Source organism: Callionymus lyra, chromosome 16, assembly GCF_982586985.1.
Source record: "Callionymus lyra chromosome 16, fCalLyr1.hap1.1, whole genome shotgun sequence".
Lineage (NCBI taxonomy): Eukaryota > Metazoa > Chordata > Actinopteri > Syngnathiformes > Callionymidae > Callionymus > Callionymus lyra.
In genome coordinates this window covers 20774585-20918763 of record NC_141833.1, presented here as the reverse complement: position 1 = coordinate 20918763, position 144179 = coordinate 20774585, and the positions used below count along the sequence as shown (strand labels likewise).

Below are 144179 nucleotides of genomic sequence, written 5' to 3'. Positions count from 1 at the left end.
TAGTCGGGCCTACCTGGACCTTTACCCCCCCCCCCCCCGACAGGAAGTGACATCATATGAAAAAAAAAAAGCATTATCCTGGACTGACGGAGGTCGTGTTTCTTTTTTGTGGCAACTTCTGCGAGGTATTGTGTCGCGAACACAACGTGATAATAGGACGAGCAGCTCAATAGTTCGTATCGGTTACCGTGAAAAAAGCTCTTCAGATCGGGATCTGGTTTCTTATCTGAGACGCCATGAGAAAAAAGTTCTGATTCGCACAATTCTTCGATTGCTTATGCCTGAATAGAACTTTCTGTGATTAAGAAACGAAAAAAAGAAAAGTGCGGCTAGTTCAGTTCAGAGAACATTTTAATCAAACTTGAATTTTATTTTTTATTTTAAATAATTCATAAATAAATATCAACCCAAAGGTTTTCAGGAGAGTTACACTTCCTGGAGAAATAACATATTTTTTTAAGTTTTAAACAGTCCTATAGAAAAAATGGAAATCACCCCCCAAAAAATGTGGGACTATCGGCTTTATTATCCTATTCTGGGAGTTTTAAGACTAAGGGAAATGGTTCTAAATGGATCTTCACACCACGATATACTGTCCTGTTCTCCTTCCAGACCATAGATTATGGCAGAACATCACTTACTTTGTTTATAATAATAATAATAATAATAAGACCTTTGTTTAAAACAACTAATGTAACGTGAACTAGTCATTTCTGTTGACGGAAACATCTTGATTTCTTCCATTTGTTTTACTATTATTTGATCTCTTGCTTTCTCTAACTCAAAAACTCAACTAAATTAAATTTTCTGCTTAAAACAACTGGTATTAAAGTGAACGTGAAGTGAATCATTCATTTCTGAAAACGGCTTCTTTTCTCTTCGATTTCTAATGCCTGAACTTTCTGAAATTAAAACAAATGCAAAAATGTATGTTATGCCAGTTTCTTTGGCTATGATTTGCTCTCCAATGTCAAATTGAATTGTTGCTTTACAACTACACACTCAAATCAGGACCTGAACTCTTCAACTGCTCATGTCTGAATGTATTAATGTGAAGTGAACCATTCCTGTCGACTCCTGTTAAATAAAATTCTTCAAATTCCAGGAATTGTTAGTTTAACAAGTGCCAGTTTCTTTGGAATTCATCACAAATTCAATATTTGTCTTTTTTAAAATCACCACTCAAAGGGGGGAGTTGAAGAAGAAGAACTATTTAAACAATAATTAAAGACAAGATAGCGTTTGAAAATGTCTTGCATTCAAATTCCAGAATTTGAAAATGAAGTCCATTTTTTTTCCATCACATTGTCTTCATGTTTTGTCATCTCTTACAATTTTACTTTTGCTCCGAACCAGAATCCATCAGATTGATTGACACAAATGAACAAACTAAAATGGTTCCAGTTGTGACTTCCCTCCACATAAACTCTAATATGTCTTATTTGTCAAACGTGATTTTTATTTTAGGAGTTACATAAACACGCGTACGACCAAATTCCCTCCAGTTCATAGATGTTGTTGTTGTTCTTCCCACTGTTATTGACTCACTAGTTTGAGTCGTTGCTTCACAAATGGATCCTGTACTCGGCTCTACTCTGAGTCTCTCACGGACGCCTCCCTCTCTCCACCACCGAAACAAGCCCGAAAATCTGCGTTTCCTCTCCCTCTGTCAGCTTTTGTTTTACAGCGACACGGAGAGCGAAGCCAGTCGATCCTTTTATTTGACAGTAAATGGTTGAAACGGTTGTTTTTTTTACGATTCGTCTGTTGTTCTTTTTATTGTCGTACTTTCAAACCGACGACTTTAAAGCAAATATTTCCCCCGGACTAATAACAAGAACCGCGGCGGCCACATTAAAAGATCCCGTCGATTGAAAACTTCTCCAGCCCGGTACGAGTGAACGCAGAACCAGCGACCAGGGCTTAACTCCTCTCGCTCTTTTGTCTCGGCCTGTAATTGCAGACTTTTTTTCTTCTTCTTCTTTTCTAAGCGGGGCCTGCAGATGCGACGCTAAGATAAGCCGACGCAGCTTAACGCGACCCGCGAAGCATCCAAGTGGTTTTCCTCGGGGCCCGGCCTTTTTTTTTTCTTCCCGCGGGCTCCCCTGGTTCTGCGCCAGCCGGAGGGAAGGGGGTCGCGTTTCAAAGAACGTTCCTTTTTAAATCCCGGCGAAAAAAAATGACAGATTATAATTAGAGGAGGAGAAAACGATCGGAGTGTTTCTGACAAAGACGACCACGAGGGTCAGCGGACGACGGTTGCCGCGGCGATTAGTGGTCGCAGCTCCCGGTCGAGTCAAACTCTTTAATTACCCCCCGAAAAAAAACATCAATGGAAGTAAATACTCCGTCATCTGATAGCATCTCTGGTGAAGCCCTCCCCCCCCCCCCAATTCTGAGCGGGCTCCTGGGGGCCCGACAGCTTCGTTACCTGAGTCATTAGGAATGATAATAGCATTAGAAGTCATCGTGTTTGTTATTAAAACATTGAAGCAGAAGTTCCTCAAAGTAGAGCTTTGGACGGTAAACAACTGATTTTATGCTTCAACCTTCATCTTTTCACTGGCGTCACCATAGGAGTCACTATATCCACCATATTTTTGACCAAAATACTCAAGTTTTGTTGCCTAAAAACTGAAAAAAGATGATTTAAATATATGTTAGAAATTCCCCTTTCAGTAGAACGTAAAGCAAATCAACAAATGAATGTGGAAAACAGAGTGTTTTTGTTAAATAAATGGATAAATATTTGCATTTATTTACAATACAATAGTGAAGCTTTTCTATGAATTGTAAATATGTTAAAATCCACTAAAAATTCTGAAAAAATTAAATGTTTTAAAAACATTTTCAATTAAATGAGTTAAATATAAGCTAGAAAAGGTGGATAAAAATGTAAATATTTGCATTACTAGGACATTCAAGACTTGGTGTTTTTGCTAAATAAATCAATAAATAAAGGAATGAACTACAAATACAGGAAGAAATGTTGAAATTTTGATAAAATTTAATGAATAAGTGATTTTTTTACTGAAATGTGTGTGTTTATATATAAATATAATAGTAATGTGGAAAATCGACAATATTTACCATGTAAATTAAAATAAATTTGAAATAAAATACAGTTTCATTTGACCAATATTTTCCGTCAATCAATTTTCATCCTTCGACAACTGGTGTCATCACATATGTCACTATATGTGCAAACTTTTCAACCATATTGGTTCCATTTTGTTCCCCACAAATTGAAAACAGGTGAATAAAAAGATTTTTTTAAATAATAAATGGATAAATAAGGGTAATAATTAAAAAATGCATTATAGAAACATGTCAATAAATTCCAGTAACTGTGTTAAAATTCACTGAAATGTGTATTTACATAAGGAAAAAACAAATATATCTTTGCAACGAAAAGGAAGTTGGAAATAAACCACGAACAAATTAAACAATTATATCCTTCTTTTCTCAAGATGGTTCTGAGCACTGACTTAAAGAACGGTTGACCATTCTTACAATAACCACTACGGTATTTCACAGAACTTATTTTTAACCTTGTGATTGTCGCAGCTCTCATCGAGACTATTGTTGCATTTCCCGTCTCATTCATTGTGGTAATTACTTATCATTAATCACAGTAAGACTTGTAATTATTTCTTACCAGAAACATTGGTTCCTGCCTCCACGATGTCACAATCGTGACTTGTTCGGAAGTATTTCTGACCTTTTTAATAACCGTAAATATTTCTAAACGTCTTCGTCGCTGCAACGCCTCAATAAACATGTTTTTTGATGGTTTGTTTTTTTGCGATTTCATCAGACATTTTCTCACGGATTGCGTCCGTCAAGAGGGAGCTTTATCTATTCAGCTTCAGGGGCTACAGTTGTGTTCGGTCGTTGTCGAGCTGGGCTTAGTTTGATGATTGTGTTTGTGATGATCTGGAGCCGTGTTGTTGTCAAAACAGGTGAAGAGCTAAAGCCTAATGTGAGCGCGTCAATGGAAAAAATGGAGGGAAACCAAGGAGGGAGCCTTGGGGCGCGCCACCGCGGACACTGCTTAACTTAATGCGAAGCTGAGATTTTGCGGTTGTTGATTTGTTTGTCTCGAGCTGCTATTTTGCATGTTTTGAAACGACGGCATTTAAATAAAGTTGCTGTGATATTTAAATTGCAAATGTTAAGTCACTTTAGGGAAAGTTTTTGAGAACCTTCGTAGTGTTTCGGCGTCGTAACGACAGACCAAACCAAACGAAGGCGTTGGTTCCGATCGTCCCGGGGGACTGACGGGTCACGTGCACGTCCTCGTGCACGATCAGACGGTTGTGATTCCAGAGGCGTGATTAACGGTCGTCAACAAGTCGCAACAGTTTTCAAACGTTCTGAGTCCCCAATTAAAATCCTTTTTGATGGACCGACGATGAGTCAGGATCAAGGGGGTGGACCGGTAGAGTCTTGCCGAGTCTCTCCTGATGGACTTTGTGTCAACAGTGTTTTTGTTTTAACGTCGTTGCACTTGAAATGTTGCGTAAGTACAAAAGAATCTTGTTAAAGAGTCAAGTCTTTGTCATGAAAAAAACCTGCCCCTTCTTGACTCCAGTCCAGGAACAATAAAGTCCCTCCCTGTGTTATTGTCCGGGTGAGAAAACATCCACGACTCTTGTCATAAGATACTCGGAGTCATGTGAGCAGACCATATTTTTCTCACCTCACGACTCGCGTCTAACAGTTTGTTTCATAGTTGGTTTCACGATCCTGGTCGTCAAATTCTTTACTCGTTTTCAGTCAAGAGTGACCCTTTAAAAAAGTCTTACAAATGTACTTTGTGTTTTAATATCACTTGACACAATACTTTTTCCTTCCATTCGAATGTTTATTTAATTTCCATAATTAGACATTTTTTTTCTGATTTTTTTCTCTTTTAGAAGTTCTTTCAATTTTATATGCATTTATAGCTTTAAGACAAATATTTAAAACCTTATGATAAGACTTTAGAGTTTCTTTTATTTTCATTGCACAGAAAACACAAAAGTGAAACTGGAAACGAAAGTTTGTTGCTTGGCAACCGTTAAAAAACACTGTTTGATGTATTCTTATTTCGAGAATGAAATTAAATATACTTTTCTTAACCAGAAAGTGGTACCAATGAAAAACGAGAAGGATATTTGGGGTTTAAAGCTACACAGAAAGCTGAATATATCGTATCAAAGAGTATTGTGAGCTGAATATGTTGTATCGTGATCTGAATATATCGTATTGTGAGCTGAATATATCGTATCGTGAGCTGAATATATTGTATCGTGAGCTGAATATATCGTATCATGAGCTGAATATATCGTATCGTGATCTGAATATATCGTATCATGAGCTGAATATATCGTATCGTGATCTGAATATATTGTATCGTGAGCTGAATATATTGTATCGTGAGCTGAATATATCGCATCGTGAGCTGAATATATTGTATCGTGAGCTGAATATATCGTATCATGAGCTGAATATATTGTATCGTGAGCTGAATATATCGTATTGTGAGCTGAATATATCGTATCATGAGCTGAATATATCGTATCGTGATCTGAATATATTGTATCGTGAGCTGAATATATTGTATCGTGAGCTGAATATATCGCATCGTGAGCTGAATATATTGTATCGTGAGCTGAATATATCGTATCATGAGCTGAATATATTGTATCGTGAGCTGAATATATTGTATCGTGAGCTGAATATATCGTATCATTAGCTGAATATATTGTATCGTGAGCTGAATATATCGCATCGTGATCTGAATATATTGTATCGTGAGCTGAATATATCGTATCGTGAGCTGAATATATCGCATCGTGATCTGAATATATCGTATCGTGATCTGAATATATCGTATCATGAGCTGAATATATCGTATCGTGATCTGAATATATTGTATCGTGAGCTGAATATATTGTATCGTGAGCTGAATATATCGCATCGTGAGCTGAATATATTGTATCGTGAGCTGAATATATCGTATCATGAGCTGAATATATTGTATCGTGAGCTGAATATATCGTATTGTGAGCTGAATATATCGTATCATGAGCTGAATATATCGTATCGTGATCTGAATATATTGTATCGTGAGCTGAATATATTGTATCGTGAGCTGAATATATCGCATCGTGAGCTGAATATATTGTATCGTGAGCTGAATATATCGTATCATGAGCTGAATATATTGTATCGTGAGCTGAATATATTGTATCGTGAGCTGAATATATCGTATCATTAGCTGAATATATTGTATCGTGAGCTGAATATATCGCATCGTGATCTGAATATATTGTATCGTGAGCTGAATATATCGTATCGTGAGCTGAATATATCGCATCGTGATCTGAATATATCGTATCGTGATCTGAATATATCGTATTCTGAGCTGAATATATTGTATCGTGATCTGAATATATCGTATTCTGAGCTGAATATATTGTATCGTGATCTGAATATATCGTATTCTGAGCTGAATATATTGTATCGTGAGCTGAATATATCGTATCGTGAGCTGAATATATCGCATCGTGAGCTGAATATATCGTATCGTGAGCTGAATATATTGTATCATTATCTGAATATATCGTATTCTGAGCTGAATATATTGTATCGTGAGCTGAATATATTGTATCGTGAGCTGAATATATCGTATCGTGAGCTGAATATATTGTATCATTATCTGAATATATCGTATCGTGAGCTGAATATATTGTATCGTGAGCTGAATATATCGTATTCTGAGCTGAATATATTGTATCGTGATCTGAATATGTTGTATCGTGATCTGAATATATCGTATCGTGAGCTGAATATATCGTATCGTGAGCTGAATATATCGTATTCTGAGCTGAATATATCGTATCGTGAGCTGAATATGTTGTATCGTGAGCTGAATATATCGTATCGTGAGCTGAATATATCGTATTCTGAGCTGAATATATCGTATCATGAGCTGAATATGTTGTATCGTGATCTTAATATATTGTATCATGAGCTGAATATATTGTATCGTGATCTGAATATATCGTATCGTGAGCTGAATATATTGTATCGTGAGCTGAATATATTGTATCGTGAGCTGAATATGTTGTATCGTGAGCTGAATATATCGTATCGTGAGCTGAATATATTGTATTCTGAGCTGAATATATCGTATTCTGAGCTGAATATATCGTATCGTGATCTGAATATGTTGTATCGTGATCTGTATGTAGCGTATCGTGAGCTGAATATATCGTATTCTGAGCTGAATATATCGTATCGTGAGCCGAATATGTTGTATCGTGAGCTGAATATATCGTATCGTGAGCTGAATATATCGTATCGTGAGCTGAATATATCGTATCGTGATCTGAATATATCGTATCGTGAGCTGAATATATCGTATCGTGATCTGAATATATCGTATCGTGATCTGAATATATCGTATCGTGATCTGAATATATCGTATCGTGAGCTGAATATATCGTATCGTGAGCTGAATATATCGTATCAAATAATATCGTGAGCTGAATATATCGTATCGTACTGACTTAATATATCACTACGGCCCTACATTTGAGGGACTAGTAATTAATCAAACAAATACATAAATAAAAGAAAAAACTTCAAGTTTCTTCATTAAATGTTACTTCATAAGGGCAATAAAAATACAGTTTAAAAGGCCAGGTTAATATTTTAGCAGTAATCAAGAGACATCAAATTTGCGTACGAGGTACTGATGGAGGTTTTCCTTTTGTTTCCCTTTAACTAATGGTCCTGATAATCTCCAGGAATGTCGTGCCTGGATGAACCGAACGTTTCCGTGCGACTACACCTGTCGTGTAAAAGAACACTGTGTTCCTGACGAGTCTTTTCCTGGACGACGACGGCTCTTAACTCGCCCACAGTTCGTAAAAAAATACCCAAACTGGACAATGAAGCAGTAAAATATTTTATAGAGAAAAACCCCTCTCGGGCTCGTACACAAACACGAGGCCAATGTTCGCCCGACCTAAAAATAAAGATCGTTAACGTGACACGGCGTGGGGGCGTCGGGGGGGCGTCGGGGGGGAAAGGGTGTCGGGGCGAGGGGGCGGGGGGTTCGGTCCGTTATAATTAAAATAGGATGGCCTTGTTATTGTCTTGTGCCGACCTCAAAAAGACGTGTAAAAATAGAAGAATGGACTTTTTTCATCTTTCTCTCTTTCGTCTGACCACGTTTTAATGAGAAAATCTGGCTTTGATGGTCGTTAATTGACTTTGTCTGCGTGTTCGGAGAATCCAGTCTAAGTGACGGCGACGGCGTACGCCGTTAAAAAGGGAAAAAGTCTCACGCCATCAATCCTCTCCTCGAACCCGGGTCCTCAGGTGAGGCTCCGGGGTTTCATCTCCGGCTCGCTCGCCCCAATTTACGCAATCCCGTCCAAGAGGTATTTTATTGAAGTGTTACGTAAGTGTAAGTTACGACTGAGGATAAGAGGATACAGTGAGTCCAGCAGCTTTTAAAGCTGATGTTTGGACATATTTTGGTTTGAAAACAAATGAAAGCAGTTACAACTGAGGATAAGAGGATACAGTGAGTCCAGCAGCTTTTAAAGCTGATGTTTGGACATATTTTGGTTCGAAAACAAATGAAAGCAGTTACGACTGAGGACGAGAGGATACAGTGAGTCCAGCAGCTTTTAAAGCTGATGTTTGGACATATTTTGGTTTGAAAAACAAATGAAAGCAGTTTTGACTGAGGACGAGAGGATACAGTGAGTCCAGCAGCTTTTAAAGCTGATGTTTGGACATATTTTGGTTTCAAATGAAAGAAGTTTTGACTGAGGACGAGAGGATACAGTGAGTCCAGCAGCTTTTAAAGCTGATGTTTGGACATATTTTGGTTTGAAAAACAAATGAAAGCAGTTTTGACTGAGGACGAGAGGATGCAGTGAGTCCAGCAGCTTTTAAAGTTGATATTTGGAGATATTTTGGTTTGAAAAACAAATGAAAGCAGTTTTGACTGAGGACGAGAGGATACAGTGAGTCCAGCAGCTTTTAAAGCTGATGTTTGGATATATTTTGGTTTCAAATGAAAGCAGTTTTGACTGAGGACGAGAGGATACAGTGAGTCCAGCAGCTTCTAAAGCTGATGTTTGGACATATTTTGGTTTGAAAACAAATGAAAGCAGTTACGACTGAGGACGAGAGGATACAGTGAGTCCAGCAGCTTTTAAAGCTGATGTTTGGACATATTTTGGTTTGAAAACAAATGAAAGCAGTTACAACTGAGGACGAGAGGATACAGTGAGTCCAGCAGCTTTTAAAGCTGATGTTTGGACATATTTTGGTTTGAAAACAAATGAAAGCAGTTACGACTGAGGATAAGAGGATACAGTGAGTCTGGCTTTGATGGTCGTTAATTGACTTTGTCTGCGTGTTCGGAGAATCCAGTCTAAGTGACGGCGACGGCGTACGCCGTTAAAAAGGGAAAAAGTCTCACGCCATCAATCCTCTCCTCGAACCCGGGTCCTCAGGTGAGGCTCCGGGGTTTCATCTCCGGCTCGCTCGCCCCAATTTACGCAATCCCGTCCAAGAGGTATTTTATTGAAGTGGTCGCCTATTTGCCCTCACATTAAACGCCGGTGGAATGTGTCCCTGGGTTTGCTGAGGTTGTTTTGATGTGCGTTGAAAAAGCCGGTGTGTGCAGAAGGAGCTCATTCACGGCTCTCAGCGCCTCAATGGCTTCATTTGTCCTGGAAGGTAAACACGCGCCGAGGAGGCCCTCAAACATGGCTCTTTTGAAAGCGTCGGGGCCCGTGTTGCTCTCCGTCTTGTGTGACAATGAACAAATTCCCATTGAGAGGCACTTACTGTGTGATAAGGTGACGTTGTGGAGCGCACCTGAGTAAATGAGTGAGCCCTGAACAAAGACCAGCTTCAACTGTAAACGTGGCGCCTGCACGTGATTCCACTTGACGTCCGATCGCCGTGATGTCGGATGATTGGCGGCGTCATGAAGTTTTTAAGATCGATCCGACCACAAACACTTTTTTAAACCCTTGTCCTCAAGTAAAGTGATCAGTAAACACTATATTTGTACATTTCTTTCGTGTATTAATCTATTTTTTCTATTTATTCCTTTTTTAAGCCTTTTTTATTGACTGTAAAGGACTAGGGTTGTGAGAATATAAAAATACACATAAACACATTTTAAACTATATCATATAGTGTTAACATGCAAATATTCACAGTGTCTTTGTGATGCAATTAAACTTCCGGCCTCTAAGTGGCAGCAGTCATTACGTCCTCGACAGCTACAGGAACAATCAGATCCTGGTGATGACTGAGGACGAGAGGATACAGTGAGTCCAGCAGCTTTTAAAGCTGATGTTTGGACATATTTTGGTTTGAAAAACAAATGAAAGCAGTTTTGACTGAGGACGAGAGGATACAGTGAGTCCAGCAGCTCTTAAATCTGATGTTTGGACATATTTTGGTTTGAAAAACAAATGAAAGTAGTTTTGACTGAGGACGAGAGGATACAGTGATTCCAGCAGCTTTTAAAGTTGATATTTGAAGATATTTTGGTTCGAAAACAAATGAAAGCCGTTACGACTGAGGACGAGAGGATACAGTGACTCCAGCAGCTTTTAAAGCTGATGTTTGTACATATTTTGGTTTGAAAACAAATGAAAGCAGTTACGACTGAGGACGAGAGGATACAGTGAGTCCAGCAGCTTTTAAAGCTGATGTTAGGACATATTTTGGTTTCAAATGAAAGCAGTTTTGACTGAGGACGAGAGGATACAGTGAGTCCAGCAGCTTTTAAATCTGATGTTTGGACATATTTTGGTTTGAAAAACAAATGAAAGCAGTTTTGACTGAGGACGAGAGGATGCAGTGAGTCCAGCAGCTTTTAAAGTTGATATTTGGAGATATTTTGGTTCGAAAACAAATGAAAGCAGTTTTGACTGAGGACGAGAGGATACAGTGAGTCCAGCAACTTTTAAAGCTGATGTTTGGACATATTTTGGTTTGAAAAACAAATGAAAGCAGTTACGACTGAGGGCGAGAGGATACAGTGAGTCCAGCAGCTTTTAAAGCTGATGTTTGGACATATTTTGGTTTGAAAAACAAATGAAAGCAGTTACGACTGAGGACGAGAGGATACAGTGAGTCCAGCAGCTTTTAAAGCTGATGTTTGGACATATTTTGGTTTCAAATGAAAGCAGTTTTGACTGAGGACGAGAGGATACAGTGAGTCCAGCAGCTTCTAAAGCTGATGTTTGGACATATTTTGGTTTGAAAACAAATGAAAGCAGTTACGACTGAGGACGAGAGGATACAGTGAGTCCAGCAGCTTTTAAAGCTGATGTTTGAACATATTTTGGTTTGAAAACAAATGAAAGCAGTTACGACTGAGGATGAGAGGATACAGTGACTCCAGCAGCTTTTAAAGCTGATGTTTGGACATATTTTGGTTTGAAAACAAATGAAAGCAGTCACGACTGAGGATAAGAGGATACAGTGAGTCCAGCAGCTTTTAAAGCTGATGTTTGGACATATTTTGGTTTGAAAACAAATGAAAGAAGTTACGACTGAGGACGAGAGGATACAGAGAGTCCAGCAGCTGTTAAAGCTGATGTTTGGACATATTTTTGTTTGTTTACATACACACCCCTAAAAAAAGGAAACGATTTTCACACAAAATCCTCAAATACACGAGTACTATTTGATAATAGTTCACTCATGTTCGGTGAAGCAACATCAGCATCTACTGGAGCGAACAATCGTTCATTCATGAGGAAATAAATGTATTGCCAGGTGTGTTTGCTTCAGGTGATCGAGGCTGGAAGTCGTGGGAAAACAAGAAAGATTTACGCCCGTCACTTGTCACGTCCAAAACATTTCACGTCAGAATGTGACGCCTCGGCGACGTCCCGTCATCTTAACGTGGGTTTACTTGTTGTTGGTTCTGGAGAACTTTTGAACAACAACCCGATGTATCTTAGATCGTAAAAAAAGATGCGAAAAAAATAGTCTGAATCTGATAAAAGAGGTATTTCACCGTCGGATTCCCAGCATGCCGCGGTGAGTCATCGCTCCGTTTGTTGTGTTTTCGTTGTGTTGTGTGTGTTTTGGCGAGGCCTTCTCTCGCCGAGGTGTGAACGTTGTCATTGTCTGGTGCTGAGAACGTTCGTGGGATCGTGGACACAGGCGTAGGTGCAGCGATGGAGGAGATTCTCTTCACATTCCGAGGATGATGCAGGTGTATTCTTGCATGTTCCACCAACACACGCCTGACATCTGGTTCCACTGCCAGATATTCAAGTGTTTGTTCAAGTGAGATCCATCAGTACAAACTTGTCGATGGATGTTCGACAAGATCATTGTTCAACAAATTCTATTAGAAACTTTTACTAAGTGGCTGAGATCAGATGTTTAGTTTATGAATTCTTGAAAACAAAGTGTCACATTTTTGTTTCTGTTTTGACTTTATAAATATATATTTTTTATTTAGGTTGAACTCTTAGACGTGGGGAAATTGCAATGTAGAAAATATTTATGACATCTAACAATGGTATTTATGTATTAATTCATTCAACATGGTCCCTTTAGTCAATATTTTGCGACCCTCACAATAATCGGACTCAAACTTTAAATAAAAGGTTTATAAATATTTGGGGCATTTTTAGGTTTATTCAATGTTGACCTTTTTTCTTTTCAACTCGCCTTTTATTTTAGCTTTTCTGTTTTTGGCTTGACGGCCCCTAACTATAGTCACAGTATCGCCACAAACCAGACCGATGTAGTCTTTTCTGAGCCACCTGCACCAAGATCTAACTTTTAATACACAATCATTTATTCTTTCTATTATCAACTCCAGGTTTTGATCTACCTTTCAAGTTAAAGCACATGTTTGAGTCACACAACTACTAATTAAATATATTTAATAAACATAATCAACTGATATATTGTGTACTAGTAAAAAAAAAAACTACCTCCACTTACTGTGTTTCAACTTTGTTTTGATGATTTCAAGAAGTTTTCGAGTCATTTGATCGTGTAACTGAACTGGTTATTACAACAATATTTAACTTTTAATTCAAAGAATCATCATGTGGTCGATCAAGTTAAATCGTGCGGCGACCTGAGATGTAAACATTGTCGTCGGATATATCTCGATGATATATATAATACAAAAAAAAGTACAAAAATAAACAGGAAGTAACATCTGAAGACATTCACGAGAATATATGTGATATATTTTTCTAGATATGAAACATTTGTCATTCAAAAGATCTGCTAAAGATTTAAAAAAACTGAAACTACTTTCGTCGTCTTAACCTCTTCTGTCGTCAGAATCTTGTTTGTCGAAGACACAAAGTTGTCGTCACTTTTTTGCACTTTTCCCATCAAACTTAATCCATCACGTTGGAGTCAGAGCGAGGTTGACGTCTGGTTCTGCTCCAGGTTTCTGCCTGTTAAGAGGAGTTTTCCCTCCTGTTCCACTGACTGTCTTGTCTCTTCTAAAGTATTTATTAGTTTGTAAAGTGTGTTACTTTGTTCCGACTCTGAGTCTAAGGCCTGGCAGTGCAGCAGCATCTGACAACGCTTAGAGCCGAGAGCGTGCCAGTGTTGTCGCAGCAATTAGACAAATAAATGAAGTTTTCGTGGAACATTAGGAGACGCCGTGGGCGACTCGGTCATTTGTAAGACGAACTGCCGTTTTCCCAAAAAAAGTTGGAGGAAGTGGGTCGGAGCCATTGTTCGCCTCATCATGTCAATTGCGGAGAAGGGTGGGTCGGACGCTGTAATTTCACCGGCTTAAATTAGAGCGCGGCGTGGTTAGGGGGGCAAATGTACTTTAAACCGCCGGGGGGCCCCTGGCCAACCATTGGCCCTGTGTCGCGCTAGCACACGCAGCCTTTCCACTGGTCGCGACGGGCCCGGTTCTGATGTGGCCGACCACGCGGGCCCTGATGACGGGGTTTCATGTGTTCCTTGACCCTGACCATAATGGACAACTTTTATCCTCCGGAAGAAAATTACAGCCCCTCGGGATTCCTGCTGTTATTATTTTTCCTTCTCGCTATAAAATAGAAAAGGACATTTCAACATGTAGACCATTATATAAAACCGTGGCAGCAGGAAATGGGTTTTGTTGTGCGAGTGGGAGGACGAGGGGCCACAAAGATGGAGGGAGGACAGTGTGTTTCTTTTTTGTGTTGATGAGAAGAACAAGATTCAGTTTTCTATTCACCGATGATTTGACACAGTGGTCGGGGGGCCACATACGGCCCTCTTACCGTATCCATGTGGTCAGAAATATTTATACGTGAGCAGTTTTCTGGTTTTACTTTTACAACTAACTGAGTTTTATCTAGAAAATACATTTTATTATTATTTTTAAATCTATAAATAACAACAAAATAAAGAAAAAATAAACTTAAATTGCAGCAAACAAAAAGTGCAGAAAAAAAAAAGTTAATTGTATATAGTAAGATTTTCTTTCGTTTGTTGTTGTTTTAGTCCCTTCAAGAGTAGTTGCAGTAAGATATATACTTTTGGCACAACTACACTTCATAATAACTTCACTTTGCGCTCATTTTGTTATGTTTTCCCATCATAACAGCTCTTTTACTGAGGGCCACATTTGGCCCTGTAACTGTATTCATGTGGTCAGGAACATTTCTTTGTGAGCAGTTTTCTGGTTTTACTCTCACAACTGTTTACTTTATCTTGTACATATTTGACAAGTTCAATTTTGTATAAAACAGATTCAAGTTGTTTGTTTACTAAGTTTAATTTTGTTTCTTTCCAGGTTTTCTTTAGTAATTATTGTCTCTTAATAAGTAAATAAAAGACATTTCCTTTTTTAAAAATTGTGTATAAAGTGAAATAATAAATAGTAAAATGACAATTTCTGTTAAATTTTATAATTTCATGGCAAAACAACACTTTCTTTTTCCTTTACTTTCTTTTTTTTTCAATAAAGGAAATTCATTCATTCATTCATTCATTGACAACCTCTTTATCCCGGGGTTGAGGCCCCGGGGAGACTTGAGCCTATCCCAGAATCATAGGGCGAGACGCAAGGGACACCCTGGACAGGACGCCAGTCTGTCGCAAACAAAGGAAATTATGAACTTGTATTTAATAGTTGAATTAGTTTTTTTCCATAATAATCCAAATATTCAAATAAATATATTTTCACACATAGAGTTTAATAATCTCATTTCAATAATTAAACAATAAATGTTCTAAATATTATATTATTTATGTGTTAACTTCCATATACTCATGTTGACACGCTTGTGAGCGAATGATTCTCCAGCGACTTCTTCACAAACTGCTCAGAGTTTTCGTTTGTTTTGGTTCCCACAGCAGCTTCTAACAATATCACTCAAACTGTTCAACACGTCTCTGGTGGGAGTCGAAACTCACCATATAAACTCCTCGATATATTCGGGGTCAGTTTTAATGGGGTCCATAAGACGCTAAATAGACTCGCCCGCACGGGTCGGCACTAAAAACACTGAGGCTGGTTTGGCATCGACGCGAGCATCTGCGAAAAGAGCTGCGAGTTAAAAACCCCGGGTCTGGTTTTGTGTGTCGACGAGCATCAGGTGCTGAGAAGAGAAACTTGTTGTTAGGATTCCATGGTCGACTCTTTTTTGAAGTGTTCAGATAAAGATCACAGAGATTAGTGCAGCTTGAATCCAGAGAGGTGACTCTGAAGGTCTTGAGTGGTGTCTAAAGAGGGGGTCCAGGGGGGGCGTCAGTGATCGTATCTGCAGCCAGGATCAAAGACAGAAGCTCCAGCCTGGAGCCCTTCTTACCTGACCTCACCTGTCCTGTCAGGTGTGCCGGGAGAAGAAGAGCAGTGAAAGGAAACAGGCTTCAATCTTCAAACATTTTACTCAGTGTTGGACCTGCAGGCAGATCTGGATCCTAACCCCCCATACACCCCCCTATACACCCCCCCCATACACCCCCTTATTTCCTTGAGTATTTCTGTGGCCGCAGTTTTTCTACCTGCCGTCCACAGGTTCAAGACGTCTCCACAAATACACGCCGGTCGACCACCAGACGTATATTTAGTCCATTTTCCTGCCTTTTTTCGGTCACAGAGTCAACATATGATCACACATTGAGACACTTTTAGGAGGATTTCGTAAGCGTTTCTAAAGCTGGATCTCACGTCGTCTTTTCTTATTAGAACCTCGTGAGACCCGAAGGTTTTTTTTTTGTACTTCGGTTAAACCTCTGGGGCGGCAGAAGTCATTACGTCCTCCAAAGGAACAACGAGATTCTGCCGATGACTGAGGACGAGAGGATACAGTGACTCCAGCGGCTTTTTTTTAATATAATAGAATGTGTTTTTAAAGTGTGTCTTTGAATGACTTTGTCTATGTTTGAATAGACTGAGATCTGCTGTTGAATCAAAAGTCACTTGAGATGAGATACTTTGTTTTCGAAGGGTTTTGTTCTAAAGTGAGGGCTGGATCGTAAGAACGGAATTTGGGAACAATTATAAAAACAAACTTCTTGTTCAAGTAAAGTTCTTCTTAACACCAGCTGAAGAAGTACTTCGACACACTCGTGGCGTTTTCTCCGCAATAAAATGTTCATGTTATCCAAATAAACGATAAAATCTAGAATGTAGCCACTAGCGCGACAATGTTATCTGGTTTACCAAACATGTTTTTGATGGATTGAACTTTAAAACTGACTCTGGGAACATCTTTAAGTCCTTTAAGTTTACTTAATTTAGTCTAAAGTACTGGTTGAGATGTAAACAAACATATTTACAAATTCGTACTTACGTACTTATACATTTGCTTTTAAACGTACGCACACATTTCTTTTTACTGCCTTTTTAGAGGTTGTACAATTGTTTTAAAATGTTGTAGATTTTTATTAAGTTTTGAGATACAGACTATGGAGTAAAAACAAAGTTTGTAAATTTGTATCACTCAAAATAAAAAGGAAGAGCTTTTATATATGTTTTTGTTGTTCATATTTAATTAAAATCAACATTAAAACAAACTATAACCCAAAAAATGTTGCCAAACTTTTCTTTTAATTGAAATAAAATAGTTTGAACCTCAATTTTAAGCTAAAGGAATGATGACTGAGGATGAGAGGATACAGTGGACTCCAGCGGACTTTAAAGCTGATGTTTGGACATATTTTGGTTTCAAAATGGATGAAAGCAGTTACGACTGAGGACGAGAGGATACAGTGGACTCCAGCGGACTTTAAAGCTTATGTTTGGAAATATTTTGGTTTGAAAACAAATGAAAGCAGTTACAACTGAGGACGAGAGGATACAGTGAGTCCAGCAGCTTTTAAAGCTGATGTTTTGACATAATTGACATTTTTTTTAAGTAGGTAAATTTATTATTTGGTTGACGCAACTTTTTTTGATTGAATAACAAAGAAACCAAGTTACCTTCACTGTCCACTAACATGAATTAAAAGTTAGAATTAACTTAACACTGTAGGAACAAGACATAAATAAATAAAAAAAAAGATCATTAAATTAGATTTGTTTTTATGAAATGTGCCAAATATAAATCATTTTATTTCAAAGCATAATAAGAAAATAAAAAACTTTTTTTTTTAAGTTTTAAAAGGAAAAGATTCAGTTTATAAAAGAGAAAAATAAAGATTTGAGTGGCAGCGAAAGATTAAATAAAAGATTTCTGATCAACTATTTTCGGCTCGATGACTCCATTAAAGGATTTCCTGTGAATCACCTGAGAGTCGCTTCATCTCGTGACTCACGGTCCGTCCAGTAAATATCAAACTCTTGACCGGTTCTGTCGTGCCTGAGACGAATCCTGACCTGGAACCACATCCTGACCTGGAACCACATCCTGACCTGGAACCACATCCTGCAGGTCCAGGACACGTTCCTGGGAAACGTAGCGAGTCTTTCCTGCGTGGAGGAAGGTTCGGTCCTGTGGACGTGACACTGTGAGGACGTGAGATAGTGATCTCACCTGAGGTCTGAGATGATGACGGATCCTCCGGGAGAAGTCGGCTCGGCTCGGGTGAGAAGGTCGACCTGTCAGTGTGAGGTTTTAATATGTGATGATGAGTCGGCGGTTTTTCTCAGGAGGGGGTTTTAAAAATCATACTTGTAATCCTTTTATCCAGGTGTAGCTGTGCTAGTGTCGCTGTGACCCTGCAGGTCTTGTGACCTCGTCATGACCCCGGGAGAAGATTGTACTTGTTCGGCAACAACAACTTCAGGCCGACCAGAGGTCAACGAGGTCACTTAAGACTGACCACTTGTAACGGTGTCACAACACTTAAGCGCTATACAAAAAAAAACTACTTACTTACTTACTTATAGATTAGGATTTGATTTTTTTCACCGTATCCACGTATTTTTTATGTCAAATACTGTTGAATAATTTGTGTATAAAAATATACTTTTAAATTGATTTACAATTAACATGTAAATATTTACAGCAGTCATTCGTTTTTGTGTTGTAATTAAACCTCTGGCCTCTAGATGGCAGCAGTCATTACGTCCTTCACAGCTAAAGGAATGATGACTGAGGACGAGAGGATACAGTGGACTCCAGTGGATTTTAAAGCTTATGTTTGGACATATTTTGGTTTCAAAATGGATGAAAGCAGTTACGACTGAGGACGAGAGGATACAGTGACTCCAGCAGCTTTTAAAGCTGATGTTTGGAATATTTTGGTTTGAAAACAAATGAAAGCAGTTACGACTGAGGACGAGAGGATACAGTGAGTTCAGCAGCTTTTAAAGCTGACGTTTGGATATATTTTGGTTTGAAAACAAATGAAAGCAGTTACAACTGAGGACGAGAGGATACAGTGAGTCCAGCAGCTTTTAAAGCTGATGTTTGGACATATTTTGGTTTGAAAACAAATGAAAGTAGTTAAAAAAGAACAAAGCACATATTTGGACTGATATTATATTTTTATATTTACAGTTTGTTTTTATTTCAATTCGTTGATTATTTCCATTAGTTTAAACAATTGTATAATATTTATTTTAAAAACAAATGTGATGAACAAGTGAGAATAAAACATAATTTTAACTAAAAATAAAAAGCGCACACAGAAGTTTTCTCACAAAGTATTGATAAAAAAACTTCCTCAAACGAGATATAAACCCGTGCGGCTCAAAATAATCACGTTACTCAAACACAGTTTCCGTGGTAACGCGGAGATTAGTGAGGCAGGAGGATCTGAACCATAAGTCAGCAGAACTGTTTCAAACAAACAGGATTTATTGCAGACATTTTGAAGGTTTAAATAAATAAATGTTGTGTCTGAGACTCGCGTCCATTATTGTCTGCCGAGTAAATATTTCAACATGTACAAATGAAGCCACGAGGCCGTAAATCACCGCGATAATTACAGACGATGTGTTTAATAGCCGTGAGGTGTGCGGCGCTCGTGTCTCCCCGTCTGCAGATTCCTCACCGCAACTTACAAGTGGATCAGCGTGGGGGGGGGGGGGGCCCGGGACCAGCATGTGGGTCCTGGTGCAGGTTCTGGTGCAAGAGCTAATCCCAGCAGATGAAGTCAGATCTGGTCCCGATGATCCCAGATAACAAGCTCACCGTGAGTCACTTGGATTATACTCTGGCTCCAGGTTTGAGAAATACCTTCATCCACCAAGATTTCATCAGGAAACGTTACTCAACGATCTTCTGAGATCTTAATCCGACAAACGTTCTCCTGCTTCGACTCACTGAGCAAATACTGAGCAAATACTCGACACACTTGTGATGTTTCTACAGGATGAAGTGTTTATTTTTACCAAATAAACACTGACATCTAGAATGTAGCCGTTAACGCAACCGTGTGATCTAGTTTACCCTGTAGTATTGATGGAACTTTCACACTCTGACTGGGGGAACATCTAGAAGCAGTTTAAAGAAAGTGCAAAACACATTTAACAACTTTACAAATGTTTTTTTTCTAAAATATTTGTCAATTTGCATCAAAATGTTTGTACACATTTTGGAATAAACTTTTATTTTATTGTTTTTTAAATTGATTTTTATTTTGAAAATTTGGAATTTGTTCCAGAGTTTAAAAGTAAACCAAGATGACAAGATCTTACAAACTTTTTTGGTACAAATTTCTAAATTTGTTTCAAAGGTTTGTCAAAGCTTTTCATTTATTTTGAACATTTTATAAATTGTTAGGAGTTTATGAATTTGTTCCAGAGGTTTTTTCATTTAAAAAAAAACCTTACTTTATTTTATTTGTCGGGAAGTTTGATGTAACATATAAAAGTACTCAAATTCCACAGTTTGTAAATGGGATTTCAGAGTATTTCAACTGATTCCCGGGTTTGTAAATCGGATTCCCGAGTTTGTAAATCAGATTCCCGAGTTCGTAAATCGGATTCCCAAGTTCGTAATTCGGATTCCCTAGTTTGTAAATCAGATTCCCTAGTTTGTAAATCAGATTCCCGAGTTCGTAAATCGGATTCCCGAGTTTGTAAATCGTATTCCCGAGTTTGTAAATCGTATTCCCGAGTTTGTAAATCGGATTCCCAAGTTTGTAAATCGGATTCCCGAGTTTCTAAATCAGATTCCCTAGTTTGTAAATCAGATTCCCGAGTTTGTAAATCGGATTCCCAAGTTTGTAATTCGGATTCCTGAGTTTGTAAATCAGATTCCCGAGCTCGTAAATCGGATTCCCAAGTTTGCAATTCGGATTCCCTAGTTTGGAAATCAGATTCCCGAGTTCGTAAATCGGATTCCCGAGTTCGTAAATCGGATTCCCGAGTTTGTAATTCAGATTCCCGAGTTTGTTAATCAGATTCCCTAGTTTGTAATTCGGATTCCCGAGTTTGTAAATCAGATTCCCGGGTTCGTAAATCAGATTCTCGAGTTCGTAAATCGGATTCCCGAGTTCGTAAATCGGATTCCCGGGTTCGTAAATCCGATTCTCGAGTGTGTAAATCGGATTCCCAGGTTTGTAAATCGGATTTCCGAGTTTGTAAATCGGATTCCTGGGTTTATAACTTTGATTCGATAGTTTGTAAAGTTTTAAGATTTACCATCATTGCTTTTCAAAATTGTGGAAAAAAAACTTACAAACTAAATGTGTTTCAGAGTTTTCAAAGAAAAAAAAGGTAAAGTTTGTTTCAAGTGTTTGTTAATCAGTTTTACTCTCCGGCGCCACCGTACGAAAGTGGCTGTAAATGTGCTTTGATAAACATTCAAGTGGATCTGAAGCGTTAGATTCTGGTCAAAAGAACCATTTTGAGCGAAAACACAAATAAGACGCAGTAATGTCTCTATGAGGCTCACATGGATGTCATTTACTTCTCAAGATACTTTTGAATCCAAAACTTTCCTGACGTCTGACGCTGAGACGCTCACCACGTGGATCTCTGGTCGGGGGGAGCAGAGAGACCCCGTCATTGAAACCTACACCCATCAAACAAGCTATTTTCTGCTCCGGGCGTCTTCATGTGGTCGACTTTCTATTTCTGCCTCGACCTCCAATCCTCGCCGACGATACCGTATATACCCCGACTTTTCCTCGCAAATTACACGCGTGTGCAGATAGTATGAATCACGCTAGGTTATCATAACCCGACCCGCCTGATGTGGGTCCAAACCCCCGTCCCAAGGATGTGTCCCGGGAGGGTTTATTTTGGGCTGTGGATGGTTACGGCAGAGAAACCGCCGTGTGGCTCCGAGGCAGTGGTCTCTGGTAAATTATAGAGCCGGTGTCACCAGGACCCGTTGTCTCCGCCAACTCAATACAAAGCTGTGAGGCGACAGTTGGCGTCGATGGAGGATTATGATGCGTTTATGTTGAGTTTAGGTTGAGTTTATGATGATCAAATCAGGTTTTTGGACACATTGTGAGGGTTGAAGGTTTCTTTTCTTTATCATTTCATCCAAAAAAGTTGCTTGAATTTAAAAAAAAATGCTTCAATCAAAAAAAAAAGTTGCTTTAATCAAAAAACATGTTGATTCAGTCAAAGAAAAGTTGCTTAAATTAAAAATATATATTTTGGTTTAAAAACAACTGAAAGCAGTTACGACTGAGGACGAGAGGATACAGTGAGTCTAGCAGCTTTTAAAGCTGATGTTTGGACATATTTTGGTTTGAAAATAAATGAAAGCAGTTACGACTGAGGACAAGAGGATACAGTGACTCCAGCAGCTTTTAAAGCTGATGTTTGGACATATTTTGGTTTGAAAACAAATGAAAGCAGTTACAACTGAGGACAAGTGGATACAGTGAGTCCAGCAGCTTTTAAAGCTGATGTTTGGACATATTTTGGTTTGGAAATTAATGAAAACAGTTACGACTGAGGACGAGAGGATACAGTGACTCCAGCAGCTTTTAAAGCTGATGTTTGGACATATTTTGGTTTGAAAACAAATGAAAGCAGTTACGACTGAGGACGAGAGGATACAGTGAGTCCAGCAGCTTTTAAAGCTGATGTTTGGACATATTTTGGTTTGAAAACAAATGAAAGCAGTTACAACTGAGGACGAGAGGATACAGTGAGTCCAGCCGCTGTAGTCCAGAGTGAAGTACTGGACAATACTACACATAAATACTTGTTACTACAGTATCACTCTTGAGCTCAGAACAGCTGGAGTGTGTGTTGTGACGTCGAGCTCCTCCACAGAAGCCAAAAGACTCTCAGCTTCAGCTGCACAAACTGTCACAACACGTCAAGCTCTCGAGGCTAATGCAGTGATTTCAAGTCACTCACGGCTCTTTGATGTGGATCTGGTCGCACACGCGTGTGCTGAGCGCGGCACACGTGGACCTCTCGTTTACTAAATATCCAGAAAAGCGTAAACAACGAGTCAAATTTGACGAAATCCAAGCCGGAGTCAGCTGCTCTCGACTCCTCGGCCGTCGACCTGTAATTTAGCCTCATTGTCATCCGTCTCCGCGAGGAATGACACGGATGCCCAGCTAGCCGGGGCGCTGATGTCAAACACATGTTTCCTCCCGCAGCCGGCAGAAATAGAGCCGACTATTTCGAGGCCCTGATGTTTGCAATCTGTGCCGCCGCAGAGGTTTTTTACATGATCAGTAATTCAAAAACGTGGTCGGGCCGAGGAATTTCACCCTCGGCCTCTTTGTTTTGCTGTTGCCAGGCGCTCGCGCGAAAATATCATCTGGCGCGAGGGACTCGGTCCAGGTCGTGTCCTGGTCCAGAGGTCCAGACCCGGGGAGGAAAACACAAATAATCAGCTGGAGAACCAGACGCTGAGATCCGAAGAGAAGAATCTTGAGCATCTACGAACGATGTTTAGAGTCGAGGGTTTGAATCCCGCGATGCTAACCTGAGCTGCTAACTAGCTAACAACAAGATGGTCGTCAACATTAAACTAATGACGTAGAAATGTTAATTAATGCATTTTTGTTTACACATATAGTTTGAAATTTTGAATCCAATGATTCAAAATTACGTTTATTAATTTTTTAAATGTATATTATTTTAAATTCAATATAAAAATGTTACTATATTAGTGTAGTTGCTATAAAAGATGAAACTCTCAGAAAATCATCTTTATTTTATATGTATAATATAATGTTATTATTCCAGTGTTATTGAAAAAGAAACTGAGAATATTTATTTAATTTATATTATTAACTTATTATTAATTACTAGTAACATTCAAAAAGGTTATTCTTTTAATTTTCCTAATTTTTTGTGAACATTTTTTGTCCAAAACTAAAAAAAACTTTAGGAAATAAGAAACTTAGCTGCATGTTTACATATTTTGTCTAGATTTTTAATGAGAATCTTTTCATTTTGCAACTAAAATAAATATGTATATGTAATATGTAATGTGTATATATATAGTCAAATATTAATTGTTTAAACCTTATTATATCATTTTAATTTTTTTGTTTAGCGTGTTTTCTTTAAAGAACACCAAGTCAGCTCTAAACATTGTCCCAGCTACCCAGGGTGACGAGGAACTGAGGCCAATTTCAGCTGATGTGAATCAGGGACACCCTGGAAAGTCACGTTGCTCGATGACGCTTAGCAGTCGAAAACATTTTTTGCCTGTTTTTCGATACATTTAACATCAAATCAAGATCAATCTCAACGAAGTACGTCAGGACCAGCAGGATGAGTTCACTGGGAGGGAGTGTGGGCCGCATCAAGATGACATGGCGGGCCCTGAAAAAGGCCTCGAGGCTCTGATGATCTCCAGATGTGGACCCCGTCGACAGCCGGACCCGGAGGAACGTCCGGTCCCGCCCGGAGAGCAAGGTGTCTGGAGCCCCCGCTGCACTTGCCTCCCTATTATCCGGGTGTCAAACCCAAGAACCCAGACGCCCTGAAAGGCTCTTTGAACTTCCATCAAACCGCCAGGTGTCCTGACGCTCTCCAGGAACGACAGGATCCTGTGAACCATTGTGTGCCGAAGAAAAGGCTTCTCTGGTTCCAGGGAGCCCCGGAGCCACGAGGACTTTCATGGTTTTGTTCGAGCCGGACTAGAGAGACTTTCCTTCTTTGTCATCAGAACCGAGTCTTCTTTGACGACTTCCTCCTCGGACATGTTTGCTCCGGAGCCATGTTTGCTCTTCACAACGCCGGCAATCACACGCCGTCGTCAGGGGCGACCATTAATCAGAGGGTTTGGGGCCCCGGAGGTCGCGGCGCTCGCAGGTGAATCCGTGGGCAGCGCCAGGCGTGTCGCGGCCGCAGAGTCAACACGGATCACAGGAGTGCTAACACGGATCACAGGAGTGCTAACACGGATCACAGGAGTGCTAACACGGATCACAGGAGTGCTAACACGGATCACAGGAGTGCTGTCGGCGCTGCAAGTATCTCCCGACGTGTCGGAGATTATCGTCGTGAACCTGCTGCCAAAACAAACCCGGAGAAGGTTCTGTTGTGGACCATCTTGACGGTTTCCAGGGAGGGAATGTGAGCGAGATATGTTGGCGGGAGGAGAACATAAATCCTCGGTGAAAACACGGAACAGATCTTTTAATCCGTGGAGTTTTTTTTTTTCAAGTTCCTCGTCATGACCTTGTTTTGAACTTGTTACTTTATAAAGTTGCTCTGAAATCTGGGCGAACGAGAGGTTACGAGAGTCCATTATGACGTAACAATGGCTTCACTCCTCCTCCAGCTGGGATCACGCCTGGCTTTGTTTATACAACGAGTCCCTCAGAGGTGGAGATTTCCAGGACAGTGACTTCCGGGATTTATGACACACAGTGACAAACCCAGATGCTCAACTAATCACAGCAGAGTGGCTGTGGTTATGGCAAACAAGATTTCATCTCCAGAAAAATAGGGTTTTCAGTGGGCGGGGCTTAAGATAGTTTTCTGACGTAAATATTTCCCTAAAGAGTTTTTGTAAAAATCAGACACAATAGAAATCCAAGATCTATTCAAAACACACTTAAATCATCAATAATCTGTAACATGCTTTGTTTATACGATGAGTCCCTTGGAGGTGGAGGCTTTCGGGGATTGATGACGCGCGGTGACAAACCTCATCACAGTAGAGAAGAAAAAAATCTTATTGTATTTGCAACGTCTGAGTCGCAACCTGAAGGTTAGCCTTTTGGTTCAGCTCATTTTTCAATACGTTAAATAACCTGAAAAAAAAAGAAAAAAGTTTTTGTTAAAAATGTCCTTAATTATGGACAAACACGTCAATAAGAACGTGTTCGTCTGATTTTTATTGAGAATTTGTAACTTATAAATTATATATATATATATATATATATATATATATATAAAATATTTGACCTTGTTTTCTATTGAGAATTTTTTCTTTGTCCCTTTCGTTGAAAATAATTTTTGTTTATTTGTTTTTACTTTATGTTCTATGTAGTCATGCTTGTTTTTCCATCAATTTTCTCATCATAGTGTAAATGAAATAACATTATAATGAACATAAGTCTGTGTTACAGCAGGTTCCTCCAGTTCCTGAATATCATCCAGAAGATGTTTTTGTTTTAACTTGAAGACCCTGAAGAGTCACGTTATATAACGTCACGCACGGAAGGAATTTAACTGCCAACCCTTCGTCTCATTCAAAAATACATTTTATATATTTATCCTTTTTTTATTCAGTCTTTTAAATTTGAATATTGCAACTATTATACCAACATTTTATTTCTAAAACCACTCCCTCCCAGTGAACTCATCCCTGCTTGTCAATCCATATATATTTAATATAATTTAATTGTTAGAAAAAAAACAAATTCAACCATTCAATATAAAAATGAGTGAATTCAATTAATAAAACGAATAATTCAACGTTTAAAAAATACAACATTTCAATTAAAAAAAAACAGGTTTTTAACTTTTTAAATATTCTGAACTTATCACTTAAAATATTTACAATTTAACTTATTTGAACTAAATACAAGACATTTAGTCGTTTCAAGCTATTATGCTAATTGCTATCGCACAAGTTTTTGCTGACTTGGCATCAGTGTGTACAGTGTGTACAGTGTGTACAGTGTGTACAGTGTGTACAGTGGTGCGTTCAAGGCCCAGAACGAGGTCAAAGGTCACCCACAAAAACACCCCCCGACCTCAAACTAGACTCTGGGAGGAAACCTGAGGAACCAGAGTCAAGTTGATTTATGACATGAAGGTTCAGAATCTGCAGAGTCAGCGTCACATCTTGGGAGGTCCTCCTGCAGCGCCTCTCACCCCCCCCCTTAAAACTCAGCCTCGCTCCTGCAGGTGAGTCGTCTACCTGCAGCTAAATATAGAGAGCGGTGTGAGGGCGGCGATGAAGCGTGTTCGAGGTCTACGTGTGGCCCTGATCGAGGTGGTTCTGGAGGTCTCTGGACCAATGTTGTTCCAAAGTCCACAAGTGGGGAAAACTTTCCCTCCACGGGAGGAAAACCCCGAAGACCACCCAGGCTCGCCCCGGGTCCTCCTCCACCCCACGCTCGCCCCGGGTCCTCCTCACCCTCCACTTCAGGTTCCTGCGGCAGGAAGTTCCACATTCCTCACCTTCACAGTCCGACACCTGGTCCCGGTGACTCAGGTTCTTGCACAACCTGCAGCGATCGCAGGGAACGCCGCGGCGAGGATTGACGTCACGGGAACGCCATCGTCACGGGAACGCCATCGTGCTCCCGCGTGACGCGCCAGGATTCCCTGGGGTTGCTAGGCAACCGGGCTTTGTAGGTAAACACGGGGTTCCGTTTCCTGGCGCACCTTGGGTTCGGGTCGCCCTCTGTCCTCGTGGCTCTTGAGCAAGGCACTTTCCACTCGCTCATAACCGGTATCTGTGCGTCGCCGTGGCAACCGCACAACAGCAGAGGGGAAAGTTCAAGATCGGCGTCTTCGTCTCACGACACGAGGAGAGAAAACTTTCCTACGACCGTGTCTTCGAAGCTTTTTAAATAAAGTTTTGACGACACAAAAGTTGCAGAGACGTGTTTTTATACTTTTCACATGTAGTTTTTTTTGCATCTAAAAAAATGTTAATTATTATTTTTATTGTAGTATGAAGAATAAAATGAATAAAGAAAAGTAAAAACCGAAAAAGACATGTTTTGTAGAGGAAAAAGAAGTAGTTTTACTCCGCAAGGCTTTGTAGTACTACTCTGCCAGGTATCTACAGTATTTTCCATGAAACTTTGTAGTACCACTCCACAAGGCTTTGTAGTACTACTCTACCAGGCATCAAAAGTATTGCCCCACAAAACTTGGTAGTATTACTCCGCAAGGCTTTGTAGTACTACTCTGCCAGGTATCTACAGTATTTTCCATGAAACTTTGTAGTACCACTCCGCAAGGCTTTGTAGTACTACTCTACCAGGCATCAAAAGTATTGCCCCACAAAACTTGGTAGTATTACTCCGCAAGGCTTTGTAGTACTACTCTGCCAGGTATCTACAGTATTTTCCATGAAACTTTGTAGTACCACTCCGCAAGGCTTTGTAGTACTACTCTACCAGGCATCAAAAGTATTGCCCCACAAAACTTGGTAGTATTACTCCGCAAGGCTTTGTAGTACTACTCTGCCAGGTATCTACAGTATTTTCCATGAAACTTTGTAGTACCACTCCGCAAGGCTTTGTAGTACTACTCTACCAGGCATCAAAAGTATTGCTCCACAAAACTTGGTAGTATTACTCCGCAAGGCTTTGTAGTACTACTCTGCCAGGTATCTACAGTATTGTCCATGAAACTTTGTAGTACTACTCCGCAAGGCATCCAGAGTAAAAAGAAGCAGTTTTTAAAATATATAAAGTAAATGATATGATATTTGTTTGATAAGAAAGTAAATGTCGTACAGATTTATTAAGTTTAAATAATGGTTCAAAAATTCTAACAAGTAAAAAAAACAAATGTATGAAGAAAATAAAAAACAAATGTGTTGCATTATGAATAATTTTTATATTATATATATTAAATAAATCATGAAAAAGTTCTCTTGTGAAAGTAAGAAAAATCAGAAAATGGTTCAATAATTCCAACAAAAATACAGTCAATAATATTAAAAATACTTTTTTTTTTAAATCTAAAAACTGAAAAGAAAAATTCTCAGCTTGTGATTTTTGTGTTTTATAATAAAACACTATTTAAAAAACATTTCTAAACGTTTTTTTTTCAAAGAAAAAATGTGTTACAGAATATTTATTGTACTTAATTTAAATTAATATATAAGAATGAATATTAAAAACTGTACAAAAATCTTATACCAACAAAAATACGTCAAAAATACAACAATTAGAAAGAATAAAATATATGATTTTTCTTTCAATTAAAGGTTATTTTAAAGTTAATGTTATTTTAAGTAAAAAAAAGAAAGTGTTAACAAAATACATGTTAAAAGTTTAAATAATGTTTCTATTATTCAAACAAAAAATAAAAAGTCAAAAACTATATAATATATATATACAATAATATTTCATTGTTAAATAAAATGTAAAAAAATAAAATAAATAAATGTACTAGTTAAAATACTCAAAATAAACAAAAAAAAGGAAGAAATAAATGAAATCAAAAGTTAATTGATTAGTTATTTGCAACAAAGGTTGCTGATGATCATAAACAATAAAAATAAATATATAATTTAAATATATAACATCAAAATAAATAATATTATAAACCTAATAAAGGCAGAAAAGTGGTTTTAATATATTTGTTTTATTTATTTTATTTTCTTATCTCCAGTAACTGAACTCTTGTCATTTTATAAATGCTCTATTATTTTATTAAAACATGTCTAAAGTTTTATCATTTTGAATCCTGAAGGTTCAACTTTCACCTCCTGGTCCAGGAGCTGCTGATCTGGTGTCAGAAGATCAACGAGGAGTTGACGAGTGTTTGAGGAGGAACAAGAGATGAACTGATCTGGTGTCAGATTATCAAGATCGTTACGAAGTTTCCACTTCAGTCGCTTCACTTCGTTCGAGACGCAACACAGTTTGATCAACGTTTGAACTCAAGCGAAGAACTTGAACTTCAGGTTTTTCAACAAAGTTTAACGACCTTTACTTCAAATAAATCTCATGTATCTTATGTCGCAAGAGGCTACGCAGTATTGCTCAGCCAAGTCCCAGAGTATTACTCCACAAGGCTTTGTAGTTGTACTCTGCCAGGCATCCATAGTATTGTTCCATGAAACTTGGTAGTATTACTCCGAAAGGCTTTGTAGTAGTACTCTGCCAGGCATCCATAGTATTGTTCTATGAAACTTTGAAGTATTACTCCGCAAGGCTTTTTAGTACTACCCTCCAGGCATCAATAGTATTGCTCCACAAAACTTGGTAGTATGACTCCGCAAGGCTTTGTAGTACTACTCTACCAGGCATCAAAAGTATTGCCCAACAAAACTTGGTAGTATTACTCCGCAAGGCTTTGTAGTACTACTCTGCCAGGTATCTACAGTATTTTCCATGAAACTTTGTAGTACCACTCCGCAAGGCTTTGTAGTACTACTCTGCCAGGTATCTACAGTATTTTCCATGAAACTTTGTAGTACCACTCCGCAAGGCTTTGTAGTACTACTCTGCCAGGTATCTACAGTATTTTCCATGAAACTTTGTAGTACCACTCCGCAAGGCTTTTGTAGTACTACTCTGCCAGGTATCTACAGTATTTTCCATGAAACTTTGTAGTACCACTCCGCAAGGCTTTGTAGTACTACTCTGCCAGGTATCTACAGTATTTTCCATGAAACTTTATAGTACCACTCCGCAAGGCTTTTGTAGTACTACTCTGCCAGGTATCTACAGTATTTTCCATGAAAATTTGTAGTACCACTCCGCAAGGCTTTTGTAGTACTACTCTGCCAGGTATCAACAGTATTTTCCATGAAACTTTGTAGTACCACTCCGCAAGGCTTTGTAGTACTACTCTGCCAGGCATCTACAGTATTGTCCATGAAACTTTGTAGTACCACTCCGCAAGGCTTTGTAGTACTACTCTGCCAGGTATCTACAGTATTTTCCATGAAACTTTGTAGTACCACTCCGCAAGGCTTTGTAGTACTACTCTGCCAGGTATCTACAGTATTTTCCATGAAACTTTGTAGTACCACTCCGCAAGGCTTTTGTAGTACTACTCTGCCAGGTATCTACAGTATTTTCCATGAAACTTTGTAGTACCACTCCGCAAGGCTTTGTAGTACTACTCTGCCAGGTATCTACAGTATTTTCCATGAAACGTTATAGTACCACTCCGCAAGGCTTTTGTAGTACTACTCTGCCAGGTATCTACAGTATTTTCCATGAAACTTTGTAGTACCACTCCGCAAGGCTTTGTAGTACTACTCTGCCAGGTATCTACAGTATTTTCCATGAAACTTTATAGTACCACTCCGCAAGGCTTTTGTAGTACTACTCTGCCAGGTATCTACAGTATTTTCCATGAAAATTTGTAGTACCACTCCGCAAGGCTTTTGTAGTACTACTCTGCCAGGTATCAACAGTATTTTCCATGAAACTTTGTAGTACCACTCCACAAGGCTTTGTAGTACTACTCTGCCAGGCATCTACAGTATTGTCCATGAAACTTTGTAGTACTACTCCGCAAGGCATCCATAGTATTACTCCACAAAACTTTGTAGTACCACTCCACAAGGCTTTGTAGTACCACTCTGCCAGGCATCTTCAGTATTGTCCATGAAACTTTGTAGTATTACTCTGCAAGGCATCCGTAGTATTGCTCCATGAGGCTTCGAAGTATTAATCCGCACACCCTTGTAGTATTAATCCTGGTGGAGAGATACTACTGAGCTTCATGAAGTAATACCACGGGTAAGTTAATAAATACTGTAATGTCCAACAGATATTTTGCTTCTTCAGCAATATTTAGACTTAACTGAACCCACGACCCTGCAGTGGTTTTACTGCATAAGTTTCCATGACTGTGGATCCTGCAAGTCATCGCGGGTTCTGACGTCATTCTGACGCAGGTCTCCGGTCACGACTCCAGGTCCAGGTCCAGGTCCAGGTCCAGGTCCAGCGGAGGTGAAGCGTCTCCTCAGAGGTCCAGCGACGATGACCTCACAGGTGTAAACAATGGCGAGTCTGTCCTGCTGGTCCGTCGCCGTCTGACCACCTCTGACTCATTTCCTCCCAGCTCCCCGGGGTCGCTGACACTCTGAGATGAGGTCACAGGTACGAGGAGCGAAGGCCACGAGGTCAGAGGAGAATCACCGTAGATTCTGGATCCATGTGATGATGTCATCAGTGGAGGATGAAACTTTAAGAATCAGAGTGAAATGATCTTGATTGACAGCTGTCAGTCTCTTTCTCTGTGGGACTGAAATACTGGATTTATTCCGATGTGGCAGTTACTGTGTTAATGGAAGTATATATAGTATATATATATATAGTATATAATATATATAGTATATATATATATATATATATATATATATATATATATAGTGTCAGAATACTGATGAATTTATATTGAAATAGTTTTAAGCATTGAATTCTTTATTTATATATAGAAAAAAAAAAGAATTATTTATTCATTAAAAGGTAGACATTTTTAATCAAGTAACAAATATTTGTTTTTTCTAAATTAATATTTATTTAAAAAAATGTAATTTGTATCTTTTTAAAAGCTACGAGCATTTTTATATTGAATTAGAAAAAATGCAAAATAGAAAAAAAAACAAGATGAAAAAAATGGAATCAGTCAAACATTCAAAACATGTAAAGAAAATTTTAAGTGATTTTAATGAATATTTTCCCTTTTTTAAATTAAAATAATATCACAGTTTAGTGCCTGAAACTCAAATATTGGCGAGTAAATACAAAACCTCAAGTATATTTTGTAAGATTGTTTTTTTCTCTCAACAAAAAGCTATAAAATAGTCATAAAGTCATAAAATATTTTTGAGGAAGTGAGAAAAATCCATTTTTTTTAATGATTTATTAAGTTAAACTAAAGGTTAAAAATAAAAGTATATTACAATATAATACAATGATGAACAATTTATCACAAAATATATATATATATTTTTTTTAAAGGAAATGAAAGAAAAGTTAAGAAATAAGAATATTAAGTTATTGAAACTGGTTGATGATCATTAAAACTAACAATTAATAACTAATTACAATATAAATGATCAGATTTTATTGAGAAAAACTCTGGTCAACAACAGGTGAAGCTGGTGGTCATAATGTTCTGGTTCCGTGTTGTGAGCTGAGCTAAAAGGGTCAAACCCGGGCGAGCGAGCGAGTGAGGAGCAGCCGTGTGGTTTCTCTACAGACATTTATTGATTTGCATGTTAGAGACGAAGAAGAACGAACACGTTCCGGTTGAATCCGGTTCTCGATGTAACAACAAGACGACGACGTCGTTCATGGTAGAAAAAAAAAAATCTTAATTTACATGTAACTATGGTAACACTGTCGTGATCCAGCTATGTACAGGTCGCCATGGTGATTGAGTTGACCTTTGAGGGGTGATTCCAGTGACCTCTGGTCCGTCCGCCGATGGAGTGTGTGCGTGTGTGTGTGTGTGTGTGTGTGTGTGTGTGTGTGTACATGTGTGTGTGTACATGTGTGTGTGTGAACACGCCTCCTTCTGCTTACAGGCCTCGTCTGGCGTTTTTCAGTCGATCAGAAACTTTGACTCGAGCAACAAAAACTCCTCTTGACCGTCCAGTTCAGTCCGACAATAGCGCCCCCTACTGGGTCCGCAGCTGGTAATCTGTGGAGGAGACGATGAGAAATCTGTCAACCCTTGAGCACGACTTACTTTGTTGACCTTCATCTACTTTGTTGACCTTCATCTACTTTGTTGACCTTCATCTACTTTGTTGACCTTCATTTACTTTGTTGACCTTCATCTACTTTGTTGACCTTCATCTACTTTGTTGACCTTCATCTACTTTGTTGACCTTCATTAACTTTGTTGACCTTCATTTACTTTGTTGACCTTCATCTACTTTGTTGACCTTCATTAACTTTGTTGACCTTCATTTACTTTGTTGACCTTCATCTACTTTGTTGACCTTCATTAACTTTGTTGACCTTCATTTACTTTGTTGACCTTCATTTACTTTGTTGACCTTCATCTACTTTGTTGACCTTCATCTACTTTGTTGACCTTCATTTACTTTGTTGACCTTCATTTACTTTGTTGACCTTCATCTACTTTGTTGACCTTCATTTACTTTGTTGACCTTCATCTACTTTGTTGACCTTCATCTACTTTGTTGACCTTCATTTACTTTGTTGACCTTCATCTACTTTGTTGACCTTCATTAACTTTGTTGACCTTCATTTACTTTGTTGACCTTCATCTACTTTGTTGACCTTCATTAACTTTGTTGACCTTCATTTACTTTGTTGACCTTCATTTACTTTGTTGACCTTCATCTACTTTGTTGACCTTCATCTACTTTGTTGACCTTCATTTACTTTGTTGACCTTCATTTACTTTGTTGACCTTCATCTACTTTGTTGACCTTCATCTACTTTGTTGACCTTCATTTACTTTGTTGACCTTCATTTACTTTGTTGACCTTCATTTACTTTGTTGACCTTCACGTGAAATGTATCGTTTAAAACGTTTAAACTTTTTTTTTCATTGAAATGTATTTTTTCAAATATTGAATTTAATCATTTCTATGTTGAAAGTTGTTTAACTATATAATTGAAATAAAAACAAACACAAACTATGATCAATATGGATTATACTTCATCAAGTTTGACATTTTAATACTAAAATATGTCAAAAATAAAATGTCTAAATTTAACCGTATCCTCTCGTCCTCAGTAGTTACTGCTTAAACTTTTTATTAGAAGTCTTTTAAATTAAATATAAAAATGTTGACACTATTATACTGTACAATATTTTAAATTGAATGGGTACTAAAGAAAAACATATATTTTTTAATTCAATTATTCAAAGTAAAAAATTGTACATTTCAATATAGAAATAATTGGATTTTATCTTCTTTTTTTTAAATGCTTAGAAAAAAGATTTCAATAAAGAGATTGAAACAGTCACGTGATCATATGTGTGGCGCGTGATTGGCTGAAAGTTCCATCAAGTCGCTCGGCGCTCTGTTAGTTTTGTCCGGTGTCGCAATTATAAATAGAATTATTTATAAATTAATTTAAAAGACTATAAATTAAGAAAATATTTACTTAAGAATGTTCAATTTTGAATAATTGGAAAATGTTAAAACAATTATTAAAAATGCTAAAACAATTATTTAATTTAAATATGCTAATTATTTAATCATTAAAAAAAAAGAAGAAAAAAAGCATAAATCATTAAATGTTTAAAAAACAAGACTTGAATGCAAAGATAAAGTTTCATCATTTAAATGTTAGATTCAAACTCTGATATACTTTTAAAACATGTTTAAATGCTACTTGTTGAGCTCGAGCTACGATAAGAAGCTGCAACAAAACAACACACTTTGTGAAAAATCTGTTGTTTTCCTTCCTAAATTACTGAGAAACGTCGTCTTGAGCAACTGGTGTGAAATGGAATCAGAGACTTTCATACATTTCTCATCAAGTTGCCAAACGGGCACAAGTTCCCACGAAACTACAGCGCGTTGCTCAACGGTTGCTTCACCGTCGTCAACATCCTGCGACCCTTTGACCTCCACTCACCTCCGTTCTGGGTGATGTAGCGAACCCACGGCAGCGCCTGGTAGCCGCTCTTCTCGATGATCTTCAGGTAACGCACCTGAGGACCAACAAAGTACATCTCAAAATACATGTTTCAAAAGCATCTTTTTCTTTTTCTACCGTCTAGCTCAGGGGTCGGGAACCTATGGCTCGCGAGCCAAGTGTGGCCCTTTTGATGATTGCATCTGGCTCGCAGATTTCGGCTTTTCAGATAAAACATAAAATATGATCACTTGTTTCAGGGGCGGGCAATACGTCGAAGCTGTTGCGAGTAGATCGCGTGATTTAATAAAATATGATATAAGAAAATAGTAAAGAGAGCTCTGATTGGCTGCTGTGCATGTCAATCAAATGGTTATTGTGCCGATTGGTTGAAGATTTGATTGACATGCACAGCAGCCAATCAGAGCTCCTGCCTCTTCCACTGAACGCACGGAAAAGATCATATGAATCGAGAATAAAAAGAGCAAAACGTGCGACAGTCATTTTACGCAATTTAGAAAAACGATATAGAATTATAAGCTTGTTTTTTTTTAATAATATATCGAACAAAATAATGCGCGTTTGATGGCTTCAGGTTCTTCTCTAGAGTCACAGAAACATGACGTCAGGTCCATCAAAGTTAAGCTGCAGGTTTCAATGAAAGCAACAAATGCTGGTTTTCCTTTTGTGATCGAGTCCTTAAAACACACTTGTATTAATACACCATCACATGATGACTATTTGTAAATGACCTTTATCTCACGAATATAATAAGAATACGCAGAAACACGTTAAACAGGTGCAGGTGAGACACATTCTAATGACGTCAGAGACGATCAGACAAAGATGATGTGAAGTTACTGATGAACAGTTTTATTCTCGTTAAACTTCATCTGAAATGTAATTAATCCACTTGTGTGATTCATATCAGACATGTTTAAAATTAACAAATATAAACTGTTAGTTTGAATTCATGTTTTCATTTGTTTTTGTTTTTTCATGATCAGAGAAATGGAGAAATGTTAGTCTTGTGCTTCATTCAAATATGATGGACATATTGAAATGGAGGAATGGAAAGGGATGAACCCGTCTGTATTCTTTGTTGATTTTGATGAACAAAGGAAAAAGGGCTTGAATTCGTGTCAAGCACAGATTCTTACATCTGAATATTATTTATATGGCTCTCACTGAAATACATTTACAAATATTTAGCTTTCATGGCTCTCTGAGTCAAAAAGGTTCCCGACCCCTGATCTAGCTGCTGGACTCACTGTATCCTCTCGTCCTCAGTCGTAACTGATTTCATTTGTTTTCAAACCAAAATATGTCCAAAAATCAGCTTTAAAAGCTGATGGACTCACTGTATCCTCTCGTCCTCAGTCGTAACTGATTTCATTTGTTTTCAAACCAAAATATGTCCAAAAATCAGCTTTAAAAGCTGATGGACTCACTGTATCCTCTTGTCCTCAGTCGTAACTGCTTTCATCTGTTTTCAAACCAAAATATGTCCAAACATCAGCTTTAAAAGATGCTGGGCTCACTGTATCCTCTCGTCCTCAGTTTTAACTGCTACATCTTAAAATAAATGTTAAAAAAGCATATTTTCCGAACGACTTTTTCTACCGTTCATCGTATTTTGAACTAGCGACTCAGGTTTTTTTCATTTTAAAGCTCCACAGATGGTGATTGGCTGAGAGTACAACCAAGACAGGAGGCGCCGGCGAGTCGTGAAGGATGAGGAAGCAGTCGTGTGACTCAGGCGTGAAGAAGGAAGCAGCTTCTCAAGGTTCAACATGTTCACAACTGTATTCCTGAGCTGGTCTGGGAAAACGCTGCCTCAGCAGAAGAACCAAGAATATCTAGTGTTTCGTCAGGACTGTGTTGGCAAACGTGTTACGAGAAGAGCAGGAACTCATGTCTCCTGGCATCAGTGTTGCACTCGCTCTTACTACAGTCCTTACACCAGAGCTTCCTCAAAACAATGATGATCGGCTTTGTTTTTTAATCTTGGTTTTTAATGTCGGAGAAGTTTCTCGTTTTCCTGTAGGAATGAAACTGTCCTCACTGTATCCTCTCGTCCTCAGTCGTAACTGCTTTTATTTGTTTTCAAACCAAAATATGTCCAAACATCAGCTTTAAAAGCTGCTGGACTCACTGTATCCTCTCGTCCTCAGTCGTAACTGCTTTCATTTGTTTTCAAACCAAAATATGTCCAAACATCATCTTTAAAAGCTGCTGGACTCACTGTATCCTCTTGTCCTCAGTTGTAACTGCTTTCATTTGTTTTCAAACCAAAATGTGTCCAAACATCAGCTTTAAAAGCAGCTGGACTCACTGTATCCTCTCGTCCTCAGTTGTAACTGCTTTCATTTGTTTTCAAACCAAAATATGTCCAAACATCATCTTTAAAAGCTGCTGGACTCACTGTATCCTCTTGTCCTCAGTTGTAACTGCTTTCATTTGTTTTCAAACCAAAATGTGTCCAAACATCAGCTTTAAAAGCAGCTGGACTCAATGTATCCTCTCGTCCTCAGTCGTAACTGCTTTCATTTGTTTTCAAACCAAAACATCGGTTTAAAAGCTGCTGGACTCACTGTATCCTCTTGTTCTCAGTCGTAACTGCTTTCATTTGTTTTCAAACCAAAATATGTCCAAACATCAGCTTTAAAAGCTGCTGGACTCACTGTATCCTCTCGTCCTCAGTCGTAACTGCATTCATTTGTTTCTCGCCTCTCGCCCTGAGCAGCTGGGACGACTCCTGCAGCAGAAGCTATTGTTGGCGTCAGTAAAACCCCGGCTGAGGACGAGAGGTTCTCCGTACGACCGGAACCTCAGGCTTGTCATTATGGCCACGAGCTCGTGACGACGAGCGCAGACGCCGGGATCACCGAGAGCGACGACCTCAGCACTTCTGCAGGAATCTGACATGTCGTCTGTCTGGCTCGAGGGCACGCCGTCAGCAGGAGCATCAAAGCATCATTATGGGATGTGAGGCGCTGACGCCGTCGGTTCCACCTTGTTGTGCGAGACGACGTGTGCGGTCCCGACGGAACCGTCCGTGTCGCTTCACCAGCAGAACTTTCTCACGTCGTCCTCCACACTTAGTGGTTCCTGTCGTGCTCGGACCTTCACACGCGTCCGGCTGCTCCTCACGAGGAGGACGATGAGAACCAGAAGGTTCTGCTGCGAGAAGGTCAACAAGTGGAGGAGAAATCTTCACCTCGGGGCCCTCTAGCGGTGGAACCATGCACTGCAACCAACCTGCTCTCGGACTCGACATGACGTAAGAACTAAACAAACGATTGTTTTTATTATTATTTTGCATGTTTAATGTTTATTTATGTTTCATATTCTCAGCGTGAACTCTTATCTTATCTTAAGAGCTTCATGAACTTCTACTTATCCATCTTTAGTTTAGAAATGCGTTTTTTTTTTACATAAATTAGTTCCCAAAATAAAAGAATATTAAGTCAATCGACACGTTTATCACATAAACAAACTATTTACTATTAAACTATTAAACATATTATTAACTTTTTAAATCAAATATTCACCTTTGAAAACTTGTTACCTGATTATATTTTTAAGCTCAAATTATTAACATGAAAATAAAGTTCCTCGGCAAATATTTTGACACTAAATATGATAATAAATAAAAAATATATAACATCATTTTTCAAATATCATTAGTTAAATAAACTCATGTTGTTGTTTTTTTTGCATCTAATGTTTGTTTATGTTGAAGTTTTCTGTTTCTGTTTCCACTGCGAGACGAAAATAACATCTTTTATTTTTTCAATCAATTAAGTTCTTAAGTTTCATCAACAAATGCTACTTTTTTTAAATTCTAAAATAAAAGAATAATCCGTTTTAAGAATCATGTAAGTTTGTCACTTAAATAAACTAAAAATAAAATGTCCAAAAGTGGAAGTTTTTATACAGAAAAATACGTATTATTTCTTACAAAAGTGGAAGTTTTTATACAGAAAAACTTTTTTATTTCCCAAAAGTGGATGTTTATATACAGAAAAACATGTATTTTTCTTCCAAAAGTGGATGTTTATATACAGAAAAATATGTATTTTTTTTCCAAAAGTGGATGTTTATATATAGAAAAATATGTATTTTTTTTCCAAAAGTGGATGTTTATATACAGAAAAATATGTATTTTTTTTCCAAAAGTGGATGTTTATATACAGAAAAATATGTATTTTTTTTCCAAAAGTGGATGTTTATATACAGAAAAATATGTATTTTTCTACCAAAAGTGGATGTTTATATACAGAAAAATATGTATTTCTTTTCCAAAAGTGGATGTTTATATACAGAAAAATATGTATTTTTTTTCCAAAAGTGGATGTTTATATACAGAAAAATATGTATTTTTTTTCCAAAAGTGGATGTTTATATACAGAAAAATATGTATTTTTTTCCAAAAGTGGATGTTTATATACAGAAAAACATGTATTTTTCTTCCAAAAGTGGATGTTTATATACAGAAAAATATGTATTTTTTTTCCAAAAGTGGATGTTTATATATAGAAAAATATGTATTTTTTTTCCAAAAGTGGATGTTTATATACAGAAAAATATGTATTTTTTTTCCAAAAGTGGATGTTTATATACAGAAAAATATGTATTTTTTTTCCAAAAGTGGATGTTTATATACAGAAAAATATGTATTTTTCTACCAAAAGTGGATGTTTATATACAGAAAAATATGTATTTCTTTTCCAAAAGTGGATGTTTATATACAGAAAAATATGTATTTTTTTTCCAAAAGTGGATGTTTATATACAGAAAAATATGTATTTTTTTTCCAAAAGTGGATGTTTATATACAGAAAAATATGTATTTTTTTCCAAAAGTGGATGTTTATATACAGAAAAATATGTATTTTTTTTCCAAAAGTGGATGTTTATATACAGAAAAATATGTATTTCTTTTCCAAAAGTGGATGTTTATATACAGAAAAATATGTATTTTTTTTCCAAAAGTGGATGTTTATATACAGAAAAATATGTATTTTTCTTCCAAAAGTGGATGTTTATATACAGAAAAATATGTATTTTTTTTCCAAAAGTGGATGTTTATATACAGAAAAACATGTATTTTTCTTCCAAAAGTGGATGTTTATATACAGAAAACTATGTATTTTTCTTCCAAAAGTGGATGTTTATATACAGAAAAATATGTATTTTTTTTCCAAAAGTAGATGTTTTTGTACAGAAAACCATGTTTTTTCCAAAAGTGGATGATATAACATTTTAATTTTGGTTTATTTCTGTATAAAAACATAATTACTGACACAATATATCATATTCATTATTAGAATATATCTCAACATCATCTAAAATGCCTACAATGAAGTTTTTCAATAAATGATTTTAAAGTGAAATATTGAGGTGAATCTAAAGGTAAAGACTAAATGTTGGTATCGCTGCTCAGGGTGTGACCAGATTGTTGAAACAGGAAACATTATATTCTGTATATAAGTCATCACGGCGTTGGTTTCGGCCGCAGAACAATAACAACTTCTTGATCCGAGGATCGACGACAACGATTCGCTGCGTCAGTAAAAACTTCTTCATCAACTTCATCTTCGATCGCGTTTATCGTGAACTCGTCGCACGATTCTGACCCGAAAACGCCTCTCAGTTCCTGTTCGCTCTCGTCTCGCAGCGGTCAGTGGCCTTTCGTTCCGACAGAGTTGAGGCGAGTGTTAAAATAGGGGTCGAAGGTCATCCTGATGGACCGTGAGATCCATTCGAGGCTGATATTAAGACAGTGAACGTCGTGACGAAGAACGATACCGTCTGTGGTTCGACCGCCGCCCGGAGCGACTTCTCTTCCTCCGCACTCTCGACTCATGGCAGCGGTTTCCAGCGCGAGGTCGCGAGTGCAAATCTCGTCACGATGTGAAGGCCGTCACGTGGACGACGTCGACATTTCTCGCCGGATTCGGACGCGATTCTCTAGTGACGACGCAGGAAAAGTGCGGCCCCGGGGCCACTCGTTTGTGTGAGTATCCTTTCTTTCTTCGTGCTTTTATATCATTAAAAATAAACGTAAACAGAATTAAATATTCCAGAATTCATTTTATGATATTCTGATGGATTTTAAATTGTACATTTAATGAAGTATGATTTTTTTTCTTTACAATATATCAAAATGAGATTAATTTAACAATGAAATACTATCAAACTAACCGGAATACTTCAATATTTCTTATGTTTAATTCCTAATTTGTTTATTCCTTCCAATGAATTAAAAGCCTCAGTAAATAATGTCAATAATATTGTCACCTGTGTGCAGGTGGATTTGTTTCTTCATTATTTAATGTAACGTTTTTTTTTAACTGGAAAATAATGTGTTTTAACACTTTTTTCTTTTGAATTGAAAAGTTTTTCTTCGACTGTGTGTGGGTCCAAATGATGGGATGGACATTTGTTTCTTAATTATTTAATACTAAAAATTTTGCTTCAATAAAAAGTAAAAAATGTAACCATTTTCTTTATCGTGAATTAAAAAAAGGATGTTTTTTAGTTGAAAAAGCTTTAAAGCCTCCATTTTTAAATGAAGTCTCTTTTATTAATATTATTATTGAACCAAAAAAAGTCTTGATGCGTTTTATGAGCAACATTTCTCTGAATAATAGATCAATATAAAGAATAATCGACCTCCATAAACCTGCAGCTGAACTTTGACACGCGGCTCTAGCGCCTCCTGCGGCCGGCAGCGGAACTACAGCTCGTACCTGGATGCCGGAGGTGGTGAAGTACGGGATCTCGAACTTGACGCTGATGGGCGGCTTCCCCTCCTTGTCCTCGGCCTCCACGCTCGGCAGCCCGAAGTGGGCTCGCATCAGGTACTCCTTCCCGCCCTGAGACCCACACGTTCACCGGTCACTCATCGGGCCCTCGCCGGCCCGCGGGTCACGTGACTCACCGGGAAGGACTTGATGGACCAGACGATCTCGCTGTTCTCCGGGACCCACTTCACGCTGCCCACCGTGGTCTTGAACTTGGGCGAGTCGGCGTCCGTCGGCACGGGAATGTGGATCTCCACGTTGTTGGCGGTGGAGCGCCTCTTGAACTGACTCTTGGCCTGAACCAGGGACACGGATCAGGACTCGGGTTCGCCTCACGGGCACAAGAGGACCAGGACGACAGACGCGGACTCAGGCGTCCACTCATAGCATCCTGGGGGGTCGACTCACCTTGATCATGTACTCGATCCGACTGTGAGAATGTTTCTCGATGACGGACTCGATCCAGATCAACGGCTTCACCTGAAACACAAACAAACACAAACCGAACTTGAAGGCTGAGCGACAGCTCCCTCTAGCGGTGGAAACGAGGTGGTGACCAAATAACAGCAGAAAACAATTATTGACAAAGTTTTAAACAACACAAGATTTTCTTGTGGAGATAAAGGTTTAGAATAAAAATTAATTAAATTAATACAAGTGAAATTAAATTAGAATAAACATAATTATAAATTAAATACATTCATATTAATGTAATAATAAATAGAAGTTCAATACTTTTATTTTGTGATCTTATTGCATTTTGTGATTTCATTGTTTACACTTAAACCTGTGTAAACAAGTGTCCTTGAGAATTTTGAAAGTTACTCTTTGAAATGTTTATTATAACATTGTAATTAAAGCACATTTATCCGTGTTTTCAGGTAAAAATTCTGGAAAATACAAATAGTTGATATGAAGATTTTTCATGTGTAACAATAAGAACGTTTCCTTCATATATTCGTGTGGATTATTTTAATTTATTTTATTTTTTTGTGATTTAGCTCGATGTCATTTTCTCTTCTCACTTCCTGGATCGACATCATCGAGTCAACGATCGACTCAAGTCCACACGTGCCTCAGAGTCTCAGAGTCTCAAGAGTCTCAAGAGTCTCAAGAGTTTACACGCAGCTTAAGGATTAACTCCTGGTTCTGAAGATCATGTGACGAACAAAGACTTGAACAAAGAAGCTCGTGGAGTTTTTATGGAGAGAAAACAAAAAGTATTTTGATTGTTATTACATGTAAGAGTAAAACTGGTCGTTTGAGTTTGTATTTTATTAGTGACACAGTAAACAAGATTATTTGTAGTCGACAGGACAGAATGAATTAAATAAATATTTAAAAATAAAATAAGTGACTCATATATTAAATAAATAAATACAAATGGATGATTAATATAGATAATCTTTATTTAATAACTTAAATTAATTAAAAATCATAATTGTAGATCAAGTTCTTGAACTGTGACGTTCCGGTTGGGATTTGATCACATGATGTAAATACTGAGAAGAAAATTAATGTACATTTACAAGACAAAACGATGGATTTTTTTAAATCATGTACAATCGTACGTATTCTTGTCCCTGATTTTAATAAAGATTTAGGTTATTTTATGGTGTAAATGTTCTGCTGTGGTTTATACTTTCAGTTTATATCCGACTGAAACCTTTCTAAATTTAACCAGTTGGTGCTTGTTTCCTTTGTGTGTATTTTATTGAATTATTTTATTTTGTACCGACACAACAACAACAAACAATTACAACTCCTGGCAATACATGTTTCAGATTCTGAAGTAAAAAACTACTTCTTTAGTACAAACATAACTCAGAGTTTAGGGTTAAAAAAGATGAATAACTTGGATTTAGTTGAACTTTGAATAAAAAAAAAGTAGTTGTGTTGACGTTGATCACATGATGTAAATACTGAGATGAAAATCTGAACCAATAAATACACAAAATTAAACAATTGATTCATTTCAGAAACACATTTAAAAAATGTCATCTCAAGAACTCTCTCTTACAAACGTACAGAAGCAACAGTGAACATGAGTCGCGTCACAATAGCTTCAGGACAGAGTTACTCACATGAGTGTTGAGTCGATACGACATGAGCTCGAACTCTCCGTCGGGAGGAATGAAGGAGATGGTTCGGTCGTTCTCGAAGCGCGACAGACGAACACACTGGTGGAACTTTACGTCCTCCAGCTCCACGGATTTACTCTTTCCTCCTGGAGACGTGAACGGAAGAAAGTCAGTCATATTGAAGTTTACATTTCAAACTTTACCTTCTGTATTTGAAATGTTATTTTTAATGCATTTAATTATTTAATTCATGTTGTTATATTTAAAGATAGAATATATTTTTTTAATTTTATAAATAATTATTAGAAAATTAATGCATTTTCTTGAAAAACAGAAGACTACTCATTTATTTATTTTTTGTAAATTATTATTATTATTATTATTTTATAATTGGAATTAGAATTTAAAACTAAATTTCAATTTTTAAAATGTTATTATTCAAAGAAATTCAACGATTCGACCTGTAAATATAGAAATGACTGAAATTTTATTATTTAAAAAAAGCTTTTAGATAAAAAGCAACTTTGAAATGTTATCATTAAATATTTTTATAACACTTCTAAAGTGACCCTTGAACCACACAGCTCAAACAGGAAGTGGAAGCCAGAACTCACGTCCGGTGTTTTCAAACAGAACCTTGTCGTTCAGGCCGAGCCTCAGCTCTGGCATCCCGGAGAGGAAGACCCTCATCTTGATGGATCCCACGATCTCGCTCCGCAGGACGTTCCCGTTGGCGCTGACCTGAGAGGACGGTCATGTGACTGAGAACCAACAAGAACGTCTCCTGACGAGCGGGTCCTACCAGCAGGTTCACCGACTCGATGACGTCCAGGAACACCTCGTTCTTCCTGTACTTGATGCCCTCTGACCTCCAGGAGACGGCGTTGGTGACGGTCGCGGGGGGACGAGGAGCTCCGGTGTCCAGCTTGTGACCCTCCTGGGTGATGTACCTGAAAAACAAACAGGGTCACATGACCTCGTCTTGACCCGAGGTCCTCTTTTAGACGTACTCCTGGAGGATCTTGCTGTCCGTGGTCTGAGGGTAACCGAAGTCCATGAGCTCGTCCATGAGCTCGTAGATGATGACGAAGTTGTCCCTGATGCTCTCCTCCTCCAGCTCTTTGAAGTACTCGGAGAAGACCTGCAGGAACAAGGCCTCGTGACTCCGGGTTCTGCTGGACGTCGCGTTTAAAAACGCCTCACCTGGACGATCTTGTACAAGAAGGAGAAGACGAGGGAGACGCTGGCGTTCTTCTTGGACGTCGCCACCACTGAGACACAGGTTAAGAACCTTCTAAAGAATCATGGACGACGACTATCACGACACGATCAGAGGATACAGTAGAGGTTGTTGTGTTTGATCCACATGAAGCGAACGCCGCCGTGAGCCAGGATGGGAGACAGAGTTCCTTCCTCCTCCTTGTCCATCAGAAGACTCATGAAGTGCTCGATCTCCGACATGTCCACGTCGCCGCGGTAGTTCCTGCACACCAGCACCTGACCAGGAACACACACACGTGTGTGTCATCTCACAGACGGTTTTATGGCGAGTTATAGTACTAGTAAATATTCGAATCATAAATTAGATTTATGTTTTGAACAGACTTTTCTCACACTTCTTTTCTCTTTTATTTATATTTAATTATATCTTCATTAAGCCCAAAAACAAAGAAATATTCCACATATATTGTTGTTTTTTATTTGGCCAATTAAACTGTTTTTTGATTAAAATCATCAGGATTTTATATAAACTGAAGACACCGACGTTAACCATCATCTTGATGAGCGACAGAAGAAGGTCAATGATTTAATTAAAGTACATTTAAAAGACAACAAAACGGATTTTTAAAATCATGCACAATCGTACGTATTCTTGTCCCTGATTTTAATAAAGATTTAGGTTATTTTATGGTGTAAATGTTCTACTGTGGTTTATATCTTCAGTTTATATCGGACTTGAACGTTTAAAATCGAACCAGTTGGTGTTGCTTCTGTTTTTTATGTGTGTATTTTATTTCATTCTTTTATTTTGTACTTTAACAACAACAACAATCCTATGTTGTGTTTACAACCATGTTTCTGATTCTGAAGTAGAAAACTGCTTCTTTAGTACAAACATAACTCAGAGTTTACGGTTAAAAAAGATAAATAACTTGGATTTACTTGAACTTTGAATAAAGAAAAGTAGTTGTGTTGACGTCACGCAGGTCCAAATGTATTAGTTAAATTTAGAGGGATTTACATCCTAATATTTAGGATCTCTTGTCTGGTTTATCTAACCTTCTGTAACTGAAACTAAGCAACAGTTGAACTATTGTTGCAAACACTTAAAACAGGTTTCGTTTGTTTAGTTTAAGTTGTTAACATTCGCAAACAAACGACAACACGGGAATATTCAGATGTATTCACGAGAAAACACAAATAAACGTGATGACAGTTGTGAAAACAGGTTAATAAATGAAACAAAGTGTCAAACTAGTGAATATTTTGACAGGTTTGACGAGATATTGTGAGGTTTGGTCACAGCTGTTGGGAGGAAAATCCACCTGACGTGTCTCTAGTGTCTCACGCCTCAGCATCACCGCGTTAGAAGGAAAAGTGAAAGTATTTCAAGAGTTTTTCAAGAGTTTTTCTCGCAGCATCTTCATCTTCTTCCTCATCTTGTCTCTCAGGAATGTGTCAGAAAGGCGGCTAGCTGTGTTAGCATTAGCTTAGCGCGGCCCGTTATCTTACCTTCCCCTTCAGGTCCAGCACGTAGACCGCGCTGGCAGACATGTTGGCTCGGGTCAAGCTCGGTCCAGGATCGACGACTCGGGGATTCAAACGTCAAATCGCAGGAGAAGAAGCCGAAGCAGAGGCGAGACGTTCATTCATAATAACGAGAAAAGAAAAATATTCTTTTTCTCTGTCCCCGGTTTCGCCACTGACCACAGCGCCCCCCAGTGGTCAGGATGACGTAGCAAGCGTTTCAGGGCTGAAGACAAATGTTTGTTTTCTGTTTAAATGTGGAAATATTTGACGTCACAGATGAACGTTTGTGTTTAATTTTGACGCGACATGTTGTAATTAAACTGCAAAAATGTATATGATCATGTTGTCTCGCTCATCCATTTATTTTTTAAATTAAACGTCAGGTTCATCACTAAATAATAATTACATTTTTATTATAACAATACGAGCCATTTTTAGATCACTTTGAATTTTTTAAAGCCTCGGTTATTCAGAAATAAATGAAGGGATTTTTTTTAAATAGACAAATAACTTAATATGAATTAATATTTTTTATATTTTATAATTCAAAATTAAGATTTTTCATTTAAACATGTATTTTTTTTATTCCTTACTGGATTCTTTTATTATCTATTTCTGAATGATTTGCACTTCTATCTTCCTACTCTCAGTCAATAATTCCACGTTAATGCTTTATGTTTACTCAATAAATGACACTCGGACTTGAACAAGAATAAAGAAGCAACAAATAAATTAAATTAAATTAATAAAAATATAAATAAGTGCAACACTTCAGATTTCCAAACCTTTTCTGTACCATTCTTCCTTTTCTTCGGGAGCGGATCCAATAATTCATAAATAAATTAAATTACATTTTTTACTAAAACTTGTATTTATTATTTTTATTCAAATGGACTCTGCTGCCCTCTAGTGGAAGACTAACAGACACGCAACACGTTTTTAAAGTAATTTCTATAACTCGTATAATTGAAGTATATCAGCGTCTTTACAATATTAAATGTTTGAATTACATTTCGAACATTAAAACTATGTTTTTTTAATAGAAATGTTTGGGAGAGTTTATTTGTTTTTTTTTATTGAATATTTATTTAAATTATTTTATATTGACAGGTTGAATATATTTGTTTTTAATAATTGATTAAAACCGAACTTATATTTTTAGAAATATTTAACATAGTTTTCAGTTTTTGTTTAACATTTAGTTTGATATTATAATTCAATAAATCATTGAATAAAAAATTCAGACGTTTTGACACTAGCATGTAAATATTGAATTAAAATAACTATTGAAACTAGAACCTTTTTTAAAGTATTAAAATTATAATTGGAAATATTTGTATCCTTTTTAATTCAATATAGAAATGTTGGCACAATTATGTCAATTATTTTATCGAATTTAAAAGGGTATTTATTAGAAAATATGGAATTTAAAACATTTATATGAAATAATCGGAATCTGAATATTATAATCCATGTGTAAATATTTGTAGTATTTTAATTCAATATATAAATGTTTGGCCCAATTACACCAACAATTTACATTGAATTTAAATGACCAGTTATTAGAAAAAAATGAATTTAAAACGTTTGTTTTTGGATAATTTGAATCAGAATATCGAACTTTATGTGTAAAATAAATATATATTAATTTTGAAGTATTTTAAATTCAATATACAAATGTAATTCACCGGCTCGTAGAAATACTGCTAACAATAAAACAACATATTTCTTCGGTCCAACCGATTCAGAAGATACATATTTAACAAATGTTGTTTTTAAAACCAAAAGTTATATAAAAAAACTACATTTTATGACTTAATTTGATACTTTTTATTCCATTTTTACAGAGATAAAGTTGCCAAAAGTCAAGTTAAATGTATTTTTATTTTGGTTTATCTTTGATTTTCTTCATACATATCATGTAGACTTTAAAAAATATATATTTTGTGTATAGATTCATCCAATTTAAAAAAAAAAAAAATTTAAAAACCAAAAGTTATAGAAAAAAACAACATTTAATTAATTAATTTGATACTTTCTGTTTATTTTTAGAGAGAAAAACATGTCAAAAGTCAAGTAAAATTAATCTTTCTTTTGTTTATCTTATCAAATATCTAGCGCGTGGACTCATCCACTCGTCACCGGCTCCCGTCCCCAGCTCCCCGGGGTCACAGGGAGGTGAGCGTCCGGGCCTGGCATTGCTGTCGAATCCCAGTTTACATTAGCAGAAGCCGCGGCGGCTCGAGTGGAAGCCGCTCATGATGGCGACGCACAAACAGGCTTTGACGAGCGCGTCTTAATAAACCACGTAAAAATAAGTCGTGGCGCTCTGGGAGCAGATCATGGGCTCCTGGAGCAGAACAACTGCTGCTGCTCGTGACAGATCCATGATCCTTCTGGCCGCCGAGATGCAGTTCAGACATCGTCGGGGGTCGAAGGAGGAGGATGAGTTACTGATCCAAATATACTCCACATGTGTTGGTGGACCAGGCTTGTTTGTGAAAGACTTCATGAGTTCACGTGAAACTGACGCTTCATCTCCACGACTTCAGGCCAAACTTTTGTCAAATATCGCTGGCGTGACATCGAGGCCAGAAGTGGCTCCGGTTTGTTTCTGTGCGTCGCTGCAGCATTCCCAGGCCTCGCTGATTTATACTTAGCAGGACTTTGACTTCACTCCCAAGGCGATCCTGCGGCTTTTTGGGGGAGTTTTTACCCTAGAAGGAGACGAGGAGCGGAGCTGGATTTCCTGTGGGAGGTTCTGATTTCTCTCTCTCTGATGCTTCATCCCTCCTTCCTTCTCTGCGACACACAAGCTTCTCTCCATCATCTCTTCGTTATTGTGAAAGTTTAAAGATGGAAAATATCAACTGTCACGTGTTTCTTCATGATTCAGTGAATCTTCTTAAACCTTGATTTATGTTTCAAACTAAGTCGACTCGACACAGAAAATAGTCCCTTGTTTATCTGAGAGTAAAACCAGGAAGTAGTGACTATTTATTTTGATGTATAATCCTTTATAATCCCTTTCACATGAGATTATTGTTCAATTAGAAGTAAATTAATTTAAACTTGCAACATATGGAATCCTCTCAACAACCCTCTCAGCTCCCGTAGTGCTTTGCCGCCCAGTCGACCAATCACAGCTGATCATCACTTAAGCAACACAGGCGTAGAATTGAAATACGGTATTGAAGCGATCGATCAGTCATCAATAAATAGAGCGGTGCATAGAAAGGCATCATGGGAGTTCGTGTTTTGATTGAAGTAAGGTGGGTGTGTAAAGTAAAGAAGATTTGATGCTACAGAATATTTAAATATGTTGTCTTTGTGCAAATAAAAATACAACAGAGAAGTTTTCATGCCTAAAATATTTATATTTTTTTATCTGACAGATCTATTCGAGTATTTCATGTGTATTTATTTATCAAATTAAACATAAAATACATAAAAATATAAATATATACATAAAAAAACAATATTCTTCTACCACAGTTGTTGTTTTAACATCTTTACTGTTGTGTAGAAACTAAGAAACGTTTTTTCTCCCTCGCACTCGAGGCCAGATATAAGCCGCTACATTGTTTTAGCTAATGCTAGCAACACATAATGCACTGCAACAGTCAAAGTGCCTGTGACCGTAGACGACTAAATATATTCCTATATTTCCATCTACATTCCAGATTCCACAAGCTACACTCTGAGTACCTCCTGGATGATTTCACAATAATAACACAATATGTGCATTTGTTAGCATTATTAGCATATTTATTAGCATGTTATGCTAGCGGCGGATGACGAAATTGTTTTTTATTTCACCCAAAACCATCAAACATCTGAGCCCGACTTGGAGGCAGCTGCTCCTTCACTTCCAGGGTAAATATTCCCATCATGGGTTCGTCCCGAGAGAACGTGAGATTCCCAAAAGCCCGTTTGTTTTGAAGCGCCGCAGTAAATACCGCTCGCTGCGCTGTGATTGGCCGCGGCGTTCCCAGAGCGGCTCCGGAACACCCGGAGAAGCCCAAACAAGACAGAAATGTTCGTTCTCCGTGACCACAAGTGTTTCTGGTGCTGGTGTAAACTAATGCTCGTCTGGTTCCAGTTAGCGGATCCTTCGCCACATTAATGGATCACGGAACCATTCTCATGGAGAGTCGGAAGATTCCGCGACTCAACCCCAAAAACTCATGATCTCAAGAGAGAAAACTCCATAGTATCTGCTTTAATTTTGATTTATTTGCATTTAAATCTGGATTTACTCTTGCTGTGCCACTCAAAAGTAAATGAGAATAATTGTGTATATCAAGAGACGCCATGTTTAGCTAGCTATGCTAAAAAGTAGCAAGAGATTCGTTTTTTCTTTCTCTCCCATAAAACCTTTGTTATCTTTCCTGGTGTTTTTATCTGTAAATCACTATATCATCAGCAAACAACCTCATAATAACACAATATGTGGGTTTTGTTAGCATTATTAGCATGTAATGCTAGCAAGAGATTCGTTACATTTGTCTTTTTCTCCAATAAAACCTTCTTTATCTTTCCTGGTTTTTTTATCTGTAAATCACTAAATCATCAGCAAACAACATCATAATAACACAATATGTGCATTTGTTAGCATTATTAGCATGTTATCTTAGCAAGAGATTCGTTAGATTTGTCTTTCTTACCCATAAAACCTTCTTTATATTTCCTGGTGTTTTTATCTGTAAATGACTATATCATCAGCAAACAACATCATAATAACACAATATGTGCATTTGTTAGCATTATTAGCATGTTATGCTAGCAAGAGATTCTTCAGATTTGACTTTTTCTCCCATAAAACCTTCTTTATCTTTCCTCGAGTCTTTATCTGTAAATCACTATATCATCATCAGACAGCATCATCCGGGCAGACTTCTTAGGAACCTCATCTGAGGCCCAGAACCCCCCAGAGACGTCGCCCCGACAAACCACCTCAACTGACTCAGACTCGTACAAAAAAGCTTTTTCATCATAAACATCAAATGTTCGTTCTTTTTTCTTTTTTCTTATTATATTTTGTTGTAATTCCAATGTTTTCTTTTTATTCATTCATTTTTAAAGGAAAAACAACATGAGTAAAATGTTCCATTAAAAAATATAAAATGTTGTTTTAGTATTGAATCAAAAAACACGGCCAAAAATTAAAAGTACAATTTTAAAAAGAGGATTGTTTTCTTTTTTTTCAATTAAACTGTTTAATTCCTACACTTTGTACACTTCCTACACTGTTTTTGTATTTATTTTGTAGCCAGATGAACACCGGTAAAACAAAATAATGTTTGTTAATTGAATCAAAAACATTAAGCAAAAAAAACCTTGACTTTTTAAAAGACAATCATGAGGGAAAAAAAGTCAACGAACCCTAAAACAATGCAGAACAAAAACTATTTATTTATTTATTATTTATGTTTGTGATTCAAATTATTTGTATATTTAGAACAAAACCAATTATATTGACATTTAACAAATTTAATATTGATTATTATTATTTACATTTGGGTTTATTTTTCCATTAAATTTTTAACGCCAAAACTTTGGACATATATATATTTATTTATCCCTTTTCTGGCTCAATTTTTATTTAGTCATTTATATTATTTTATATTTTTCACAGCGAGTACAAGGTAGTATTTGACATTAACAAAACTAAACTTAAAAGTAAAAGTTTTAATATTAATAAATAAATGACCAAAACCCAATTATAAGGAAAAAACTTTTTTTTCATATACTTCTTCAAGGCCAAAACATTTTTTGTCTCTTTTATTCTCCATTTTATTCTATTATTTTTGTATTTATTTGTGTATTTTGTAGCCAGAACAACTCTAGTTATATTTAACACAAAACCAAAATTTAGTTTTGAGACAAAAACATGAAAAAAATGGAAAAAGGCAAAACAATTGTTATTTTTTTATTCAAACTTTGAATTTTCAATTAATTTGTCATTCATTTATTCTTCCTTCATTTTACTGACGGTGCGTTCGCTGCGACGCTGAGAGGCCATACAAGTGGATGAAGAAACCACCTTCTATCTAAAGCTTCTCAATCCTGACGATGATGTTCATTAAAATAAATAAATACAACGTTTTTTTTCAAAGTTCTGTTTAGAAACAAGTCAATAAAAGCTTCTTCAATAATAACCATATAAAAGCAGAATAATTTTCGGTGTCTTCATCGAGACTTTTGGACATTTATTTTTAGCCGAGCAGCTGCTGACTTAGAAGCAACAACTCCGGTGTTTAGTCTCTCGATATCATTTGTGCCGCGAACACGACCCGACGTGATTCGACTCAACGTTCCAGGAAACAGTCGCACAAACACTCAATTACTCTGGAGGATCTGCAGACGTTCACTCTCGTCTCACTCTCTTTTTTTCTTCTTCTTCGTGAACTTCTGTTCATTCCTGGATCCGCTCGTGTTACCAGAACAATCGAAGGTCTCTGGTATCGAGGGCCGTGATCCAAATAAGGAGATGTGAGGATGAAGTTGACCGTCGTGTTGCTTTCAAGAGGTGAAGTTTAGATGGAGGGAGGAAGGGAGGAGGAGGGAGGAGGAGGGAGAGAAGGAGGGAGGAGAGAGAGCGGTGGCCGAGGCAGGGAGTGGCGGAGAAGGGGGTGAGGGTTGTCTCCGCACGGTCGTATTAAACATCCTTCCCAGCTCCTCTCGCCTCAGTTTGCATCCTCACTCCGGCAGCAGATCGTCTTCTCCGCGACCCACCGTCCCTGAACGCACCGCCACCATGGAGGCCATCAAGAAGAAGATGCAGATGCTGAAGCTGGACAAGGAGAACGCCATCGACCGCGCCGAGCAGGCCGAGACCGACCAGAAGGCGGCCGAGGACAAATGCAAGCTGGTTTGTATGGCAACGACTCCAGGATTTATTTTCACCAAAGATGACCCTTAAAATTCGATTATGAATAAATTGTTGCAGTGTAGTATGGGCGAGTGTTGTCAATAAAACATGATTGATTTCTTTGACTTTTCATATTGGACTTAGGTGACTCCACTTCATCCATGCTACACTGCAACAATGACTTTAGATTATTTTATTGGACTTGAGTCACTTAAATTGTCCCCATACTACACTGCAACAACTACTATGACTTCTTATATCAGACCTGGGTTACTTTACTTGTACCCATACTACACTGCAACAGTTACTTTGAATTGTTATATTGGACTTGAGTGACTTAACTTGTACCCACACAACACTGCAACAATTACCTTTAATCACTATATTGGACTTGAGTGACTTAATGTGTACCCATACTACACTACAACAATTCCTTTTAGTTATAGTAGTGGACGTCAGTTACTTAAATTGACCCCATACTGCACTGCAACAATTACTACGACTTCTTATATTAGACTTGAATAACTTGACTTCTACCCATAATACACTGCAACAATATCTTCTACTTCTCATGTTAGAATTGAGTGACATAACATGTACCCAAACTACACCGCAACAGTAACCTTGGCTTCTCTTATTAGACTACAGTGTCTACTTCTACTTCAGTAGTACGTGTAGTTGTCAGTGAATAGTCACATGGGAATGAAAGGCAATTGTTGCAGTGTAGTATGGATAGAAACAGTAGTCATGCTCTCTAATGTGTGAAGCAGTAAATGTTTCAGTATAATATGGCAGTAGTATTAGTCACAGCGGACTAATATAAGATGCAAAAGTAATTGTTGCAGTGCAGAATGGGTTTTCATAATGCTTATTGTAGTCTCATTTGATTGGGAGTAATATATAATAGAATTGTTGTAGTGAAGTATGGAGGTAGTAGAAGTTACTGTGGACTAATATGAGAAGGAAAAGTAATTGTTGCAGTGTAGTCTGGGTTTTATAGTACTCATTTTGATCTTAATTAATTGGTTTATAATTGTTGTAGTCTAGTATGGAGGTAGTAGAAATAACTGTGGACTAATATGGGAAGGAAAAGTAAATGTTGCAGGGTAGTATGAGTTGTATTACTACTAACTGTAGTTTATGTGTGGTAGTGTGGTATGGAAGTACTAGATTATTTGAAAAAGAAAAGTGTTGTTGGAGTGTTGTGTGACTTGTCTTAATTGTTGCAGTGTACTTTGACCTGAAGTCAGTGTTGATAAAAGTACTATAAATCATCTAAAGAGTATTTTTAATCCTCCACACTAATCTGGTTCTGCTCTAGGTTGTGTTGACATGGTGGAATGATAATGAGCACTAAAAGTGTTGCAGTACAGTTGCAGCTGACTTAAGGAAATGCATGGCAGCAGCTGGTCTGATGAGGAGATGTGGTCCGTCCTGAGGGAGCCGACATTCCGGATTAAAGACCTGAACTCTTAAAAGCCTGGTCCAGGTTTAAACTGCGTTTCAGCTGCTCCTGGATCACATGACTGCACGACCTTATATGGTGTGAGCAGAACATGTTTAGATATCGTCACGTATGACACATTTCACAACACGAGGACATAAACATGTGATGAGAGGATGATGGAGGTGAAGGACCTGCTGATGACATGTTTATTTATCTGACTGACACTTGACGGACAGAACGGCGAGTGAAGACGATCGAGCTCCGTAACTGAACATCTGAGTCTCTTCAGCGTGTTTATATATCACTGATAATAAACTTTTTTTATTCTCGTCTGATGACACGACTCTGAGGTCACAGGGAGGTTAAGACAAGATCCTAAAATACACAAACATATTGAATATCAACACACTCTGAGCCTGTGTTGACGGATGAGACACACTTCTGTCAGAGAGGTGTTGGAGTGCATTATGGGTGATGGAAGAGTAGTTGCAGTGCATCCTGAGGAGCAGGAGAGTTCTTGCATTACAGTATGAGTAGAACGACAACTGTTGCAGTACAATGTAATAAGCAAGAGAGTTGTTGCAGTGTAGTAAAACAAATGTTACAGTTCAGTATGAGTAGCAAAATAACTGTTGCAGTACAGTGTGGGCAGTAAGAGAGCGAGTGGGTGCTGCTGAAGAGAGTTGTTGCAGTGCTGTTTGAGCAATATCAAAGTTGTTACAATACAGTAAAGGGTAGTCAGAGAGTGTAGTATAAGTATTAAGAAAATGATTGAAGTACACTAGAGGCAGTATAATAGTTGTTGCAGTACAGTTGCATTGCAGTTTGACTCGGAGGAAAGTTGTTGCATTGCAGTTTGTGTAGAAGAAGAGTTGTTGCAGTACAGTATGAGCATTATGAGAGTTTCTGCAGGGGAACTCAGAGATTGTTTTGTAGTGTTGTATGAGTAGTTAGAAAAGTATTGCAGTAAGTATGGAGTAGTTGTTGCATTGCAGTTTTAATACTAGTTGAGTTGTTGCAGTAGGATATTTGTTGCAATACGGTTTGAGCAGTAGGAGAGTTGTAGTACAGAGTGAGCAGTTGGAGAGTTGCTGCAGTACAGTTTGAGAAGTAGGACAGTCTTTGTAGTACAGAGTGAGCAGTAAGAGAGTTGTTGCAGTACAGTTTGAGAAGTAGGACAGTCTTTGTAGTACAGAGTGAGCAGTAAGAGAGTTGCTGCAGTACAGTTTGAGAAGTAGGACAGTCTTTGTAGTACAGAGTGAGCAGTAAGAGGGTTGTTGCAGTACAGTTTGAGAAGTAGGAGAGTTGTTGTTTTACAGAGTGAGCAGTAAGATAATTGTTGCAGTACAGTTTGAGAAGAAGGAGAGTTGTTGTATTATAGGGTGAGCAGTAAGAGAGTTGTTGCAGTACAGTTTTAAAGGTAGGAGAGTTGTTGTAGTAAAGTTTGAGAAGTAGGACAGTTGTTGTAGTACAGTTTGAGCAGAAAGAGAGTTGTTGCAGTACAGACTGAGCAGTAGATCCAGCATGATGTTGTATTAAGATAACTCCATGGATGAGGCCAAGATTAAAAAACGCTCTGGTACAGGAACATCTCGGCATCATGTAGAAGAGGCTGGTGTAGCAACAGTTGATATAAAAAACATTGTTTCACTGAAGATGAAATCATTCTTGAGTGTCGTGAACGTCAAACATCTTCATGGTTTCTTCTCACGTCCTCAGCTGGAGGACGAGCTGCTGGCTCTGCAGAAGAAGCTGAAGGGAACCGAGGACGAGCTGGACAAATACTCGGAGGCCTTGAAGGACGCGCAGGAGAAGCTGGAGCTCTCTGAGACCAAGGCCACAGACGTGAGTCCGAGACACAACACACACGGTGCAGTGTCCACACACGACCACAGGGGTCGCTGCACTGACGTTCAGTCATAAGTTTGATCCTGACAGAAGGAATGTTGCAGTGGACGATGAGTTTCCTCGGACAGGAAGCACTTCCTCTTTGACTTCCTGTCAGTTTACGCTCCTTTAAAAGTCTACTCGTGTTTTGATGTTTTCTTCTTCTTTTCAAATATTCCATCCTTCATGTCCACAAAAATGAACTCGTAGATTTTTTTTTCTCGAAAATATTTTAGTTATTCTTTTATTATTGTCACAAATTAATATTTTTTAATTAGTTTTTACAGAAATATCTTCATTTAAAAATGACTCCAGAATATAATATATATATATTTTTTAATCATGTTCAAATGTTATTTATTTAATTTCTCTATAGAGTTTTATATCTTAAATATCTTTCGTTTTTCTTTTTAAGTTTATATTTTTTTTAAAAACATTTATTATTTTCATTTTTGTATGTATTTTATATGCATTAAAACTGTTTAACTAATTTAAATTTTAGTATTTATTGGATTATTTACTCACATTTAATTTTTATTTTTATTTAGTTTCTCTTTAAATGTTTTGTTCCTTAATGTTTTTATTACTTAAAATACTTTTTTCCTCTCATTATTGACACAAATTCAGTTAACAGTAATTTTAAATGTGTTTACTTATAAATATTTAACCTTAATTTATTTATTTAGTTATATATTATAAAAAAATATGTTAACATTTCAAAAATAATATTTCTATGTATATTAGTTTCATTTTTATGTTTATTTTATATTTGTTCATCATTTATTTGAAATAACATCAAACATTTTTATACTTTAAACTAAAAAACATTAAATATTATATTGTTGTATTATTTATTCATAAACTCTGAATAATACTTAAATTGTTTTTTTTCTTACTTTTTACCTCTTTTAATAATTGAGCATTTGTTTTTTTAACTGTTACATTAAATAATTATATTTTAATAAAACCTTAGATATATTGAATCATCCATTTTATTTTTTTTAATAATTTCCAAACGAATTGATACTTTAAATACATTAGCTGGTTATACATGTATTTATACATCAAGTAATTTGTATTTATTTACATTTTAAAGCTCAAGATATCGTTTAGTTTTTAAGGTTAAAGGTGTGACTTCAAAGGGCCAACAATGGAACCCTGAGGAACACCACGGTTACGGTGTACGACTCGAACGCGTTATTGTTTCCTGGCGTGATCGAGGGTCCGATGAAGGACTCAGCGGTTCAGGATCTCCCACCACAGACGGTGGCGAGGACGACTCAGAGTTCCTGCGTCAGAGCGACTTCTCAAGCTCAGACAGAACCAGGCTGGTCTTCAGCCGAGCAGGAATGTCAGGAATGCAGCCGAAGCAAACAGAGAAGCCGAGATTGCTGCGACTAATGAAATCAACCTTGTGTTCTGCTGGAGATACCATCAGGCCTGTGGCCGCACATACTCAGCAAGACCACCACCGGCTCTTATTGACGCTCCCGAGAGATTAGACCTGAATCCACCCCCGAGAAAAAAAACTAAAAACTGAAGAAACCAGGTTCAAATTCTAGACCAGAACAAAATAATTAGTTTGAACTGATTTATTTTCTTTATAAATGTGTTTTTTTTAATTATTACATTTATTTATATATAGTTTCAATTCTTAATTGACATTTTTGTACACATTTTTAATATTCATGAATATTTTAACTATACATAACTCATACATAAACTTTTTAACTAACTTTCTTTAGTATGTTGTGTATTATTTAATCTGATTAAATTTGTTTCTTTTAGTAAATATGTTTATGTTTTATATTTTCTGTTACATTTATTTAATCAGAATTTAAATTTCTCATATTCAGTTTGTTTTACGATTTTTATTTTTACATAAACCTTTCTTTTAACTTCAATTTTAGTATTTAATGTTTATCTATTTTTATTTATTAATATTATTATATTTATTTTTGTTTCTCTATAAACGTGTTTTTTGATCGATTGATTTAGTTTCTTTATACATTTTTTGCTCTTTAATGTAAATAATTGTGTTTAAAATATTTTGTATATTTCTTTTTATACAAATTTTAATTTTACTTGACTTTAACTTTCTATTTAATCACCTTTAATTTATATTTATTTATCTAATTAATTTGTAAATGTGTTGATTTTTTTTATATGAATATTTTCCAATAACTTATACTAATACTAATAATAATAAGTTTAATGAATTATTTAATCATGTTTATTATTATTCTTTTAGTTTCTACATAAACTTGTTTATTGTGTTAATATGCATCTCTATTCTTTTTAGGGTTAGATTTTCGTTACATGTATTAATACATGATTTAAATTATTTCTAATATTCTTTAACAGTTTTTAAATTTCACATAATAGTTTAAATTTACTTTGAATTTTAGTGTTTTTTGTCATATATAATCACACATTTGTATTAATATTTTTAGTTAGTTTCCTTATAAATGTGTTGGTCTTTCATGTTTTATAATTTATTTATTTATATATAATTTAAATTCTAATGGTAAATTTTCGTATTGATATTTTTACATGAACTGACTTAAATTTTACTCAATCATGTATATTTTTAGTCAATGTTTATTTATTTGTGAAGAATCTTTATAAATATGTTGGTCTTTAATGTCAATATATCTCTTAATTGTTTTTTCACGTTTGTATTTTTCAATTCTTTATAAATAATTTCCACATTTTTCAGAACTTTCACATAAACTTTAATATTTAACGTATAATTTAATCCCGTTTTATATTTATTTTAGAACTTAAAAATCACGTCATACTGTGATTTTCTATTTAATATATTTAAACCATTTATTAAAAGATAATTATTTCATCTTCGTATTTAAACTTTTCTGAAGAAAGTGGAAAACAGTTTTAAAGTAATAAATAAAATATGGTGTAAAGTTGGGGGTCACAGGTCACGACGACGATGATGATGATGATGATGAAAATGATAATGATGATGAAGATGATGATGATGATGATGATGAAGATGATGATGCCAGTGAATCCATGAAACATTCCTTCACCTCGATCTAATCGTCGTGACGTCACGCCCGCGTCTGCGATCACTCATCAACCGCGTGACTCTTCCTCCAGGTCTGACCTTTGTCTTCCTCCCTCGAACCCCCTCTGAAGGCAACACCTTCCTTCCATTCTTCCTTATAAGTCCACGACACACTCTTTTTTTTTCTTTCTACACACCTCTTTTGTGTGGAAGGAAAAGCTCTTCCCCTCTTCGACCCTGTGACGTCATCCGGGCTCGGGGATTGGAGGATCTCGCCATAAAGTTCCTGAGAAACACTGAGCCCTCGTCCTCCCTCTTCCTCCCTCGTCCTCCCTCTTCCTCCCACATCTGCACGTCCCTTGTTTCCTGCCGGGACAGAAGAAGCTTCCAGCCTCACCTCGCGTCAGGGTGTCGAGTAAAAAAGGAGAAGAAAAAGAGGATAAAAGAGGATAAAAGAGGATAGAATAATGGAGGCGGTGAAGAAGAAGATCGCGTCTCTGCAGGAGCAGATCAGCGAGGCGGACCAGCAAGTGGAGACCGTCCAGAGGGAACTGGACGAGGAGAAACAGCAGCGAGAGAACGTGAGCCAAACATCTCGTCTTCCTCTCGAGAGAACTTTATTCTTCATGAAAAAACGGGTGTTGAAGGGCGTCGGACTTTTCTTCTCTTTCTTCTTCTTGTTCTTGTTCTTGTTGGGGCCCTGAACGCAACACGCCCTTATTGTGAAAGAACCGCAGCCACGACAACACCTCACTTCTCCTCAGGTGTTCAAATATTTGGACTCATTACTGGGCCTCAGTTTTCTCTTCAGTTCTCCCCCCGGGAGGTGAAGACAAGAGGGAGAAAGAGAGGGAGGATGTGAAGAGGGGGAGACTCACAGGAAACAGCTTTTTTTTCCTTTTTTTTTCACCCTAAAAGTTTGAACAACAAAACTGCGTCTGATGATGAAGAAAATTACGTTGAAAATATTATTTTTATTAAGCATCAATTTGTTGTGATATAGTTATAACTTTAAAATAAATCAATGTAAATTACAAAACGCGATTTATATTTAAATCAATGACTCGATGTAAAGAGGAAAAAAATCAAGTATTAAATGTATAGTTCATTGTTTATATATATATATATATATATTTTAAATATTTTCTTCAAGTTAATGTTCATTAAAAAATATATGTTAAAAAAATCTGTAAAATTAAGGAACCAGTTTGAAATTAAACAATTAAATTCAGCTTTAATACAACTTTATTGTCCCTGAAGGGCATTTAAAAAAAAGCAGACACGGGTAGTTATTCCACAAATACATAGATATAAAAAATATACACGAGACATTTTTACATCTTATTTGAAATATTTTAAATATTACACAATTTACTTTATTATATATTATTTATTATAGTATTTTATGTATTAATTAACGTTTTTTTAATTACATTTGCTTACACATACAATTCACTCTTAATTTTTATTTCTTTATTTATTTTCTATTTTTACACATATTTTCCTTTTAATAACTTTAATTTGTTGTATTTAATCAATGCTTTAATCACATTTAATTTTAGTTATACATTTCACCTTTTCAACATAGTGTCTAATGTTTTTATTTAATCACATTTTTAAAAAGAAAAATTGAATTACAAAAGAATGTTTTGATTATTTTCTTTTTAAATTCTGACACAACATAATAAATTAATTGAGTAAAATCGAATTAAACTGAAATTAAAACACTGTTTAAATGAATTAAAACACAATGACAAAGATGATTATTAACAGCAGGATGTTAAAAAACAATAATATATAAATATAAACACAAGAAGATGGTGGAGCTCAGTCATCTGTGGGAGACTCAGAGTAGAGCTATACCTGATCGGCCAATCACATGCTTGCATTTCTCCTCCCAACAGGCAGAGGGCGACGTGGCTTCCCTGAACCGCAGGATCCAGCTGGTGGAGGAGGAACTGGACCGGGCCCAGGAGAGACTGGCCACGGCCCTGCAGAAGCTGGAGGAGGCGGAGAAGGCGGCGGACGAGAGCGAGAGGTGAGTGACCTCGTCGGTGACATCATCGGTGACATCATCGATGACATCATCTGCGTCTTTGATTGACACCAGAGTTCAGCAGCGTATCGTCGGATTAACTTTAATAATCTGATCCAGATTAATCAATTTAGAAAAAATTGAATCGATAATCCTGCATCGAATGGCGTCACAAGTGGTGCATTCGTTGAGCATCGACCTTCAGCATGAACTTTGACCTCAAACATCATCTCAGGACGAGTGACAAACAAAAGGCTGAGTTTGTAAAGGTCAAATAATTTCACCAGAAATATTACTTATAAATACACATAATATGTAGACTTTCAATTCAAATATAAAAAATATATATTGAAAAAATATATATAAAATGTTGAATTAAAATAAATAATAATGAGAATATAAAATAATAAAATAAAAAAGAAATCATAAAATAAACAGAACCATAAAGTAAAACAATGATACGTTAATAAATGTGGTAATTATATATATTTTTTAAATCATTTGAAACCCAAATTGTAATATTTTTCTTTTTTCAAAGTACATTTTCATTAATTTGACGTTACAGAAATACTCAAAAGAAAAAATGGATATGGTTATTTTTAGATTTAAAATGGTAATGAATGAATAAAGAATTAAAAAAAAAAAAAGTTTTTTATCTGAAATATCAGTTTTTGCAGACCTATACAGGGGCCGCATGATTAGAGCCAAACGGCCGCATCTGGCCCCCTGGCCATGCTTGTCTGAGGTCCACAAACTACCTTTTTTTTTCACCTTTGATGTGAAATAATCTTCAAGAGCTCACAAGTAGACTTCATCACCGTCTGGTTCTATGCTGCAACGGACGATCACATGGCAGCCCCTGGAAAGGGAGCTCCAGGAAAGCCGGGCTGGGTTCATAGGAGGAACTACGATAAGAAAACCAACTTGTTCTGGGTTCAGGGGCATGAAGGTGATCGAGAACCGAGCCATGAAAGACGAGGAGAAGATGGAGATCCAGGAGATGCAGCTCAAGGAGGCCAAACACATCGCGGAGGAGGCCGACCGCAAGTACGAGGAGGTGAGACCACGCCGACCCGCCCGTGACCCGCTCGTGACCCGCTCGTGACCCACTCGTGACCCGCTCGTGACCCGCTCGTGACCCGCCCGTGACCCGACTCTGCCGCTCACGTCCGTGTTCTGGTTCTAGGTGGCTCGTAAACTGGTGATCCTGGAGGGGGAGCTGGAGAGAGCCGAGGAGAGGGCAGAGGTCGCAGAACTGTAAGAAGGATTTGACCTTGAATCATGTGATACACTTGATTTCTACTCTTAGTTTCCTTTAGAACGAGCTTTTAATGTTTGCTTTTAAAATTAATCTGATAGTTTTTAATAGTTTACATGTTTATTCTTTTAGTAAACTTGACTGACACCCAGTCATAATGTACTTTCAGACAGTAATTGTCAACTTTCAGGCAATAATAATCAACTTTAAGACAGTAATTATCAACTTTCAGACAGTAATTGTCAACTTTCAGGCAATAATAATCAACTTTAAGACAGTAATTATCAACTTTCAGACAGTAATTATCAACTTTCAGGCAATAATAATCAACTTTCAGACAACATTAATCAACTTTCAGGCAATAATAATCAACTTTCAGACAACATTAATCAATTTTCAGTCAAAAGTAATTTACTTTCAAACTGTACTTGTCAACTTTTAGACAATAATAATCAACTTTCAGTCAAAAATAATTAGCTTTTAAACAGTAATAATCAACTTTCAGATAATAATAAAAAAAACTTTCAGAGAGTAGCAATCAACTTTCAGGCAATAATAATTAACTTTCATAGAGTAATAATTAACTTACAAACAATAATAATTAACTTTCGAACAAAAATAATAAACTATTAGACAATAATAATCACCTGTCAGAGAGTAATAATCAACTTTCAGACAATAATACTTTACTTTCAGGCAGCAATAATCAACTTTCAGAGAGTAATAATCAACTTTAAACAATAATAGTCAACTTTCAGAGAGTAATAATCAACTTTAAACAATAATAATCAACTTTCAGAGAGTAATAATCAACTTTCCATCAATAATAATCAACTTTCCATCAATAATAATCAACTTTCAAACAAATATAATCAACTTTCAGGCAGCATTAAACAACTTTCAGACAATAATAATCAACTTTCAGACAATAATAATAATAATAAAAATAATAATAATAAGAACAGAAAATGTACTTTAAAAATGACATATATCTATTTTTTTAAATACAAATCCCTTACAGACCAGAGGTTGTGGACCACAGCTTAATATTTACAGATTTTCTGTGCGTGTCCCACTGGGGAGAAGCTCTGGGTCAGACCTGTAAACATAGGATCTAAGAAGGTCTGACTCTGCATGAAGTCTCAGGACTGAACCGTCTCTTCTCCGACCCTCAGGAAGTGTGGAGATCTGGAGGAAGAGCTGAAGAACGTCACCAACAACCTGAAGTCTCTGGAGGCTCAGTCCGATAAGGTGAGATGTTCCTGCTTTCACAATCCTTCGTGTTCAGACCTGCAGAGATGAATGTTCGGCATCTTCACGAGCGAGGACTTGTTTCTGGTCCAGAGAAGAAGCCTCGTCTCTGCCCCTAGTGGTCGATCAGTGCATTGTTATTATGAGGACGTAAAAACCTACGTTACGTTTAAATGTTGACTCTTCAGTGACTCAGTCGTGGCTTGTTTGAAGAATATTTTCATACACATTCAAAAACACAAAGAGAAAAGTAAAGTACGTCGTGGGAATTTGTGCTCAGAAAGTTCACACGTCTAGACTCGGATAAATATTTGTATATTTCTATTAGGAGACGAGTTTGTCCTCAAATGATGATTTAAATCCACTTCAAGGAATATTTTATATTCTTAACAAATCTGTTGACACACGTGTGTGATCCTACTGTTACTCTAAGTCTCTACAGTACTGTTACTGTAAAGTTGTTATATCTCTACAGTACTGTTACTGTAAAGTTGTTATATCTCTACAGTACTGTTACTCTAAAGTTGTTATATCTCTACAGTACTGTTACTGTAAAGTTGTTATATCTCTACAGTACTGTTACTGTAAAGTTGTTATATCTCTACAGTACTGTTACTCTAAAGTTGTTATATCTCTACAGTACTGTTACTGTAAAGTTGTTATATCTCTACAGTACTGTTACTCTAAAGTTGTTATATCTCTACAGTACTGTTACAGTAACGTTGTTATATCTCTACAGTACTGTTACTGTAAAGTTGTTATATCTCTACAGTACTGTTACAGTAACGTTGTTATATCTCTACAGTACTGTTACTGTAAAGTTGTTATATCTCTACAGTACTGTTACTCTAAAGTTGTTATATCTCTACAGTACTGTTACTGTAAAGTTGTTATATTTCTACAGTACTGTTACTGTAAAGTTGTTATATCTCTACAGTACTGTTACTGTAAAGTTGTTATATCTCTACAGTACTGTAACAGTAAAGTTGTTATATCTCTACAGTACTGTTACTCTAAAGTTGTTATATCTCTACAGTACTGTTACTGTAAAGTTGTTATATCTCTACAGTACTGTTACTCTAAAGTTGTTATATCTCTACAGTACTGTAACAGTAAAGTTGTTATATCTCTACAGTACTGTTACTGTAAAGTTGTTATATCTCTACAGTACTGTTACTCTAAAGTTGTTATATCTCTATAGTACTGTTACTCTAAAGTTGTTATATCTCTACAGTACTGTTACTCTAAAGTTGTTATATCTCCACAGTACTGTTACAGTAAAGTTGTTATATCTCTACAGTACTGTTACTGTAAAGTTGTTATATCTCTACAGTACTGTTACTCTAAAGTTGTTATATCTCTACAGTACTGTTACTGTAAAGTTGTTATATTTCTACAGTACTGTTACTGTAAAGTTGTTATATCTCTACAGTACTGTTACTGTAAAGTTGTTATATCTCTACAGTACTGTAACAGTAAAGTTGTTATATCTCTACAGTACTGTTACTCTAAAGTTGTTATATCTCTACAGTACTGTTACTGTAAAGTTGTTATATCTCTACAGTACTGTTACTCTAAAGTTGTTATATCTCTACAGTACTGTAACAGTAAAGTTGTTATATCTCTACAGTACTGTTACTCTAAAGTTGTTATATCTCTACAGTACTGTTACTGTAAAGTTGTTATATCTCTACAGTACTGTTACTCTAAAGTTGTTATATCTCTACAGTACTGTTACTCTAAAGTTGTTATATCTCTATAGTACTGTTACTCTAAAGTTGTTATATCTCTACAGTACTGTTACTGTAAAGTTGTTATATCTCCACAGTACTGTTACAGTAAAGTTGTTATATCTCTACAGTACTGTTACTGTAAAGTTGTTATATCTCTACAGTACTGTTACTGTAAAGTTGTTATATCTCTACAGTACTGTTACTCTAAAGTTGTTATATCTCTACAGTACTGTTACTCTAAAGTTGTTATATCTCTACAGTACTCTCAGAAAGAAGACAAGTACGAGGAGGAGATCAAGTGCCTGACCGACAGACTCAAGGAGGTGAGTGACATGATGAAGATGATGATGATGAGGAGGAGGAGGAGGAGGAGGAGGAGGAGGAGGAGGAGGAGGAGGAGGAGGAGGAGGAGGAGGAGGATGATGATGATGATTTGTGTTCAGGCGGAGACTCGCGCTGAATTTGCAGAACGAACCGTTGCGAAGCTGGAAAAGACCATAGACGACTTAGAAGGTACGAGAGACTCAACACTTCTTCAACTTCTTCTTCTTCTGGCTTTTGAAAACTACTTCACCTGGAAACACCTGAGACAAGTTTGACCTTAAAGACAAAACAAATGAATGAAAACTATTTCATCAATTAAATGCACTTCTCATTATTTTTATTGATTTTTTTCAAATAAGGTATTAAATTATTAAATTATTAAATTATTAAATTATTAAATTATTAAATTATTAAATTATTAAATTATTAAATTATTAAATTGTTCAATTATTAAATTGTTCAATTATTAAATTATTAAATTATTAAATTGTTCAATTGTTCAATTGTTCAATTATTAAATTATTAAATTATTAAATTATTAAATTATTAAATTGTTCAATTGTTCAATTATTAAATTATTAAATTATTAAATTATTAAATTGTTCAATTGTTCAATTATTAAATTATTAAATTATTAAATTATTAAATTATTAAATTATTAAATTATTAAATTATTAAATTGTTCAATTGTTCAATTATTAAATTATTAAATTATTAAATGATTAAATTGTTCAATTGTTCAATTGTTCAATTATTAAATTATTAAATTATTAAATTATTAAATTATTAAATTATTAAATTGTTCAATTATTAAATTATTAAATTGTTCAATTGTTCAATTATTGGATTTATGGAAAATGTATTTATCAAAACAATAAACAACAAAAATGCAGCAATAGAAAATTACGTTGGTTTTCTTTCATAAAATAAAATCTGAAATTTAAATGCATTCAAATATAATAAACTGACGAAAATATGAATGATTTATTAATAATAATTTAAGCATAAAGTTGAAATATAAGATTTACTGAACATATTTAATGTAATTTAATTATGTATCTAGATATATGTTTATCTTGTTTATTTAAAATGTAGTACTTCATATTGTTGTCGGTACAATTTTGCACTTTGACAGTAAAAAAATCTGATTCTCATGAAAGGTTCAAATAATAATGTTAAAAATTAAAATAAAAATGTATATTAGCATCGAAAAACATGAATTCACCAAATAAAGGACAGATCAGGCAGTAAAAATATCATCTCCACCATTGTTATTGTACGACTTTCCTTTTCCTCTAACTTTCTATTCTCTCCTCCTCTGCTTCCTTCTGTTCTTCACGTCCTGCAGACGAACTTTACACTCAGAAGCTGAAGTACAAGGCCATCAGTGAAGAGCTGGATCAGTCCCTCAATGACATGAACACCTTGTAAACCGCTTCACCCTTTTCACCTTCTCTCCGAGTGAATGAACGAACGTGACCCTCAATAAACCTCTTTCCCTTCTTCTCGCCTCACTTTTCCTTTCTTTACCTCGTCGGCTTTAATTCACGTTGACGTCGAATGTTGAATCTCTGCAGAGAATCTCTCCGAAGCGAAGGAGAAGAACCTGGAGATGAACCAAGTCTTGGACCAAACGCTGCAGGATCTCAACAACTTGTAAAGTTTGCGCCGCAACAATCCACTCAATGCCATCCATTCCAAGTCATGTCTCTCGGACACGACGTTCCCTTTATGTATTTATGCTTCTTTTAATTTGTTTTGAAAAAAAAAAAAAAAAAGGTTGAGGGTCCATGTGAAAAAAAAACTATTTCAGTGCTGGAAATGTTGTTGTGACCAAACATGCTCCAATAAAAGTGAGTGAATTGTGTTTTTTGTTGCGAGTCTGAATGTGTTCAAGGTTCCTCATAGTTTTATCAAGAGGTAAGATAATAGAGAAGTTATATCAGCGTGTGTGGGCTTGTATCGAGCGCATGTGTCGACTCTTACTACACTTTCAGTTTTAGATCACACACCGACTCGCAAAAACTCTTAAACATCACTGTTTTTGGAACAAATGTGACTTGTTTTCATGAAAAAAACGATAATAATGTCATTTATTTAAGGCTCAATTTGTTGTTACTTCCAGGTCAATCACTTCTATTGGGTTTAGATTTTTGGATTCTCAATCTACCATAACTATCTGTTCTTTTGTGTTATTTGCTTCCTGTAAATATCTTTATTAGTTGTTTTTTTTAACTCATTTTAAACACTAGCAACTTGATAGGTCACTATATCAACATGATATGTATTAAAATGTTACCACTCACGTGTCATATGAAATGACTTGACACTTGACTTGACGGATTTTATTAAAATTTTACTTTTTCTTTCTGAAAAAAGTGGAATAAAATAAATGACGTGGTTAATTATTGTTTTTAAAGCCTTTTGATTTACAAGTTAATAATCTTTTCTCTCAACTCGTTTTGAAAAAAAAGAATAAAAACAAACAAGGTTTGTCCGTCAATGCATAGCTTTAACCGGAACGTATTCAGTCATCATGAGGTTAGAAATCTTCTCACACGGAACTTTGGAAACATCTAAACATCATCATTGTCACAACAATGAGTGAAACACACACTTCAAGTCCTCATAGAAAGTGATCTACAAACACACAGTTTGGTTTAACAGCAGCACCATGAAGTCGGTTCGGTCTGAAGATGCCACGCCTGAAGAAAGTGCAAACGTAAAAACATGATATGTCGAGATTTGAGACGTCGGCGAGTCGACAGTGTAAAAAATATAACATTTTCCATCGATAAACAACACTTTTCAACGACGATGACGTGGGGAGGAAAGAGCTGAGCCAAAAGCTAGACCTTCTGCTCGACCTGTGGTTGTTTTGGTTTGGGAGGAAGCCCTGGGTCAGACCGAGGACACGCTGGGGACACTATTTAATGAGGTCTGAGTGTATTTACTAGAAGGGAAATAGGTTAATAATTTAATTTGTTATTTCAAAACAGGAGGTTTCTTCCCCTCCTGACACATAAACGTTATTATGTGCAAAAAAAAGGATGTATTTGGAGAATGTCTTGACTTCTGGAATGAAACAATTCTCCAGAAGCTTTTGACAAAACCGGTGACGATAATAAAGTGCAAGGAAGTTGCAGGAGAAAAGTGGGAACTGGTCAGTTGAGGGAGGAACAGACGTCGGAAGAGGAGGGAGAATCAGGAGGTCGGTCAAGGTCGTGGAAGGAAGTGCAGAGGTGTTGTTCCATGTACTCAGAGTAGACTGCAGTGGAAGAAGCTGGTCTTCTTCTGAGGCGCCATGATCTTCACCGCCTGACCGCTCCTCTGTGGAGTGTTGCCCTCCTGCAAGAGCATCATGGGAGATATGACTGGACGAACACTGAGAAGGTTGACCTTTGACCGGATGAGTCCACTCACCAGTTTCTTGTCCATCTTTGATTTGATATCTCGGGCCAGAGTCAGGAACGCCTGTGGAGGGAAGATATGAAACGTCAACATGAAGCATTAAAAAAAATATTTATTTTGTATCTTCATGAAAGTTCTACACTATAATGTGCATCACCTTGGAAATATCGATAAACTGATATATATATATTTTTTATCAACGATACAGTATTATTGTTTAACATCACTGTGTCAACTTTTGACTATTTTTCTTTTGGCAATTTCAAATCTTTTTTTTTTTTTTTAAACCATGTTTCTTTTATGATTTACGTTACAATAAAGTAAAGGAAATAATCCAAAACTTTTTTGCTAGATGGCAGCAGACATTACTTTCTCTAGAGCTAAAGGAAGAATGAAATCCTGTGAGATCCTGGCGATGACTGAGGACGAGAGGATACAGTGAGTCCAGCAGCTTTTAAAGCCGATGTTTGGACATATTTTGGTTTGAAAACAAATGAACGCAGTTACGACTGAGGACGAGAGGATACAGTGAGTCCAGCAGCTTTTAAAGCTGATGTTTGGACATATTTTGGTTTGAAAAACAAATGAAAGCAGTTACGACTGAGGACGAGAGGATACAGTGAGTCCAGCAGCTTTTAAAGCCGATGTTTGGACATATTTTGGTTTGAAAAACAAATGAAAGCAGTTACGACTGAGGACGAGAGGATACAGTGAGTCCAGCAGCTTTTAAAGCCGATGTTTGGACATATTTTGGTTTGAAAAACAAATGAAAGCAGTTACGACTGAGGACGAGAGGATACAGTGAGTCCAGCAGCTTTTAAAGCTGATGGTTGGACATATTTTGGTTTGAAAAACAAATGAAATCAGTTACGACTTCGTCGAGAGTCATGTGGTCTGTAAATACTACAACACCAGAGTCAAGTACTGGACAATACTACACATATATCCTTGTTACTACACTATCACAACACCAGAGTCAAGTACTTGACAATACTACACATACAGTGTATATCCTTGTAACTACAGTATCAAAAATGTTACAGTATATCGTAATAAATTGAATTTTTCCCTTTATCGGGGTACTCAGCAAATCGCTATATTCTTGACAATACTAATTGTGTCTAAGTTTGCGCGTCATACTTTATTAAACTTATAATCAAATATCTATAAACACAACACATTGTTAGACTCAGATAAAACATTTAACACAAATATATTTTATAGTTTCTTGATCCTTTTTTAGTAGTGTGACAGGAGGATGATTATATTAAAACCTGTTTTTCAATTTCATCATCGACACTGAACAGATTTCAGACACTTACATTCTCCACGTTGATATTGGCCTTTCCACTCGTTTCCATGAACTTGAGTCCGAACTCTAAAGCGAGCTTTAGACGAGGAAAAACAAAGATTTTTGTCACAAAGGTGTGGAGGAAATGAACGATCAAGGAACCTCACCTGCTCGCCTCTGTCCCTGGACACCTGCCTCTTGTCCTCGATGTCACACTTGTTGCCCAGAACCATCTTCTCGACCTCAGACGACGCATGCTGGAGCAAAGACAGACTCGTGACGTGACGATGACACATGTCAGGAGGAAGATAATCACCTCCTCGATGTCCCTGATCCAACTCTTGATGTGTTCGAAAGACTTCTCGTTGGTGATGTCGTAGACGAGCATGACTCCCTGGACGGATTAAATCACGACTCAAATCATCAATCGCTGCTTTTTTTTTCTCCTGCCGAGTCACTCACCATGGCTCCTCTGTAATAGGCTGTGGTGATGGTTCGGAACCGCTCATGCCCTGCAGTGTCCCTGCACCGGAGGACAAAATAAAAGGTATAAAGAATAATAACGATCAGTCGGTTCATGACACTTTCTGTTTATGATCGTAAATTAATGTAACAAACATCATCGTCCCTGGATTATCCAGATTAAGAGTCAAACCTATGAAGAGCACATGATGTTGTCAAGGCAGTGACAATTATTCAATTTGCATACTGACAGCAAAATGTCGAAATAAATAAAAGACTGTAGTAAATACATTAAATAAATGTTGAGATACATAAATAATGAAATGTGAATATAAATAAAAGCTACAATGTAAAAAAAAAAAAAAAGTATATTTATTTATACATCTTTCATTATATTATCGATGGTCCATCATGCCATGTGTTTAATTCAATTTTGAAAATGTCGGCATTAACATATAATGACTATATTTAAGGATCATTTATTTCAAATTTCTACAGTAAAATCTCTCCAAATTTACCAGGATAGTAGTCCAGGTCATCATGAATCATAATCCAGTGGAATTTTTTCACTAAACTTTTAAGAGTTTCATTCTATGATATTTAAAATAAATGTGTAGTAATTGACAGATTATAATGATATAACTTTGAATTTACCCCATAGAAGTTTAAGATAGATTTCCGCTATAGCGCTATTAACACAATTTAAATTAGTTCATTCGTATGGTTGGTTAAAATAAATAAATGGAAACATAATTAATATAAATAAATTACATAATCATTTAGTCCAAAGAAAATAGAACAGAATTGCATCAGGTTGAATAAATACAACATAAAACATTATTACTGTTAATTTATTGCGTGACAAAAACAATTTTCAAGTTGTCTCAAACCATCTGGTAGCGTTCAGCTTCTTTACCGTAAGCTTAGCAATAGACGCGCAAGATTTTTTCAGTGCGGGCTGAATTGCTCCAGTTTCTCCCCTGGCCATAGAACGGGCAGCATATCCACATTGCGTTGGCATAGCAACCATCTCTAAGTGAGGAAAGCTGTGAAAGTTGTATGCTAATTTTCGGTGAAATACCATACTGTATCTGATGCTATAACAAACCAAGCCAGGTAAAGCAAGATAAGCCAGGACTGATGCTCTCTTTTTTAGCAACTGATTAAGTAAAAGACAAAAAGCAGAGACATGACAACCACCGTTGTGTGGTTTAGTTACATGAAAAGCTAGTCTACTACATGTTACTGCTAGCCTAGATTTTATGCAACAAAAAAAAGGAAAACAGACACAAAACAAAGACAAGCAGGAATTCATTGAGTGTGAGGGTGATGAAAGGCTGTGTGTGTGTGTGTTTGTGAACAGGGCTTGTAGGTCCCGCTAGCTTCAATGCTAACTTACAATGCATTCTCAATGTACAATGCTGCCGCGATTAGCATCGCCGAATTTAAGCTACAATTAAACACAATTAACAAACATACTTGCATATTTAGATCCTTTAAACATAAATACTCGGGGACTGAGACTCTCTCAGGAAAGATGAGAATTAACTGATATGCTGTGCTCTCGCTGGTTGCATCAAACTAAACTAAGGTAACACAGGAGGGTCAAAAAACACAAATCACACATGCAATGCAGTTTTGAACCACCAGGCGTTACAGCAAAAACTAATTGTGGTGCAGAACAGTAGTTCAAAATCATTTACTAGCATTTAGGAATTTTCACTTTAAAATAAAATAAGATTGAAATTGACTGGTGTGGGTAAATGTAAAAAGCATTAGACTATATTTTTAAGCAAAGCCAAAATTGTAATAAATGAATAGATAAACAACCAAGCCAGGAAAGACTCAATGATCTGGCAGTGATGTCAATTGAGAGAGAGTTGGTGGGAGGCATCAATGATGACACAGTGATCGACCGATTCGCCAAACTTAAATCAAGGCGCCACACCCTGCTGCTTCCTCACCAGAGAAAATAGAACATATTGCACTGTTGCTTTTCCAAAGCCTTAGCAAACAAGTAGGTTTCATATTTGCAAAAACAGCAAGAAACACATAACTGTCAAAGGTCATGAGGTTGTTACTTTAAAATTATTGTACAGTGGTCAAGTGATATCTTAATGGCTTTTTGTCCAGTACCATGAGTGTTTGTTAGTTAAGTGTTCACAGTGGAGCAAGTGTTTGTGATCAGCAGTATGAGATGTATAAAAAGATTGATTGCATGTAAAGTTGTGCTGCATCTAGAGGGAGCTGGTTCCTAATGTTCCTATAATTCCTTAAATTGAATTTGACCCTATTACACACCTGCTTCACATGTTTCTTGAAGGAGAGCTGTGAGTCCACAGTTATTCCTAAATATTTAAAATGTGAAGCAGTCTGGATCTTTTCTCCATTAACAATGATATCAGGCTGATTTCCATTTGTTCTATTTTAAAAGTACATGCATGTTGTTTTACTGATGTTGAGTGTCAGGCAGGACTTTGAGAATCAATCAGTTAATTGAATCATTGTTTTTCATAGGCATATACGAGATAACACAAATATGTAGACTGCATTTAATGTTCTATTCCAATGTACCTTTTGTCTCTTGGATGTTTATTAAAGACAAACTGTTCGATAAAGCTGCCATTATATATATATATATATATATTTTTTTTAAACACAGTTTATCACAATAAGGGGAGAATAGTTGGCACAGCCTGTACCCTGTATATGTACTCACCCACACCCAATGGTCTGCATCCAATCAGCAGGCATTTGAGGACTGACATTTTAATTGTAACTGTTCTACTGCACCAGATTGATGCATTTAACTAACTGACGTGCAAAATTTTCTCCGGAGGGGACAACCCCCCCGGACCTCCCTTAATCAATGTTCGCCCCTGGGCTAAGCCCCCGATGTCTCATGATCCTAACAACGCCCCTGTTCGACTCACCAGATTTGTAATTTTATCTTCTTGCCGTCGAGTTCTATTGTCCGTATCTTGAAGTCAACACCTGGTGCGGTAACAACAAAATGACACAGAAAAGTATACTTTGAATTGTTTTTGACGAGGTAAATGCATTTGTTTTAAAAAGTGAATTCCTGTATTAAATGTGGGTTAGTGTATTCAATGTTTGTAACATGTTTTAAATCGCTCTGTATATGTATTTTTGACTCGACAAACGATAAAAATAGTCACCCATCATATGATTTAAACAGTTTGATTTAGAGAATAATATAGATTTATCATTAATGCTTTCATTTATTCAGGGAAATACGATATATAAACTTCACATTTAAACACATTGGGCTTAATTTAAAAGAACATATATATTATAAACGATGTTTCAAGACACTAATCATTTTAATAAACAACTATCACTGAAGATCATATGTATCGTCAACGAAGATAATAACGACCAGAAATAAGCTACAAAACGAACCTATCGTGGAGACCAAGGTGGAATTGAAGGCGTCCTCGGAGAACCTGAACATCACGCACGTCTTTCCGACGCCAGAGTCTCCGATGAGGAGCAACTTGAACAGATAGTCGTAGGTTTTCGCCATGTTTGTTGTTTTTGCGGAAATCCAGCCCGCAAGAAGAGAAGTCGAACTTGTACCCGGAACAACGCTTGTTTTACGTTAATAAAAGTTCTAAATAATATTGTTTATTGTAATATATTCTATCGTAGAAATGTAAGAAATAAATGTGCGTAAATGTGTTTAATACAATTGTTTTCAAGTGTCGTCTCATCAAAGACTTGACAGATTTTATTAAAATTTTACTTTTTTTTCCCGAAAAAAAATGGAATTAAAATAAATGAGGTGGTTAATTGTTGTTTTTAAAGTGTTTTGATTAGGTTTGAATGATACTTGTGGGTCCCTTTTAACAGTTAAAAATATATGTTGACATTTTAACAATTTGAAAACATTATTTAATAGTTTTAAGTGTTTTGATGCTACTATCTTAAGACGTTTTTATTTGTTCAGGCTTTTCCTTGATTTTCTGGAACTCCTGTTGTATTATCAGTTTTGTCTTGCCCTTTAAAGTATTGTAGCGACTGGTGCATTATGGGTCTTCAAGTTCGGCACCATGACTGAGAGGTGTGGGAGAATTAGTCTCTCTCACCATGTTTTACATGTTTGCACAAGTTTGTAGGGGTTCTCTTAATTAAAGTCACCTGTCTGTGGCAGTGTGGAGCAGCCTGGCAAGTGTCACCTTTTGGCGGAAAGAACAAGTCTACATGCAGATGATGGCCTGGACACAATGATACAGATGAGTCCGCCTCCACACAAGCCAACGGTTAAGCTGCCCAAGTACAATGGACTGGTACCACTTGCGCCATACCTGGCTGAAGCTGTGACCCATTTGGCTCTGGCTTTGGAAGGAAAGGCGACACAAGTGCTTCTAGACCTAGCTCCAGTGGAAACCCTCGACTTCCATAACCTGACCACCGCACTTCAGAGACGGTTTGGCCAGCCGTGTCATGCCGACCAGAGCAGAGAGCAGCTGACTAGTCGCCATCTACAAGAGGGGGAGAATTTGGGCACCTTCGCCGCTGACGTGCAGCAGTATGCCCGGCAAGGCTATCCGCATTTCAATGCTACATCCCAAGAAGAACTAGCACTCCACGCTTTTCTACGAGGGCTGGCACCAGAAAAACTACGACAGCATGTTCGTCTCTCCATGCCGGTGTCCCTAACCGAGGCGCTGAGGGAAGCTGAATGAGCACAAGGGATCTTCGCTGCTCAACATACACCACCAAGGGCTCCTGGTCCACGGGCGCAGGTCAGGATGTTGGACTATGATGAAGATGTTGGACCAAGGAGATGGTGGACACTGGGTCCTCCTTGAGGCCAATAGCCGAGTTTCCTAAATGTGGGCCCCAACCAACACCCAATTGATGTCAGTAACTGGAGAAAAGTTAAAAATTTTAGGGAAAAAGATGGTGACAGTTCGAGTGGGAGACCAAGTGTTGGAGCATGAGTTTTGGCTTGCCAACATCCATGATCCGTGTATCATTGGGCTGGACCTGTTGAGTCGTTGGGAAGCTCAAGTCGACGTAGTAGGAAAGTCCATAATCCTGGGCAAGGAAAAAGTGGAGCTCAAGTCTAGTAGGGAGGAGAAGGCACAGCCTGATCATCGGAGGATGATAGCAGCAGTTCGAGAGATGCCAAGATCTTGTGCTCCACAACCGGCATTAGCACCAACCCTACCAGCTTCTTCCTCTGCAGAGACTGCGGAAGCCATCCACCAACTTTGGCAGCGCAGTAGTGACGGCATGGAACCTCAGCAAGGCCAGCAGTTGAAATGTCTGCTTGAAGATTATAAAGACATTTTTGCTGCCAGGGATGAGGACTGTAGGCAGACTGGACTTGTCCAGCACGCTATTGAGGCTGGTAACGCTCAACCCATACGTCTACGCCCCCATCGGTTAGCCCTCTCCAAGCGGAAGGTCACAGTTGAAAAGATCCAGGAGATGTGCAATGCTGGAGTAATTGAACCATCAGATAGCCCCTGGGCAGCCCCCGTTGTCTTGGTCAAGAAGAAGAACGGTACTTGGAGGTTCTGCGTGGACTATCGGCGCCTGAATGCAGTCACCAAGAAAGACTCGTATCCTCTTCCTCGCATTGATGATGCGCTTGACAACATTGCTGGGTCCAGTTGGTTCAGCTCCCTTGACCTCCGCAGTGGATACTGGCAGGTGGAATTGGCCCCGGAGGCAAGACCAAAGACAGCCTTCACCATTGGACAAGGACTGTGGCAATTCCGGGTTATGCCTTTTGGACTCTGCAATGCACCTGCTACGTTCGAGCGACTGATGGAGAGAGTTCTGGCTAACGTGCCCCGTGACCGCTGTGTGGTGTACCTGGATGATCTGCTGGTGCATGCCGCTGACTTCGACAGAGCCCTGGCTAACCTAGGTGAGGTTTTCACGGCTATACGTCAGGCTGGGTTACGGTTGAACTCTGCAAAGTGTCATCTTCCTTGGCCACATTGTCAGTACTCGTGGAGTCGCCACCAACCCAGAAAAGATAGCTGCAGTTCGTGATTGGCCTACCCCTGCAAATGTCAGCCAGTTGCGAAGCTTCTTGGGTCTGGCTTCGTACTACCGACGGTTCATCCAGGGTTTTGCCACCATTGCCAGCCCACTCCATCGTCTCACAGATAAGGGCAAAACATTCAACTGGGATGCTGACTGTTCCGCTGCCTTTACTCAGCTCAAGACTTCCCTCACTGAAGCTCCCGTCTTGGCATATCCTGATGGGCAGCGACCCTTCATTGTGGACACAGATGCCAGCATGTTGGCGTTGGGGCTGTCCTTTCACAGCAAGGGGAAGATGGAGAACGAGCTGTGGCCTATTTCAGCCGGGCAGCAAGGTGGAGAAGAATTACTGCGTCACCCGTCGTGAGCTGCTGGCCGTGGTTATGGCCCTGCGTCAATTCCGGCCATACTTGCAAGGTAATCACTTCCTTCTTCGAACTGACCATGCTTCTCTCACCTGGCTCTTGAGTTTCAAGAACCCTGAAGGTCAAGTGGCTCGATGGCTGGAAACGCTCCAAGGTTTTGACTTAGAGATCAAGCACAGGCAGGAAAGCTGCAGCTCATGGTGCCCAAGGCTCTCCGGCCCAAAGTTCTTCAGCATGTCCACGGCTCGGTGGGGGCAGGACACTATGGAAATACAAAGACCCTACATCGCCTTCGGAGCCGGTTCTACTGGCCAGGATGCAGACGAGATGTGGAGCTGTATGTCCACTGCTGTGATGCCTGCACTGCCCAGAAGGGGCCAACACAGCGGTCCCATGCCCCACTGGACATTCTTGGTCCCTTTCCGGTGTCGGACTCTGGCAATCGATATGTCTTGGTGGCCATGGATTATTTCACCAAGTGGCTAGAGGCATACGCAGTACCAGATCAAAGTGCCATCACAACAGCAGAGAAGTTGGTGGACGAGATGTTCGCTCGGTTTGGAGTTCCTGACGAGCTCCACAGTGACCAAGGGCGAAACTTTGAGTCCCAGGTGTTCCAGGAGGTCTGCAGACGGCTGGGGGTGAGGAAGACAAGGACCACACCGCTCCACCCACAGAGCGACGGTTTGGTGGAGCGATTTAATCGCACTCTTGCCACTCAGCTTGCTATCTTGACGAGTGAACATCAAAAGGACTGGGATCGTCACCTACCCCTCTTTCTGTGGTCATACCGATCTGCTGTGCAGGAATCCAGCCAATGCAATCCTGCTGCTCTGATGTTCGGGAGAGAGCTGCGGACACCAGAGGATTTGGTATTTGGTGCCCCGCCAGAACCTGAGATTCCTGGAGGAAAGGAGATGGATTACCTCCGCAGACTGAAGGACCGACTACAGGTGGTACACGACTACAGTCAGCAGTCTCAAGACAGTGCTGGTGCCCGACAAAAGAGGACCTATGATACACGCTGCCGAGGTCGTGCCTTTGAGCAGGGAGACAAGGTGTGGGTTTACTGTCCGGTCCGCAAAAAGGGAGTTTCCCCTAAGCTCCACAGTCACTGGCAAGGACCTGGTGAAGTAATTGACCGCTTGTCTGAAGTGGTGTATCGGGTGCGGCTGCCAAACAGAAGATGCATGGTGGTACTGCACCAGGACAGACTTTCTCCATACCGTCCTCTGAGTCCTTCCCCAGCCGGTTGTGATGTTCCTGAAGACAGCACCTTGAGCCCCATGGACCCTTACTCTCCATCTACACCTGTCGCACCTAGACGGCCTGCCTGACAGCATCGGCGACCTGGGAGGTTTAGAGACTGTGCTAGATGGTGGGATCGTCGGGGACGACTGACCCCTCAGGTGGGGCTATGTAGCGACTGGTGCATTATGGGTCTTCAAATTCGGCACCATGACTGAGAGGTGTGGGAGAATTAGTCTCTCTCACCATGTTTTACATGTTTACACAAGCCTGTACGGTACTGTTAATTAAAGTCATCTGTCTGTGGCAGTGTGGAAAAGACACCCTTGTTCTCTTTGCCTGACGCTCACTGGAGCTCACTGGAGCTCGCTACAGTATATACTTTATTGAGTAATGTTTTGATTGTTTATGCGCTTTGTGACCCTGGTCTGGAAAAGCGCTATATAAATAAAAATTACTTACTTACTTATATACTTACTATCAGTGCTATGCTCAATACATTAAATCAAGATCCCTCTATTTTATCTATGAAAACAATTGTATTAAAAACATTTTTTTATTTCTTACATTTCTACTGTACAATATATTATATTTAACAATATTATTAATTATATATTCATTATTATTAATATTTTGAACTTTTATTAACGTAAAACAAGCGTTGTTCCGGGTACTGGTTCGACTTCCGGCCAGAAGCGGAAGAATGACGTCACTTCTCTTCTTGCGGGCGGGATTTCCGCAAAAACAACAAACATGGCGAAGACCTACGACTATCTGTTCAAGTTGCTCCTCATCGGAGACTCTGGCGTCGGAAAGACGTGCGTGTTGTTCAGGTTCTCCGAGGACGCCTTCAATTCCACCTTTATCTCCACAATAGGTTCGTTTTGTAGCTTATTTCTGGTCGTTATTATCTTCGTTGACGATACATATGATCTTCAGTGGTAGTTGTTTATTAAAATGATTAGTGTCTTGAAACATCGTTTATAATATATATGTTATTTCCAATTCAGCCCAATATATATCGTCTTCCCCTGAATAAATGGAAGTATTAATGATAAATCTATATTATTCTCCACATCAAACTGTTTAAATCGTATGATGTGAGACTATTTTTTCCAGTTTGTCGAGTCAAAAATACATATACAGAGCGATTTAAAACATGTTACAAACATTGAATACACTAACCCACATTTAATACAGGAATTTAAGTTTTGAAACGAATGAATTTACCTCGTCAAAAACAATTCAAAGTATACTTTTCTGTGTCATTTTGTTTCAACCGTACCAGGTATTGACTTCAAGATACGGACAATAGAACTCGACGGCAAGAAGATAAAGTTACAAATCTGGTGAGTCGAACACATGAGATGATGGATGACGACAATATATTTAAAGATGTATAACTAAATAAAACATATAAATAGATATAATAATGTTAAATAAATATTTCTGGCGAATAACAGTGCTATCCCTTTAACATGTATTTACACATGTATTTATTTTTACATTGTAGCTTTTATTTACATTCACATTTCATTATTTATGTATTTCAACATTTATTTATTCATGTATTTACTACTGTCTTTTATTTATTTCAACATTTTGTTGGCAGTATACAAATTTAATAATTGTTACTGCCTTGACAACATCATGTGCTCTTCATATGTTTGACAATTAATCTGATCGTTATCAGAAAGTGATGTGAATTTAACTGATCATTATTATTCTTTATAACTTTTATTTTGTCCTCCGGTGCAGGGACACTGCGGGGCAAGAGCGGTTCCGAACCATCACCACAGCCTATTACAGAGGAGCCATGGTGAGTGACTCGGCAGGAGAAAAAAAAGCAGCGATTGATGATTTGAGTCGTGAATTAATCCGTTCCAGGGAATCATGCTCGTCTACGACATCACCAACGAGAAGTCTTTCGATAACATCAAGAATTGGATCCGGAACATCGAGGAGGTGATTATCTTCCTCCTGACATGTGTCATCGTCACGTCACGAGTCTGTCTTTGCTCCAGCATGCGTCGTCTGAGGTCGAGAAGATGGTTCTGGGCAACAAGTGTGACATCGAGGACAAGAGGCAGGTGTCCAGGGACAGAGGCGAGCAGGTGAGGTTCCTTGATCGTTCATTTCCTCCACACCTTTGTGACAATAATCTTTGTTTTTCCTCGTCTAAAGCTCGCTTTAGAGTTCGGACTCAAGTTCATGGAAACGAGTGCAAAGGCCAATATCAACGTGGAGAATGTAAGTGTCTGAAATCTGTTCAGTGTCGATAATGAAATTTAAAAACAAGTTTTAATATAATCATCCTCCTGTCACACTACTAAAAAAGGATCAAGAAACTATAAAATATAATTGTGTTAAATGTTTTATCTAAGTCTAACAATGTGTTGTGTTTATAAATATTTTATTCTAAGTTTAATAAAGGATGACGCGCAAACTTAGAAACAATTATTTTGTAAGATAAACAAAAAACAACAACTAAAGTGATCGATATCAGGAGTGTGTATTGTCAAGAATATAGCGATTTGTTGAGTAGCACGATAAGGGGAAAAAATTCCATTTATAATGATATATTGTAAAATTTGTGATACTAAAGGAACAAGTATATATGTGTATTATTGTCGAGTACTTTACTCTGGTGTTGCAGAATTTACAGACCAGACTCTTAACAAAGTCGTAACTACTTTCATTTGATTCGAACCAAAATATGTCCAAACATCAGCTTTGAAAGCTGCTGGACTCACTGTATCCCCTCGTCCTCAGTCGTAACTGCTTTCATTTTTTTTCAAACCAAAATATGTCCAAACATCAGCTTTAAAAGCTGCTGGACTCACTGTATCCTCTCATCCTCAGTTTTATCTGCTTTCATTTGTTTACAAACCAAAATGTGTCCAAACATCGGCTTTAAAAGCTGCTGGACTCACTGTATCCTCTTGTCCTCAGTTTTAACTGCTTTCATTTGTTTTTAAACCAAAATATGTCCAAACATCAGCTTTAAAAGCTGCTGGACTCACTGTATCCTCTCGTCCTCGGTCATCGCCGGGATATCACAGGATTTGATTCTTCCTTCAGCTCTAGAGGATGTAATGACTGCTGCCATCTAGCGGCCAGAAGTTTAATTGCAACACAAAAACTATGTGAATATTTGCATGGTAATTGTAAACAACAAATAACTTGAATTATTTAATTTACTTTATTGTAATGTAAATCATAAAAGAAACATGGTTTAAAAAAAAGATTTGAAATTGCCAAAAAAAAGAGTCAAACGTTGACACAGTGATGTTAAACATCTGTATCGTTAATAAAAAAATCTATCAGTTTATCGATATTTCCAAGTTGATGCACATTATAGTGTAGAACTTTTTTGAAGATGCAAAATAAATATTTTTTTTAATGCTTCAATATTCATGTTGACGTTTCATATCTTCCCTCCACAGGCGTTCCTGACTCTGGCCCGAGATATCAAATCAAAGATGGACAAGAAACTGGTGAGTGGACTCATCCGGTCAAAGGTCAACCTTCTCAGTGTTCGTCCAGTCATATCTCCCATGATGCTCTTGCAGGAGGGCAACACTCCACAGAGGAGCGGTCAGGCGGTGAAGATCATGGCGCCTCAGAAGAAGACCAGCTTCTTCCACTGCAGTCTACTCTGAGTACATGGAACAACACCTCTGCACTTCCTTCCACGACCTTGACCGACCTCCTGATTCTCCCTCCTCTTCCGACGTCTGTTCCTCCCTCAACTGACCAGTTCCCACTTTTCTCCTGCAACTTCCTTGCACTTTATTATCGTCACCGGTTTTGTCAAAAGCTTCTCGATCTTACTGGAGAATTGTTTCATTCCAGAAGTCAAGACATTCTCCAAATACATCCTTTTTTTTGCACATAATAACGTTTATGTGTCAGGAGGGGAAGAAACCTCCTGTTTTGAAATAACAAATTAAATTATTAACCTATTTTCCTTCTAGTAAATACACTCAGACCTCATTAAATAGTGTCTCCAGTGTGTCCTCGGTCTGACCCAGGGCTTCCTCCCAAACCAAAACAACCACAGGTCGAGCAGAAGGTCTAGCTTTTGGCTCAGCTCTTTCCTCCCCACGTCATCGTCGTTGAAAAGTGTTGTTTATCGATGGAAAATGTTATATTTTATACACTGTAAACGCCGACTCGCCGACGTCTCAAATCTCGACATATCATGTTTTTACGTTTGCACTTTCTTCAGGCGTGGCATCTTCAGACCGAACCGACTTCATGGTGCTGCTGTTAAACCAAACTGTGTGTTTGTAGATCACTTTCTATGAGGACTTGAAGTGTGTGTTTCACTCATTGTTGTGACAATGATGATGTTTAGATGTTTCCAAAGTTCCGTGTGAGAAGATTTCTAACCTCATGATGACTGAATACGTTCCGGTTAAAGCTATGCATTGACGGACAAACCTTGTTTGTTTTTCTTCTTTTTTTCAAAACGAGTTGAGAGAAAAGATTATTAACTTGTAGTGTTACATGTGTGAGACGATTGAGTTTCCTGTGAGAATATTTTACTGTCAAGATCAGCTGAAATATTAGGATTAATGTTATTTTCAAATGGTTCCTGTATTCACTTGTAAAGTATAAACCTCCAGACAAAATGTATTTTTCAATGTTCGTCCATGTTGCTACATGCATTTTCTTAAGTTGGCTCTCAATGGTGAATTTTGTGGAATAGACTGTTTTTTGTTTTATTTTCAATATAATTTCATAAACTTTTAATATATTTGTAATCTTTTATTTTGTTACATTTAAAGAAAAACACAGAAAGATGGTGATACATGGGATGAAATGTAGATGTCTTTATTTTAAAAGAATAGAAAAGTACTTTCTGAATGTAAGTGATGAATATAATTTCCATGTTTTTGCTAAATAAAAGTTATAAAGAATGTTTGACTCGTCCTTTTTTTTTCAAGCAATTATATAAAATAATTCCAAAATAAATTCATAGATGCTTTTTCTAAATGTTTTAGCTTCAATAAAATAATTTCAGTAGTTTGTAAAAAAAAAACATGTATAAATATTAGGGGAAATAAGCTTAAATATGTTATTAAATCGTATTTATTTTTCACACTTGTGTCTCATGATGTTGGATCTGATGCTAAAAGCTCCTTCAGTGATAGTAAGTTCATTTTATTTCAGTCATTTCTTATGAACATAAATTATTATGCTGTGAATAACAACTGGCTTCTGTAAAAACGTTATCTAAAGACGTTTATATTACTTTTGCGTTTATTATTTGTCGAGTAAACACTTTAACACTAGCATTAGCTTCTTTAGCTAACAAGCTAAAACGCTACTTTAGCTAGAATGCTAATTTAAAGTTCTTCTGTCTATTTTATCATCTTATTTTGCACTGACATGATTTATATGTTGTTTAACAAAATGTTATGTCTGTAAAATCTTGCTTTTAATTATGTTTGACTATCTTGCTTTTAATCATGTTTATTATGTGTCGAGTAAACTCTTTTAGCATTAGCTTCTTTAGCTAATAAGCTAAAGCGCCACTGTAGCTAGAATGCTAACTTGACTAAACTGCTTATTTAAAGTTCTTCTCTCTAGTTTATGGTCTTATTTTGCGCTGATATGATTTATATGTTATATAACTAAACGTTATGTCTGTAAAATCTTGCTTTTAAGGCAATAAATGGCAATTATTTACAAGTATTAACAGTGTTTCTAAATATTAGATTTAAAATTGCCTGAGAAACAAACAACACAGTAGCTACTGAGTCAAGATAGAACAATAAAACATTAAAAATATATAATTTATATACAGTTGTTCCAGATGTTCTGCAGGTTTGTCCACCTAAATCCTTATATGAAAAGTGCTGCGAAGACAATAAAAAATATCATGAAACTAACTTTCTTCTCAACACAGGTTCTCTTCCGGTCCCACCTGAGGAAGTCCGGCGCTCGGACGATCATGTGCTGGAAGTCCTCCAGAGACAGACGCCCGTCGTTGTCCAGGTCGGCCTCGTCGATCACCTTCTCGCACACCATCCTCACCTCGTCCTCCGTCAGCTCGTTGCGGGTCAACTTGTTCACCGTCTTCTCCAGGTCAGACTTGCAGATGAAGTCGTCGTTGTTGAAATCTTTTGACATGTAAACGTGAGATTTATTGAGATTTAATTGACGACATGTTTAACACACATTTGTGTTGTGTTTAAATGTTTCTCATCGTGGTTATGGAAGTGGGGAAGTGTAACCATCAGAATATTAATTGAATTTGACAAATTAAATGTTACAACTTTAAATTTAAATGAATGATTTGTACATTAAAAGGTTCAATTGAAAAAATCCTATATTTTCAAAACTAATCAATTCATTTTTACACATAGAGTTTGATGTTTCAATTCCAATAACTCTTCTGAATTCAATATTTTTAAATTAATATTCTTTTAAATTCAATATAAAAAAAACCCAAGATGATTTGGCGACTGACTCGGTTATTTTTAAATGTTTTACTTAATGTTCTTAAAGCTTAATCTAAAGTGTCAAAGTGTCTTTTTAATGTAATGTATTGTATTTCTTTAAAATGTGTAACATTGTTGACTCTTGGCCAGGAAAAATTGACTTTTTCCCAGTTTATTAAAGGTAAATTAAATAAAAAATAAAACTGTTGGTATAATAGTGCCACCAGGCAGTAGCAATTCAATATTGAATTTAAAAAGGTTTTTAATTAATAAATATTAATTTAAATTTAAATAAAATAAAATAATAATTTCAACCCTTTTAATATATATATTATTGAATTGATTTTTTTTTTAATGCTTAACAAACATTTGAATAAAAAAAATTCAAAGTTTTAACATTCGAAAATATTAAACTCAACCATTCAATATTTTAATGGCACTGATATAGATTGATAAATAACGCCATATGTGGCCCAGAGTAACACAAATGTCACATAAAACATCAACCTCATCTCCATCCATCATTCTTCGGTCCCCCCCACTACATGGTCTCAGTTAATAATGCATGGCGAGAGTTTGACCCGTGACCATGGCGATGTATATGTTCTTAATTAGAAGGACGGAGCACAAACTGTCCCTTTGAGAAGCTCTTTACCTCAATAAAGAGCTGGTTAATCATTCATAACCTTCCATGAACCATCCGCCGTGCTTAAGGCTCCCCTGGCCGTCACTGTGTCGAGCTCACTCTCTAGTCCTGATGTCGTGGTTAGGTTTTAAACGCTTGTGTTACCTTTTTTTTATGTTACTATCTATTAACTATCGAAGCTTTTTATTTTACATAACAATGGGAGTTTGTATTGGCAAGAATCTGTCTGTACTTATCACGATACATGAGCAACGACATGATATACTGTGATATTTAGTGTTACTATAGGAACAAGGATATATTTGTAGTATTGTTGAGTACTTGACTCTGGTGTTGTGATACTGTAGTAACAAGTATATATGTGTAGTATCGTCGAGTACTTGACTCTGGTGTGGTGATAGTGTAGTAACAAGGATATATGTGCAGTATTGTCCAGTACTTGACTCTGGTGTTGTGATAGTGTAGTAACAAGTATATATGTTTAGTAGTGTCGAGTACTTGACTCTGGTGTTGTGATACTGTAGTAACAAGTATATATGTGTAGTATTGTCCAGTACTTGACTCTGGAGTTATGATACTGTAGTAACAAGTATATATGTGTAGTATTGCCCCATACTTGACTCTGGTGTTGTAGTATTTACAGACCACATGACTCTTGACGGAGTCGTAACCAAACCAAAATATTTCCAAATATCAGCTTTAAAAGCTGCTGGACTCACTGTATCCTCTCGTCCTCAGTTATCACCAGGATTTAATTGTTCCTTTAGGTGCGGAGGACGTAATGACTGCTGCCATCGAGCGTGAGTAATTGCCTGTTAATTGTATATAAAAATAAATAATATTATTTCATTTTACACTCACTTAATTGTAATATAAACCAGGAAAATATCTCAGATGAAAATATTTTACTTGGGGGCGGGGCTAGTATTGCTACAATATCGTGAAAATGAATATATATATGTTGATATATCGGTGTATCACTCTTTTCTAACACCCCTTCAACAAACACTATCATGTTTCAGGAACTGTGTAGGAAAGTTTTGTTTTTATTCTATTATTAATAATTTATTTTTATTATTACCTTTTTTTTTTGCTCCTTCTTAACATGTAATTTTGAACATGATAATGAGTTTTAGCAGTTAGAAAAATCCTTAAAAACCTACGTGGACCCAGATTGTCGTTCCAATAACACTAAAATATGAAGAATTAGCTCCATAATCAACTTGTTAATTAAATCAATCAAGTTATTTTGCAAACTGACCAATCAACTAGTAGAAGATTAAGAGAATTATCATGAACCATTTGACTCCATACAAGTGTCGCGCTGGTCCTGGTGCTATTTTACCGTAGATCTTGAAGGCGTAGTAGGCCTTCAGGTCTCGAGGAGCCATCTCGCTCAGGACCGAGAACATGTCCAAGAAGTCGTCCAGTGTCATGTTTCCTTCGCCGTCCTCGGAGAAAACCTCTGCGATTCTCTGACGGAAAGGGTTGTCCTGGAAAAAAAACGTAACAAATGGATTCAAATTTTAATCGTAAAAATACGTCTTTCAGACTAGTATCTTGATTTTGTTGAAATGTGTTTTGTCTGCTGGGGTTTGGTCGTCCTTTAGGAGATGTGTTGTTCGTCCTGATGAGACTCGGAGTAGAGCTACTAGTTCATTGTATTTTGAGAAATCGGTCAAATACTTTCTTCCTTGTCAAGTTTATTACAAAGTAAAGTTATTACAGGCCTATTGAACTCTTTTCCCTTTCAACTTACTGCCTCCTATTTGCATGTTCCACATATAATCCCAGCTTTCTAAATGGCATTGCATCATGGGTAATGATTTCAACACACACTGTAGATCACGTGTCATTTTATTTGGCCTGCCAAGGGGTTTGACTAGTAGATCAATTAAACCATTCAAAACTACTTCGAAGGACTTTTTGAAGATAGATATTAGAATATATTTTTATATATGTGTAGTATTTTCCAGTACTTGACTCTGGTGTTGTAGTATTTACAGACCACATGACTCTTGACAAAGTCGTAACTTCTTTCATTTGTTTTCAAACCAAATATGTCCAAACATCGTCTTTAAAAGCTGCTGGACTCACTGTATCCTCTCGTCCTCAGTCGTTACTGCTTTCAATTGTTTTCAAACCAAATATGTCCAAACATCGTCTTTAAAAGCTGCTGGAGTCACCGTATCCTCTCGTCCTCAGTCGTCGCGGGGATCTCGTGGGATTTCATTGTTTGTTAGATGCAGAGGACCAAACGACTGTTGCCATCTAGTGGCCCGGAAATGTAATTTCAACATTTGTAAATAAAATATAATTATTTTATATTAGACATATTTACATATATAAATAAATCAAAATATTTTTTAATTGATAGATTGCTGTTCAAAAACGGTAGTATTTGCTAAAGATATTGCAATATTTAAGTGTATCAATATTTCCTTTACACCCCTAGTAAAGACTAGATTTGGAGGTTTACCTCTTCAGTCCAAGAAGCCTCTTTTGGAAAAACTTTTTCAAATGACGTTTGACATGGAAGGATGAGTGTAGCTACATATAAAAAATAAGATTGGATCTCAGATTCAAGTGTAGATAAAAGAAGCAGAATTCTCTCGTAACGCCTCTATTTGAACAAGGACTCATTGTTCGTTTCCCGTCTCGTGCCACATTTATGGTTTATGATTGACTTGTCACCAGTCGCCCGTCGCCTTCCTTCAACTTTAAAGGAGTCCGGTTGCAAATAACCTTTGAAGGAATTCTGCCGATTAGTTGGGCATGAATTATGGATGGGAACACAGGGGGAGAGCGGGTCCGCGGGGAGCGTGTGGAGAGCCGGGTTCTACCTTCAGCTCCGGCATGCTGCCAATCAACTCGTACGGCAACTTCACATCTGGCTGCTCGGTGTAGTCGAGCGGGACGAGCTGCGGGGCCAGGTCCCGGTAACGGTCGAAGAGTCTGTGTTTTGACAAACAAAACTTCTTAAGTGGAGTATTATGAGAAGAAAACGCCTTTTTTTTATTTAACTTTGCTAACTAAAGAGAAAGTCAGCTGTCAATCAAAACTGCTCACCTGAGAATTTCCTTTCTCGTGAAATACGTACAATCCTGCAAACATCACAATTTAAGATCAGCACATTAAAACACACACTAAAACACTCGGATCTAAATGTGCATACAGACAATAGCTGTAACATTATGACCACCTGCACCCGTAATAAGATTCTGGCCACTTGTTTTTAATATGAACAGAAATTCATTTATTTTCCACCGCTTTATCCCTTGTGGGGGTCGCGGGAAAACTGGAGTCTATCCCTGTTTCATAGGGCGAGAGGCAGGGGACACCCTGGACAGGAAGCCAGTCTTGCAGGACACACAAAGACAGACAACCATTCACACACACACTCATACCTGCGGACAATTTCCTCAAGTTCTCAATCAACCTCTGTATGTTTTTTTTTGGACTGTGGGAGGAAACCGGAGTGTCCGGAGTAAACCCACGCAACGCGGGGAGAACATATAATATGAACTAGACTGAGCTAAAGTATATAATTGATGTGTCAACATAACATGTATTAGTATTCAGTCAATTACTGATTGAAGATAATTTTGTGTGTTAAAAATGTTTAATGTGCTCAATGATAAGTCATAAATGCAACTTTTATGCACCAGGGCAGGATTTGCTCGACGTGACGTAACTGGTCACACATTATTCAGCTGATCAATAAAAGTTTTTGATTCTGATCAAAAGCGAAAATAAAACACAAGAAATTATATATATGTTGAAATTGAGAAAAATCTAATTATGACCATTTTTTGTTTTCCATGTCATGCTTTGTAACAATTTGGAATATGTTTTTAATTTATATTTTTAGTTTTTAAATATATATTTGATTATGTCCTTTTAAAAGAAATAAACTGAACTGAGATGAGTGTAAACTAGCAGCAACATTACACCTAATATTCATTCACTCGTTCATTTTCTACCGCTTTATCCCTTATTGGGGTCACGGAGAGACTGGAGCCTATCCCAGTTTCATTGGGCGAGAGGCAGGGGACACCCTGGACAGGACAGACATTGTTTATTATATTGATACGAAAGATGGTCAGAGTGGTTAAAGGAATGATAAGACTGTGTATTTATGGAAGCTTAACTGAGATACAAATAAATATAAGTACAATAAATCAAACATATTGGCAACATATATTTGCATCGACCAAGTTGGTCGGGATCATGATTAAGAAACTGATGAAATACTTAATCTATACTCATTCAATCCTGCCATTGACGAATATTTATACATTTTTTATTGGCTATTTTATTTTATTTTATTTTATTTATCCATCGTTAGTCTCATTGAGATAAAAATTATTTTACAAGAGAGACGTGGCCAGTATTGACAGCAAAACACAGGTACACATACAAACAAATTTCATACAGTATTATGTGCACTGGTACAATATAAGAAAAAGATACAAGAGTACTGACTAAAAACATTCACACTCGCGTCAAGTCGTCAAATTCCTGACGACATCCTTAAATCCGTTAAAGTCACTAGATTCTCAAACTTGTGCTGTTTCTGCAGATTATTCCGCGATGGCGGCGCAGAAAACTGAAAAGCCGTTTTACTCAGTACGAACGTTCATAAGCACCGTATCCTTAGACCTTAACCCATGAGGGACTCATTTTTGAGACACATGTATTGACAAATAACACGGGAGTTTACACATAAATCGCCTTGTAGATAAAAACATGCCAATGACTAAGTCGTCGTAAATAGAGCGAAGGCCAGTGAACTCTTGAGTACAGTGAGCAGTGATGGGTTCAGGGTCTGCAGTTTGTGATGAACCTCGAGCCTCCATACAGTGTCCAGCATCTTTAGACAGTGAGCCGATGAATTCATATACGACACATCTCCAGAATCAAGCTCTGGCAAGAAGGTACTGTAGCTTCGACTTGTCATCGTCGAGCATCAAGTGAAAAACACGATTTGTTCCTTAAATAAAACTTTTGTTTCAGTTTATTTACCAGGTTTTGTGTGTGAAATTAAAAGAAATCATCATAGTAATGGAGGGAATCAAAACACAATTTTAATGTATTTATAATTATACATACACGCTATAAAACAAGATAATTATATATTGACATATAACAGAAAAAACGAAATAAGTTATGTGTGTGAAAATTAAACTAAATACTTTTTTATTGTATATCCTACTTAGAAGTTTGTATTTTAAAATTTGATCATATTTTTTATTATTATTATTATTATCATATTCTAATGTATTATTATTCTATCGATTAAAGCATTTAAAATTAAGTTGTAACAGGATGAAGTGTATTTCTTTTGCATATTAAAGTTTACATTTACGTGATATTGTAAACTGTAAATATGCATAAAATATTCCCTCTAAAATATTATTTTATAGTTGTAGAATGTTCTAAGTGGTCCTGAAATAAATGAAACTTAATTGACATCATAGAAAAGGAATTAATAAATACTTATACGATGGAATTGTTTAGATATTTTGTCGATAAAGTTCCGATACAAACCTGATATGCGTCGAGTTGCTGGGCTGTGAAGATGGTCTGTTTGTTCCCCATGTCTGAGCCCGGACGACAGGCTCCTGCTCCATCGTTGTTCCCACATCAAGTACTTTTAAGTCTGGGCATGTCAGATATGAAATACCGGGACAAAAGGCTCCCGGGGCCAAGCGGGAGATCGGGTATCGTGCCGCCACGGGGCCTTTGGTGCTCATTATAATGGCAGCATTTCATGGTTTTCTCCATTGTGAATAGCGGCTCCTCTGACAATGAGCGAGGCTGCCGTCCAGCATCATGCCAAATGGTATCAACCCTCTTCAGTGCCACTCGGTGGACGACGCCTGGCTCGCTCAGGTTACACTCTCACACAGAACAATTTGACGTGGGCACATGTACACTAGGCAGCTTCACTTTTGCTTTAAACTTTATTGTTTATTTTGTGTCATTCTGATCAGAAGTGGAAGGAAATATGTATGTAGAAGATAATTTTTGGGGTGATAAATAAAGGCACAAAAATATATAAAGTTTTAATCGGATAGGAAGATATCAGTGGTAAAGATAAGGGAAACAACTACGGAGATAATACTTCCTTATCAGATTGAGTTCTACAGACCCTGACTCAAAAGTAGGAGTGTTTATCGGAAAGAATCTGGAGATAACATAAGTTCCTCGATACAGGAACAACGATTTGATACATGGTAATTCATTGTGATACTGTAGTAACAAGGATATATGTGAAGTATTGTCAAGTACTTGACTCTGGAATTTACAGACCACATGACTGGTTGTAACTGCTTTCATTTGTTTTCAAACCAAAATATGTTCAAACATCAGCTTTAAAAGCTGCTGGAGTCACTGTATCCTCTCGTCCTCAGTCGTAACTGCTTTCATTTGTTTTCAAACCAAAATGTGTCCAAACATCAGCTTTAAAAGCTGCTGGATTCACTGTATCCTCTCGTCCTCAGTCGTAACTGCTTTCATTTGTTTTCAAACCAAAATATGTTCAAACATCAGCTTTAAAAGGTGCTGGATTCACTGTATCCTCTCGTCCTCAGTCGTAACTGCTTTCATTTGTTTTCAAACCAAAATATGTCCAAACATCAGCTTTAAAAGCAGCTGGAGTCACTGTATCCTCTCGTCCTCAGTCGTAACTGCTTTCATTTGTTTTCAAACCAAAATGTGTCCAAACATCAGCTTTAAAAGCTGCTGGAGTCACTGTATCCTCTCGTCCTCAGTCGTAACTGCTTTCATTTGTTTTCAAACCAAAATGTGTCCAAACATCAGCTTTAAAAGCTGCTGGATTCACTGTATCCGCTCGTCCTCAGTCGTAACTGCTTTCATTTGTTTTCAAACCAAAATGTGTCCAAACATCAGCTTTAAAAGCTGCTGGAGTCACTGTATCCTCTCGTCCTCAGTCGTAACTGCTTTCATTTGTTTTCAAACCAAAATGTGTCCAAACATCAGCTTTAAAAGCTGCTGGAGTCACTGTATCCTCTCGTCCTCAGTCGTAACTGCTTTCATTTGTTTTCAAACCAAAATATGTCCAAACATCAGCTTTAAAAACTGCTGGAATCAATGTATCCTCTCGTCTTTATTCAAACTTTTTTTTAAATATAAACTAAAGAATAACTATGATAAAAACTAAATATGATTTGGAAGCCAAATAAACATTTTAATATTGGTACAGTGCTTTTGAAATACATTATCATGTTAAAAATATCATCAAAATTTAAGTGTATTTATATTTTTTTACTCTCCTTTTACTACATTACCTTGAATAGAAAGTCAAAATCACGTCTTCTTATATCATTAGCTGGAAGTTTTAGAGGTTTCTTGAATCAGGTATAAAACAAGTCAATTAATTTGTTTTGACACATTTTTATTCAGCTGACAAAAGTCCTTCCCAACATAAACAATAAAATATACACATGTACATCTTTCACGGGGGGGTCGCTCCTAAAACTCTCATATATTATAATTTATACTTATTTACATATGATACAAAGTCTGTGAGTCCTTCTGAAGGACGGTCGTCTCAGTGGCAGCCACAGCTTCCAGCCACCATGTCGTTGTACTGCTTCAGCACCACGTTCTCGTCGTCGTCGAAGTACAGCAGGTTGATGGAGAAGAGCTTGTCGGGGACGCAGCACGGCGTCTCGATGCCCTTCATCACCTTCAGGGCGTTGATGATGGACTGGACGGTGGCGTGGTTGGTGGGCCTCATGTTCTGGCCCAGGGGGAAGGGACAAGAACCTTTACAGTGGTACGCGTTGTAACCCCGCGGGGACACGATCCAGCCGGACCAACCGATCTCCTCGAAGTCCACGTAGAGCGGCAGCCGCTGGCAGGGCATGGACACGCCGTCTTCGTCGCCGTTGTCCAGGGAGCGGGCGCTTCGGGAGGACGGGATGGAGATGGGCGTCTGAGGCAGGCTGGAGGTCTGCTCTGTGTCGTTGGGATCTGGTGGAGGACGACACGTTAGCATCGTGACATGGAGCAGGTTACAAGACCGGGGAGGCTAACGGCGACCGAGAGCGCCCCCTGCTGTTGTTGTTGTCAGCTAATGACAAACAAGTAAGTAAGTAATTTATATTATACGATTTCATTACTAGTAACTAGGGGTGTGAGAAGATATCTATACACTAATAGATTGCGATTTTTTTTTTTTTTTACAATACTGTATCTTAGTTTTTTATCATTCATATTGCATATAACACAAAAACCCTTTTTTAGTTAACATTTAACTTGTTCTTTGTGTCATTTTATTTTGTACAAGCCGTCATTGCGTCCAAAAGGATTCAGCGATGACTGAGGACGAGAGGATACAGTGACTCCAGCAGCTTTTAAAGCTGATGTTTGGACATATTTTGGTTTGAAAACAAATGAAAGCAGTTACAACTGAGGACGAGAGGATACAGTGAGTCCAGCAGCTTTTAAAGCTGATGTTTGGACATATTTTGGTTTGAAAACAAATGAAAGCAGTTACGACTGAGGACGAGAGGATACAGTGAGTCCAGCAGCTTTTAAAGCTGATGTTTGGACATATTTTGGTTTGAAAACAAATGAAAGCAGTTACGACTGAGGACGAGAGGATACAGTGAGTCCAGCCGCTTTTAAAGCTGATGTTTGGACATATTTTGGTTTGAAAACAAATGAAAGCAGTTACGACTGAGGACGAGAGGATACAGTGAGTCCAGCAGCTTTTAAAGCTGATGTTTGGACATATTTTGGTTTGAAAACAAATGAAAGCAGTTACGACTGAGGACGAGAGGATACAGTGAGTCCAGCAGCTTTTAAAGCTGATGTTTGGACATATTTTGGTTTGAAAACAAATGAAAGCAGTTACGACTGAGGACGAGAGGATACAGTGAGTCCAGCAGCTTTTAAAGCTGATGTTTGGACATATTTTGGTTTGAAAACAAATGAAAGCAGTTAAGACTGAGGACGAGAGGATACAGTGAGTCCAGCAGCTTTTAAAGCTGATGTTTGGACATATTTTGGTTTGAAACCAAATGAAAGCAGTTACGACTGAGGACGAGAGGATACAGTGAGTCCAGCAGCTTTAAAAGCTGATGTTTGGACATATTTTGGTTTGAAAACAAATGAAAGCAGTTACGACTTCGTCAAGAGTCATGTGGTCTGTAAATACTACAACACCAGAGTCAAATACTCGACAATATATCCTTGTTACTACAGTATCCCGATATATCGTATGGTTCCCTCTGTATCGTGAGATGAATTGTATCGTACAAACCAGTACTGGTAAAACTCCAAGTCTCACCTGAGCTCTCCAGGGTTGTGGGTCGACGCCCGTCGTCGGTGAACAGGACCAACATGGGCTGCTTGCTCCGGTGGTGGTTCCGTCCGGAAGCGAAGCGGATCAGTTTCAGATCCATCTGGCTCCCGCCCAGAGTGCGGACCACGACGTGAAGACCCAAGTTGCTGCCCTCGTCCAGCATCCAGGAGCGAACCTTCATCGACATCGGGGCGGATTAGTTTGGAGCTCAGGCGTTGAACCAACAACCTCCCGCACTGATCTTGACACTCACCGCTTGTGTGATGGTGAAAACCTCCCAGCCGGTGGAGTGGACCGGGACCAGCCGGGAGGACAGAAGCTTCCTCTGCTGGCTGCTGTTGGACCTGCTGGTGTCGAGCAGCTGGTAGACGCTCACCTGGAGGAGGTTATTTTAGAAGGTCAGCGACGAACGTCGATCGAATGAAACACATTGTCAAGAGTGTGAGCGTCGAACAAACCTGGCAGAAGTGATGTCTGTTGAACGTGAGGCTGGCCTGAGGTCTCAGCTTGAAGAGATGAAGTTCAGCCGTGAGGATCTTCTCTGTCCTCGCCACCGTCGACAAGTTGAACCTGAACTCCACCTGCTCACTGTGCACTGGAGGGAAACAAAAATGTTTAAAATACATGACAGACAGATGTTATATTCATGAAAACCTAATTAATCATTTGTTGTTATCCATTTTTTACATACTATAATTTGATTTATTCCACACACTTCATTGGCTACACTTACAATTGGCTACACTTACAATATTTATTGCAAATAATGGGGAATTTTAATTATAATTTGACTAATAAACGTCAAGATATATTTTACATTTACATTTTCCCAGAAATGGGACAGAGTTAAAAAATATAAAGTTAATTCAACCCATAAAGGTAAGGATACATTTTAAATTAAAACAAATAATTTGTCTTAATATATCCACATTGATAGTTAAGTAAATGCATAAGTGTAAGTGTTAAATTTTAGATTATTATTTATTTTAAAAACGTCAGCCTTACATTAGTGCAAAGAAATAATTATAATTTAACGAACAAAAGTCACGATTTATTTTACATTAAAACAAATGATTTTCTGTCTAATATGTGTCATTAATATTTAATAAACATCTGTTATTTTTTTCTGTACATTTTTAAGAAAGTAATATTTAATTCAGTCACTTAATTTGAAATACGATTCACACTTTCTTTATATTTAGTGCAACTAATGGGACAGAGTTCTTCAAATATAATGTTTATTTAACCAATAAAATTGAGGATTATTTTTACATTTCAACAGATGATTTTTCCAATTTTAAATGTAATATATATATAGTAATTAAGGCAAATAAAGTAAATGTAACTAGAATATTTCCAATATTATATATAATATGTTTGTCTCTCTTACGTTTGTCAAAGAAGCTCCGGACCGTGTTCCCCTCCAGGAGGTTCGGGTCCTTGGTCACCCCGTCCACGTCCGCCACAGTGTTGTACAGGTCCAGCATGTACTGCGGCGGCTGCTGGTGCCGGTGGACCGCGGGAGGGTCGTCCATCCCGAACACCTCCAGCAGCCTCTTGATGGCGGCCGAGCGCACCTCACCCGAGCCGTCCTCCGGGCTCAGGTCCAGGTGGTTCAGAGAAGAAGGCCGGGCGGAGGAGCTCAGCACCAGGCTGGAGATCCACAACAACAACAACATGTCTGGAGGAAGAAGAAAAAAGTCCTGGTCCTGGTCCTCCTTCTTGGATCCGCTGAGGTCAGCAACCTTTTGGGGATGGAAGTGAGTTTGAGATGTTTCCTTCTGAGGGGACTTTTTATATCTCGTGGTGTCTGTGGCCCCCGATCTGTTGGCAAACAGCCGTAAAGATGCTATTTGGTCGCAAATGTAAATCACCAATCAGCGCATGAAAAGAGCCGCTAATGGCGGCGCTAACCAGGTGTGAACCCGATGGAGGCCCCTATTGTCCTCAGTCTGGCCCTCAAATAAACTAACTCACTAAACATCCGAGCGTGTGCGTGAATATTAAAACACATTTGCGGAGGTTTTGTTTTTTGCACTTTTCTAGCGGATAGTTTTGCGTAAAAAGTTGCGCCAGGTATGTAGTCGGCGCGTGCGCAGTGGGAGTCCAGCGCGACAATGAATCCATTAAGTTGTAATAATGGATTCAGTGTCTCAGGTGGAAACCAATTACTTCAGCAAAGAGAAAGGTGTCGCTGGCTACACGTCTGCGGATTTACATGAGCGGCGATCCACATCCAGCGGGAGGAACCACTTCCACGCAAACCGTCCAGAACTAAACGTCACATTTTTTTACACTTTTAAACACGATAATGGTAGAAATCATTACAAAAAACTGTCATTTCATGTTCGGCCATCGAGAGAAAATGAAATCTTCCCTTCAAAGCCACGACTCTTAGCACTTCAAAGTACATTTTTATTTTACAAGCACGCACTAAAACAATCTCATCGAAATGACACAAACGTGTTTTTAAACACCAAACACGTGTGTTTATACAGTGGAGCACTTTCATGTTTAGAGATACTACTTCAATTTATTCGGACTTTTACAAATGGGACAATATGAACGCTTTGATAATAATAAACTGCTATTAAAACTGTGTTCGAAATGACGAATATTACATTATTTATTTAACTTTATCTGTTTGGTAAACGGTTATAATAGATCATTAATATATTTATAATGTAACAAATATTGAGTTTATTTTCCTTTATCCCGTTTTTTGTAATCATATTAAACTTTTATTTATCATTATTTATTTTTATTAAAAGCAACATTTATTTCAGACACTTAATTTAAAAATATGATTCGCACTTGCTTTATATTTAGTTCAGCTAATGGGACAGAGTTCTTCAAATATAATGTTGATTTAAGCAATAAAAATGAGGATTCATTTAACATTTAAACGGATGATTTTTCCAATTTTAAATGTAATATATATATAGTAATTAAGGCTGATAAAGTAAACATGTAAAGAGAATATTTCCAATATTCAACAACGTGTTTGTCTCTCTTTGTCTACTATTAAAACTGCACATAGTGTTCGAAATGACGACTATTAAATGATTTTATTCAACTTCATCTGCTTGGTAAACGGTTATAATTAATCATTAATATATTTATAATGTAACAAACTCAAACAGACTCAACTTTAAACGTATATGTTTAAATGCTTAACATATTGGGAGTATGTTTCATGACTAAAATTAGTTCTAAAATCCTATTTACTGAGTAATGTGAGGCCAAAAGTTCAATGAGAATATTGTAACATGTACATTTAAGTTATTACTTTGAAGTGTTTTTTACTTTTATCTTGTGCTGTTTTCAATGTTTAACTTTTCAATTTCAAAGAAATGAAAACCCTGTTAAACTGAGGATGCGATATAGAGAGTGTGTGTGTTTTTATAGTCGTATCTCTTCACTGAAAGTAGTTGTAACACATAGAAAAAGTTGTGTTTTGAGTTCTTGTATTTAAATCCTGCGGTAAAAGCTACAATTTTATTTATTATATATATATTTTTTAAACCACAAATGACTCAAAGATCCATCGAACGAGTTCATTAAATCTGAAATTTATTTACAATATTATCATTTTTACATATATTACATATAATACAGTTCTTCTTCCACAGAGGTCATGACCTCCAGGTCCAGGAGTGTGACGCTCGTCCACTAGGGAGCGCCGACATCAGCTCTGGCAGAGGCAGGAGGTGATGGCGAGGACGGTCAGCATCTGTCCGTGCTGGTTGATGAAGCTGTGGCTCTCGTATCCTCCAGGTACGCACGACTTGGACTGTTTTTCCGCCCACAAGTGGCAGAGGTCAGGGTCAGAGGGACTCCTGTGATGGAATATACATGTTAGTATTATTACTATTGTGGAGGAATATACATGTTATTATTAGTACTATTGTGGAGGAATATAAATGTTATTATTAGTACTATTGTGGAGGAATATAAACATTTTATTATCCAATAGAGTTCAAATGAACTTTGAGTGAAAGCTTTAATGGGAACCAAAACACTATTTTAGCACTAAATTATTGATATTGTTTTAAGGTTGATATGTTTTTTAAGCCCCTTGACACCTCGTTTTTTACACCAGTCAACAAGTAGCATATTTTGTCAAAAAAGTATATATAATATATTGTGAAAAATATGTTTTCTATCTTGGCATAATAGATTGTTTGGCTAATTAAGTCTGCTAACAGTTAGCTTTGATCCAATAAATGATTAAAACTATAAGATTAAATATGACATTAAACTGACCTTTTTCAAACTTTACAGAATTAAAAGTCCCTCAGAGACTAATCTGTTTGACTGATAAACTGAAGCTAATATTGATATATAGTCTTATTTTTATTTCGACAAAACAAACTTTTTATAGAGCTAAAATATATGTTTGGATGTAAAACTACTAATACTATGTTGGAAAATATTTTATTCTAAAGAAACTTTACACTTTGCACTAAAAAGATCATGTTATATTTAGATTTACGCATAGTAACTCAACTACTTATTGAAAAAAGTAAAATTAATTTGAATAAAATAGTGTAATTTGTACACATTATTACTTTTTATTCTACTAATATATGTTCTCTAAACTATAGGAGCCACAGGGGAAAGAGATGTGTTTCTGATCCCTGGACTTAACAGAAGTCATTTTAAATGTATTTAACGTTATTTATAGGTGTAAACACTGAAATCTCACTGATCCATCACACTTTAAAGCAACATTACTTCACATAAAACAACAAGGCTGGATATATCTTGCCCCCCAGGCATTGAGTTTGATGTGCTAGAAACTATTTTTATTATATATATATTATTATATATATTTTATATTTTTGTACTTGAAATAAAGTACAAAAAGTTACTCACAGTATTTTCTCAAATATATAGTTGAATAAATGTTATTAAATAGTAAAATATTTATCCTGAATATTTTTACACTACATTATTTAAAACCAACAGTTCCATTTGATTTTAAGTAATTTTAACTATTTTCTCTGTATGTATGTGTTATTTTTGGATGTTTCTAGAGCTGCAAGCTAACATGTGTCAACAGGCTTTGAGGTTCAAACCTCACGCCGGTGTCACAGGAGGGACTTTTAATGAGACATTTGGTGTATGAAGAATTAACTTGAAAAGGCAGACATGCTGGGGGCTGAAGTGTCGAAGCTTGCAGGCAATTGTTATGAAGGAGGTGTGTGTGTGAGAGTGTGTGTGTGTGTGTGTCTGCAGCTGTGTTCATACGTACCTGAGAAGACACCGGTTTCCTGTAGTGCAGCCTCCCAAACATCTGCCCACATCTATTTCCTGTTGGGGAATTAGCAAGACAGAGAAAAGGCCATCAAGTCTCAAATATTGACACGGTGGGGTGGTGTTTAGGGGGGTCCGTGGTGGCCCCCGTTTAACATCTTAACTGCTTTGATCCGACACCTGCGGAGGCCATTTGCTTTTGTGTGTCGCTCACACCTTTGCCACAAAACACATTGGATTTTAACTTTATTTTAGTTCAAATCATTTGAGATGTTTTGATCATTATTATTGTATATATATATATATCTATATTAATTAAATGTATTTATTATTATTCTGAATTAGGAATTCATTTTAGGGGAAAAAAATTTAAATTTTAAGACAATTAAATCATCTTTTCAAACATCGTACACAAAACTTTTAAACTATATTTAGATTATTTCAGTTTCATTAAAACAACTTTGACCTGAACGTGTTATTATCTATAATATGCTATAATATATAATTTAGAAGGACCGTCGTTTCCCAAAAGCATCAACAAAGTAACATCTATCTATCGTGTCTACGACTGCAGCACTTCCTGCTCCTCACACCAGGATGTGGAGTGAGTGATTAACGACCGTCTTCCACACTCGTCTGATGAATACAGATACTTCATTACGTCTGGCACCCGACCGACTGACCGGGAACCACATTTCTAAGATTCATACTCACTTTTAGTTTCTCCTCTTTGACTCCATCTGCGTGATGGACGGTCTCGTAGTAATACTCCACGTACGGGACCCTGTAGCAGCTCTCCTTCATCTCGCAGGCCGCCACGGTCTGGACCAGGTCCACCTTGTTGGGGGTCTCCACCAACGCGGAGTCGAACTTTGTGGGGACGCAAGAGTAGCCCTCTGGAAACGAAAGACAGGTTTATTAAAATTGTTAGAAAAGGCAACTTAAATGAGGACAAAAAACGATTTAATCTTAATAATATTATTTTTTTGTAGTTTAAGAATTCACGATTTTAAAGAGCGCTGTTAAGACGGAGTCCCTCTAGTGGCCAAACGTGATATTACAACAATACGTTTATTAATTTGTTTTTTAAAAACGATTTACTAGATGTATTTGTCTGATCTTGAAGCTACTTTATATTTACACACTCTCACTTCATACAAGTATATATTTACACGAGGTATATTTAATATAGGTAATACGCAAATTAAGTAAGTAAGTCATTTGTATTTATATAGCGCTTTTCAGGTCAAAGGTCAAATAGAATGAATAATAAATGCTTTAAACTGATTAAATTGATTATTTGATCAACCAATACTAGGATGCAAAAAAAAAAAAAACTTTCTGTAAATGTCAAATAGTTACATTTGTATAAAATACTTGTTGTAATTGAGTTAGTAGTTGCTAGAACTTACAAACGAATGCAGTAGATCAGATAAACTTTATTGATCCCTCTTTATTATTTATTTAATGATCAGTAGATCAATAATAACAGAAACATAAATACAATAAATGTAGGATTAATATCACAGTACAGGCCAAAGAAGTGTGTGCAGTGTAAACTCAATAGTAAAGTTGGTTTTGTTTATAGTACTTGATGCATCAGTGGAAATATACAAGTATTTGTCAAAGTAGATTAAGAAGTAGTGGATCAGTAGAGTGGCAATAATTATAAATATTGTTTGAGGAAAAACATCACTTTAAATTGTAGTAGTTTGGTCTGTTGTAGTAGAAATACTGTCTGTGGCAGATTTTTAAATATTGTGGACGAAATATTACCAGAAGTACCTTTAATAGTGTTTCAAGTAGTTGCATTACAGCTTAAATTGTAGTAGTAAAGTAATGGTAGTAGAACCGGAAGTAGTAGTAGAATAAGCAGTGATGTTGCACAGGTCACATGTTTACAGTCACACACACAGTCTCACGCACACACACACACACACACCTGGGGAGCCTTTGGAGCGGGAGCACGCGCCCACGTCCACCACAGACTCGTAGGGGGTCTCTGAGTAGTAGGTCTTGAGCGCGGGGACCCGCAGGCACTGAGGGATCCTGAGCTCGCACTGACACTCCTGGATCACCTGCACCTCGCGCGCGCCCTCGAACAGCAGCACGCGCTCCACGCGCACGCCCGTGGGCTCGCACACGCGGGTGACCCCGCAGGACGGGGGCTGCTGGCTCCGGGGGTCTGGACTCTCCGGGTCGCTGGGTCTGCGCGTCTTAAGCTTTTATAAAGAGACAAGAGACAAGTCAGGACATGTTTGTTGACACTTTTTAAATAAAGTTTATTCAAGTTCACTTCTAGCTAGAATTGAGCTCCTAAAGCGACACCAAGTGGACGGGGGTGGAACCGCAACTCACCTTCTTGCTCCTGAGGAAGTCCAGCATGGATGCATGATGGGAATATTCCTGCTGTCCTCGCTCGTGCGGAGACCTGGCAGGAGGGGCACAGTGTGACCTGCACAGACCCACGTCCACGCTGACCGGACTCCCCGATATATCTGAGAAAACATAATAACGTGGGTCAGAGGTCGAGTTGAACTTTGACCTGTCGGGCGTCGTACCTTGACCGATGTAGACGAAGTGACTCTGGCGTTTGCAGCAGACGCGCTGAGTGAAGAGGTTCAGATGATCCACGTGTTTGCTCCTCACTCCTGTCACTGCAGAACAAACATGGTCTTTAGTCTGATGTCGTTTGTTTACCTCTCGAAACCACAAAAACACACGTGACTCTAATTAAGATTTATTTATTTATTTATACATGTTTTAGATCTAAAGACATTTATATTTAGTAAAACTTTTAGTTCTACACTCCAGACTTGTTTTAACCAACATCCTGTTTTTTTTAATTACCTTTTGAAATCAATTGATGTAAAGTATTTATTAATACATTTATTATTATTATTATTATTATTATTAATATAAAGAACTTGGCCACAGTTCAATAACCGTCTTTTATCAGTGACAAGTAAATAAGCAAAAAAAACTAATTTAAAATCAAAATACTCTTTGTCATTGAAAACATTTTTAAATATACATACATAGTTATTTATTTAGTCATTTTAATAAGATATTATGTTTTATTGAAAGTGACTCCAGTTAGTTGATGAATTTTATATATTTGAACTAGGTTTTTGACCTTCTAAAATAAACCTTTATGTATATATAATTGTATTTTTTTTTTATATTAAAGTTTTTGAAACGTAAAAATTGATACATTTAGTTCATAAATATGTTTTTTTTTATATTTATGAGGGAAAATTAAAGATATTATTACAACTTTTAAAAGTTATTATGGTTAAAATTAGTTCATAAATTCGTGAAAATATGGGTTTTTTTGTCGTGAGGGCAAAGTAGAGACATTATCTGATCATTTAAAAAAGTTAAATATGGTCAAATTATATCATAGATAATTGATAAATATGTTAGTTTTGTTGTGAGGTGAAACTTGAGGAATGATCTTAACCTTTTAAAAAGATAAATATAGTAAAATGATATCATAAATACATGATTAATGTGTTAGTTTTGTTGTGAGGTGAAACTTAAAGAATGATCTTAACTTTTATTAAAGATAAATATGCTCAAATAATGTCATTAATATGTGATAAATATTGTCGTGAGGGAAAAGCGAAGACACTATCAGAAGTATTTTAAGTTAAATATGGTTAAACTACATCATAAATACATGATAAATATGTTAGTGTCGTCGTGAGGGGAAAATACAGGATGATCTTTACTTTTTAAAAAGATAAATATGGTAAAAATTATATCATAAATTTTGTCATGAGGGAAAAGTGAAGACATTATCAGAACCTTTTAAAGTATCAATATGGTTGAAATATATAATAAATACATGATAAATATGTTAGTTTTGTCGTAAAGGAAAACTAAAGACATTATTTTAACATTTTATAAAGATAAATATGGTCAAATTATATCACAAATAAGTGATACATGTGTTTGTTTTGTCATAATTAAAACTAAGGACATTATTTTACCATTTTAAAAAGATAAATATGGTCAAATGATATCATGAATTAGTGATAAATATGTTTGTTTTGTCATAAAGGAAAACTAAAGGAATGATCTAAACTTTATAAAAAGATAAATAATATCATAAATATTGTCCTGAAGTAAAACAAAAGACATTATTGTTACAAAGAATGAAGTTTCAACGCAACAAGTATGAAATAAAATAACAAAAGTAACTTACATGTGATGTGGAGGACGATGAGGCTGAGAAGACTCTGTCGAAGTACGTCCATGGTTTCTGCTCCTGTGTCTTCTGACGCCTCCGATATTTATACCAGATCCTGTATTTCAGCCCCGAGAGTGAGGCCTAATCACATTTCCATGCTGAGTGACAGTGTTCCTGGAGCCACTTCAAAGGCTGCTGTGGCCAGAGGGCCCCGGATCAAGTGTTCGACGAGGGCCTCGCTCCCCCTAATGAAGGGCTTAAGTAGTGGGCAGCCATTAAAAGCGACACTCTGCAGGCATTAATCATCTTTTATCTCCGAGGGAGGGTGTTTAGCACCTCAGACTTAAAACAAAACCAGGCCCAAACACACAAACAGGATCAGCGTGGGGGCCACGGCTTCACCTTCCCAGGGCCCTTTGTGTTTATTCAACGTCGCACCAAATGGCCTCGCAGAGAACTTCCATTTATTTACCTTACAATCCTCCTTTTTTTACCTTTAAAATGTTCTTTTTTTTAACTTTAAAATGTTCTTTTATTTACCTTTAAAATGTTCTTTTATTTACCTTACAATCCTCCTTTTTTAACCTTTAAAATATTATTTTTTTACCTTTAAAATGTTATTTTATTTACCTTCCAATCCTCCTTTTTTAACCTTTAAAATGTTATTTTTTTTACCTTTAAAATGTTCTTTTATTTACCTTACAATCCTCCTTTTTTAACCTTTAAAATGTTATTTTTTTAACCTTTTAAAAAGTTATTTTATTTACCTTACAATCCTCCTTTTTAACCTTTAAAATGTTCCTTTTTTTTACCTTCAAACTGTTCTTTTTTAAACTTAAAATCCTCCTTGTTTAACCCTTGAAATGTTATTTTTTTTACCTTCAAAATGTTCTTTTATTTACCTTCAAATCATTCTTTTTAAACCATTAAAATGTTTTGTTTTTTTTTACCTTCGAAATGTTCTTTTATTTACCTTACAATCTTCATTTTTAACCTTTAAAATGTTATTTTTTTTAACCTTCAAATCATTCTTTTTTAACCTTCGTATCATCCTTTTTTAATCTGCAAAATGTTATTTTTTAACCATACAATCATTTTTTAGCCTGTAAAACCTTCTCTCTTTTTTTTACCTTAAAATCATTCTTTTTTTAAAACTTATTTTTTAATCATTTTCTTTTACCTTACAAACATCCTTATTTACTTTAGTCAAGGATAAATGTTCTTCATGTTAGTCCACGTTGATCCCTTCATTTCTGCCGGATCATCGTTAATTAAGTCGACGAGTTTCTATTGTCGTCTCCATGTAATCCCAGCGGAGAAAACACTCTTAATACTCGACAACTTTGATTGAATCAAGTCAGAAATAGTTGAGATGCTTTGAAAGTCATTATAATTGAACATTTCTTTCGCTCCAGGCTTCAGGGGTCAAATAATAGTTATTCTCGGAAAGTGTACCAGGTCAAAGTTCAGCTTCACAAGGATCTTTAATTCAGGGAGAGTATAAAACACATGTTATAAATATTATATTATCATTATTTAAACCTGAATAGCTGTGAAACTACCTATAATGATGTTATAAATACCATAGAAAATGAAAATATGGTTTAAGAATAATACTACTGCTACTACTACTATTGCTACAATTAATACTACTATTACTATAGTTAATACTACTATTACTATTACTACAGCTACTTTGCTGTAACTAAAACAATACTTCTACTACTATTGCTACTGCTACTACTACTATTACCATAGTTAATACTGATACTACTATTACTACTGCTACTAGTACTGTTACAATAGTTAATACTACTGCTACTATTACTATAGTTAATACTACTATAACCATAATTAATACTACTACTACAATAATACTACTATTACTACTATTACTTTGCTATTAGTACAAATAATACTACTACTAATATTACAATTGCTACTTCTGCTATTACTACAATTAATACTGCTACTGCTACTACTACTACCTTTGTTATTACTTAACTAACTATTACTAGTATTGGTACTTTTATAAATATAACTACTACTTTAAATACTATTACGACTACTATTACTGTTGTTACCAACCATTTTTACTGCTATTTTATCAGATAAAAAGCGAATCTTATGGAACACAAACGTATTTGTGTCTTCAATGATCAGGTACTTACCTATTCATAAAGTGTGTGCACGTGTGAACATCAGCAGGAGATTATGGATTATAATCTGATGTGACGGCGCTGGTGGTGCCACAGTATCTGGGCTGCAGTGACCAGACCGTCTGGCCTCGTCTTAATGTTGATGTTGTCTGGGTCAGGCTGCCGGGTCAGAACCACTGACACCTTTACACAACTGTTGTCATCACTGAACGACAGTTGAGATCAGTTATAAGGACACTTTAAATATGAGACTTGTTTTATCTTTTCATTACACTTTAACTGTGTAAACTGTGTCAATAAATTAAATTATAATCAATAACAAAATATTAACTTTTTACATTTATTTTGTGTTTATTTATCTCTAATTTTACTCTGGTTCTCCCAAGGTTTCTGCCTCAAACAAGACAGGATAAATTGATTTATATTTAATATTTTTAAATTAACAAATCATTATTCATGTAAAAATGTTTTACAACAAAAATGCAAGAACTAAATTAAAGGCGCAAACTCAACTGGAAATTGCAGTAACGACAACAGGCCACTAGTGGCCTCTCTTTGACACGTAAAAAGATATGTTACATTAGAAAATTATCCTTTTCATTAATAGTTTTAAAAAATAATCATATTTTTTCAAGAATTTATTTCTCTAGTGAGGGAAGTAAAAATGGCTAAGAATATATCAGAAGTGAAATTAATCATAGTCATATTAATATAATTCAAATAAACTAAATAATAATATTAAAAAAGTGTTTTTAATGTACTCTGGTGTTTTATAATTGTATATTTATTTATAATGTTGGTTTTTATGTGTAACATTTCGAATACTTTTAAAAACTGTTTTCCCTTTTTACTTTCTTTAAAAACATTTATAGTTCCTCATTGTATGTATTTGGTTCTATTTAATAATTTTAACAACATTACATTACAAAAAAACTCAACAATCCTGGATTATTTATTGTTAAATAAAACAGATTAATCGAAATCCCATAAATCAATCGTATTTTTACACATTTTATCAGAATAAAACTTAATAAATCTAAATTCATATTAACATTTTATTCACTTTTATTTAAAAAAAAAGATTAACATCAATAAAAAAAACCTTTACTAATCACAACTTTAATTGATTATTTATTGTTACTAAAACAGATTCATTGAAGTCCCATAAATAAATGTATTTTCTTAAACATTTTATTAGAATACAAGGTAAGAAATTAAATTAATTTAAATAATTTATTCACTTTTATAATTAAAACAAGATTAAGATTTAAAAAAAAAAAACCCTCTGCTAAACTCTACTATACTTGATTATTTATTGTTAACTAACAGATTCATTGAAGTCCCATAAATAAATCTATTTTTTATGAATTTTATTAGAATAAAACGTAAAGAATTACAATTCGCATTAACATTTTATTCACTTTTATTCTAAAACAAGATAAAAATCAATAAAAAATCTTTACTAAACTTAACTTTACTTATTATTTATTGTTAACTAAAGCGGATTCATTGAACTACAGTAAATAAAAAGTATTCTTACACTTTTTTATTAGAATAAAACGTGAAATTCATATTCAAATTTTATTTAATTAACAATAAAAAAAAAAGATGTATTCCTCTTGTTTTAAATAATATCAACAGTCATATCAGTGAGTTAATATTTTCATAATAAATAATAATCTGAAAGAATGTCCTGTAGATGTTCATGTGCTTCGGTAACTATAGATTATCGATAACCATGTAGATTAAAACACGTTTAATCATTTTATAAAATAGATCCTCAGAGTCACGTGACGTTAAGAGCAGCTGATTCTCCTTATGACAGCTGTAATCCTGGTGTTTTATCTGGAGCAGGGATTATAATCTGCCGCTCCACCACGTGCAGGTGTCGTAAAATAATAATAATCCCGTCCCTTCGACACCTGCGTCAGTGGCAGCATGTAGGTCTCCGGGTTAAAAGCTGGTGAAGTCCGGGGGAGGAGCTGCTGGGATTACACGAACACATGCAGCACTTCTGGATTATAGTCCGGCAGACGACGACACCTCCAGCCCTTTGATGATGTCTTCAAACAACAACATGCTCAACAAAGACCGGACCAGGAGGAACGTCAGAGGGAGAACATGTGAGCGTTCCACTCGAGATGTTCGTCCATCATTCTTTTACTGATGGTTCTTCTTCTTCTTCGACCTTCAGGGGCTCATCTGAGGTCGCGTCCGGACCAGATGGTCCCCCCTCATGAGGGTTCCACGGAGGCTCTGGAGGAGATGGGGAGGTTGACGCCGCTGGAGAAGGCGACCTACGACCTCACGCACTCGGAGAAGGCGATGGACGACCTTGCGTTCGGACGCCGGGTCGGACTCTACGAGCTCAGAGGAGAGATCGGCTCCGGGAACTTCTCCCGGGTCCGCCTGGGGAAGCACGACCTGACCAGGGGTGAGATCAGGCGTCCGTGGAATGACATGTGTATTACAAAATAATAACACAATAAAGTCTTTATCAATTAATATAAAAACTGGAGAAGTTGAGCTAAGAAGCTACAGATTTGCTCAAAATCGTATAATTAAATGTAGTTTTTTTTAACAAAAATGTAAATGTTTTTTTTGTTTAAATCATGATATTTGTTTTCTTTGTATATAATTATATTATCTTTTCTTATATTCATTGTTATGACATGCAAAACTACAATAATACATTTTTGCATAATTTAAAAAGTTAATATTTTCTGATTATTAAGGCATCAAAATTATAATAATAATAATAAACAATTTTCTTTGCATCATTTAAAAAGTTTATTTTTTTAATCATTACGTTGTTTTTTTTTCTTTCTGTATTATTAGGATCTTTTCTGATGTTATATGTATTTAATATGACATCAATATTTATATAATATTTATTAACTTATTATATTAAAATGATTCACCATTTATTTTGCATCATGACATCCAGAAAATACAATAATAAATAAAAAATGTAGCATAATTTTATTTCTATATTATTATTATATTACCTGCTATTAAATGTATTTATTATGATATTTAAAGAATACACAAATATTTTACATTTCTTGAGCAGCATATTAAAAGTTTATTTTAAAATAATTAAGTTTGTTTTCTCTCTTTATTATTAGAACGACATCCAAAAATACGATAACACATTTTTACATAATTTAAAAAGTTCATTTTTTTAATCATATTATTAGGATCTTTTCGGATTTTAAATGTATTTATTTTTACATCAAAATGAAACAATAAAAAATATTTTATTTTTGCATAATTTAATAAATGTATTTAAAAACATTTAGGTTTGTTTTCTTTCTATATTATTATTATATTATCTGCTCTTACATATATTTATTATGATATTTAATTATTATTCAATATCTATATTAATTGTAATTATTAATTAACTTTCTTTTAACACCTTTAATTTATTAAATACCGTTTATTTATTTTTAAATAAAAAAATAACTTAAATCCACTTTTATGTGTTGAATAAAAATACATGAATTGAAATCTCATTAATGGATATTAATCCTATATATTTAATCAGTATAAATACTAAAATACTAAATAGACTAATAGTGAAGTCAAGTTGTATTCTACTGAATTACTCATTGAGAGTTTAAAATACACATAGTTGGATTTAATGATAATTTAATGATACTTTAATTATAATTTAATTCATATTAAATGCATGTTAAAGTCCTTAAAGATTACAGCTATGAACATGACATATATAATAAATAATATAAATAATTAATCTAGAAAATGAAAGGTTTGAAGAAAGAAATGTAGAATTTTAAATGATTTAAACTTCAGATTATTTATAATCCAGAGTAGAAATCCTGTGATGTGAAGCCGATACTAAGAGGTGGTTCTGATCTCACAGAGAGAGTCGCCGTCAAGATCCTGGACCAGGTCCGTCTGGACAAGCGTTCTCAGACCTTCTTCAACTCGGAGGTGTCGTGCATGGAGAAGCTGAGTCACCCCAACATCGTGCGTCTGTACGAGGTGCTGGAGACCTTCAGGAGGATCTACCTGGTCATGGAGTACGCCAGCGGGGGGGACCTGTTCTCGCGCGTCACCACCAGGGGGCGACTCTCAGACCTGGAGAGCAAACTGGTTTTCTCTCAAGTCATCTCTGCTGTGAGACACATGGTGAGAAGAAGAACTGAGATAAACTCATGTATTTACACTTAACTTATATCTAAAGTCATTCTTTATAATGTGGCTGATTGAGGAAAATAATTCAGTCCCACAGAAATAAAATAAAACCTTTACTATTTCATTGTAATCATTGTTATTAGAAATACGGATGTAATTGTGGAAAATATGTTATAAATGTATTATATTAATATATACACAGATACAAGATTGTCAATATAAATCAATTAATACAAAAATGGGCAAAAAAACTGTCTAAGGTGAAATATCAAAATATATATTAAAAACTGAGAATTACCAGAAGGTTTGAATATAAATAAGTGAAAATAACAAATGCTTTAAAATTATAAAAATATATAGATATTTATAATATTTGTTCTATATAATCATACACATGTATCTTTTTGTTATTAAATAATTACATGTTTAAAAAATATATAATATATATAATATATACATTATATAAATATTATAATTTTACCCTTTAATTATGTCACGTTTATATTAAATAACTTAAACAGCTAAATATAAATCAATAAATGTGCCAAAAAATACCACTTAAAAAAGAAAAAGTATTTAAATTTAAATGTTATGAAGAAAAAATAATAACCAGAAGATTTTAAATTAAAGTCTTTCAATGCTTCATAATCTAAAGAATAAAAAAATGAAATCAGTCAGAAAAAATATCTATATTTTCTAAAAAACATGTATTATGTTATTAAATAATAACATATTGTTAAAATAATATTAATAATCATTTTGTTTTATAATTTGTCACATCTATATAATATAATATAATAAAGTAAGATCACATATCAAAGTAAAAACATATTTTAAAGAATAAATAAATAAACAAAAAAGAAATCAGTCAGAAAAATCATCTTTATGTTTAAATTTTTTTTTTTTTTTATTATAATAAAATAATAATTGTTATTTTCTTTTATAATTATGTCACATTCATATTAACAACTTTGTATACATTTACATATAAATGTGTAATAAATAACACTTTCAAGAGAATATCTTAAGTGAGATCACAAATCAAATTAAAATATATTTTAATGAAAGAAGATTTTAAATAAATGTTTTATAATCTGAAGAATAAAAGAAGTTCAGTCAAAAATAAACTCTTTATATAATTATACACACATGTATCTTTTTGTTATTAAAATATTAACATGTTTAGAAAATATAATTATTATTTTATCTAATAAATATGTCACATTTATAATAAGAAACCTTGTGTACTGCTAAATATTAATCAAGATAAAACATTTGATAAAAATGTCACATTTGTATTATTAACGTTATATACACAAAACAATAAATAAAATACATGGACAAAAAAAATAATACCTTTAAAATCCAAACAACGTGTATTTTAAAGAAGAAAAACTGTCACTAAAGGATTTTAAATGAAAGTTTTGTGAGTCACAGAAAATCAAATACTTTGATGGTTCGATATAAAAAGAACATATTATAGAAATATATCTTTTATATATTTTTAAAAAAAAGGATATACTTGTGAAAAACACAGTTTAAAACAGACACGTATGACATAATGGATGTAAATAATCGTAAAATAACGTTTATTTTAAATATAAATGCTTGTTTTCCCTCCAGCACGAGCTCAACATCGTCCACAGAGACATGAAGGCCGAGAACATCTTCTACTCGAGCAGCTTCTGCGTCAAAGTGGGCGACTTCGGCTTCAGCACCTGCTGCCGGACCTCAGACCTGCTGCACACGTCCTGCGGTTCGCCGCCGTACGCCGCGCCCGAGCTCTTCCGGCTCAAGGGCTACGTGGGTCAGCACGCCGACATGTGGGCGCTGGGCGTGCTGCTCTACTTCATGACCACGGCCGGCATGCCCTTCAGGGCCGCCAACACGGGCCGGCTGCGCTGCTGCATCCTGCAGGGGTCCTTCACGGTCCCGGGGTTCGTCCCCGACCCGTGTCGGGAGGTCATCAAGGGTCTGCTCCGGCAGGTCCCGGTGGACCGGCTCTCCATCCAGCAGATCGTGTCGGGCGAGTGGCTGAGGGGGGTCGAGTACCCGGGGGCCTACCCGCCCTGCAGTTCCACTCCCTCCCTCCTGGCGGCGCCGTCCGTGGACCTGAGCCCGGAGGAGCTGCAGGTGAAGGCGGCGATGGAGGATCTGGGCTTCAGCAAGGAGCATCTTCTCGACAACAACGCCCTGGATCTGAGGAGCCCGATCACAGGGACCTACAGGATCCTCCTGCACCGGGTCCAGAAGAAGAACTCGGTGGAGGCCGTCGGCTGCGGCCGGGTCGCCGTGACCCAGAACGGATGGAGGGCCCGGTCGGACGGTCACTTGAAGAACCACGACTCGGTGGTTTGTATCTTGATGTAGGATCTTGTTGTTTGGAAGTAAAAAAAAAGTTCAGTCCTTGTTGTCGTCAGTTTTGTTTATTAACGAGTGAATCACATGCAGGGGACGACCAATCAGAGGAGAGCATTGACAGGAAGTTGATATGTATCACGAGACAGTGTCAACGATACGATATATTGTGATAGTGTAGTAACAAGTATACATGTGTAGTATTGTGCAGTATTTGACTCTGGTGTTGTAGAATTTACAGACCACACGACTCTTGACGAAGTTGTAACTGCCTTTTGGAGTCGACTGTATCCTCTCGTCCCCAGCCATTGCCGGGAGTGATTTCATTGCAGCTGTGGAGGATGTAATGACTGTTGCCATCTAGAGGCCGGACGTTTAATTGATACAATAATAAATAAACGATGTAAATGAAAAAAAAAGGATGTTGTCTCTGGGTCAAAGTTCAACGACCTTCCATAAATATATATGCAGTGGTGGAGGTCGTTGACCTTTGACCCAGAGACAACACAAGGGTTGCAGTGCTGTTGAATATATCGCAATGTATTCGGCTGTATCCTCTCGTCCTCTGTCGGGATCTTGTGGGAATTCATTGTTACTTTAGTTGCGGAGGATGTAATGACTGCTGCCATCTAGTGGCCGGAGGTTTATCTGATACACAAAAATGACTAAACACCGTTGAGATCTGAATGTTTGGATGAAAATCTGAAATCACATAATTTTACTAGATACAAACTTTATTGAAATACCAACCATAAAATATAAATATGATTTGAAAGCCCCAAAATAATAAATAAAATATCAATACCGTATCGTGATCACATTTTAGTGTGTATTGATATTTTCTTTGATCTTTATTTGGTGTTGATTTTTTTTAAATTACATCATATCATATTTTTATCATAGTTCTCTTGTGGATTTATATATATTAGTGTAAATAAAAATATAGATATTTCTAATTTACAATAAACATGAAAATATGCCATGAATTTCCCCAAAGGATCAATGAAGTTCAATAAGATCTGAGGACGAGAGGATACAGTGAGTCCAGCAGCTTATAAAGCTGATGTTTGGACATATTTTGGTTTGAAAACAAATGAAAGTAGTTACGACTGAGGACGAGAGGATACAGTGAGTCCAGCAGCTTATAAAGCTAATGTTTGGACATATTTTGGTTTGAAAACAAATGAAAGTATTTACGACTGAGGACGAGAGGATACAGTGAGTCCAGCAGCTTATAAAGCTGATGTTTGGACATATTTTGGTTTGAAAACAAATGAAAGCAGTTACGACTGAGGACGAGAGGATACAGTGAGTCCAGCAGCTTTTAAAGCTGATGTTTGGACATATTTTGGTTTGAAAACAAATGAAAGCAGTTACGACTGAGGACGAGAGGATACAGTGAGTCCAGCAGCTTTTAAAGCTGATGTTTGGACATATTTTGGTTTGAAAACAAATGAAAGTATTTACGACTGAGGACGAGAGGATACAGTGAGTCCAGCAGCTTATAATGCTGATGTTTGGACATATTTTGGTTTGAAAACAAATGAAAGTATTTACGACTGAGGACGAGAGGATACAGTGAGTCCAGCAGCTTATAAAGCTGATGTTTGGACATATTTTGGTTTGAAAACAAATGAAAGCAGTTACGACTGAGGACGAGAGGATACAGTGAGTCCAGCAGCTTTTAAAGCTGATGTTTGGACATATTTTGGTTTGAAAACAAATGAAAGCAGTTACGACTGAGGACGAGAGGATACAGTGACTCCAGCAGCTTTTAAAGCTGATGTTTGGACATATTTCGGTTTGAAAACAAATGAAAGCAGTTACGACTGAGGACGAGAGGATACAGTGATTCCAGCAGCTTTTAAAGATGATGTTTGGACATATTTTGGTTTGAAAACAAATGAAATCAGTTACGACTGAGGACGAGGGGATACAGTGAGTCCAGCAGCTTTTAAAGATGATGTTTGGACATATTTCGGTTTGAAAACAAATGAAAGCAGTTACGACTGAGGACGAGAGGATACAGTGAGTCCAGCAGCTTTTAAAGCTGATGTTTGGACATATTTTGGTTTGAAAACAAATGAAAGCAGTTACGACTGAGGACGAGAGGATACAGTGACTCCAGCAGCTTTTAAAGCGGATGTTTGGACATATTTTGGTTTGAAAACAAATGAAAGCAGTTACGACTGAGGACGAGAGTCATGTGGTCTGTAAATTCTGCAACACCAGAGTCAAGTACTGGACAATACTACACATATATCCTTGTTTCTACAGTATTTCGATATCGTGATACGTTTGCTCAGATTCTTGACGCTTGTCTATTCGATGTAAAAAGTTCAGCTGGTTCATCTTCGTGTCATAAATCTGTTCGTGTCGAGGCCAAAAATGTCTTTGTCAACAAATAGTTTGAAAACGATCCTTTAGAAAGTTTCACTGAAGCATTTTCTACCTTTGTTTTGTAGACGGTTGGTTACCGTGACAACATCAGATGTTATCAAGGAGCTGCTGACATAAGTCGTTCATCTTCCTGTCACATCATCCTTTCATCATGAATAATTCATTACATTTATCACTCAATGACTTTTATATTTATTTGATTATCTATCTATCTATCTATCTATCTATCTATCTATCTATCTATCTATCTATCTATCTATCTATCTATCTATCTATCTATCTATCTATCTATCTATCTATCTATCTATCTATCTATCTATCTATCTATCTATCTATCTATCTATCTATCTATCTATCTATCTATCTATCTATCTATCTATCTATCTATCTATCTATCTATCTATCTATCTATCTATCTATCTATCTATCTATCTATCTATCTATCTATCTATCTGTCTGTCTGTCTGTCTGTCTGTCTGTCCGTCCGTCCGTCCGTCCGTCCGTCCGTCCGTCCGTCCGTCCGTCCGTCCGTCCGTCCGTCCGTCCGTCCGTCCGTCCGTCCGTCCGTCCGTCCGTCCGTCCGTCCGTCCCTTTTTGTGTAGTATTTTTGCCTTTTAATTACTGTATATTATTTAAACTTGTATCTTTACTTCACCCCAGCAGTGGTATTTAGGTTGCTTTGGTGCTTTTTCTCAGACCAGAACGAAAACTATTATTTCTGACGTTTATCAGTCGCTTTCATACAATTCTCTGCTGTTTTATAACATTTTAATTTGCTCGTGTCACGTCAGTCAAAATAAACTATACTTATGATGATGTCGTTCCCAATAAAACGTATAGTCTTCGTTTCATTGCTTCAGTCATTACATACAAAATTGTTGAACTCGTTATAAAATTCCGTCAAGCAAAATTTTATACTTTTTTTTTATCATCTTTTCCTGGAAATGTCTCCTAAATTGAACAATTGCTCTGAGGTGGACTTTCACTCACCAGGAGTGAAATAAACATAACATTTATTTTATATTTGTTCTAAATAAGTGACTGAACTGTATTTTCTTTCGCTGTAGAATTGCAAAGAACATATACAGTAAACATGTGAAACATAAGTATTCAGTGTCTTGTACTCATTTACTCCTCTAACTACAGCAATGTGTAACTTTACTGTAGTTTTCAAAAGTAGTGTATAGTGCTTTTCTTGAGCATTTCAAGGAAGCGTCACTGAGTTCTGACCTTTTTTTTCATCTTGGAAAACACTGAGAGAATAAAGTGTCAAAATAAAAACATGACAAATGACTCTTGTTCATAAACGATGGTGTCAAGACTTGCTTTTGAGGAACAGACTAGATCTATTTTGAGTGAGTGTACTTTTGCAGCTTCTCCACTAGGTTTTGCAGTTTGCACTAATAGTTTTGATGTGAGAAAAGCACCAAAGCGACTGAGAAAAACTGTAATGATGACCTTGAGTTCAACATTTTTACTGCTAACATTTAGTGTATTTAGCTTAATTTTTTTGTTGTTTAAGTCTCTATCTCCAAGGGACTTATTGTATAAACAAAGCGGGGTGTGATTACAGCTGGCTGGAAGAGTGAAGCCATTATTATGTACACATATTTTGGTTCAAAACAAAAGAAAGCAGTTAAGACTGAGGACGAGAGGATACAGTGAATCAAGCAGCTTTAAAAGCTGATGTTTGGACATATTTTGGTTTGAAAACAAATGAAAGAAGTTACGACTGAGGACGAGAGGATACAGTGATTCAAGCCGCTTTAAAAGCTGATGTTTGGACATATTTTTTTGAAAACAAATGAAAGTAGTTACGACTGAGGACGAGAGGATACAGTGAATCAAGCAGCTTTAAAAGCTGATGTTTGGACATATTTTGGTTTCAAAACAAATGAAAGAAGTTACAACTGAGGACGAGAGGATACAGTGATTCAAGCGGCTTTAAAAGCTGATGTTTGGACATATTTTGGTTCAAAACTAAAGAATAAACTTAGTGTATTTAGTGTAATTTTTTCTTCAAACTTCGATCTATGTTAGAAATTCTTTGAATAATCATCAAGAGCGAAACAATGTTTTCCAGGATATATAAGACAGGAAATAAAACAGGTTTATTAAAAATGTCTTTAATAAAAAATCAACGGCTCATTTCAGCGCAAACACATTTAGAAAATCATCTTTTCGTCACATTCAACGAGGATATGAAACATCGAGATATGATCGACGTAGTTCACTGTGTATACATTGTAAAGCAATAAAAAAAGAAGGTGATTAAACACTTTGATCTGCAGTAAAAGTTAAAGTGAAAGCGGCGTCCACGAAGGTGTCGTCATGACGACTCAGGGCCTGAAGCTCTTCTCCTGGAACGACTGTGAAATAAAAACATCTTCAACGTCTTTGCCAACGAGGTTCGGATTCAATCGTCACCTTCGCGTAGAAGTTCTTGTTCCATCTTCTGTCCTCGATCTTCTCTATCAGCCTTTTTACCCAGGGTGCATCTGGGTCGCTGCAGAACTCCTTCCCTTTGCTGAGCCTGAAGCTGTGGACGGCGAGAGCGTTAGCGCCGGCGAGGAAACACTGACCCAGGATCGGACGTACATGACGGCTCTGACGTTACAGCCTCCGTCGCGCTCCTGGACCCGGAAGGACTTGCTGTGTCTCTGGATGCGTCGGTTGAAGCCTCTGGCGAACGACAGGCAGCAGTCGTCGTAGGAAACTGAACGAGAATCACAGACGAAAAAAACTCTCTTAACGTTGAAATATCGACATAAATTATCTTAAGCTCTGCCCACTGGAAGAGATGAAATCTTGTTGACCATAACCACACCCACTCTGCTGCGATTGGTCAAGCATGGAGGTTTGTCACCGCGCGTCGTCAATCCCGGAAGACTTCACCTCAAAGGGACTCATTGTATAAACAAAGCGGGGTGTGATTACAGCTGGCTGGAGGAGTGAAGCCATTATTACGTACACGTATTTTGGTTCAAAAGAAAAGAAAGCAGTTACGACTGAGGACGAGAGGATACAGTGACTCCAGCAGCTTTTAAAGCTGATGTTTGGACATGTTTTGGTTTCAAAGCGAATGAAAGCAGTTACGACTGAGGACGAGAGGATACAGTGACTCCAGCAGCTTTTAAAGCTGATGTTTGGACATGTTTTGGTTTCAAAGCGAATGAAAGCAGTTACGACTGAGGACGAGAGGATACAGTGACTCCAGCAGCTTTTAAAGCTGATGTTTGGACATGTTTTGGTTTCAAAGCGAATGAAAGCAGTTACGACTGAGGACGAGAGGATACAGTGACTCCAGCAGCTTTTAAAGCTGATGTTTGGACATGTTTTGGTTTCAAAGCGAATGAAAGCAGTTACGACTGAGGACGAGAGGATACAGTGACTCCAGCAGCTTTTAAAGCTGATGTTTGGACATGTTTTGGTTTCAAAGCGAATGAAAGCAGTTACGACTGAGGACGAGAGGATACAGTGACTCCAGCAGCTTTTAAAGCTAATGTTTGGACATATTTTGGTTTCAAAACAAATGAAAGCAGTTACAACTGAGGACGAGAGGATACAGTCGACTCCAGCAACCTAAAAAGCTTATGTTTGGACATTTTTTGTTTTCAAAATGAAAGAAAGTAGTTATAACTGAGGACGAGAGGATACAGTGAGTGGACTCTCCTAACCTCTCGTTCGTCCAGATTTCACAGCAACTTTATAAGGTAATAATTGTAAAACATGGTCATGATGAGAAACTTAAACTTAAACTTGAAAGATAACCCGGGGCTTTTTCCAAGATTCCAAACTACGAAAAATATTTAAAATGAAAAATTCAGAGACCGTGTTTTAATTAGTTTTGAACACGACGATCGCGACAGATTCTGAAAAAATGACGTGGAATGTGCTAATGAGATATAAAAAAAAGTTTGAGGACATTTTTTAAAGTCTGTAACTTGATAAATATTTGAGCTACAAAGACAAAGAAAAATAATGTATTACTTTTGTAGTAATAATAATAATAATAACACTTTCAGCCTTTTTAACCTTTTGTGGACGAGGTCCAAAAGTGTATATAGATATAAAATAATATATAATTATATAATAAAATATGTCTAGAGATAAAAAAGATACAGAGTAGTTGTAGTTTATGTAAACATTCATAAAGAGATTTTTCTCTTTAAACATCAGATGATGATGAAATATGTCCAGAGTTCAGATGTTATCAGACAATCTTTGGAACCGAACCAGCATCGAACCTGAGTTTCTGTACTTCAGGAGAAGCAGGAAGTGAAAGCTGGTCTCACCTTGAGCCCAGGCCACGCAGACGCAGGTGAGCAGCAGAAGCGCAAACAAGGTCTTGAAGCTCATCGTGACGACGACGGTGTCGCTGACGGTCTGCGAATGAAAGTGTTAGGATCTTATCTTTGGAGACGACCTCGCCCGACCTCTCGTCGGGACTTTGATCGCGGCAGGATTTACGACCGAATGAGAAAGTGTCTTCAGTGAAACTGTTGATAGAAGATTTACTGTAACTATAACTACTATAACTGGAAACCAAACTAACCTGCTGAACTTTCTCCTGATTCTGCTGCTGATAAAACATTTATCTGTTTAAAACACGACTACGTATGGAATAATACTTTCTAATGTCTAATTAGTAAAAGTACCGCAAGTAAAATTAAATAAACTTCTATTCCAACTACATGTTCCAAACAATGTCAAGTTAATGCAGTGTTGCTAACGTTTATTAGCATCTGTGCTACTTCTTTCTTTACTTTTAATGCTCATTTTATACTTTATTTAACGTTTTTCTTAACCATGTTGAAATATATACTCAGTAGAATTAAAAGAAGCGTTAAACAAACAATGTAAAGTTTATAGCGCGACCTGTGCCGTTAGCTAAACAAAAATGTATACGTAGCTAGCGCATGCTAACAGCATGTAAACGTCTTGTTAGTGTTAATCTCACGATTCATTAATGGAGTTTGATTTTTGACTGAAAAGAAACATGAATCGACTCTTTTCGTAACATTTGCTTCTACTTCTTTCCATTATATTATCGACTTTACTAGGTTATTAGTTAAAATTGTTATTGAATTTAAAGCCAGTCTTGTTTATTTTAACTGTTGTTATTATTCATATATTTGTGTGTATATATATATATATATATATATATATGAATGATACAATAAATTTAAAAAAAATATGTAGATGTAGATCAAGCTAATGGCTACATTCTAAAAACATTTATAGTAATAATAATAATACTAATTATGTATTGGTCCCTAATTATAATGGGGACCCCTGATCTAGCTAATGGCTACATTATAAAAAAAAGGTTTTAGTTAGTTTTAGTTAGTAATAATAATAGAACAAATTATACATTTTATTTAAGAGAGCATTTTATGATTCTCAAGGATACTTTTTTTTAAAGTTTAAAGTGAGAGACGATTATTTTAAATAAGAAAATAAAACCGCGTAGTAAAAATCAACTTGAAAAAAGAAAATTGACAAGAAAAGTTTACAATTAGTTTAATTTGTGAAAATTTAACTTAATTTAATTTATTATAATTCAACAAGAGAACATTAGGAGAATATATATATTTATATGAATTATATATATAAAATGAGTTGACTTTGTCATACAGTTTCTATATTATGCATTAATAGTCAAAGTACTACACAACATTTAAACATTTTTATGATTGATTGATGAGAAAATCTTCTGATATCAGCACTAATGTCAGTTATTAAGGTTGTTTTAAGACACAAATCATGCATTTTCTTCTATAACACACTTTTGTTTTCTAGTACTTGTAAAAGTAGTTGTTACAGAAGTTGTGTAATTGTGCAACATTCCTCCGTGAAGAAGAAAAGTTGTGACTGAAAGAGTTGTGTTGAAAACTCTGACTCTGAGACTCTAAAAACCTTGTTCTTGTAAAAAAAAAACTCACCTGTGGATGTTGGTGGACGTCTGTGCAGCCTCGTCTGAGCTGAAAGTGTGATCGCGGCACAATCTTATAAAAGCTGCTTTGGCTTCCGGCCAAGTATCATAATACCGTAAACGCGTCTCACCTTTGCACCTGCGCTCTTTTCTCTTTCTTTTTTGTCTTCGCACGAGTGATTGACAGGGATTCTTTGTTTGTTGAGACACGGCGTTCCACATGTGCTGATCACTTGATCCTCTGATTGACAGGTCCAGAGTGTCGCAACATTTCTATCACCGTCTTCATGATTGTCCGATATTTACTTATTTCTGAGGAATAAAAGGATGAGGAACCGAGGATTGCATTTTTACTTATTTTTTTCCCACAAATTACCATCTGGATCCTCGAGAATTCTGAAGAATCTGTCACTCGCTGTGTAGAGAGAAAAGCAGAGAAAAGTCTTGAGAAAACTGAATAAAAGCAAGAATATAGAGCAAAAGAAGGAAAAACATTATTGGGGGACCATTTAACAAAAACACTCTTGCGCTCTTGGCTACATAAAAACTCTTTGTTGAATTCTTGTCGCATTATTGAGATTAAATTCTCACAAATTAAACGTTTACTGTCATTCCCTATTTTTGTTGATTTTATGCAACAGGTTTTTACCATTTTATTGTCTTATTTGATTTAATTGATTATCACTTTTCCCTTAAAAAGTGTCCTTGAGAGTCATAAAATGCACTCCTAAATAAAATGTATAATTTGTTCTATTATTATTACAATAAAACATTTTTTTATAATGTAGCCATTAGCTAGATCAGGGGTCCCCAACTATTTATACTACACCTATGACTGGTTTAATATCGACATTATAGAGACGACTGTCGTCATGATTGTCCGATATTGACTCTGAGGAATAAAAGGATGAGGAACCAAGATTGCATTTTTACTTTTTGTTTTTCCCAAATAACCATCTGGATCCTCGAGACTTTTGAAGAATCTGTCGCTCACTGTGTAGATAAAGGCTCCCTTTCCTGCTCACACCTTCTGTTGGTTTGGCAGTAGTAGATTATAATTAGGGACCAAATTTTAGATAAAAACAGTAAAAATAAATCATAGAGTTTGTGTTTTAAAATCAGAATGAGAAACTTTTATTATTTAAAATTAAATAAAAATCAAATAAATACTAGTCAAATAAAAAAAAAGAGAATTAGATTAAAAATACTCATGGTTTTTACTCTTTTTCTCACGTTAACAAGTTAATTTTCTGAGTAAACTTGACTAAAACAATTAACTTGACATGTCAAGAGTCAGAGACTAATGTTACTTCCTCTTTCTTTCAAAATAAAACACCTTTCAGACAGTAATAATCATTTAAAATTGTCAGAAAGACTTTGAATTTGATTAATACTTTTCCCCGTATGATGAATTAACACTAACTTCCACAGTGCATTATGGGAAGTATCAGTATCTTGTTGTGACGTTTGTTAAAAGCCGTTTGATAGATGACCCTGGACACCCGATCGTGTTCCTCCTCAGGCGTCGTCCTGGAAAGTCCAGCCAAGCGTCTCGGGGCCCTGGTCCCGCTCGGACCTCCCTCGTCGTCGGGTACGCCTCGGTGCATTTGATGCTCGCCGCGATTACCGCGATCTGTTTTCTCATAAAGTGGCGTTGAAGTGTTGCGACATGATGGTCTGCTGCCAGAGCGCGACGGCAACTCAACGACTTTCACTTTGTGAACAAGTGAAGGAACGAGTCCAACGATCTGTCGAACTTGACTTCGGCGCAAACACAACAGTCGCTCGACCACAAACTGTGCCAACGATGTTTCGCAATCTTTGGTTACGACACGTAGAAGAATGTGTCGCTACAAACTGAGTCGAGTTCTCTTCGAATATACACCGACGGACAATTTAAGCAATTTAATGAGATAACATTGACGAGCTAATGGCTACAGTCAAGAAAACCCTTCAGTTCTTTAGAAATATGTGCAAACTTGAAGATTTTTGGTTTGGAAATGTGAGTTATTTACACCATTAAAGATGTTTCAACAAAAGATATCTCCCTCGGACTAATGGCTACATTAAGAAATTCCTTTTTTTTGTTTTTATTATATTTTTATAAATAAAAAATCCAATTTAGAAATTAGATTTTAAACAAATTCAAGTTTAATCTAAAGGTTGATCCCAGGAATGAGCCTCCTGGCTCAGCTCATACAAGCTTAATTTATATATTGTTCATTAATGTTTATGTTCGTTCGGTTTCACCCGATAATTTGAGACATTTTACGTCAAATATTTAAAAAATATTCATCAAAATATCTCAGCAAGAAAAATATTAAATGAGTTTATTTTAATGATTTACTAAATACACCACAATTTTCTTGCACGATTAGTTCATTAAGTTTTAGGATTAAAAAGAGTGAAAATAAAGTTAAATAAAAAAATTAATTAACATAAATAAACATAAATATACAAATAGACATAAATAACATTTTTATTTACAAAGCACCCGTTAGTGCAACGTGATCCACAGCCTCCTGGCTCAGCTCTAACAAGCTGAAACAAGATCTTGTTAAAACCTTTGATTAAAAAGCCTTCTTTCTTATTTATTCCAGGTATTCTGTCGACAATATTCGCTGCTGATCCTCATGAGGACGTGGACACGACGATGCAACACGTGAGGGAAGCGTTCGCCTCCGACGCCGCCGATGAATGAGGTCGCGGTTGAAAGTATCGCCGTGGGTAACGCACGAGGGTCCCGGCAGGTAACAACTCAACTCCTGCACATGCCGGAGCTTGTTCCTCCGACGCCTGAAGACAAATGTGCTTCGTTCCCAAAAAGTTGAGCAACACAAACTCTCATAAAGTGTGGCTCTTTCAAGAAGGAGTGGCTATATAATCATTAACGAAAAAGATTGTAATTATTGGATCAAACAAATGCCTTTTTTTATTGAACAAAAACACATGTCATCTTGAACAATACAACCTCCTGTTTAAACATTAACTGCTATTCACGTTACTGAGGAAATGATTGCACGAATGTGGGCGAACAAATCTACGAACAACAACTTTTTCTGGCTTTTACAGAAGAAAAATGAGCAAATACTTTCTCAAATCACATGTGAAAGTGTTTGTAGGAAAGTTTTTCTCAAAATATGGACAACAAAAGTAAACTTATATTAATAATAAAGTGCATTAACATCTCAAACAACCTGGTGCAACATGTAATGTCCAGTATCTGTTAGTGTTTTTAACTTTAAACTCTGTTATGCAGCCACAACTAGTCCAAAAATCACCTCTAAAAAATGCTGAAACTCTGGTGTTTCTTTTCTTTTTGACTCATTTCTGCTTTTTAATCGGTTTTCTTCACTCATCACTTTGTCGCGGAGGAAACGACGAGTGTAGCCAACTAGTGGCCGGAGGTTTAACTGCAGCATAATCGTTTATAAACGCTGTGAATATTTGGTGGTGAATTAATCGAATGATTGTCTTTTACACACACTATTGAAATATAAACCATAAAATAAACATTGGAATAAAACTAAAAATTGTATTTAAAAGGTAATTAAAAAAAAAATCTATACAGACATATTGAATATCGATACAGTATCGGGAATAAAAACTTCGTCATATATCGTTATAGCGATATTTTCTTACTCCACTAATATTTAGCGAAAAGAATTTATGTCCAAACATCAAATCGAGAATCTGAGAAAAAAGAATATAAGTGTAACCACCGCTTCATCACAAGGTCCTGAAAATAAAACATATTTTAATATAAAGTTTACAGTGAAACTAGAATCCAAAAGTTTTTGAAATGCTCTCGCGGGCCCACACAGGTGAGGGACACACTGGAAAGGTCACCAGTTCACACTGATAAACATACCTTTAAACTCATTGTCTACGAGAAATGAAGATTGAATCTCTTCAAATACACGTTTGCCCTCTAGTGGAGAGTGTGGATCTAAATAAACAATCATTTGAGTTAAATCGTGAATTTATTATATATTATTTGTAATTGTATTACCATTATTGTTTTACATGTACACGTTATATACAGTGTATGGAAGGATAATGGTTAAACAAATCAAATTAAATCGTATCTGGGAGATAAAGTTGAAACAGAAGAGGTCAAAGTTCATTTAAATGAAACACTAAATTTAAAAAAAGAAGAGACACATTAAGTATAAAAATAAAACAAGGGAAAATCGTTACAGTATCAGCAGCACACGATTATTTACAATGAATCTATGTAAAGAAAAGAGCATGTATTGCATTATTGAAGTAAGGTTTATTCTTCAGCACAACGATCAACACACAAAGACACATAAATACACACAGTACACATATTAAAATGACTAACAAAAAACTTCATTAATAAATAAAATATTAATTATAAACAATAAGATAATAATGAAAAGAGTAAAATTATAAATAAAGCAATGATAAATAATTCAACAACAATAATAACACAGAGTGTAATAACAAGTAAATATGTGTAGTATTGTCGAGTACTTGACTCTGGTGTTGTGATAGTGTAGTAACAAGGATATATGTGTAGTATTTTCCAGTACTTGACTCTAGTGTTGCAGAATTTACAGACCACATGACTCTTGGTCATGTAACTTCTTTAATTTGTTTTCAAAACAAAATATATCCAAACATTAGCTTTAAAAGCTGCTGAGGTCACTGTCTCCTCTCGTCCTCAGTTGTAACAGTTTTCATTTGTTTACGAACCAAAATATGTCCAAATACCAGCTTTAAAATCTGCTGGACTCACTGTATCCTCTCGTCCTCAGTCGTAACCGTTTTCATTTGTTTTCGAACCAAAATATGTCCAAAAATCAGCTTTAAAAGCTGCTGGAGTCACTGTATCCTCTCGTCCTCAGTCATCAGCTTGTTCAATGTCAATAAAAACAAAACTCCGAGTTAACAGAGCAAATGTAAGGTCAGTGTGACCAAGACATTTAGATGTTGGTTCAAAAAATACAATACATTTAAGTATATTTAACTTAATGATGTCATACTGAGTTAAAACAAAAATAAAAACTAAAACGTTATTCAAATTTTCTTAAAATTTCCAACGTAACATGGAAACAAATAACAACAAGTTTTATTAATTCTACTTGTATTATTATCACCACTGACGTGCGTGTGTGTGTGTGCGTGTGCGGCGGGTCGCGCGGGGGGTGACCCGCGGCTCGTGCGCTCCTGCCGGGTCCGTGTTATCTGCGCGGTGGGTTGTGGGTGTGTGAGCGTCGAAGTAAAATGGCGGACTTGGCAAACGAAGGTGAGTGAGTGGCCGTGAAAGGAAAACAAAACAAAACCACGGGCCCCGGTAACGTGTCCCGCGAACCACCGGCACCTCCGGGGGACGCCGCGGGCTCACATGACCCCGCGCTCGGTGACATTTCCGCGGGCGTGGAAGCGTCGTGGCGCCGGGTGAGACTCCTGCGTTAGCATGCGAGCTATCGCTGCTAGCGCTTGGGATGCGTGTATTACTTGGAAAGCGTCGGGAACCATCGCCGTTGCTAGACGGCAGCCGGCTATTTATAGTCGGCATGTTTTTGCCATTCCAGGTCACCAACATTCTATTAAACCGTGTGTGGAGGCTTTAGTTACCGCCGCGGAACTACGACTTAAATGCATTTATCTGCGTGTCGCGGTGAACCGTGACTTGTTTGTGGGGTAATATTTAGAAACGACCCCCTTCTTAGCTCGTTTGTTTTAGGCGCGCAGAAGCGACACCGCTCGCTCCTGGACCTGCTTCTCGTCCCCGCCTCGCTGGAACATAACCGGGTCAGACCGTCGATTCCCCGTATAAGCCTCGGCTTATCCCGGGGATCCCTTGTTGTCATCGCGCGTTATCCGAGATGACTCATGCGAGCACCGGGAGCGTTAGCATCAGTAGCCGCTAAGCTACAACCGGTGGCGGCGTCTATGCGCTGGAGCGAGGCAGCGTTGTGTCTGTGGGTCCAAAACATATCGATGTACCGCGATATTTGTGTCACGATACCGTATCGAGATATTACAACAATTTAACTTTTGCTTTTTAAGCTCTGGGCCTTCAAATAATATTTGTATCAAACTCATTGTATAGTTTATTTTAGAATTGGAAATACTTTATTGTCATTCAAGTATCCATAAGTGCTTTTCGTTGCGATTTTCATTCTAGATAAAGTTTGGTAAAAGTTCAAAGATATAATGATGTATGTACATTGGAATAAACAAAGTGCCAAAAACGGATTACAATGGAGACAACATTGAAAATTGCGCATAAATAAATCAATCAAACCACAACAAAAAGTGCTATAATAAGACCGATGTACAACCAATACGATCTTGCAGTAGATTCAGATGTGCATCATTTATCTAGTGTGTGAAAGTGTGTATCTGAGACTGGAATGGGGATCAGTTGGAGTTTAAAATATTAATACTATATCTATATAATGATTGTTACATTTCAATTAAGTGCATGAAAGTAGAACGATTAGATATATTTATTGACAGTTAAAGTGAGGGTTCATTCAAGTAGGGTTCATTATTTTTTGTTGTTGCATTTAAATTTTTGGCTGCTGGATGTCATTAGGTCTTCTGATGCTAAAGGAAGAATACAAGCCGGTGAGACCCAGTGGTGACTGAGGATGAGAGGATACAGTGACTCCAGCAGCTTTTAAAGCTGATGTTTGGACATATTTTGGTTTGAAAACAAATGAAAGCAGTTACGACTGAGGACGAGAGGATACAGTGACTCCAGCAGCTTTTAAAGCTGATGTTTGGACATATTTTGGTTTGAAAACAAATGAAAGTAGTTACAACTTCATCAAGAGTCATGTGGTCTGTAAATTCTACAACACCAGAGTAGAGTATTACTCGACAATACTACAAACAAACCCTGGATTCTACAGTATTGCAATATATCGTATCGTTGCCCCTGTATCATGACGTGTATCGTATTGCTATATTATTGCTAATACACAGCCCTAGTTGTGTCATTGGATTTAATTGAAAAAAACCTTAGAAATTATTGTAGTTTGTGATTCATATTTGGTATGATGTGTAGATGGTTGGTTGGATATTACAAATATAGGTCACATGACTAGCATGCCAGGGAATTGTTGTGTATATTTGAAAGCCATGCAGTGACGTTGCAATTTGTTTGATGATTATTTTAGTGACTCTGATTTTTATACCTGCTCAAAGTCACAGACCTGCCCAGACAGAGAAGGACCTTTTCTTCGTTATTGGATCACGACGACTGTGTGAAGGTGACTTAAATGACTTTAATAATTTATTTGAATGACTAAGTTACAGCTTCAAACACTACGTTCAGAGAGTCTGTCTTTATTAATGGTGACTGATGGTGAGATGACTCGCACCAAATTATCATTTTATATTGAAACCCAATGCTGTTCGTGTTGCACGGTACAGATGGTTGTCGTTTGAATCCCTGTGCTCTTCGGCCGAGTCTTTACTGCTTTAAGTCTAGCTTTGTAAGGGGATTCGGATAAACGCATTAAGCCTGTGTCCTCTGATCAGTGACTTGCATAGGTGATGATGTCCAACGTTGTGTTCGCCCTTCATGGTCGATCAATCTCACCTCTTTAATGCTGTCAGTTCTGGCCTGTGAGGTCACATTATGATGCCAACCTATTATGAGGGGAAAAGATCCAAGCAAATAGAAAAATATTGCTTGTGAAAGTTAATCACTGGTTTCAATAACCTTAGGATATGCCACCAAACTATTTATTTTTAATTTATTCGTAAATTAACCCAACCTTACAAACCTAGTCAAATGAGGATTTTACTTAGTGTGAATTATTACTGCTTCATAAGACTAGGGCTGGGTATTAAACTTGTTTTTGTGCCATCGACCCAAATGCTTTGTTGGCACCGAAAGATGAAGCATGTTTGGTATTCGTTACAAAGTTCTGATGCACAAAACTTGATAATGTGATTTCTCTGGAGAATAACTAAGGCCATCAGATGAATTTGTTACTTTTTAGGACGTTTTTTTTTTGCACTGGAATTTATTGGATTATTTACAAGATTACACGATTTGTACTATGTTTAATGTCATTTTCTTTTTGTTACAGTAGATCTTATGAATTTTGTTGTTTAGAAATAATCCTTTTATGAGCCGGAATCAAAGCGAAGGTATTGGTGTCAGAATTGGAGTTTTTTCGATCGATGAGATGGTAAACAAGTTTTTTATAAGCTACCTGCAGGGAAGTCTGATGGGATGAAATTCAATCCACACTTGTGAGGCTACTGCCCTAAAACAACTGTCAATGAAAACGCCTTCAAAGCACTTCTCTGTCCAAATTTGGGGATAAAAACTATGACAGTATCTCGGCTAAAGATGCATTCCAATCCGGAGTCTGTTGCCCTCATTGCTCATTAGAAGCTCAAAGTATAAATGTGTTATTATTCCTTTTCAATTGGTTTGATGCTTCCTCCCCAATGTCAAAACGCTGCTGTGGAAAAGTTTGGTATGTGACGGTTGTTGGAGGGGCTGGAATGGTGCCTGTTGTCTCCACCACAACATTTTGGTTGTGAAAGAACTTAACCAAGCTTGTTATTTTTTTCAAGTTATGTTTTAACTTTTCGTCCATGCAGCTGCAGATGCTTATTTAACAGTAACTTGACGGGTACAGAGACCAGTGGAGCCACTTTTTGTGTCTCCAAAAGAACCCGGGTGAAGGGTATAAGTAGGTTTCTGACCTTGTAGCTCTATCTAGCAGTATTATCACATGCTGAGGTCCAAATTGATCAAATAACTTCCTGTAGAGGAACAAATCTTCTGCTACTGATAATGATGATGATGATGCGTTATTATTAATAATCTGATGGGGAAGTCCAAAGAATCCTTTTTAGAAAAAAAAGTGTCGTCTTGAAGAGTTTTATTGTGATGTAGTTGTCAAATATTTAGACAAAATATGACTTTGTTAAAAGTTATCCGTGTGACATGTGTATTTTAATTTGCTGATGTTGTGTAGGTAAAGTCACTTTACCAACAGCGAAAACTTAAGTTTGTTATAAAAGTTTCCTTGTTTTGTGTTTGAAAATCTTTCAGCCCTAATTGAAAAAAGCCTAGAGACATTTGCTGCACACTGTCCACTCTTAACTTATTTTCCGGAAGTGAAACTGTTCTGCTGATGACATTTGGTCAGATAATTTAAAACCAAATTGCTTAGTCATGGTGTTAGCGCATTGACACTCCCCATGAAACCATTTTGCATGGAAAGTGAAACTTATTTTTGCCCAAAGCTTCTGATAATGGAGAAGGACTCTTTTAGTTTTATACTTCTTTTTAAAATACTTTTTTAGTAAGAAAACATTTTACATCCCATAGCAGCTCCTCACAGACTTTACAATATAAAGTACTTTATTGGACTCTTGATATTAAAGCCTCGGTCTTCAAGTTTCCTTGAGGGATCTCGATGTGTTAGTCTTGGATTATCTCCGCTGAACGAGATGGTCACGTGTTACATTGTAAACTAACCGGTTTGGTTTTACAGCAAGTGAATTCCTGAGTGGTTAATTCCAATGTTTTTCTCCACAGACAAGCCTGCCATAGCGCCTCCTGTGTTTGTTTTCCAAAAAGATAAAGCACAGAAGGTAAGTTATTTTCTCTTTGATGATCCTTTAGAACTAGATTCTATTTTTAGATGATATCAAGGGCAGATTCTTCTCCATGATGCTTATTTTTCTACTCGAAATACTTAACAATGTTTATTGTTTTGATTTATTCCATGAAAAAAAAAACTGAATCACAAAACTACTAAATATAGTTATTTTTAAATCGCTAGCACAAGCGACGTATAGCAGAGCAGCTCTGCTGCGAAACATGCTGCAGCTGAAGTGGGGGATTATACGTGTTCTGTAATCTGTTTTAAGAGTGTTTCCTTCTCTGCAGCGTTCTGCTGACGGCTCGAGCGCCGAGGATGGAGAAGGTGACTCACTTTCAGAAATGGCCTAATTACTCCCCGGTCACCACAGTTCAATCGCTAACCGTCTCCTCCGTGACTTCCAGATTCAGACAAAGAAGAGGGAAGCTACTGCCCCCCTGTCAAGAGGGAGAGGACCTCGTCATTCCCGCCCCCACATTCTGGTACGGGGGATTCCTCGGTTTTATTTTTACTTTGTGCCCGCTCCCCATTGATTTGTATGCCGAGTCCAATGCCTGCTCGCTACTTTGCAGTTTCCAAGAACAACGTGTTCATGCCCTCGAGTTTCAGCCACTCTCCGACTGGGAATTCCGACTCGGAGCCAGGTGAGATCTTGAAGTTCACCGTGTGAATGTGTGGCAATGAATTAACGTCCGGCACACTGAGGGATGTTGACTACTTTACAACAAGACTTGTTCTCTTTTATTTACCCTTTATAGAAGTAAAATATCAACAAGTCAGAGTTTAGTTAACCTGAAATGATCAACCTCCTATACCTCAGTCTTCACACAGGTTAATGTACATTTAATCTATTTATTCAAAGTTAAAGTAATCCTATTATGTGCATCACAAATAGGCTTTTATAGTAGATATGATATACAAGTGGAAAGTAACATTATACGCATCATTTCGTGGCACAAACCAAGAGGTTCCACTTTTCAGGCACTTTTTGTAAGACTGCCTTTGTGACCCTGGTCTAGAAAAGCGCTCTTCAAATATTACTTACTTTAGCTGTGCAGTGGTCATCCCACCTGTGACGCCATTTGTAGCACACACTATAGAAGATGGATGCACCAGAGCAAACCAGAATGTTGATGTATAATTTTAGAAAGTCATAATTTGGGCTGAAATTAGATTGTGAAATGTAAACTAGGGTTAAAATTATTTAAAAAAAAAAGAATTGACTAAATGTTCTCAAATGTATTCAAACGTCAAATGACTTTCTTTAACGACTGACTCACCGTCTCTTTCCACCCTCGGTGCAGAAGTTAAGCTGTCAACATTTGATTTGGTCGTGAGAAATGTGTAATAACATGAAAAAGTGTCGGCATACAAAGTTATCATAATTTAAAATGATAAATTCACATATAGATTAAAAAAAAATCACTTGCAGCTGCGTCTTCATGAAACCATTTGTTCATGATTTAAACTTTTTTTATACTAGCATCTATTCCGTCAATGTAATTGGTCCTCAAACACCAGAGAACATTGAGGCGGAGGAATGACAGTTTTACAAGCCGTTTCTGCTTCACGGCCACTTAAAAGGCCACACACACACACACACTCTCACACACTCGCTGGTGAAGTCACTGAGGTGGAGACGCAGATGTGAATCAGAGGCTGTCGAGTTCATGTGTCGAGAATGACTTGAGATCTGTCCATAGACATGACAAGGGTGTGTGTAGGTGTTGGAGCCACTTCAACAGTTATGTATTGTTTAATAAATTATTTCAATGTTTGTCTCGCAGAGGAAAAGCCAGTGGCGTTTCGCTTGAAGCCTCCGACTCTCATACACGGACAAGCACCCAGTTCAGGTGATGGTTTCTCCTGTTGTTGCCGAGTCCCAGCTAGTTGTTCTCTACGTAAAACGTCATATGAACATCCGTAGAAACCCAAAAAAAATCATATCCGTAATTTGCCACTTGCAGGCGTCCCAAGTCAGAAACCCAAGGAGCAGCAACGCAGTGTTCTCCGCCCAGCAGTTCTTCAGGCTCCGCCCTCAAAATCACATTTAGAGTCCAGTAAGTTTTATTAGCATAATCTCAAATGTGTAACGCTAAAGACAATTTTTAGTGTATATCAAGACACTTGGTCACCACAGTTCCCTTTAGATTTCACAGTACTAATCCAACCACAGATGTAGTTCAAATATGCCTCCTGACAAAAGTTAGCGTCCAGTGTCCTGACTAACCTTTGACCTATATGAAAATAGTTCCTTCATCAGGCAGAACTTCTAACAGATATTTTCTGCCGCCTCATTTCCTGTGCTATTGTTTACCCTGTTTCTGACTTTTAAATGTCAGATGTCCTCCGGCCAAGCTCGTCTCCGAGAAGTTTATCAAGCTGTCGCTAAATACCGGGATTGTTTTCAGGAAAATTTAATGATCCATCTGTGGTGTCGTTAAATAATGGTGCTTGTAAAAATTCCCGTTTGGTTTCGAGTCACTCGCTGACGGACGTCCTCCACCTTTCATCCTCTCTTCTCCTCCAGACTCGAGTTGTGGTACCAACGGTGTGAAAAAGTCGTCGGATGGAGATCAAGGAAGTCTCTTCCTGAACAACACAGAGCACTCGTCAATATCTCAGGTCTGATCCTTCTCCTCGGTGAAATCGGCAGCTTTTATGAAACCGCTTGTGTCGCCTGCCATGAAGACGACTGGACTGTCCTGGTTCTGAAAACATATTGTTTTCTAAACTCATGAGGGACATGCTAGTGACTAAGAATGGTATTTAATTTGGATGAAAACGACTTTGGAACGTTGTGAGTCATAGACTTCATCTTTTCCACCACAGTGACACTTGTTTATAAGGAACAAAGTAAAATATGTGAACTACTGTGAAGCCAAATACATTCTTGCATGCAGGAGTTTTATTGGCCACTTCTTGGACAAGTGACGGTGAAGACTTGTTGATGGTACGAATGTGTTGTTGTTACTTGTCAGGTGACGGAGGTTATCAACCCTCTTTTGATTTCATATATTTTGCTCAGCAGCCGAGCACAGATGCATCGATGCTCATTTAGAAACCCCATCACTCGGCAGCGACGTGTCCTACAAAACTATGATTACTTTTGGCTCGTATCAGAGGGAGGACGGGGTCGGTGTGAAAAATCTATCCTTCCATTCAGTTCAAGATCAAAAATTAACTCGACAAACTTTCATGTTGTTATGACGAAGTGGCTTTGAGTAACACAAGGTGTTTAGACGAAGGTATCTCGTGGGCCTCAGGGGTCAGAAACTCAGTCACTCAAGGGGCTAAAATATTGAGGCATTCTTAGTCGACAAACGAGAAGTATTTAAACCAAAATGTCTCAAACCCAGTTATGAATCTTGATCCTTCTTAAAAGTTTGATCTCAAATGGATGTTTGTCCTTCACAATATACTCAAATTTCTTCTGATGTCATTTTACTGTTATCATAAGTCTATGTATAATCTGTATCTTAGCTTATCTTAAATACTACTGATTTAATATGAAGGGGAACTTTCCATCTACTTTGATTTTAAGCGAATCATCCCGTAGTCCACGTAAAATGAAGACGTGCTGTTAGTCAAAATGTTGGGACATCTTCATCGTACAACCTCGAGGAATCCAGTCCTTGTGTTTTATGTGCTCGAGCATCAGTCGATTTAAAGTGTGACCTTGATTTTCTATTTTTACGCACAGAAATGTGGGGATGAGGAGGACGAAGGAGGCGAGGACAAAGATGGAGCAGAGAAGGGGGAGAAGAAGGAGGGCGACGTAGCAATATCTTTTGTGTTTGGTCAGAATATTAAAGACAGAGCAAAGGTATTTGTCTTTCAAGTTGATTCAATGTCTTTACTTTGTTGTAGGGCTGCACCATATTGGAAACATGTGCGATATCAATATAAATGCGATATTTTTTTCAGCCGTGCACAAGAGCGAGTACTGTAGTGGAGGTCTGGGGGTATAGAGAAGGAAAACGATGCAATATTTCCCTTTTGTTTCCGTGTTTCGGCGGCAAAATGATGGTAGAAAAATATCTCTTATAACGCTCAGGTTCGCGTGACTTGCATGTGTTTCCCGCCAAACTGAGCGACATCAGAGAGGAGCCGCCGGCGCGTCGCGATATCACCAAATCAATAATAAATCTACCTCCTTGTACACACACACATAACACTTTATAAATGACGCTAACAACTGAGCTTGTTAGCATACGGTGAAGACGCACACGTAACACTCTATAAATGACGCTAACAACTTAGCTCGTTAACATACCGTGAAGAGGGACACATAACACTTTATAAATGACGCTAACAACTTAGCTCGTTAGCATACAGTGACGACGGACAGGTTTGTTTGGAAGTTCACGATCTTATAAGAAAACAACTGAGACGAGATGAAAAGTTCTTACAATATGTTGCTTTAACAAAGGAGGTTGAAAGAGACGAGTGACTGGATCACTAGTGTTTGACTAGATCATAAGTTAGTATTACTTCCGTGGATATACTGAGCAGCGCCTGCAAGACTTGTCACCATAGCAACCGAGCCTAACAAGCTACAACGCACAGTTCACAGACAGACTGAGACGTAAACAACAACGAGACATAGAAGTACAAATTGACAACTTTAAAGAACGTGACACTGATTGTTCAAAGTGCATTTAAGATATGATTGATTTATACAATAAAAAAATATAAATTATTGCACATGTTTTCAATATTCATATCGCTCGTGCCAATACCACGATTTTTTTCAATATATCGTGCAGCCTTACTTTGTTGGTTTTTATTTCTTCTTCATATTGGGACCAAACTTCTGGATAATTGTCCGTGTCTTCCTCAGTTGGACGTGAACAACACGGAAGAAAAGTTTAAAGCTGGAGTTCCAGCGGACGGTCAATCCGAGGGCACTAATTATTTCCTACAGTACATCTCGACTCCAAGGTAACGCCACGACAACAGATGATTTTTTTTCGTCTCATTTCCCTGCTCCTCACTTTGATGTTTGTCCTCATCAGTTCAAAAAACGCCACAAACAGTACAGACAGTGGGGCGAAGTTTGTTTTTGGGCAGAACATGTCGGAACGAGTTCTGGTGAGTGGACGCAGCTTGTCGTGCCGAGTCTCTGCTTTCCGTTGCGTCCGTTTGTCCCAAATTGAGCTTGAAAGTGTTTTCTCTCCGTTCCCAGAGTCCACCTAAAGGTGAGGCTGCAGCCGAAGAGATTAAAGAGATTTTGGCGCCCCCTGTGTCAGAGCCCTCGTCACAGGAGCCCACGCCGGAGAAGGGTAAAGACTCTCATTTACTGTCGTCACTGAAACATGTGGTTTAACTTGAGGAATACGTTTGTTGCAATCACGATCTTTAATGGAGCTCTGATCTGGACTCACGGATCACATTTGACTTGTGTAGCCTGTTCAGGTTAATTGATCCTGAGAAGCAGCACATGTTTCTGGTTCTTGTTCCGACGGCTCACATGCTGGACCCGCATCTGAGGGAATGAACCGGCGACATTTGATATTCGAACGCTGATGTGGTTTAAAGGTTGTCAAGAGGTTAGCGCAGAGAAAAGGATGCTTCCTGGCATTTGTCTAAACTTGGTTCGTACAGCTGCGCGACAGATGCTAACAACATGTCTAGCAACAGCGAGTATTCTTCACCAAACAAGCAGAAGGTTTGCATGATGCGGTGAAGTGTTCATGTGAACTTGTGTTGTCACAGTAACAGTTGGAGGTTCATCTGGTTTTGTACAACATAGTTCTGACTCACGTTTGTACGGCCTTGACACAAAAATAAAGGGGCGAAAAGTATAAAAACGGGTAATATAATATAATAATAATTATTTTTATTATATTTGAACTGTTATTTAAAAAAAAAAAAAATTGTTTTATTTTAGAAAAGCAAGTTTTTTTTCCCATATATTTGTTTGTTTTGAGGGTCAATAAATAGTCACAAATTAACAAACGTGCTTAAACAAAAAATTGACAGACATATTTAGAAAATAGTAATAAATAACAGAATTAATTAATAAAATAAACTGATTGTTTTCTACTTGTTTTTCTGACCTGATGAGGGCAATATAAGTACAGTCAAGGGCCCCCACGTGGCCCCTGCCACACAGGCTAGCCTTGGTCACATGATACAAGATGAAAATGTTTCTAAAAAGAATAGTCATTAATTCCTTTATTGAATAAAAAATACTGATATATAAAGATATTTTCTTCCCTCTTACATAAGCAAGAGTGTAAAGCATGCAGTCAAACTCACTCAAAACATTTATTTTAATACCATAACCAGTTAAATGTCAATGTCTTTTATTTGTTTGTTCTTTCAAAATACACTCCTTTTATTTCACAAAACAAAAATAACTTTAGGAACCGAACAGTACAAATCACCAAAAGCAAACAGTAATGCCACAGTTGAAATAAAGTAAATATCATGATAAAAAAAGTTCCAGTTATGTTTTCAGGGTTTTTATTTTTTATTTAGAAGATAATTTTCTTCATCAAACTCATACTTGCACAGTAAAAAAAAACAACTCCCAAGAGCCTGAGTAAATGAACAATCTTTCATTTTATTGAAATGTTTTTAAACAGTTTTTTCGTTAGTAATTTTGCACCCTTGTGTTGCAGGGAACAGCGTGTCGGAGTCGCTGGAGGAGTCTGCAGCAGCGTACACCAAAGCCACAGCCAAGAAGTGCATCTTAGAGAAGGTCGACGTCAAAACCGGAGAGGAGTCCGAAAGCAACGTTTTACAGGTAACTGGGAAAAACGTGCTTCAGACCAGCAGGACTCGATCTCAAGTTTGTACTCCATGTATTTTCAGATGCAGTGCAAGTTATATGTATTTGAGAAGACCGCCCAGTCGTGGATAGAAAGAGGTCGAGGTTTACTCAGGCTCAACGACATGGCGTCAACAGACGACGGCTCGCTACAGTCCAGGCTTGGTAAGTGTTCGTTCTTCATGATTATTGAACACATTTGCTCAAGAGAACCATATGCACTTGATTTAAATTTCCTTAAAACCACTTGGTTGCATAAATCCTCACAGAAGACTATACAAGGGATTATAATTCACTATAACTTAGTTTATTTTTGTATACAACAATTATACTTTATCACCTTTGAGACCCATTTAATTACTATCTCCATGTTTCCTGGTCTTTAGCTTTTCATCAATGTCAACCCGCCTGATCCATTACAGCCACGATGAAACACTTTTACACGCTACACAACATTTTAATTTAATTTTAACTAATTTTGTACTTTATGTAGAAAGAGTTTATTTTGGCATATAGCCTAGTGAAGTTTTCCATAAACAAAAGAGTAGAAAGAAAGTAAAATAATGGTTAAAATTACACTTGATAGTGAAAGGAAACAACAATAACATACTGTCACTTGTGTTGTTTTGGGCAAATTAGTTTAGTTAATTATTTAATACCTCAGTTGGAAAGAAAATAGTTTTCACATTAGCACTCATATTTTTTAAACCAGTTTTATTTACCATTTTAATAATATCCTCTGATTTGTAAAAAGATGAAACGGGTCACATACACTGGTAAATTGAGCTTTTCTCTCAGTGTATTTGTGTGATGATTTGTGAAACAATCGGATAAGTGTTAACTGAGCTCCAACAATACAAACTCGTTATCCCTGCAGTACTCGTAATCGGCCACTAGAGGTCGCCCTATGGGCGCCTATCGTTCCTGTGTACACGTCGTAACTTTCTGTTAATTAACGTTTATTTGCGAACGAGTCGGAGATTGAAGGTGTTTTGTCGTCATGTGCCGCAGTGATGAGGACTCAGGGGAGCCTCCGGTTGATCCTCAACACTAAACTGTGGCCCCAGATGCAAGTGGACAAGGCCAGCGACAAGAGCGTACGAGTCACTGCCATGGACACCGAGGACCAGGGAGTCAAGGTCTTCCTAATATCAGTACGTACAGATGATTCTCCTCGAGGACACAATCGTCTTTTCCATCCATTTAACTCCATTTCTAAGAAACACTTAAGCACCCCCCCCTCTATAAACACACAGACAATAGGAACACGATGGTCTTATCGTTCGTTTTTCCATTTCATCAGGAGTTGCCGGGCATGTGGCGTTGTTTGCATGTCTTCCATGTTACGGCTCTTTCTCCGGTTCTGGATGTGGTTTAAACTTAATTTCTCGAGTTTCAATCCCTGGATGTTTCTCATCAAGTCGTTATAAAATCAACATCATGTGTTTCTACGACGATCTTGTATCGTTTCTGTCTCTTCGGTCCGATCGACTCGACGACATGTTACGCTTTTATCTTCTATATCAAGGCGCTCCGACCTTTTTTTGCACAGTGGGCCGGTTTATTAACATTAAAAATAAATCGTGCAGACATCGTTATACTCGTTTTCTCCGGTTTACATTTTTATTTTCTAAATCAACTCGATTGAAAACGAGCGTCTCTACGTGTCGAGTCACTGATTCATGTTATTAATTAATGTCTACCATCTTTTTTTAAATTGTGGTGTAGTTTTGAGACTCTATTGACAGCGACGCCTCAAGCGTTTGTAAATGATTATTAAAAGAAATGACAAGTAAAATGGTTTAATTCATAAATAAATAAAATTATACTCGTACAGGGTTTCAAATGTTCTTAAATACCAAAATAAATATAGTGCAGTTTCGTAGTATTACTCACCAAAGTGGAAGCCTTTTTTTAAATGTGAAAAAATAGAATTGATACGTAAGATTTAGGTTGATATTTGAGAAAATTAAAGTATTTAAAGTGCCTTATAGTCTGAAAAAAATGCACTAAATGAAAGTTTTGTTGGATAAAATATTGTACCTTTATGAATTTGTGTTGTGTGTTCTCCCTTTCATTCTTTGATCTGTACTTCCACCACAAAAATCCTATGTTGTTTTCACAACACTTGGTATTAAGATTCTGAAGAATACGTTTTTCAAATGTATATCATAATTGAAAGGGAAGAGATTAGGAGTTCGTTGTTGAATGGAATGAATGGAGGCGACACCTCTAGTGGTGACACAGTGCAACTGCAATTGGGGAAAGGTTTCTGTTCCATCAATTTCTATTAGATTTATGGTTCGTTTGTGGCCCGGTACCGGTCCCAGTGCGGGGACCTCTGTTCTGCATTGCTCCCGTGTGACCGGGGTCATGACCTTGTGTGTTGTGGTGCAGGGTAGCTCGAAGGACGTCGGGCAGCTCGCCGCGGCGTTGCATCATCGCATCCTGGCCCTGAAGAGCCGAGTGGAGCAGGAGCCCGAGACCCCGACCCAGACCATCCCCGAGGCCGAGGTACCGCAGTCCAACGAGGAGGACAGCGACGAAGAAGAGAACGCCTCCGCGTCCACCTCCACTCCGGCAACAAGTCAGTGTTTTTTATTGTGTTAAGAACCGTCGCCTCGTTGAGAAGCATCTTTACTTGTAAGAACAATCTTCTGAACGTCTTCCATCCATCTTTGGAGTCCGTGGTCCCCGAATATGAAGCTATTTTATGGGTTTAAATTAGCAGGAGTCGGAAAAAACATTTTAAAGTCACACGTTTCTGTCGCGCTGAAGTTCTAGTTCCTCACTGTGGACCATGAGTCTGGTCTGAGGTCCTCAGGTTTATTGACATTTATGCAAAAAGTGTAACGTAAACCTTATTCGTTCTACTCGCCCTCATTCCTTTTTAGAGTTATAGACAACAATGTTTGTTCATTTTAATGTAGCGACTGGAGCTCAGTTGTCTTCATCTTCGTCCAAAAAGACACCTAAAAACATCCAAATACTGCTCGTCTGTAACGTCGCTCTTGGATTGAAGCCTCGACAAGAGAAGAATTGTTCTGTTAAAAACTTAAATAATCTATACTTAAGTTACACAAGTCCTTATTTGAAGCTTGTTTTAGCGGAAGATCCCAGTCTCTGTGTTTTACTCATTCAAACACATTTGGTCTGGAATCTTCCACTAAAACAAGCTTCAAATAAAGACTTTTTTCTTATCCCTTGTTTTGTCTCTGGGTCAAAGGTCAACGACCTCCATGACTTCCATAAATGCATATGCAGTGGTGGAGATTGTTGACCTTTGACCCAAAGACGACACAAGGGTTACCACAAACGGCTTTTGTTTCGGGGGCCTTTGGGTCACCTTGACCCAGAGATGACACGAGGGATAAGAAAAAAGTTACACAGTAATTATTTTTATTAGTGGTTGTTAATGATTGGAAATATATTCTTTCTTTCACCTTCAGGTTCCTTAAAAGGTTCTTTTGAAGACGAGTCAAATAACTAAATAAATAAATGAGAAAAAACAAAACTTAATGGATGTAAAAATATTCAAGATAAAGGGATGAGAAAAACAAATGCAGTGCAAAGAAACCCACAAAGTACACAAGTAAAAAAAGGAAATAATTTGTCTAGTTTCAAGGTCATCAGGTCGATGATGTGAGTCCAATAAGATTATATTTTAAGGATTTATTTAAGAATGTCCTTATTGATCGATCGATCGATACTTTATTGATCCCACGGAGGAGAAATGATTTTGTCCTGCAGCAGCAACAACACATTAATCTGTACAAACATCTATAATAAAGTTTTACCTTACCTTAGACGTAAAAACAATATGACGTCAAATCAAAATTCTTCCTCTAAACGACTCTTAACTTTCACAATGAAACTTTATCCTCTTAGTTTTCTTCCCACAACAACAACATCATCATCATCATCATGGTCGTCGTCGGCGCGAGTCACATGAGCATCACATGTTTGGATGAACACGCGTGTGTCGCCCGCAGGTAACTCTGAGGCGGCAGAGAGCCAGACGGCCGCGAGCACATAGCGTCTTTACGCCGGAGAAAAAAAACGCCGGGATGCGATTTCACTCTGCCAGGCATCTCTATGGACAACCCCTGGACCAACACGGTCCTCCAGACCAGTACTTTTTTTTTTTTTCTTTTTTTTTTTTTTTGGATATTAGAAGTCTAGCTCCAGGAATCTAACCCTCGTGCCGGAGTGTCTCACCCAAAACCTCATCCTCATACATGGAGTCGGTTCTCTCCTCCTCCCCCCCCCCCGACCTCTCCCTGTTTTTTGTGTTTTTACTTTCTTTTTTTCTACTCCCCCCTCCTCTCCCCCCCGATGGCAAAAAAAATAAAGACTTCAAATCTTTGGTTTGGGACTTTTCTGCTCATCATATTGATGAGCGTAAGGGTGCGCTCCTCTACATTTGAAAGTACGGCACATGTCGAGACTGCAGTTTCTACTTTGGGACCTTTTTACTCGCCCGAAACCCTCCAGGTCGTCCAGAGGAGGCTTCACCCCCCCCTCGCCCCCTCCTCGCCCCCTCCTCGCCCCCTCCTCGCCCCCTCCTCGCCCCCTCCTCGCCCCCCCCACCTCGAGTGTGTGACCGTCGTCTAGTCCGAGTCCTACACCCGGGTCCCCCTATCCCTCGCCCCCCCCCCACCCAACCCAACCCCTCCTTCATCCCAAACATTACTATCTTTTTGGCAGATGTAATTTATTTTTGCCGTCATGTTCCAGGAGGCGTCACTTCGCGTCATGACTCTGCGCCAAAACCAACCCAGTTCTTCATCACTAGCAGTTTGTAACGTTTCCTATTGACATATAATATAGTGAATAAAAGACTGAAACAAGATCCTGCTATCATGATTGACGCTGTCACGAGAGGGCGAGACACGTTCGTCAACATCCCAGGGCTTTTATTGTGTTGATACATATTTTTATTTTGAAATATACAAACTTTTTTTTTTTTTTATTTCATTGTTGATTGAAGTTTTTTTTTGAGTGGAAATAACTGTAATCCCCGTTTTTTGACTGTCATGTACATTTGAATATATCATTATTAAGTAGCGCGTCCATGTTTTCTCCCCCCCTCCCAAACTCACCCCTTTACAAAATAAACCTTTTTGGACTTTTGAGCATCTGTGAGAGAAAAGCTTCTTCTGACGGGGATGAAAGTTTTGTTTCATCTTTGCAAATCTAACAAGGCTTTTATTGTGAAAATCTTAAAAAACATGAGGGCTCAACCTGAAGCTGATCTTTGGTGACGTTTTATTTCCCAACGTTAGGGCTGAACGATTTTAGATTTGGATTCTTTAGTGATCATAACATGTGACACATCTTCCTTATTACGAGGAGATTAATTGATTAATATAATTGATTTGAACAAAAATAAATCTGTTCTTTTGAACTGGAAAAAAAAGGCGTAAATAACACAAAACTGCACCTGGAATTGACAATAAAACTATTCTAAATATCACACATAAGAGTTAAAAAATCTTAAAATT

At 37.1% G+C, this 144179-nt stretch overlaps 10 protein-coding genes across 12 annotated transcripts; 4 read left to right on the top strand and 6 right to left on the bottom strand.

Annotated features, from left to right (window-relative positions):
- Nucleotides 1–32709: 32709 nt before the first annotated feature.
- On the bottom strand, nt 32710–46876 carry ap1m1 (adaptor related protein complex 1 subunit mu 1). The gene is made up of 12 exons (XM_087811265.1): nt 46717–46876; nt 45324–45480; nt 45187–45254; nt 44994–45124; nt 44786–44933; nt 44598–44724; nt 43987–44129; nt 42311–42382; nt 42040–42198; nt 41849–41974; nt 35092–35167; nt 32710–33169 (listed from the first exon to the last, which is right to left on the bottom strand). Exons 1-12 carry the CDS (start codon nt 46756–46758, stop codon nt 33147–33149), a joined length of 1272 nt encoding a protein of 423 aa, XP_087667391.1. The 5' UTR covers nt 46759–46876; the 3' UTR covers nt 32710–33146.
- Nucleotides 46877–53390: 6514 nt separating this feature from the next.
- Nucleotides 53391–68438, top strand: tpm4b (tropomyosin 4b). 3 transcript variants are annotated; one of them, XM_087811448.1, is made up of 9 exons: nt 53391–53608; nt 56775–56900; nt 61875–62008; nt 62945–63062; nt 63192–63262; nt 64439–64514; nt 66508–66570; nt 66691–66760; nt 68149–68438. In XM_087811448.1, the coding sequence occupies exons 1-9, from the start codon at nt 53495–53497 to the stop codon at nt 68229–68231; spliced, it is 855 nt and encodes a 284-aa protein (XP_087667574.1). In that variant the 5' UTR covers nt 53391–53494; the 3' UTR covers nt 68232–68438. The 3 variants fall into 3 exon arrangements, with proteins under 3 accessions (XP_087667574.1, XP_087667572.1, XP_087667573.1); XM_087811446.1 differs by lacking the exon at nt 68149–68438 and adding an exon at nt 67920–68074 and having other exon boundaries at nt 53398–53608; XM_087811447.1 differs by lacking the exons at nt 53391–53608; nt 56775–56900 and adding an exon at nt 60274–60551.
- Nucleotides 68439–69535: 1097 nt separating this feature from the next.
- Nucleotides 69536–75282, bottom strand: LOC148064120 (ras-related protein Rab-8A-like). Its single transcript, XM_087811449.1, has 8 exons — nt 75159–75282; nt 74669–74729; nt 71736–71796; nt 71590–71667; nt 71441–71530; nt 71305–71370; nt 69995–70045; nt 69536–69919 (listed from the first exon to the last, which is right to left on the bottom strand). Exons 1-8 carry the CDS (start codon nt 75280–75282, stop codon nt 69830–69832), a joined length of 621 nt encoding a protein of 206 aa, XP_087667575.1. The 3' UTR covers nt 69536–69829.
- Nucleotides 75283–80107: 4825 nt separating this feature from the next.
- LOC148064119 (ras-related protein Rab-8A-like) lies at nt 80108–84300 on the top strand. Its single transcript, XM_087810560.1, has 8 exons — nt 80108–80252; nt 80664–80724; nt 81134–81194; nt 81263–81340; nt 81400–81489; nt 81560–81625; nt 82822–82872; nt 82948–84300. The coding sequence occupies exons 1-8, from the start codon at nt 80129–80131 to the stop codon at nt 83035–83037; spliced, it is 621 nt and encodes a 206-aa protein (XP_087666686.1). The 5' UTR covers nt 80108–80128; the 3' UTR covers nt 83038–84300.
- A 920-nt stretch (nt 84301–85220) lies between these two features.
- Nucleotides 85221–92074, bottom strand: cib3 (calcium and integrin binding family member 3). The gene is made up of 6 exons (XM_087811384.1): nt 92024–92074; nt 89543–89577; nt 89317–89428; nt 87819–87966; nt 85311–85506; nt 85221–85242 (listed from the first exon to the last, which is right to left on the bottom strand). The coding sequence occupies exons 1-6, from the start codon at nt 92072–92074 to the stop codon at nt 85221–85223; spliced, it is 564 nt and encodes a 187-aa protein (XP_087667510.1).
- A 1975-nt stretch (nt 92075–94049) lies between these two features.
- On the bottom strand, nt 94050–97489 carry admp (anti-dorsalizing morphogenic protein). The gene is made up of 5 exons (XM_087811386.1): nt 97201–97489; nt 96269–96405; nt 96064–96186; nt 95796–95985; nt 94050–94474 (listed from the first exon to the last, which is right to left on the bottom strand). Exons 1-5 carry the CDS (start codon nt 97487–97489, stop codon nt 94050–94052), a joined length of 1164 nt encoding a protein of 387 aa, XP_087667512.1.
- A 1964-nt stretch (nt 97490–99453) lies between these two features.
- Nucleotides 99454–105331, bottom strand: pnhd (pinhead). Its single transcript, XM_087811383.1, has 7 exons — nt 105280–105331; nt 103631–103726; nt 103428–103567; nt 103012–103291; nt 101784–101965; nt 101068–101126; nt 99454–99649 (listed from the first exon to the last, which is right to left on the bottom strand). The coding sequence occupies exons 1-7, from the start codon at nt 105329–105331 to the stop codon at nt 99499–99501; spliced, it is 960 nt and encodes a 319-aa protein (XP_087667509.1). The 3' UTR covers nt 99454–99498.
- Nucleotides 105332–109482: 4151 nt separating this feature from the next.
- On the top strand, nt 109483–113957 carry LOC148064115 (serine/threonine-protein kinase NIM1-like). The gene is made up of 4 exons (XM_087811382.1): nt 109483–109546; nt 109618–109857; nt 111313–111581; nt 113211–113957. The coding sequence occupies exons 1-4, from the start codon at nt 109483–109485 to the stop codon at nt 113955–113957; spliced, it is 1320 nt and encodes a 439-aa protein (XP_087667508.1).
- Nucleotides 113958–118451: 4494 nt separating this feature from the next.
- Nucleotides 118452–122428, bottom strand: LOC148064114 (C-C motif chemokine 20-like). Its single transcript, XM_087810992.1, has 5 exons — nt 122291–122428; nt 120641–120731; nt 118944–119061; nt 118773–118884; nt 118452–118714 (listed from the first exon to the last, which is right to left on the bottom strand). Exons 2-5 carry the CDS (start codon nt 120702–120704, stop codon nt 118685–118687), a joined length of 324 nt encoding a protein of 107 aa, XP_087667118.1. The 5' UTR covers nt 120705–120731; nt 122291–122428; the 3' UTR covers nt 118452–118684.
- Nucleotides 122429–127490: 5062 nt separating this feature from the next.
- Nucleotides 127491–143527, top strand: ranbp3b (RAN binding protein 3b). The gene is made up of 17 exons (XM_087811966.1): nt 127491–127555; nt 131831–131886; nt 132185–132221; nt 132302–132379; nt 132470–132541; nt 133685–133750; nt 133865–133957; nt 134428–134522; nt 135601–135723; nt 136741–136841; nt 136916–136991; nt 137086–137182; nt 138527–138651; nt 138720–138840; nt 139687–139829; nt 141073–141262; nt 142668–143527. Exons 1-17 carry the CDS (start codon nt 127534–127536, stop codon nt 142709–142711), a joined length of 1539 nt encoding a protein of 512 aa, XP_087668092.1. The 5' UTR covers nt 127491–127533; the 3' UTR covers nt 142712–143527.
- The last annotated feature ends 652 nt before the right edge of the window (nt 143528–144179 follow it).

Bases quoted from the DNA above. Each gene is read 5' to 3' on its own strand.
- ap1m1 (XM_087811265.1), bottom strand. From the start codon at position 46,758: ATGTCTGCCAGCGCGGTCTACGTGCTGGACCTGAAGGGGAAG. The intron at 45,481-46,716 runs GTAAGATAACGG...GTTCCTGGTCAG, and splicing joins TGCTGGACCTGAAGGGGAAG to GTGCTGGTGTGCAGGAACTA. The intron at 44,725-44,785 runs GTAGGACCCGCT...CCGTCCTCTCAG, and splicing joins TCGAGTCGGTGAACCTGCTG to GTCAGCGCCAACGGGAACGT.
- tpm4b (XM_087811448.1), top strand. From the start codon at position 53,495: ATGGAGGCCATCAAGAAGAAGATGCAGATGCTGAAGCTGGACAAGGAG. The intron at 62,009-62,944 runs GTGAGTGACCTC...TTCTGGGTTCAG, and splicing joins GCGGCGGACGAGAGCGAGAG to GGGCATGAAGGTGATCGAGA. The intron at 63,063-63,191 runs GTGAGACCACGC...TTCTGGTTCTAG, and splicing joins CCGACCGCAAGTACGAGGAG to GTGGCTCGTAAACTGGTGAT.
- LOC148064120 (XM_087811449.1), bottom strand. From the start codon at position 75,282: ATGGCGAAAACCTACGACTATCTGTTCAAGTTGCTCCTCATCGGAGAC. The intron at 71,797-74,668 runs GTGAGTCGAACA...CCTCCGGTGCAG, and splicing joins AAGATAAAATTACAAATCTG to GGACACTGCAGGGCATGAGC. The intron at 71,668-71,735 runs GTGAGTGACTCG...TAATCCGTCCAG, and splicing joins CCTATTACAGAGGAGCCATG to GGAGTCATGCTCGTCTACGA.
- LOC148064119 (XM_087810560.1), top strand. From the start codon at position 80,129: ATGGCGAAGACCTACGACTATCTGTTCAAGTTGCTCCTCATCGGAGAC. The intron at 80,253-80,663 runs GTTCGTTTTGTA...CAACCGTACCAG, and splicing joins CACCTTTATCTCCACAATAG to GTATTGACTTCAAGATACGG. The intron at 82,873-82,947 runs GTGAGTGGACTC...ATGCTCTTGCAG, and splicing joins CAAAGATGGACAAGAAACTG to GAGGGCAACACTCCACAGAG.
- cib3 (XM_087811384.1), bottom strand. From the start codon at position 92,074: ATGGGGAACAAACAGACCATCTTCACAGCCCAGCAACTCGACGCATAT. The intron at 89,429-89,542 runs GTGAGCAGTTTT...GTCAAAACACAG, and splicing joins ACGAGAAAGGAAATTCTCAG to ACTCTTCGACCGTTACCGGG. The intron at 85,507-87,818 runs GTAAAATAGCAC...ACATGTCAAAAG, and splicing joins CTACGCCTTCAAGATCTACG to ATTTCAACAACGACGACTTC.
- admp (XM_087811386.1), bottom strand. From the start codon at position 97,489: ATGTTGTTGTTGTTGTGGATCTCCAGCCTGGTGCTGAGCTCCTCCGCC. The intron at 96,406-97,200 runs GTAAGAGAGACA...GTTTCCCTCCAG, and splicing joins CCGGAGCTTCTTTGACAAAC to TGCACAGTGAGCAGGTGGAG. The intron at 96,187-96,268 runs GTTTGTTCGACG...AACCTCCTCCAG, and splicing joins ACAGACATCACTTCTGCCAG to GTGAGCGTCTACCAGCTGCT.
- pnhd (XM_087811383.1), bottom strand. From the start codon at position 105,331: ATGGACGTACTTCGACAGAGTCTTCTCAGCCTCATCGTCCTCCACATC. The intron at 103,568-103,630 runs GTACGACGCCCG...ATGTTTTCTCAG, and splicing joins CTTCGTCTACATCGGTCAAG to ATATATCGGGGAGTCCGGTC. The intron at 99,650-101,067 runs GTACGTATGAAC...ATTCCATCACAG, and splicing joins GGAAACCGGTGTCTTCTCAG to GAGTCCCTCTGACCCTGACC.
- LOC148064115 (XM_087811382.1), top strand. From the start codon at position 109,483: ATGTCTTCAAACAACAACATGCTCAACAAAGACCGGACCAGGAGGAAC. The intron at 109,858-111,312 runs GTGAGATCAGGC...CTGATCTCACAG, and splicing joins GAAGCACGACCTGACCAGGG to AGAGAGTCGCCGTCAAGATC. The intron at 111,582-113,210 runs GTGAGAAGAAGA...TTTTCCCTCCAG, and splicing joins TCTCTGCTGTGAGACACATG to CACGAGCTCAACATCGTCCA.
- LOC148064114 (XM_087810992.1), bottom strand. From the start codon at position 120,704: ATGAGCTTCAAGACCTTGTTTGCGCTTCTGCTGCTCACCTGCGTCTGC. The intron at 119,062-120,640 runs GTGAGACCAGCT...ATTCTCGTTCAG, and splicing joins CTGCGTGGCCTGGGCTCAAG to TTTCCTACGACGACTGCTGC. The intron at 118,885-118,943 runs GTACGTCCGATC...CGCCGTCCACAG, and splicing joins TGTAACGTCAGAGCCGTCAT to CTTCAGGCTCAGCAAAGGGA.
- ranbp3b (XM_087811966.1), top strand. From the start codon at position 127,534: ATGGCGGACTTGGCAAACGAAG. The intron at 138,841-139,686 runs GTAAGTGTTCGT...CATGTGCCGCAG, and splicing joins CTCGCTACAGTCCAGGCTTG to TGATGAGGACTCAGGGGAGC. The intron at 141,263-142,667 runs GTCAGTGTTTTT...TGTCGCCCGCAG, and splicing joins CACCTCCACTCCGGCAACAA to GTAACTCTGAGGCGGCAGAG.